Source organism: Pithys albifrons, chromosome 3, assembly GCF_047495875.1.
Source record: "Pithys albifrons albifrons isolate INPA30051 chromosome 3, PitAlb_v1, whole genome shotgun sequence".
Lineage (NCBI taxonomy): Eukaryota > Metazoa > Chordata > Aves > Passeriformes > Thamnophilidae > Pithys > Pithys albifrons.
Window position 1 is genome coordinate 5,324,677 of NC_092460.1, and position 144,179 is coordinate 5,468,855.

The 144,179-nt window shown below is 42.2% G+C and overlaps 1 protein-coding gene across 8 annotated transcripts; it reads right to left on the reverse strand.

Annotated features, from left to right (window-relative positions):
- Positions 1-815: 815 nt before the first annotated feature.
- Positions 816-103,422, reverse strand: MITF (melanocyte inducing transcription factor). 8 transcript variants are annotated; one of them, XM_071550258.1, is made up of 11 exons: positions 103,260-103,422; positions 103,037-103,157; positions 46,466-46,712; positions 19,862-20,089; positions 18,662-18,745; positions 17,256-17,351; positions 12,492-12,609; positions 9,252-9,326; positions 8,204-8,279; positions 6,958-7,105; positions 816-4,794 (listed from the first exon to the last, which is right to left on the reverse strand). In XM_071550258.1, exons 2-11 carry the CDS (start codon positions 103,138-103,140, stop codon positions 4,393-4,395), a joined length of 1,578 nt encoding a protein of 525 aa, XP_071406359.1. In that variant the 5' UTR covers positions 103,141-103,157; positions 103,260-103,422; the 3' UTR covers positions 816-4,392. The 8 variants fall into 8 exon arrangements, with proteins under 8 accessions (XP_071406359.1, XP_071406360.1, XP_071406361.1 ...); XM_071550259.1 differs by having other exon boundaries at positions 103,256-103,422; XM_071550260.1 differs by lacking the exon at positions 103,260-103,422 and having other exon boundaries at positions 9,252-9,308; positions 103,037-103,245.
- Between the last annotated feature and the right edge of the window lie 40,757 nt (positions 103,423-144,179).

A 144,179-nucleotide genomic window follows, 5' to 3' on the forward strand; every position in this document is an offset into this window, starting at 1 on the left:
TTGAACGCACAGGACAAATCCGAACTTCTGTTTGCATTCAGGGCTCCAAGACATGAGATAACACTCATGAACTCCAACTGCTGCAGCAGCAAGGACCACAGAGACACAGGGACTCAATGCTGCGAGCACAGGAAGTGACAGCCCATCAAAGACCAAGACCAGAAGGGATGAAAGCAACAGAGACAGGGAGAAAGAATGAAGATGGGAAGATACAAGACCCCAGCTGGTTCCCCATCAGCACGAGCTGCAGCTTCCAGCACAACCCAGGAGCTGCTATTTCCATGTTGGGTGAGTGGAGGTTTGGGAGGAGGAACCTGGGCACAAGCAGTGAGAGGATGGGGATCCCATGCTCAGGTCGGCTGAAGGTGCTGAGAGGCTCCTGCATAGGACTCTTTGGGGTGGGTGCCCTTGCAGGAGTGGAAGCAGGGCAAAGTGTCCTCACTGAACCCACACTTGACACATGGTGCTGGTGGGCAGCAAAGGGCAGGGCTGCCAGTTGTGGTGGGAGGGAAGCAAATGGCAAGTCTGTGGGAGGGGAGAGAGGGAATGAAATTTTACCACATCCACTTGTTTTACTCCTTATACTGGACCAGGTATCCACTTTGTTGTGCCCCAAAGTGGGGCCTGATCTGTAGCTCCATCCTCGTGTGCTACCACCTTAGAAACACAACTGGACAGCTCTGGCGCAACGAGGGATGCCAACTAACACCATCTCAGGGACATGGACACATTCATCGAACACAGGAGCGCTACAGGGACTTGAAATACACAGAACAACATCCACCCACATGGAAAACGAGTGACTTACACAGATATGTGAAAAACCAAATGCTTTAATCCATCTATCAAGAACAACAGTTCAAATTATTTCATTGGATACATTAATATTGATCCATAATTTACAGTGCTATGGACCATACACAAATTATTGCTGCAGTCAACAGCAGATGAATATCAACATTACAGTACCAAGCATCATAGCAAGAGGCAGTAATTAATGTCACTTTTTCAAGAAATATAGGTATTTATACTATTATCAACATCAGCTTCCCCCCCAGTGCATTTTATGTCAAACAACATAAATATAAGTGCATTATTTTGTGCTTTGTGCTTTCCTTATGTACCTTCTTTTTGCTTTTACAGGTTGTAAGAGCTAAATATTGCTTTATAGGCCAAAAGCAGTAAGGAAGAACTTCATGGTACTCTGCATGTCCCTGCTTGTTGCATGGCTTTGGCAAAGTGAGAATTGGTCATTCCCCATCCACCTGCTCAGGGAAGCCACCGCTGCCCAGCGTCACACAAGTCACCGTCACCAGACTGGGCAACAACTTCTGTCCATCTCACTTCACCTAGTCCATGCCAAAGCCTGCCTGTAAGCGCTGTCTCTGTCCTCTGCTACTGACACCCTGCAAAACCTCAGGCCCACACGCTCCACAATTCTCAAATGGGCAAAGACACCTTCCATTAGCACCCACCTGGGGGGGGGTCTATGTCTCCTACAGTTGTACCCACTGCAGTGCCATCATTCAGAGGGCGGGCAGACTCACAGCAGGGCTGTAGCCTAAGGAAACACGGAGTAAAGAGTGAGCAGGGCACAACAGAGTTGTATGTTACCCCAGAACAACACTAGGTACAGGGTGCACACAACAGAGCTGCTGTGGCCACAGCGACTTCTATTCAGGAATCCAACTCTCAATGGGATGGTTTGCCTTGAATCCCAACTCACCTCCACGCAGATGTAGCTAAGAATTAGAAGTCATGGCTGTCAATGAGTACCAGTGGTTTCACGTAAGTTTGAAAAATATTCATATACCACAGTCTAGACTTAAATTTCTGAATGCCCAGCACAGGCACCAAACCATAATCCTCAGTCAATATGCTAAGTGGTTGTCAGTTACCACACTCCAGCACACACCCTGATTTGTTGTACCAACACTGCAGAGCTGTCCCATTTTCATGTGGGAGGGTAACACAAGTCTGTGTTACAGATAAAAGCCTTTTTTACAGCCCTGATTTTCTTACCTATCACCCTAACCAAACAGCAGCACCAGAAGCCTCTACCCCCATATTCGACTTGGAGCTGACTTTGGCGCAGCTGCCTTGCAGGGACTGGGAGCATTTCCCTGCCCATAGACCACAGTGGTCGCAGTGCATCCTGCAGGCTCCCAGGCCCTGCCTGGGCCAGAACTTCTCTACCCTAGAAAAGATGCATTCCCAAAAGCTGTCTGGAGCAGGGCAGGGCAGAGGCATCACTATAATCTAACTCCAGCTCCTCCTTCAAAAGAAAGAAAGAAGCCACAACCCGGTGGTTGCATCAATGCTAACACATAGCCTGGGGCTCAAACAGGAAGGGAGAGGGCTGGACACAGCCACAGAAAGAGAGACACAGATGCAGATCCCAGATAACCATAATCACAGCTATGGTCCTGCTGGGAGGAGCTGTGCCAGGCAGGGACACCAGGAACACTTCTGTGGAGAAGCATTTAGGTTACACTCCCAGCGTCATCCCCATCTGCCCCTTTGCCAACCAATTCACATTTAGTTTCTGAACACTAACTGTCAAGCCCCAGGTTTCCTTGGAAAGTCTGCCAAACTGGCACTCAAGTCACTCACCGTTGCACTCATCCCTATGTCATTTCCAGTGTAGCACAAAGGAGAAAGGGAAGCTCTTGTTTTCTACACGTAGGCACCATGCTACACCTCAATGTCCTACAAACCACCACCCTAAAGCTCTCTCCTACACCACACTTCAGTCAGTGCTAGTCGAGGAAGACTATAACTAGAATTTAAGGCACTTCATTCTGAACGAGCTATGCCTGCAAGTCAGCTTAGGCTGCCATGGAGAAATCCATTCTCTCCGTCTATCTCGGAACACCCCACGTCACCTCCGTGAAACACCCAGGCTGGATATAATACAAGGAAAACTACCGTTATTGCATAGGACTACACTTGAGTAGATAATGCACTGAACTACTTTTACAACATGGTTGCATGTTAAAAATTAATAACATTGTTATCAAGTAACAGTTATTTGCAGATACAGTAATTTACTCTTTTTTTTTTGTTGCTTTTTTTCCTTATGTCAGCCCCAATGCTGAAATAGAACACAAATTGCTCTAACGGGTATATTAACTACATAGTTATGTTTCCAAGCATATTACTACTTTTTTTTTCTGTATCACTAAAAATAAATATGTAAGTTCAGTTTCTCTACAGAGTTGTTTTATTACCTAATCTAAATTTTTACTCTACCTTAAATGCGTTTAAAAACATTTTCAAAGTGAGACTGTAATATACAAAATATTCTTGAAATCTCTCTTAAAACACAGACCCCTGCATAAAAGCTTCCTTTCAAGTGTTTACAAAGAACGCAGAAAACTTCCAATGAGTTTTTTTAAAAATGTCAAAAAATCGTTGCAATATTAAGAGGCAAAAATCTTACAAATGAAATACAAATAAATTTAAAACAAAAAGTTGAGGATAACTAAGGAATCCATGCAGATCAAAGGAAACTGTACAATGCAATTTAAAAAAAAATAAAGCCAATTAGATATGTACAACATAATGTGCCCAGCTGATAAAATGCATAAATTTTTTTTTGTCCAAAGAGTGTATTCCAACTTACAGTGCTCCTGCTTGGTTTGCTGTTGGCAAAGCCACCAAGGTGTGTCATAAAACAAAATAAAAAATTAACAGGAAAAACTCAAACCATGATCACAAGGAAAACCCAAATCAGCTCAGAGTAAAATTAAGCACTCTGAGACACTCACATCTCCCTGCAGGTTCAGCAACAGCATTTTATATCACAATCAACACAATCAGGATGTCTTAACACTTGGTTTTAGTTTGTATTCTGAGTGGAGTAGGGTGGGTATTTTCCATAAACACTTGTCATGTAAGACCAACATTTGAGGGACACTGTATCTTTAAGGCAGCACTATTCAATTAGTACAATTACAAATTGGACTTTTTTTTCTGTTTTCTTTTTTGTGGTTTCTTTACATTCTTAAACTTTACATTTTGTTTCCAGGTAAATAGGTTGAATTTACAATCCTACAATTGCCCTCTCCCCCCCCAGTAGAAACAGACTCTTCATCTGTAATTCTATTGCTTTGAGTAGATTTGACCAGTTCAAAGTTCTTGTCGAATCCAGTTCACAGGTACTGTACATATGCTGTACAATATTTTGGAGGCATTGGTAGTTTTAAAATAGAATATACAAGTTTCTTCACAAAATTTCTAAAAAAAATCCTATATATATAATATATACACACACGCACACACATCGATGAAGCACGAGGGAAAAAAAATCAAAAAATTCTACAAAAGGTAAATTATTTCATCTACTGATCAAGAATCAAAGCAGTTTGTGAAGGGTGTGCCAAGTGTATGCTAACAAGCATGATCAGTGTCCTCCATGCTCACGCTGCTCCGCCTGCTACTCGTCTTGGACGCTCCAGGAGACACAGAGGAGAGTAGTGGGTCAGTTACTCCAACGGGGGAGAGGGTATCGTCCATCAGGATATCTTCCAGTTTGGAACCCATTTTTGCAGGAACACTGTAAGTGCCAGTTGGTTCAGTCACGTTTCCAAGGTTGTCGCTGAAGGTGATGGTGCCGTCAGTGAGGTCGAGGGTGGTGGTGCAAGACAGGTCTGTGTGATGTGGCATCATGTCTTGGGTGCAGTTGTCTAGCACAGGCTCCTGTTTGATGACCCTGTTGACCATATCAGGGGAGCAAAGGCCTGTAGATGGAACAAGGGACAGTCCATGTGCCCGAGCTTGCATCTCAAGTTCCTGTGAAGGAGGAGAAGGGACAAATTAAAAGAAAATCTGGAAGCAAAATGTGTCATCTCTCTCATGCTTTTCTCACAACGTAAGAGTTTCCTTTCCTCCCTCTTCCACAGGAACATGACCTTGCACCTTGCACCCTCCAGCCCTTCAGTTTTTCATCTGAACATCAGTCTCTGGAAGAGACTTTTGAAAAGGGGGGTGAACACCACCCCACACAGGTCCTTCATACTCCTCCTCAGAACGTCCACCAGAGCCAAAATCCAGTGCCTTGTAGCACAGACATGTCTCCCTTCAGACCTCTTTCTCAAATCACTTCCAGGATAGGCAAGTTTGGTATCACTTATGGTGAGGAAAACACTTAAAAAGAGGAGGGAAAAGTGACGCAGCAGAAGCATATGCTTAGTACTTTTTAAAGTCATATGTGAAGGTGTAGCAGGTCTACAGAATGCTTATCAATTTCTTCTCAAATACTGGAAGGGACATTTCTAATTCTACAAGTGTAGCAGAGTCAGAAGAGATCAACCAAAACTGGGCAACACTATTGCTGCACTGAAAAATCACAAGGAAGTCACAGGAAGGCTTTAGATTTCACAGACAGCCAAGATTCTTCAAATCTCCAGGAAAAGTTTAAATTCCACCTTCACATTTAATCATACAGATGCACTTGACCAAAAACAGATAATGGAAGCATTCACTTAAATACTCTTTCAGGAATACATCAGTCAAAGAGATGTTTTGCTTCTACTTCTGCATAATATTAGACAATTGCAATCACTGTTGTGATTGAGCTGTTTCTGGATATTCCTGTCACTGAAGTTGATTAATCACCTTTTTCCCCCCATTTTCAAGCTAAGACAACAAGCTTGCAATAGCACACTGCAAGATCAAGAGAGGTGGAACAAGAAAGCACTTCTTTCATCAGCTAATGTGCCAAAATCAGGAGTTCCTTATTCTGTGCTTAATCAGAATCAACACAAAAAAGGAAAATACACACTTGAGGTTATTTGCTGCCAGATGTATTGCTTGTTATTCAAGGGTCTTGGTTTTATATTATTTTGATTGAAGGAGCCAGAGCAAATGGATAAGACAAAGGAAGATGAAAGATGTTTAAAAAGTGATCTCACTTAGCTTTGAAACCACCACTGCTTGATGTTGCTCTGCAGAAAGATTGTGTGTTTTTATCATCTCGCTTAACAAGCAGATTGCTCAACCAAGTACAAAAACTGTGCTGAAGCTCAACTCAGCCTGTTCTATTTTAAAGCTGTTTACTTCCACACTTGACTTCCAGGTATTTGTAGCTTCATTATCTCCTTGGTGGATTAGCTGGGCTGTAGTTCAGGGGTCTCCTGGCACACTCCAGCTGCATGCAGAGCTCAGCTGATCGCGCTGCAGGTGAGCAGCAATAGGAGGATATCTGGGATATCTTTGTCTCTATGTCATGTGTTCTTACACCCAATTCTAGATACACTAATAACCCTTTTTTGGAGAGGGGTGGATATCCAGCTGTCTTTGCCCACTGGGAAAACAGAGGTGACAACAAAAGTTGTGTAGGCTGCAAAGTTAAGGCTTCCTATCCAGTTTGAGGTGAAGGCAAAGGAATTAATTAGAGAAATGGAGTTCTCGCCCTTAAATCTCCATGTAATAGAGGACACTGGGAACCTGAGTGAATTTTACAAGGCAACAACCCACAGAGCAAAAATATTCATGCCACCTACTGCTACTCAGTGCTAAGCAGAACTATTGTACAGTCCTACAGACAGAAAGGAACAGGAAAGACTCCCAAACAGTTGAACTGAACTTCATGAATATCAACAAATAAATGATATATGAAGTCCCAACTCCTTAGGCTTGGCACCCAGAAAAATGTATTACCATATAAATCTTTTTAATAGTATGATTTGCAAATAATGTTGGCCAGAGTAGAACAAAGATAGACCATTCATAAGTGCTTTTACTAGAGTCTTAGTATTCCATTGTTTTTTCTGTAAACTAATGTATCCTTGGCTTCTTCTGGAAAAATCTGTGCACTCATCTCAGCACTGGTCACCATTAATTTAAATGCTGGTTCCTTCTAACCCAAATCCCTACAAACAAGCTTCAGTCACCACTATTTGCAGTCACATGCAGCAACATGAAGAGCATTTTGCAGCTTATTTATCAGCAAACCTGTATTCTGAGCAGCAGGTGTCTGTTGGCATGTTCCAACTTCTTCTGCCTGTTCTCCAGCTCCTTCGTGCGCTGCTGTTCCCTCTGCAGCTTACGGATGTAATCCACTGAGGCTTTTAGAATCGTTCCCTTATTCCAGCGCATATCCCTTTGGAATCAACACATGAGGAAAAGTTAAGGGTCTCAGGGTAGGGTCTCATATGTGTACCTACAATTACACCTCATACAGACATAACACCCAGCTAATCTTTATTCCAAGTTTATGGATGCTGAAGGCATTGGAAATGCACTAGAGGGGGCCGGAGTGCTTCTCCTGGGAAGCACATTCAGCTTCAGCTCCTCTTCACATCATCTTACTTTCCTTAAATAAATTAATAGTCTACAAACTATCAGCAAAGATCCACCTGTCCTGTAGGTTGACACTGAGCAATGTTGCTTTGCTGGCCTTTGTGGAAGCTGCAGAGCCTCTCTGCAGAGTCGCTGTGAGTTTCTCCAGGAGCAACTGCCTTAAAGTACTGGAAACTCTCCCCAAAAGCATTACAGGGCATTGATTCAGATTTAAGTGAGACTTGCAAACTCCAGAGCAAGGAGGGTTTCTTGCTACGGAATCAGCATTGGCCATGGGTAAGGACAAGCCAATAGCAGTAAAATTATTGTAAAATTGTCTAAAAGCACATTTAGGAAATTACAACAAACACTGGCAAATTATCACTGAACGGACATACAACTATGCTCTTTATTTTCCTTTTTTCCCTTTTTTTTTTCTTGGAGGGAAGGGGAATGTGATGGCTTCCCAGATGAACTGCCCTCCACTTTCACCGAATGAGGGACTGTTTCTGTCTTGTCAAGCTATGACATCTAATTAATGACAAGAATCAGTTAGCAAAACAATCAACCAGCTAAGCAGCAAGACCAGACTAAGGTTTCCCATCCTCACAATTCTGCCTCTGGTAAGGCTGTCATTCACTCCCAGCACCAAGCCCAGCTTTGTGACAAAAATCATCAAATTAATATAAACATAAGCTGCTTCCAAAAGAGGAAAATAAACCCCAAATCAATCTTAAAAAAAAATGGAACCTCCAAGCATTTCTACAGTTATGGAGTGCCAAGGGCAACAAAAAGCCAGGATTCTTTTTCTCCACTAGGATTATTTTCTTTTAACCCCTCTCTCCCACATTTAACCCCTAACCATTTAATCCACTAGGATTATTTTCTTTTAACCCCTCCCTGGGCATGTTATACTTACGGGTCATTTGACTTGGGTATCAAGGTGCCCAGTTCTTTTATGCGATCATTAATGTTAAATCTTCTTCTTCGTTCAACTTTAGGAAAAACAGCACAAATGTTACAAGTAATATTCACACTTCATTACAACATACAAAGTGTTTCATCAAAGATTTCTTTAAGCACATTTGAAATGTTTGCCTGAAGCTTAAAATCCATCGATAATTTAATTTGCTCTCCTACACACAGACACACTGAGACAGAAGATCTGTCTATATTATAAATTTTGGTGCTGATGAAGTGGCAGAGTTAAACTGAGACTGTAAAATTCAGGCTGAGAAGCAAACATTTTTCAAATTCAGAGACAAAAATTCAGATGCTCAAGGAAATCCCAAAGCAGGAACAGTGACGAAAGGCACAGTCTCTTTTTCAAAGCAGTCTTACAGATGCAACACTTTGACAATCACAAAGTCAAATTTAAATATCAGTTTTCCAGCATTAACTTATCATGCTATGGAAAGGGCTTCTGAATAGCTCAAGGCATGAAACAGTTCCTTTTTTCTAGTAATATAAAGTATAAAAGGATGACTTAAGATCCTTTAAGTCATAAGATGCTCATAATTTTAAAATGCTTTTTTTCCAACTTGGAAATGTGAGTTCCCTTCAAAAATGAAATCTAAAAAATTGCCACAATAAGCATAACACACTGTTGTTTAAAGTCACAAACTGACTATGTATCTAATTTTAAAAAGAAAATTAAAAAAGCAAAATGGTACAAGGTGGATTTGTTAAAGCAATTGGGTCACATGTTGTTCCCAGCAATTCCATTGATAACAATCACGCATTCACTCGGCTTATTGAAAAAAATAAAAACAGAGTTAAACTCCATAGTTCATTTAAGCACACATTTCTCAAGAATTTGAGATCTTTAATGTATGGGCATAACACAACAAACTAGTATTATATACTAAGTGTAGTGTCTCATTAAGGTTTAAAACTTCAGTATTTGAACACTTTCTGCCCAAAATCATGCCTAGAATTGCTGAAAAATGTGAAGAACCAAAACTTACTCAAGTTGTGATTGTCTTTCTTTTGCCTCTCCTTAGCCAATGCTCTCGCTTCTGACTCTGTAGGAAAAATACATGCTGTGCATGTGAATGAAGTAATTAGAATTAAAATCATTCAAACACAACATTTCAGTCTGTGAAACACCTGCACAGGAAGCCCGATTGATACTTGTCACACCAATTATTACCCCCATTCCAACGAGTGAGAAGGGCCTATGAATGCCCAAACCCAACGCTGGTATTGAGCTTCACCTCTGCACCTGTGGAGTGCCTCTTCCCACACTTCCCAGGCTGACTTCCACGATGAGAATGTTTCCCACGGAGGCCCTGACTCAGCAAGGTATTTGAGGATAACAAGCTGCTGAAATCCAACATACCTTCTCCTATTTACATAAGTGTCCCACGGGAGCTGAACCAGAGGAAAAGCATATTTATGACATTGCTACCTGCACAGGATGTGAGGAGTCAGAGCCTCTACTCACCGGAATTAAGGGTAAGTCCTTCTGTGGCACGTGCACACACATCACCACAGCACCCAAGGAATAATGTAAGTGACCTACTATGACTGTATTTTCCAGCTTCACTACCTATGCCTATTATATGAAAAAAAAAGCTGAAAAATTCAGGAAAAGCAAAAAGAAAACTAACGACAGCTGTGCTGCACAGAATTTGCCTCCTCAACTCAGAACTGCTCTTAACCTTGCTCCACATATTTCTTATCTATTATTTATTACCAGATTATTATTGGTATTATATTCTATAATAATTATATCATTATTAACTTCAGCATGCAACAGTTTGGGCATGAACATAACTACATCTATTATTTACAGTCTCATTTGATCTTACGTTTCTCAAGCAATTTTAAGTATTTTCATGTTTGCTCTATCACTTTTTATTTTTTAAAAATCCTTGCTCTGTTGCACTAAATCCCTAAACCAGCAAGCACTGTGCAGTTTCACAGTAAATCAGTGAGGAGGAATGAGTGTATCATGTATTATCACATGTTCCATTATAAAAACAACCCCTCACTGCCTCCAACAAGTTTCTTTCTTATATTATTTTATTTTTAAGAAATATGGATTATGTCCCACCCAATTCAAACTGACAGGTGCTCAGGGTTTCCCTTCAAGTGCTGGAAATTTACTACTTCATTACTATGAACGCAGAGGTACTCCAATATTACACAAAGTATAACAGGACATACCCTTTTCTGTGCTAGGCTCCCCAAGGATTCCCAAAAAAGCTTGAAAGATCATTGGATGTCTTAATGAAATTTGGGGTTAATCTGACACTGCATTATTAAACAGATGTGAGGTTTGTGAAGCCAAAACTCATAGAAACCACACCCTGGGAAGAGCCAGATTCCCATCAAACGCTGCAGTAACTACAGCTGAGAACTCACAACCATCATCAGCATCAGATGCTGAGTTAGCAGGTTGGATTTTTTGGGGTCTCACTGTTTTGGTATTTATACAGCAGGATTAAGAAAACTTTCTGCCAAACACCGTATTTAAATATTGCAACTCTCTCCAGCCTCACTCTAACAGCAAAATCAGGAAAAGGAAAACCAACAGACTCCTGCCTGCAATAACATGCTGATTTTAAAATCACTTGCTGTCAGAAAGAACCCTCAATAGTGTTTTCGGCACAAAGGCTTGGCCATATCAGTGTCAAAGTGACTGCTGCTAAATTTAATTTCCAAACCTGTCTGAATCAGCTAGCATGTATTTTGACCAGAAAAAACACTCACCTAAATTGTATATATAGGTGAGTGTAGCATATAGATATGTAACTTATTTCAGTTGTTTTGATGTATCAAGGACTTCCATAAGACCAGTTGCTATTTCTCCTCTTTCTGCCTTCTTGGCCTGAAGTCTTACACAACCATCTGCAGTGAACCCACCAGCCTGCACATCAAAGTTGGGTCTTCAGTTTGTAGTCTAAAGCCCCTTGAGCTTTCTATACTTGGGGCAATGAAACTGTCTGTAATTTGGACTCAGAGCGGTTCTCATCCCCTCCCACTCTCCTCTAACACAGTTCCATCGCTGTGCAATCCCAGATTTTTCTTGCAGCCACAAATCATTGTGCACTTTGTGTGTCTTCTTTTAGGGTTGAGCTCAAATTCTGTGCAGTCATATAAACACCCTCTGGCTCAGAGATGTGGCATTTCCTCCTGAGAAGCTGACTCCTGGCCTATTAAAACTGCTCTACTTAAGCTAATTCCTGACCAGAACCTGCTTTGCAACTGAGTCAGCCTGTGAGTTTTCACAACTGAAACCCAGAAAGGTGACAGACAAGAAAGAAACCAGGTCTCTAATGTACTGCACACAGTCAGTGACTCCCTGTTGGACTTAAGAACAGCCATTTCTGGGTATTAAGATGATTTTGCCATCAGTTCTAGAATGGAACTCCTTTAGTTCAGTCTGCAGACAACCTTACCTTGTATATGTACCCTACATGTGGTTATATCCTTTCAAGAGAAACAAAATAAAACATGCTTGAGAATATGAAACTTATTACTTGCTTCAAACCATCTTGCTTCTGTACACATGTGCTTGAGAGAAAGAGGCCTTTAATCTCCCACTCTCTTCCCCCTGCCTCCCACAGCTTGTTCCAAGCACTGCTGGAAGAACTGCCATAACAAGAAATTTAAGGAATATTTTATTTTCATCTTAATTTAGAGATGCATAATCACAGAATCATAGAACAGCTTGGGAAGGAAGGGACCTTAAAGATCATTAAGTTCCAGCTCCCCCGAGTGCCTAATTTTACATTTTATAGGATCTATGTGTCCAGATTTCGTATTATAACAGGTTATTTGTTCATTACTGCTCTTCCCTACTAAAGTAAGTCCTCTAGTGTGCACCATTCCTTGACATGAATCCCATAGAGACCCCAGACATGAAGTTGTTAAAGGTTGGTGTTGACAGAGCAAACAACAAGCCCAAACTAGAAAATAGCTCTGGAAGACATGCATGGAAGTTTCCTGGGACACCCCATTTTCAGCAAGCAGGTGTGGCTGTAACAACTGGGCACTTTATCTTAACTTGTGACAGTGAACACACACATGCCCACTGATGAACACAACTGCATGGCAGGCTAATACATGTGCTGAAAATGGTCTGCAAAGCAAAAAGCAACTATTCAACCACATATTCTTTCTCAGAAATTATGTCCAATATCACCTGAATTCAAAACAATTACACTACTACTCCAAGGTTGTATTTGAGATGTATTTACCTGTGAGCTCCCTTTTTATATTAGGAAGATTAGCTGGACATGAGTTGCTGATGTTTAGTCCTGGAGGAGGCATGCTTTGGTTGCCATAGAGGTCAATCAAATTGCCAGACACAGGCAACTGGAAAAGATAAACAAGAAAAACAATTATTTGGTTTGCCATTATGAATGCCTTTATACAGAAGAATAGAGTCAGGATATGCTGAGAAATCTGTGCTCTTTTCCATGTGCAAACACAGCGTGCCAAGAAGGTCAGCAAAATTCACGGATGTGCACAGGCATGAGGAATAAAATCCCTACACTGGGAAAATTCTGTTCTCTCTCCTCAAAAATACGCACAGCAAATATGTAGATGAGGTAAAATGCTGATGATATTGTGGTCCTGTTGCCCCTTATTTTTCCCTTAAACTGTTGTATCTGTCCCCAACACTCCTCTCACATCTGAAAGAGCCTAAGAACTCTCTGGGAGAAAGCACCCCTTTTTCCAGGGATACATGAGTGAAAGTACTTTGCAAGTTGTCACATGCTTGAGGAAGAACACTGTATTAATTAATCACACTTTGCATGTGATTTGAAAGCTACCTACACAGAAAACATTTCAGTTTATTTTGTTTTTTGCCTTACATAACAAGAACATGCACCAGTAGGAGGAAGATTATTTTTACATTAAGTTCCCTGAATTACTTTTCCACTCTGCAATGCTTATTTAGGTGTGTTTAAGCAAGCAGATTTATAAAGTATTCCAACAAGACCTATTTAGGTGTGTTTAAGCAAGCAGATTTATAAAGTATTCCAACAAGACCTACCAAAGCTATCCCTTTAAATTGAAAGGTACTTAAAGAAGCTTACATTTATCCTGAGTGGATTATTTTATCCATCTCTTATTTGTTTTTGAAAAGACAGGTATAAAACAGTTCAGTATCTTATCTGAGTGGCAATACTTCTTATCATGTCTGCTGTAAAGAAAACCAATCCCTCCAAGACACTGATCCTGCAGAGATTAGGGTAAGTATTAACTTTACACCCAAGTAAATAATGCTGTTGAATACAATGCAGTGAGTCACAGCCTGGGCTATTAAACTCCTACTGATGGTTCTTGCCAGACTGAAAACTAAGAAAATGTCTTTGACATATGGAAGCAGATGAAATAGAAGTTGTATGTAAAGTTTCACCAGCTAGAGGCCACACTGAACTTGTTTTGAACAGTGGCCAACTGCAAAACCAAAGTCCCTGGAACTCAATCAGAGGAAAAAATGTAACTGAATTCTAAGATTCAGCCTTACAATTTGTCACCCTGCCCTTAGTAATTAAAAAATGCAATTAAAAATAAAAAAAAGGAAGAAAAATGGAACATCTGATAATGGTGCTCAGGTCACAGCTGTTCCAGTTGTGACCTATCCACATTAGTGTCAGGATGACCACTCCTACTGCTCTACAAGGCTGACCCTTGTCTCTTTGGGCTCACCAAATGCATCCATGACACCGGCACAATGATAGCGTCACACACCCTTCTGACTTGGATGTGCTCATTCTATTCATGTTCCTAAGCATGGGGAGAACACAAAGACCTTGTTTGTAGACCAAGGACTTGAAGTTCATAACCAGACATGTGAAATCGAATTAGGAATTTCAGGGAATTCAGAAAAAAAATATATCTTTTGCTAGAAAACTAGAAACAAGCATCTCAAGTCTGGCTAAAGCAGCCAGGTTGTAATGAAATGTGGAGAACAGTTAAAAAGCACCCAGTAGGCTGAAATGGGGCAAAGAAAAAACCCAAGAGAGGGTTTTTCACTGCAATCACATCTGGGCATTTATTTTAAATTCTTCCTTTTGGAAGAAACTGGAAAAAAGTTACACATGGTTTGCAAATATTTCAGCTGTAAGACAGTCGAGACTTGCATCACTATCCCCAAGTACAAGGAGATGGGAAAATGTCAAAAATTCCACAGCCTTTTCATAAGGAAGATGGAGTCTCAAACTTTGAGAAAGACATGGAATTTTCTGGAGCTAAGGAGGCTCCTTGCCCATCTCCTCCAATTTCTAGCATGTTTCCAACATAAATACGGTTTTCCTTAAGGCTTTCTTAGCTCATTCTGTCTAAAAAGAAGCTTAAATGCACATCAGTCAGATCATCTACCTTTACTCTTCCAAAAAGAAAATGAAGAAAGAGTGGCTCAAACCAGGCTTAGCACATTATCTTCATTGAAACAGCATGGTCTAAAATGGCTTCATTTGTGAGATTTCATATTTCAGGCCTTGGCTTCACAAGTTGCACAAACACACCAAGTGAAACAAATGTCAACCTTCCTATCGCTTTAAATCTTTTTTTTTTTAATAACAGCTTTTATATAACAGAATCTTCAAATATGGTAATTACGACTGCAGATTCACCAGAGTGTACATTCATGGGAGTCTCAGGCTTTCATTTCTCCTCCACTGTTCCAACAAAACAAGCACCCACATTCTGTCTAAAATCCCTGAGACATCAGCTGTTCCTGAGGTATCAGTACATACTGCAATGGATTCTGTTCCCCAGCTCGTGCAGCCTACAGTGTATTGTGTTGTTCCTTCACCTACAAGCAGACACTAAGCAGCAGTCCCTGAAATAAGACTCCTCTCTACTTTTGGAGTTTAAGTTCCATGGGAGACATATTTAAAAGTGGAGCTGCCCATACACAGCCATACAAAGCCAGAGGTGGCCAAATCCCCAAGTTTACAAACACTTCCACAAGCAGTAGATTGCAAGGAGCCATTTTCAGTTCAAGGCACTTGGAAACCTCCCTTAGCTTGCTCTGCACAGAAATCTCTGATTTTGTTTATCAATTAAGTACTGTTACCAACTGTAACAAACTGGTCCTTTTGTTCTTTGTTGGTTATGGAACAACAGCTGCCTTTGTCACAGTCTCAGCACAGCTATTTATAGGTTGTGCCTCTTTAGAGACCATTTCCTCTCTTGATTTCTCCCACTAATAATTTACTAATAATTTACTAATAATTCCTTATTAGTAAAATTATGTGTTTAGGAGCTAAAATCCTGTCCCAAAAGAAAAGTGTCTGTTAAATCAGGTTCATCTTTTCACCAAGCCAATTCTTGAGAAACACAGTTCCATTTCTATCTCTTTAAGGTCAGTATCAGGTTAATTCAGAGACTGAAATACACTTTTTTCCTGCAGCACTTTAAATGTATTAGTAAAGAAGTCTTAATTGTACTGTTTTATATTCTTATTTTCCAGACATCACCACATAAAGTGGGCAAATTCTGAAATTGCACAGTAAATGTGGATGAGGCAGTCTTTGCCAGGCTTCTTGTCATGCAGTAAGCAGGAGGGATGCAGACTACCCTGAACATTGACTGCAAGGACTCTGTGCACCAGAAGAGTGCAGAGTACCATTCCCTGCATGGAAGCAAAGAGCCATTGCTGGGGTCCCTGTGAAATGAGAAAAGAAGAAAAGCACAAAGATATCCAAGTCCTTTCTAATTTAATGGGCCACAATCCAAAGGCATTTCAGAGAAAGGATTCCAGAACAATCTCATCCCTCAGTTAAAAAAATAAAATATTTTTAAAAATAGCTTAACTATCCTGAAAGTTCTCTTTTTCGCAGTTCATTGAGTTTTTCTCTCAAATTCCAGGACAGCTGCACTTTGCATCTTAGATTAAAGGAAAATTTATTCTTCCTGGCAGGACTGTGCAGCTATTTCTCTGTGTACTCAAAGGGCACTATTTAGAGAGGGAAGCTGGTGGGCCGCTTCCTGCGTCATGCACCACGTCCCTGAGAGGGCTGTGGGAATCTGTGGGAGCACAGGACTGGGGTAACATGACATCAGATGGCTACTGTCAGCAAATGTAAACCTGTGCTACAAAATCAATGCTATGTGGTAAGCTGTAAATTTTGGCACCAGATAAAAAAGAAACAGACGCCAGCACTGGCAGACATCTACTCAGCCAGATCTAACACTGCTTAAGCCTAAGGCAAAAAATTCACTGGAGCTACCCTCCAGAGAAGATCAAAATCAGATTATGCCAGAAGTATGATTATATTAATTCTCAAAGCAACATGAACCAAACCAAAACAACCACTTGGAGGTAACCTATGTCTTCCCTTCCACACCCCTGTGTTCTTGACTTTTGTCACCGGCTTCCCACATCCCCAGCCTTGTTCAAGTTTTTATTTCCTTTATTCCTTCCCCTTCTGTTAGTTTTTAAGATTGTGCTTTAGAATTTTTCTCCCCTTAAATTCTATAACATCTTTGCTGTCATCTAGCTGGGGACTTCTCTCCCGCTGAAATCAGGTTGAGCTGAAGCTGTGATGTCAGAGATAACTGTAATACCAGAGCATCTCTGGACAGAGATGCCAACATGTGGCATACAATTTCTTACTTGAAGACGACAAGATACGGGAATCTGGAATGCCTCGTTTCTGGAGCCAGGTATAAAGTCCATGGCAACCTTTAAAATCAATGGGAATGAGCTACTCATGGCAGCACAGTATATTCCTCTGTTGCAATCCTAACCTGACTTTGAAATAAGAAAAGCAAAACTGTCCTTTGTATTCCTTCAATGTGACTCCAGCTTCTGTGTTTTTAAATTCATGTTTTTCATTGCAACTACGTACCTTTAGCTCTTCAAAGAAAAACTAATTATACTCTATGGAACAATCCAATAACTACTCAATTGCAAGGAAAAGAAGCCATGCTGCAGTTTTGCTTTCTCTTAAGGAAAAAGAATTAGAGTTAACAGGAAAACAAGAAGGAAAAGACCATTGTACCGTATTTGCCATTTGCAGGGCTGGGTCCACCAAGCCAAGGATTTCTTCATTGTAACTTGACTCCAGACTAATTATGTCATCGATCACATCATCCATCTGCAGCAGAAAAGGTGGACAAAGAAAAACAGATTGGTCATCAGAATCACCAGGATACAGAGGCCTGGCAAAGCCCTTCAGCCACACATGGGCTCTGCAGCACAGCCAAAGGTGCCTGTGCAGTTTTGCAATCCCTCAGCCATGACTCCTGCTATCCAGCCAGGACACTCAGGTCTGGGCAAGGCCAAGGCTTCATGGTCTAACCCACTCCTCCCACCAGCAGTTTCCCTGCACCACCTGCCCACGGACACACTGTTCCTCTCAGGAACAGCAGAGGAGGAAGCTGCCCATAGAAGGAGTGATGCTGATGACATGACTCCCTCTCCCTCTACAGCACTGCCTGTCCACCCTTCCCTCTGTGGGGCCAAAATCTGCCCACAGACAGGAAAGCTGAGCCCCTGATACCTGCAGGGAAGGAGAGGGAGCAAAGGCCTGCTGCTTGTGGGGTGACAGGCTGCCCACCCTTGACAGCAAAATCCATTGGATTCACATCCCTCATAAACCCTTCCAGGAATCATCACCCAAGGGCTGCTCAGAGATGATTTTAGGTGGTATAAGACATCTCTTTCTTTTGGGCTGGGCTGGAAGGTGCCTCCATAAGCTCCTGCATGGTCAGGAGAAACTGTCCTCCAAAGCACCCAGGCAAGTGCTCCCAGTAGTTCTGCAGGACCATTTGCTTTTTGGTCATTGTAAAAAAGGAAGCTTAAATGATAGAGATCTACAAAATCAATGCATAATAGTATTGGTAGAAATTGTAGTATATGGGATTTTTGCATCAGCTTCAGAAAGTGTGATCAGAACAAATTACATTGACTGGAAGTGAGGGCAAGAAATGAACTAACATGTAGAGCCCATACCTAAAGTCTTGTTAATGTTTTTGGTAAGAAATAAAAAATCCTTAGTTTTAAAAAAATATATATAAAAGGATGACTACTGAAGATGAATTACCACAGATGGATTAAAGCCTTCTCACCTAACTTTTTAAAATGCAAGTGTGATCTGCATAGAAACGTGGAATCAGAAGCTATCAGGGCAAGAACACAGTCCTGGAAAATCTAATTAGAAGAGGTTTCCTGAAGTGAGACCTTAAAGCTATAGCTTACAGTGGTAGGACAGCATGAGCCCTTTTTGGATGTCTCCATGCTTTTGACATCCATGCTAATAAACAGTGCTGTTGTTTTGTATCTTAATACATTTAATGTTCAACTCCTTAAAGACACTATAGGGCAAGTTTATTTTTCAACATAACATCAGAGAAACATGCTCATTAGAAAGGGGACCTGTGCTCCACCTCCTGTGTCATCCAGTACCTGCATGCATGATGCTCGTGAGTGTGTATTCAGAGCCGGGCACTCACTCTCAACCCTGCTTTGCTCTTCAAATTTATAAAACCCCTGCAGAAATAAAAAGGAAAAAAAAAGAAAAGAAGAGAAGGGAAAAAAAAAAAAAAGAAGAAAAAGCAAAGCATGGATCTGAGTTCATGGCACAGTCTCAGTCCCAAAAAGAGCACGATTGAAATAGTGTCATGCACACATGTTCCTGATGACACAGCAAAGTGAAGCTGTAAATATCTTGAAGAAAAAAATATTTGGGTGCAACTGGGACAATAGGATGGAAATATTTGATTTTCACTTCTTTTGAAACTACGGAGCACAAATATTTCTCTTGTATGTGCAAAATATGTTCTGTAATAACTTTCTCAAAGCTGTGTAACATTTTTCTCACTGAGTGCATCTGTAGTAAAAATCTGGCACAAAGGCTTGAGGGAGGATGAGAGGATGCAAAGAGCTCTACAATTGTCTCAAATTTTTCATTTTACAAAAATACTGACGTGACTCTTATACTTGTTAACAATTATCTTCCTTTGGTGCCTGAGCACACATGTAACATCTAATGAAGTTTTGGCCAGCAAAGATTAAGAGAAGGTTGCAAAGGACTTCTCGGCATAGGTTAGTGAAGTCTTATATTTGAGCACAGAGACGGCAACCAGTAACATTTCAGGGTCTATTAGCTGGGATAATCTGCTTCCAGCTACACAGAAGACTTGCTCAAATTTTACCGTAAAAATACCTAAAATATCTCAAAAAAGTTTTGTGTTTTTTCAGTTATTTTTGCTATGCTCTTTGCTCTTTCTAGCCGAATGAGCCATAAATAACATTATTCCAGAAAGCTACAGCATACAAAGCTGCTTTGTGTCCTCCAAAGGTCAATTATTCACTGTGTGCATCAAGCAACGGGGTGGAGAAAAAGAAAACTAGTTTTAATAAGTATAAACTAGCTAATACAGTTTACAAAAGAGGAAGTTGGTGGGACACAGTTTTTTTTTGCCAAAATGTTCTTTGCAAATACCTACTAATCAGGCAGACACAGAGATATCAGTTACATTTTCATGAGGTTCAGAAAAGATAAATATAACATCTTAACAATGAGCAAATATAGTTTAAAACAAATTAAAACAGATTGCCATTCCATTTTACTGAAGAATAAGAGCAAGGAGAGCATATTATTACCTCTTTCTCACAGTTGGAGTTGAGGGTGAGCATTGCCATCGGGCTGTTGGGTGCGCTGCTTCCAGTTCCAGGCGGCATGACATGATCCCCGGGCTGGTTTGGACATGGCAAGCTCAGGGCTTGGTTGGCATGTTTATTTGCTAGAGTGGTAGAGAGGTACTGCTTTACCTGCTGCCGCTGGGCCTGCTGAATGTGGTACTTGGTTGGATTCTCAAGGTGAGTCTGCACCTGTGCAACATAATTTAAAAAGGGCTTTATTGTTTTACAGCGTCATCACAGGTGTTATCGATCTGAGCTGTGCATTTGTGACATGGGTACCAACTAAGCATTAACAAAGCACAAACCTCCATGAAAGCAGCTTCATGAAAGATCACAGCGCTTCACTAACTCACATTTGGGGGCAAAAAATCAGTTTATGACCCAGTGTTTCAATAACTGAATTATTAACAGTAAATCAAGAAGTTCCAGTTATTTCTCTACAACATGAGATTTCTCACTTAAGCCCAACACTCGGGTTTGCAGTTGATACAGATACTGCAGAACAGACGGTTCTGCTTTCAGACCTTCAGTTATGTGACATTTAGTTTCCACTAAAATATGGAGAAACAACTTGTACTGCAGGACTCATTTTACTTGTTAGTAGCTACCAATGAAAATGAAGAACTGTGGATTGCTACTCGTGATCCGATGTCAAATAACAAAGAGGTCAAAAGGTTTGTTGTTTGTTTTTTTAGATTTTGGTTGTTAGGTTTTGTTTTTTTTAATTTAATACATCGATTAAACTAGAACAACACCATTTTTCTGCCTACAGATTATGTATATATGAGATATATGGCCTAAATCATATATAAATAAGACAGCCTGTTTATAAACACATCATGCAAATAAGATGCAAGAAAAGAAGTGTTTCAGTTCAGATCAATCACTGTCCTCAGCAACAGCTATTTTTGTATTTAAGATAAGCTCTTCAGTACTTAGAATTTTTTTAATATACAAAATATGAAAAACCTCACACCAAACCACTGTTGTGCACTCTAAATAAGCAAGAGAAGAAAGGCAATTTTTTTCCATAAAAAATTTCCACCATATCCTGAAAACTCTTTGTCACCTTTCTCTGGTCATTAGCACCTTCACCAAAAGATAGAAAACAAACCAAAATACAGTAATACTCTGAGAAGTTATAAAATAGTTTCATTAAAGTGACTTTTGCTGTTACAAGCAACTATGTATGTTCCCCACTTATTGATGTGAAAGAAATTAAATAAAGCATCCAAGACACAAGAGGAAAAGGGTTTCCTGTATACCGTACACCTTCTTAGCAACATGTTTTAAAATAAGTCTGCAACAACAACTCACCTGATAATGATTATATTCAAGCATTTCCAGCATGCTACTGAGAGGTTGCAAGAGAAGCGACTACAATATCCTTTGCTTTATGCTACTCCAGTTTGAGGGATTCACATATGGAAGCACCATAAACACGCTACCCCAAATCAGCAGAAGAAACTTGATGGCCACTGCTCAGACTTATAGTAACCTACACTAATTAGCCATGCAAGTGGAGAAACAAACAGTTCACACAAGGGCTCTTCACGGAAGTTATGCAAGTTTAAGTTAAGCTCTAAGTATTGGTATTTTTTTCCCCCTGGCTTTGATGTCATGCTTTTTCATAAACATAAAAGGACCTTTTAAGTGATGGGCTATCAAAGTCAGATTGACAGTTTGCTCAAGGCTAATTCACTATTCAGCTTTCGTTCCAGTCTTACTAACAGACAATGGTAGTTTTCTTTAGCAGTAAGGTTAAAAGTTTTTAAGGACAGAGTAAGAAATAACTGAACAAATGCCCTAGGAACTTAACGCACATCCCCTGGCTGTGGGGTGTGTTGGATAAATCCATGGGCTACACAGACCTCAGCTTCCAGGTCCAGCCGCTGGTCCACCCAGGACCAGCAGTGGAACATGAAGCACTTATAAAAGCTCTACCCTGTCCTCAGCCCCACTGGTGCTTCAAAACCATTAACTGTCTCAATCTAGGGATGAAAGAAGTTTTCCAGTTCAGGAATGGTTGACAGTGGGATAAAGTATGTTCCAAATGCACTTATCTGCAAGGGGCCACAGTCCAAAACTTACTTTTTTCTTCTATCCAACACCTTGATAGAAGTCTGTACTCAAGCATAGCCATAGAAACCACTCAATTGGCATTATTTTCCAAAGTCTCTGCTCACAGGGAAGCACATTAAGATGGTATTTCTAGAGAGTTTAATCTGCTCTGTTGCATTAAATCACAAAACAACACAATACCAAAGCCTGCTGTGATAAGTACAATACTTACTTTGTCAGTACTAAACTGCAATATCAATTTTTCTATTCCCAGTGCTAAGAGCTACACTATCCAGATAAATCTATTTTTCACTAAATTTTCAACTTAGAAGTAAATAAATTTATTAGTAAATGAGTTATTTTTGTAACACTTATCTTTGGCTATGTTATTTTAAAAACAAGCCCTACTCATCTGACAGAATCTGCACATTCCTTTTCCTCCACAGGCATCAGATACAACAGCTGTTCTCCATCGCAGGATGGAGAAAAGCATCTCCTCTCTGCACCCAACTCCTACCCACCCTCCACGCTCCCAGGAGAGAGACAAGCAAAATTCCAAGATCTACATCTCAGCTCTACATCATCAAATGCTACATTATTTATACCATATACTAACACACTGAACTCACTCCACTACCTGTCAAGTTTTGAAACACACACTGCCTAATTGACACAGGATTTTTGTTGGCAAAGCACAAATTTATTTCACAAGAACATACTCTCCCTGTGATTTTGTTGTACTATACTACATTAGAATATTTTGAGTTATTTTGCTACTCAATTATGTATTTATTTTCTTTGAAAGGGCTGTGCTGCCTCCAGCATGCCAAGGAAGGCAAGAGAAAAAAACGTGACTCCAGGTGTCATAATCTCACACAAGTCCAGTAGTGAACCAAAGGACACAGAGCGCTGTCTCCTTCTGTCATTAAATTGCTCCAAAGTGATGTAAAGAAGATATTCAGGGACTTAACACTTTCTTTTAATCCACAGCTGGTCAAACATACATTCACATTTAAATACAAGAACATACAATTATTTTTCAAATGGAGGAGAATGCAATATAAAAATTCCCACCCCTCAACAAGGGACAGGAGTTCCCACAGGACTGAAACTGCTTTGCACGTGTTCCTTCTTGGACAGAAGTACCAGTTTCAACTACCCTCACTCTGGCCAAGCAGAGGTTCAACAGGCTACACAAAGGCATCTGAGAAACTTGAGTTTGATTCTCTGTTGTGTCACTGGCTGCTCTCTTGAGCTGCCTTAGGAGCTCCATTGCGGAAATGTGGTGGGGACTGCCTTTATGAACTCTGCTGCTTGTTAAGACTAGCTCTGTCTTTGGCCTAGAGCATCCTTTTCTACAGTCCCTACATCAAAGACAGCCCAAATGTGCCTACTTGGGCAAATGCCCCAAGATGCACCAGTCACAGCCAGCCTGTAGATAAACCATAAAGTAGTCTTCCTTTTTCACAAAATATCTCACGAGCAAAGAGCTGCAAAATAACCCTACAATGAAATTCCACTACCCTGAACTGGAAACCATGAATAAAAGCTTTGACTTAAGATCTAATTTTGGTCCTCAGCCCCTTCCAGCCTTTTGGGTGAAGAATAGTTCTTGTTGTTCTTCCAAATTCATAAGACACAAAGCAAAAGATGGCAAATTATTGGTTTGGATACACTTCCTAAAAAATGTGACTGAATGAGGACATGAAAGAAAAAATAAAACAACTTGAAACCAAATCCTCTGGTTCTCTCACCCATCTATCTCCAGGAATCTCAACCAAAGCTCTGCTGTATCATTACTAAACTGAGTAGAACATTTGTGTTTGGGCATTTTGGTATTGACAAGCAAGAAGTAGTGTAATATCACATGCAGAACTTCAGAAATGAGCAAGACAAGATGGCAAAATAAGCTAAATTTATCACACAATAGTAACACAAGAATGTGGCTACAAGGAAGCACAGATCAAGGATATCCAAGTGGCAGCCCACAGCTTGGAGTCAGCACAGAAAGACCCACAAGGTGACTGTACTTTCAATTTCTACTCGGGTGCATTTTCAATTTGCTTGGATAATCAGTGTTCTGCCTATTTGAGTAACACAGAACACTGCCTTAGAAATAGAGCCCCAAAACTGTTTTCATCCCAGAACTGCCTGCAATGCCAGCTCAGCAGCATCTCTGCTTAGGCCCTACAAGGCTGAGCTGGGCTGGAAAAGTTTTGGATGGAGTCATGCTGATTACTCAGAACTCTCCTCTCACACTTTGGACTATCCTGAAGAACCACATTATCTCAAACTGGGGAAAGGCTTTCTCATATCTTCACTAATCTTGAAATCTGACTGCTAATTCCAGGCATACAGCCAGTTCAAGTATCTGAGTAGAAGAAAAAACATCTCTTGCAAAGGTACCTGTTTTCTTTCACATCACAGAAACAACAGAAATAACCTGTACACATAGAACAGATTTTCCAAGCCCTTAGGTCTAGAGTCCATCAAGCAAACATTTAGTCAATGACTTTGACTAGCTTTAAGCATACACACCGTATCAGTGGGGATTTTGGGTGTACTTCAGACTACGTTCTTCAAAATCCTTATTATATTACACATCAGTGACAGAACCTCTGAGTAGACCCACATATTTCCTTCAGTTTTCAAAATTAAAAGCCTTTCCCGCTACAGTGATCAGGGGCTCAGGAATTTAAACACAAAGCATAGCTGTGTGCTTAAGCACAAATCACACGGCTCAAGCAGTTCCTCTGCATGAAGCCAACACAAACAACTGAAACAATACTGCTGATACTAACTCCTCTGGTCAAGTCTTGCTGGGAATCACTCAGACTTAATTTCCTAACAACTCGCTTATGATGGCAAGAACTTGGAACAGTGCTACACAGGACCAGAGCAATGCATCAACACTCCCAGCAGGTATGCACAGACCAAATCTCTTCTGCAGAGGCACCCAGGAGTTCACTCTTGGGTAGGAACAAGCCAGAAAAGCCTAATGGTTTGGTAAATACATTTTGCACAGTGTAATCCAGAAACTAAATGGCTAATGATAAAAATAACAGGGAATTACACCAGAATAAAATCTTCAATTACCTGTGGCACTACTACCAATCATCCTCTAGGAAAACTTCAAGATCATAGAATCATAGAAATATTTAGGTGGGAAAAGACCTTGAAGATCATCAAGTTCAACCATCCTTGGAAGTTGATTAGTTGCAGTAGGATCAAGCTTTGAGCCACTGGTACATCTGGATGAAGGTGACCAAGCTAAGTTAGTTGGTCTTTGTTACTGATATACTCATGAATTTGTCCTTGCATAGGTTTGATTTCTTTGCAATGGGTAACCTCTGGAAGCAAGAACAAACACAGTGTATCTTGTGTTAAGAGTATTTCTTCAAGGTGAAACACTGAGTATTGGTTTTTCCATCTCAATCATGACTTAAAATTACAGTGTCTTAGTTATCATATCTCCAAGTACCACTGCTTTCAAAGCAAAGCTGAAAATGCCCCAAATCCTCTGTTGGTGCAACACAAATGACTAAAGGCCATCACAATGCCAGCAGCTCCAGGCTGTATCACTGCCCTGGCCCCCAAGAGCTGGGATGGAGCACATTCTCATTCCCAAAACCACACGGAAGGAGATTTTTCTCACCAAAATCATCACTGAAACTTCCTCTGACAGTAAACCACTCAATGCTTCATTTAAGCTGAGAGAGGCTCGGGCACAGGGACATGCCAGGGGATGGTGAACCAAGGGGGAAGAAGACTTCTCCCCATCCCATTCCCACTTTTTTTTTAATTAAAAAGACCATTTGTTCCAAGTAAATTGCCTTAGGACTTACAGTTACAATTACAAATAAAATACTTTTTCGTCAGCTTTCTTGGTTCAATAGAACTTTTTGTTGCTTAGACAGCTAAAAGTCATGGGATTTTCAAGAAAGGTTAAAATTCTGTGGCATTTAACAATTAATGGTACCCAAAGAAAAATTATATGAAACCACAGCCACTGAAGTGTTCTGCAAGCTTCAGCTGGGTCCACTGCAGCAGAAAGCCAGTTCAACTCACCAGTCCTGGGCTTCAAAGCTCCTTTTCAAAGTTGTTTTAATCTATTACTTTCAAGAATGAAAACAGCAGCAGCAACAAGTTGTTTTCTAAGACTTAGAATAAAAACAGGAAGCTGCATAAATAGGTATCTGTCCTTTGATGCGAGGGGAAAAAGAATTAAGGAATATGATATATGAGAAAGAAAATCAATTAGTGCTACTTATAGTAAGTGATTTATTCTCATAAAGTTTTCCAATCCAGATTCAAGATTCTGCAAATCATATTCACCACAGATTGGTCCACTAAGTCTGAAAAACCTACAGACCATAAAACCCCTTTAACTACTTCATTAAATATCGATCATGATTTTCACTGTGATGCCAGGAAATACCCTCCTACCACCCAACTCGGACCAATCCAAATAACCAGCCAGACAATGGTTTAACTCATCCTCAATGACATTTTCCCACATGCTGCATTCAAACATTAAACAACGGGATCACATTTCTACCCCTAAGGATGTCAGTGGTCTGAAGTAGCTTCACATGAGAAATTCAGTCCTCTTGCTTTCTGAAAACTTTCCACTGCTCTAAGATGGAAGAGCCACCTCATTTGTAATGTCATCAATTTTAAGTTTATTGGGCTGTGATAGATCATTGCCCATAGGGCCACTGTGAATTCAGTAACAGATAAACCCAGTCAGTAACTTCTCCAGCTGCCATTCTCCCCTTAACCCCAACATTTCTACAGCACATTTGCGTCTCTTTCTTTTAGCCCATTTCCCAGAAAAAATGGCCAGAACAACACTGACTAGAAAGCCCAAGAGCAATAAAAAGGCAAAGAGTAACTACTACTGACTGGGGAATGAAAAGCAGGATGACTTGATTCCATCATTTTACTTTGGGACATGGCAAAGACAAGGAAACTACATCAAGTAGCACAACAAAACTCCCTGATTACCTAATTCACCCAAAGATCCTCTGAACTTCAGAACAAAAGCAGATATGAGAACGTTATTTAAGAACTGGCATCACAACTGCAGTTTAAGTGTATCCAACAGTCATCTCCAAGCACATAGTTATAAAAAAGAAATGGCACATTGCACAGAATGAACATTGTTTACACAACCAGGGGTTGCTTAGTCCATCATCAAATTCCTCTGTGTAATGTGACTTTTCATCCCAGGGAAAGACATGAAGCAAACAAGAACAAAGTTTTGGTGGGTTAGTATTTAAAAACTGTTCTTTAGCTATAGAAGCACATGACAACTGTACCTAAGGAAATCAAAGAGAGGTTAGCCAAATTTGCTTAAGGAGATAGCAATTGATGTAATTTGCAGGTCAGTAGCATGCATAGCTGCCATTCCACAAGTCTGCCTTTCAGAAGGATCAGGTCTTTTGAAGTCCAGCTTTTTTGAGGTTTTTTTGTTTTTCTTTTTTTTTGTTAGGAAACCATCATTTGAGCTGTTTACTTCCCAACACACATGCCATAAATTTTTATTTTATACAGCTACTGATACCAAAATGCACTACAACATTTTAGGACAGACAAGGAATTGACTCCATAAAGTGTCAGACACAAATCTTTTGCAATGATTTCACCTACCCCAGGAGCTTCTGAGCGTAAATATTTTATGACTTAACAGGCAAAAACATCAGCCACACAGCTGCATCTGACAGGCAAGTTTGAATTACGGTACTGCCATGGTGAACAGCTTAATTCAAGCACCAAATATTTACGTCCACTTCTGCTATCCTCCTCCCTCAGAAGGAAGCTGGGCAGCACTTTCATCAGCACTAGAGGGTTTGAGATTGCTCATGGTAGCACACGAATGGCTCCGCCTTACAGGAATTGTCAAAGATAGACATAAAGTTCCTTCCAAAGCTCTTGCAAGACTTGGCTTAGAGATGTGAACTCAGGAAGGAGCAGAGTCACAGGACTACAGATACGTCAGCTGCCTGAAAGCCCAAAACCAGTTCGGGAACATGGTCTGGAGCCACCTGTGCTCCCACCTTCCCCTTGCAAAGCCTTTACAGCCTAAGCACAATCACCCAACCCCTCCTACAGCCCAAGCAACAGCAACAGAAGATTCACCAGACCACTCTAACACAATTTACCATCAACTTGAAAGAGTCACATTAGAGCAGTAAAAGTATTGGTCCAACTTTATCTTCCTCCTGAGGTTGCCAAGCACAGCAGGAGCCAGTGCCAGCTTTGACTGGCAGTCACGTACTAAGAGCCTGAGCAGGACTGTCAGTGACATTTAACAGGGTTTACTGACCCAGCCACCATTCCAGCCTGCAGTAACCCCTGCTAGACCTGAACAACAGAGTCTAACTTCCAGGTCTCCAGTGCACTCCAAAATGGCTGGAAAAAAACAGTGTCTTAAAGACTTCACTGCATTTTCCACAGAATACCCATCCTTGACAGGTCAGTCTACTGCTTAAATCACACCAGCCTTCACATGTGCACACGATCTGGAGATTCTGGGTGGATTTCTAGAGCCCAAGCCCAAGACAGCATGCACTTTGCTATACAAAAGGAGTAATGTAAGGTTTTTCCTTACTTTCCTGCAGTGCCCTGAGGATGCAGTTTCCACAGGTAAGAAGAGGCATCCTTCTCCACACCTGTTTTTCCTCAGGTTGTTCATCATCACTCATTCCTCAAATGTAAAGAACACAGGTGGGACTGGGTGAAAATAATGGCATCTTCCATAGAAAATGAATAAAGGAGAAACAGAAATCAGTTTTATACAAGATGTTGGGTAAAAATTAACCAGGGCTAAGCTTAAAACAGTGGGAAAGAGAGCACACACTGACTAAAATAAAATTCCTTATTATCACCTTCCTATAGATGCAGTTACCCACGTGTAAATGGGATAGGTTGTTTTCTTGTTCAGACTTTAATACATAAAATTCAAGTAACTTCCAAGTCTCCATGCCAAAATCAATTTTAATGTAGTAAATCTACTTTGCCCCTGCATGAACTTCTCTTAAAGTGTCATGCAACACTGGCTTTTCCCAGGTGAAAATTAAGTTAAAATAGGCTATTTTACCCAAACTGTAAATAAAGAGTAAGAGTGGGAAAAACACCCAAGCTATTATTTTCATAAATTTTAAAACTTCATACCCTGAACCCTGGTCTCATTTGTCACTGCAAGGTCTGTGAAGGGTTGCTCCGATTCATAGCATATGGACACAGATCTGAGCCAAGATAACTTCCAGTGTTGAGGAATGTAATTGTTGGCACTTTGGGGCTAAGCAAGAAGAGAGTTCGATTTACAAATTTTTCAAATCCACAGTGTTAACTTCTGAGAAAGAACTGGTGTTCAGAATATTGCCCGTGGGCTACCAAAGTATTTATTTACACAACTTCAACATTCAGTACCAAAAACAAGAGAGGGAAAGAGATGTAAAGATGGCACCAGATCAAAATATATCAAACACTCAGTTGTACACTTCTCTTTTTTTAAATGGAAGCTATTTTGTAAACTCAGATGCAACTCTTGGGTTATTACAGAAAAAATCACTTCACTTTGGGGGCACATTGTACATTAGAAGGACATCTTGGAATAGAGTTTGGGGTGAAGGGACCTTGAAAGATCATCTAGTCCAACCTCTACATCTTGTTCAATATCTGTCCAAAGACACCTACTCCTGTGGCTTACTTATCTAGAAAAGATCCAGGTGAAAGAGCGCTACATTCATGGTTCACATAATTACATGGGGCCTGTGGCAGCTCTCAGCACATATCAAGAACATGCCACTAATCATGACCCAAATACGAAAACAAAAGTACACTAAACCCAACCAGTGCATGCTGCAACAGCTTTCAGTACCTACTGGAAAATCATCCTACCAAGAATTCTGAAGATTCATCAAAAAATAAGAGAAAATAATTTTGAAAGGACCATTTATTATAACAAACCACTTTGTGAACACACTGGCCACAGAACAAAGGACACTTGTTCTGGAATGAGCCTGTTTGGAGGGGATTTGTTTTACAACAAACATACGACACCACCAGAAGAAGTTAACAAGAGAATGGAAATTGTGTTAATTCGAACCAGTTCTACACTGTTAACATGTCCTGAGCTTCTATATGCCACAGTTAATAAAGAATTAGAAAGTTTTAGCTGGGCTCTATACCACTTTGCCTACAGCTGATGATGTCTCATGTCAGCCTCAATATGGAAGGCTTGGATAAATAGAACAATAAAGCACTCCAGATACATCCATTTTATTCACATCACTAATATGATCATTAGACATGGCCTAAAATAATAATAAATCACTGACTTCACTTAAGTAAAGGAAATGCAAGCTGGCTTACCACTGAACTCCTTGATTCTTATCCTTCTGCTCAACGAGCTGTGCTGTTATTTATGACTGTATTAAAACCTACTGAGTTATAATAAAACAGTTTCAGTAGCTCAGTGTGCTTGATCATCATATTCGCTAGGGTAAAATAATCCAAGTCACCTTCATGCAAACTAAGCTGGCTCTGATCTGAACCATTCTGCTAAAGACCAAAATTGAAATTTTTTTGAGGACTTTGGCAAGCCACAAAGGTGGGTCACTCCTTGTGCAAGGTGGCAAGGCACTGCTTTGGATGAGAATTTACCCACAGGGCCAAAGTGATGCTACAGAGCATCAAAACTGAAAGCCAGCACTGTCAGGGTTACCTTGAATGATGGTGGCTCTTCCTAGGGAGTAGAGTGCTGACATCCAACACTCCCATTAAGCAACTTCACATCTTTCCTGACATCTTACTCACAAAGTAGGTGCCACAGCAAACATCACAGGAGCCACAGGAGATAAAAGACAACAACAGTAAAAAAAAAGTCTGTTTATTCCACTCTAATTTTAAACCCAGAAACCTCAAATAAATTTAGTGTTTTAGTTAATTCTTAGCTAAAGGCATGCCACCAGAACTCTGTAATAGAAAGACATATTTAAGGCAAATAGCCCGCACAACATCACCCCATGATCTTATTCCCATAACAGCCAGAGAGTAGCTACCACTTGGCTGACAGAAAAATGTAAGACTAGCAAAGGCTCATCTATTAAACAAGGATGGCAGCACTTCAGCCCTTTAAGATCTCAGGTCTTACATGTATAAAGACAGCATCACTATCTATTTTGTACTTACAAAAACAACATCCAGCCACTTGGCTGATTTTGTAACCTCCTCCACACCTGCCCCTCCATGTCTTCCTGAGATGAGCTGTTGAAAATCCTTCTCCTCATGTTATTTCACATAAGGCAGGCAAGTAATTGGTTGCACTGTGAAATGAGAAGCTCCTGTCCACATAAATGACCCTTGATCAGGCCAGAGGATGGGGCACTGGCAGGACCATCAACTGAAGCAATGAAATCTTGGACAAAACCCAAGTCAGCTGTCAGGAGCTCTGTTTACATTGCACTTGTAATAAAAAACTACACTCAGGTTATTACTTCAACAGATATTGCACAAGTATGTTCCTTATCACAAAAACTTAAAGATGGTGAAAAATAGACTATATAAACAGATAGTCTAAAATTCTGCCATGATGCTCTTCTGGCATATACACAAACCTGTCACAGCAGCATTTGCAGCACGTGAGCAAAAATATAAAACCTCGAGCCTGTAAGGGACTACGAGTTCTTGATTCTTTCCTGCATGAAGTCCCACCAAGGCTGGGGCTAGGGCTTGTTCTGCAGGACTGAAATCACATTTTATTTCATGACGTCAGGAAAATTCCACCTTTCCAAACATCTTACAGAAAACTCTTTGCAATAGTTTCATCTGAACTTCAAAAAAGCACAATCTGCCAATTTATCAGGGGAGGCACATTCACAAAACACAAAGAGGAGTGTATGTTATCATTCCAGTTCTCCAAAGGTTAGTTGCAAATACGAATCATCAAGAAATTGAGAAGTAATAGTTTTGTCAGAAGATCAAAATGTCTTTTGAGAAAGAAATTTAGGGCCCCCAGGCTTGGTCTCAGAAGAATCCTATTTTAAACCGCACTTGACCCGCACTAATGTAACCCTTCAAGTGCTATTGCGAGAACAGAACTATGTTCACAAGGGGAAACAGTCAAAGTATCTTTCACTAAAGTTGTATTTATTTATGTAAAAACTCATGCATTTCCTTTTAACACTGAAAAAATACAAACATCATGACGCATATTTTACAACATAACTTGCATCGCTGATTGATGACATACACAATGTTTTAGCTACCCAAGAAATAGTATGGAAACTTAACACAATTCAAGGCAACCAGATGCTAGAGTTAGGGATGTAATTAGAGATTAGATGTGGATTAACTAGATTCTAACTCAGACTTCCTGACCTTCCTCACCCTTTTTTTAAACCCCAAGTATAAAGCCATTTTAGCATGTTACTACTTACTAACAGGGTGCAATATTTTTTAGAGATCTTAAAAAATATAAGTAAGTCCACACTGAACACAGGTTACTTTAAATCAAGTTTGAACAGATGAAAAGTAAATGTTTAGGGTACTTTAACATCTGCTAGGAGCCAGAGGAGATGCCACTACATCCACCATAGCCAACAACATGGTGTGAGGTGTGGGACCCCACAGGAGAATGGTTCAGAACACTGTAATGCATTTCAAGCCATTGGTGTCAGACCAGCTCTAGTATGCTCTGACAGACTGAACTCCCAGTAGTGGCTGAATAACACGAGGTCTCCTCATTTAATTTTCTCTGACAAGAAGCTAATTAGTACTCATCAACAGCACTGGGCAAAAAAAAGCTAATATGTAATACATGGGGCAACTGGGAATTTACTGCAAAATAGCATTGCTGCTCCACACTAAAGGCAGAGCTGACCCAAGAAGGTGCCAGTGCTGGTGCCCAGCTGCTTGTTCTTGCCCTGCCACATCAGCTCACTGCTCTGATCCCTCAGTGGCACAGGTACAACTGTTTGCAGGACTGCACCAACCCAGGTGACCAAAACCACTATGCTGATTTTGAAAAAACAGTCATCTTTCCATGGCGAAGGGGTTGGACTTGATGATGTTTAAGGTCCCTTCCAACCCAAATCATTCTAGGATTCCATCACTGAGTAAGAGCCAAAGCTACTTCTGATTTACCCCACAGGTGGCCTACTGTTTATGTACAGCTGGCAGCAATAGATAACTAGGCACATTTTACTGGAGCTAGCAGAGAAGAAAATGCAAAGTTGAATTAACTGTGTTCCCTTCATAGCTATCTGCCATTATTCGCTGGGTCCAGCAGCAGTCAGCACATTCCTCACTTTGCATCCAAAGCGGAGCATCCACACACTTTGTGCTCAGATCATGCAGAGCCATCGAGACCCAACTCAAGTCCTTGCAGCCTTTAACCAAAGCAGATAAATGGAAATAATGTATTTTCTTGGGGAAGGTGAAAGATCAGAGAGAAGGGTTTTCTAAGCATAATCCTGCAAATGGGCAGAAGAAGCCACGACTGGAAGCTTTTCCCTCATTTCTTACAGGCAGTTCCAAACAGTGACCCACAAAGGAAGCGGCACTTCACACGGAGCAACTACTTACTGTATAAGCAGCTCTCCAGAGCAAAAGACACCACTTTTCTTTCCTCAAAAAGCCAGTGTACAAAAAGGATAAACTCTTTTGAAAAGCCACAGTTGCATGATTAAATACTATTTTTCCTTTTACACAGCAAAGCACACAGGGCTGAACCCTTAAGGAATATATGAACTTTCATGTGAATGGAGCCCATTAACTGCCCTGCAATGAATGATGTCTGTGGTCCAGAATCCATTTCCTTTTAGAAAGCACAGAGGAAAGCTCACGATTGCTACACACAAGTGCTGACTCATTCAAGGTCATTTTACTCCCTCCCTAAACAAACTGTTTCTTTGAGACACAGGTATTTCAGTGGAGTGTGGTTTTGATGGGAGTCAGGAAGCAGAAATGTCAAATAGTCAAATTAATACTCCACTAAAATACTTTTAGACAGCTCAGAGGACAACTTTTCAATTAGTAAGTCATGATAATATAGATGACTGCCATAGTATTTTAAACAGACGTCTCTCTTTTCAGAGTTTTCTGCTAAACAAGACACAGATTACTTTTAAAGCACTTTTATAATAAAGCGAGAATTAACTTTAAACCCTGAAATGCTAACATTGCTTCAGTAGAACACCCCTGCTTTGTATGAGGCTGTAGCAGCTCTAAAAGTACTCTACTCCCCAGTAAAAACAAGCTATCTTGCCAAAAGCAGGTTTATCACTCAACTGCTATCAGGGCAGCGATGCTGGTTAAGGGCAACAGCTCTCAGGATCACTGATATGGGTAAACTGGAATAAGTGTTTCCTGAGAACATCACATCTAGAACACCTAGACAGGGCTCCCAAAACCCAGAGGAAACAAAAACAACCCCACACACCTACAGAAAAAATGCAAGCAGAGAAGTCACAGCCTGAGGGAGCTACAAGCATTTGTCTTAAAGACAAACTAATGTGTTGCCTGCGGGTCCTTGACAGGACCTTTATAAAGACCTGGAAGAGTCAGACAGACTGTTCTCTACACCTAAGCCTTCAAATGTCTTCCTTTCAAGGACTATTCCTTAACAAGAAGCTGCTGGTTTATATTTTCCTCTGAAAGAACAGAAAGTTTTAATTCACAGTCAGCCATTACTCCCACAAACTGAATTTTGATGGTTTCAACCAGCAATTTCTTGGCGGCAAAATTTTAGGAAGACAGCCTGAAACGCAAGCTTCAATTCACCTTTCTTGACATACAAACTTCCTCTCAAATTAAAGAATTATTTTTGATTCTAGGTCAGAATAATTTCTGTTTTGATACTATTACCAGCATAACTTAATACAGCAGTTTACTGGCAAGGCCTCTCATTGTAACCAGGAAAAAGAAGTCAGTGATAGGTAGTGAGGGAAAAACACTCTAAAGCTCACTCTTAGGATTTGCTGGAGCTTGCAGCAATGAGCCCTTAGGCCCAGATTTATTAAACATGCTGAGGTGCCCAAGATGCTGAGATGCTGCTGTGGGTCTCCAAGCAGAGCTCCAGAGGAAGCTCCCGGCATTGCCGGATGCTCAGCATCCGTAACACTTGTGTGGCCTGTGATGCTTCCTGGTGAGTGGATCTGCCATTCTCCATGTTCAAAAGGAGAGGATGGAGAGGCAGATACAAGAAGCACATTGTTCCAAGGAAGAAAACCAGCTCTTTGAAACTTTGGTTTCTTTAAACACGCAAGACACGCTCCTGTTGATGTCAATGTGCTCGCTTGGAGATACGATACAGATTCCAGCCAAGTCAGCAGCCAAAATGTCATTGTCAGAAGCCAGGGATTCAAGTGGGAGGGTTGCCTGAAAGCAGCTAATGGCTTCTGCACTCTGTAAGCCACATTTATTTAGAAACACAGTAATATTTACTACTGTTTTCTTCCAGAATGGCATCAATACTACTCCAAATGATTTCTCTTCCACTAGCTGACATTTTCCACAAAACTCAGGATTTGTAGCACAAAGCAGAAAGGGAGAAGAATTTAATGTAGAACAGTTGTGTCTTACTTGTTCTATAAAAAACACATTCCAGTTTTCTCACTGAAGTTTTTTTAGTCTTCCAGTCTTACTTGCTGAACAAGTTCATTACTTTTACACCACGAGCAGGTTTGTTTAAAAGAGGCAGCCTGCCTCTCACAGACCTTCCAGCATTGCTTGGTTTTTGCACGCAATGACTATCACATACAGCATTTTACTTGGTTAATGATTTAAAGGCACCTCTGGGACATTAACTGGTGAAATTACGATACAATAACACAAGCAAGCAACACGTTTAGAACAATGTGTCGAAACAGGGCTTAACAGCCGAGTATAAAAAGAAAGATGAATTCCCGGGCAGCTGAGAGCTTTCACAGGGAATCTACAGACTCTTGGAAACTGTAATGCCATCTGCTGAGAAATCATGGAAGTGCAATGCCACGAATGACAATCTGGATGAGTTATCCGTGCTTCCCAGCACTCTGTGTACCGGTTAATTACTCTAATGCTGACACTGAAATGCTGTCTGTCATGCTGCTGGTGATCAACAGGAAAACAATCTGCTTGGATTGTATACACTACACAAGAATTTTCAAAGAACTAGCTGGAACTTCAACTACTGATACTCAACAGGTCTAGACACTAAGTCACAGAGGTCCATAATAAATATTGTTCCAGTATATTAAGCTAAGAATACGATGTGGGAAACCCAAACTTGGCATGGGCGTTCTAACTTAAAAAAATGTTATTAAATAGAATTATGTTTGTCAGGGCTTGTTTTGGTGTTTCTTTAAAAGATACTCAATTTTCTGCTCCACATCATCACAAACTGGAAAAAACATACCTGGTTTTAAGTCAATTTAAACTATAGAAGTTTACTAACAAGTTTCAAATTAATAAGCAAGCAGGTAACTGACATCCAGTGGCAGAGCTCCTGGTGACAACCTGCAGGGTTGAGCTGTTACCCCACCACCCCAGTGGTCTCTCTGCAAGTGTTTGCAGCCAGCAAGTTATTTTCATATCTGGTAACAAAAGAATTACTGGCAGAGTAATATTTCCACAAAGGACATCTTTTTTTTTATTATTTTACTAATCTGCCAACATACAAAAGCAGACACGTGGTTTTGCTGGATCACAGCAGCAACTAATGCACAGAAGTTCCCCCAGAATAAGAACTATCCCAGGGGATGCAAAGAGGATATATGGAAGATGAGAAGAAGGATGTTGTTTTTTAATGAAACACCATATCCAATTCTGCCTCAAATGATAGATACTGAGGAGTTTCAAGTTCAGAAAAAGTCTTATGCAGGATCAGCAAGCCTACCCCAAGTGGAAGGCTAGCACAGCCTGCTTTTCCTCTAGCCCACAACAGTTTCTGAAGTGTTGAAATCCAAGTCTGACATTAATTATTAAAGGCAGATTTACAGTAACAGTAACTTAATTCTTTAATTCAGATAGACTAACTGTTATGGGTTTAGCCCAACCAGATCCACTGGCCAGCACATGTTGATGCAACAAACTCAAACTGGATGCTGCCACACCGAGATACTCTCCCAGAAAAGTGAAAGGGCAGCAATGTATTCATCCAGAGCTGGCCCAAACCTCTCATTTTATTTCCAAGTAATGCTATTTCCACCTATAAGGAAGAAGGAAGAATGCTGCATGTCTGTTTTCCCAAGGAAATAGAAACCAAATGAGTTCTGTCCTCAACTCAGGAACAAATTTCCACTAAAGAGATGAGTTAGTAAAATGGATTACTTTGCTCATAGAACAAGACATGTAGATGACACTCACTTCTCAGAGATAAAGGGTTAAAACTGTTACCCATTTCCTCAACTGGACGGCTACTACTATTGTAAAGTTCTTATTCAGCTGAATTCCATCAGGCCATGCTTTCTTAACACAATCTGACATGTACCTCTTCAAGATCTTGGATTTTAATTTTTTTTTCTTCTCTGTTTCTCCACAGTAGATACTAGAAATAAATACACCCAAAAAGCCAAATGGTAATCCAAACAAAGCAATATTATCAAACTGGGGAGACTGATGACCAGACAGAGTAATTTCTTTTTAGAAAAAACAAAACACGCTTGCCAGGTCCTTTGCAGACAACACAATACTGGGTTTTGTTTCAAGTTCATAACTTGGCTCTTAAAGTAGTTGATAATGAACCAGCAGGCATTATTTTAAATCAACCAGTTTTATTAAATGAGCCAGAAAGGAAAGAGGCAGGGCTAATTACCAACATTCCTTGATGAATTACCTAGCGGTGTGTGGTAAATCTCCAGGCGTCTTTGTCTTTATCCCCAAATTTATCCCTTACTTATTTCTCAAGAGGTTAAAGGACATGGGGCTAATTAAGGAACCAATCCAATGACAGACAGAATCATTCAAGGTAAGGCTGGTTTTCACTCTTTCAAGCTTTTGCATCTCTGCCTGGTACTTCTTAATCTATTTTTTTTTTAAATTACTGCTGGGGAGGGGGAGGAAAAGTGCTAATCTTGTCACGGTCAGGCAGGTTGAAATTGCCATGCAGTGCTGGGTAAAATGCTACATATTTGTAATTTAGCCAATAAGAAATTCCTTAAGCCTCTCTTGAATGGCAGGAATGTCTCCAGCTTGTCACTTTGAATTCATTCACTACACAGGTTCAGCATCTCGGAGAATAATGCTGCCAAACTAGCTGAAGAACTGAAATATTTGTGAGGATACATAATACCCAAAGATTACTTTAAGCAGATCTAAGTTTTCACATTTAAAATTTAACGCCTGTCAAAGGTGTCAGCAGAGGCTCCCCCAGGCCTCCCCCAACTCCTCCACCTTCCAGCGCCGTGTTGGCTCCGGGCACTATTTCTGCCAAATTAAGCCATGGACTCAACAAACACAACTGCAACCAGCACTTACCTTCATGTATCCTTGGCTCACCCAGGAAAGAGGAATAAGGTGGCTTTTAAATTCATGTTGACTGAAAAAGGACTTAGTACAAGCTGTTAAAAACTGTTAGCTGGTGGGCTCTGGAACCTCATCAATGCTTTTAATACCCTCAACTATGGGCATCTACAAATCTTTAGGAAGATTAACTCATCTTCTGCAGGTCCAAAACAGCCACTGACATGTGGTGAACCACCATTTTCCCAAGGTCTGGTAACTCAGCCAGCAGATAATATGTCTAGACCGTAAAAAAAAATAGTGCTTTGAAGCTGTAACAGACCAAACTCAGAGAGCTCTCCTTAATTTTGTGGATGTTTCCATGCCAGTGGGAAGGCAGTAAATCCTTAAGACCACCAACTAGCATATAAACACCAAGAATTTCTAAAAAGGGGTAAGAGCTTGGACCTCCAGATGCCTATATCATTTTGTGTGAATACATCCTGATTTCTCTGTGCCAAAATTGTTATTTCAAACTACCAGGTAACTAATGTGAACTTCCAGGGCAAGAGCTCTAAGATTAAGAGCAGTTTCTCAGCTATCTTCTCACTCTGCTTACAGCATTCTTTGCCCAAGAAATGCCCTATCCACCCCATGAGGACAATTCAGCAGCAGCACAGTTTGTCTCACAACTTTGGGAGCTGCATTTTGTGTCACAGGGACCACAGCTAAAGAATTAAGATGGAAAGATCAAATACCTTCATCCGCAAGACATTTCTCTCAAGAGCAAAGCAACACATTTGCATCCGTAAGAAAAGGACATTTGGGACGAAGGGTGAAAACAGTGTTTTGCACTAGCAGTCAAGCACTCAGATACTTGTACACCAAAGTATGTTGCCCCTTTGAATTCCATGCATTTTTAATGTCTAATATCCTACATGTTAAGCAACAGTTTACATTTTACCTCTATTACTGACCACAGACCTCAAGCACCAGTGCTTGTTTTGGAATAGCTTTCAACCCACTGAGCAAGCAAAAGTTTTAAGGCCTTTTACTTACATGAAGGCTTAAGAGATAAGGCAGAGTTTAGTGGCTTTGTAGTTAAATGCAAGTTTTTCTTTACCAAGAATTTGCTGAAGGCTTAAGGTACATATACCAGAGTCACTAAGTGTAAGTAACCTTAGTTTAAATGTTGTGTCTGTAGCTTAACAAGACTCAGCCTGACAAATCACTTAGGTCTAAGTTCTTGATGGCAAATACACACCATGCTTACCTAACATACCTGCATACAGCTATCTGCCATTGTCAGGTAAGATTAAATTAACTTTTAATCAGATAAGTGTGTCCACAAACACGTATTTGCTGGAGCAGGTGCTACTACACATTCATCTTGGCATCCCATTGTTCCTGTTCCTCAGAACTGTGAGATAAGTGCCCTATAGAATGAAGTTTTATGGTAATTATTACACCAAGAACACTATTGCCAACTGCTGAGCCTTGCCTTCGAGGCAGGGCTGCATCACCTCCACAGGTCACTCTCTGGAATAAGCACACTGCAAAAGGACTAGGAGGAGGTATTTTTTTTGATATATGTCTGTAGTCATTAATATCAATCCGAAGACATGCCTGGCATTTCAAAAATGAAGAAATACAAGGTATCTGAGCAAAGAGCTTATCGTGGTGGCGCATTTAAAATCTGAATGAATAACAACACAAGGGTGGAGAAGGGAGGCCAGGCTGGTTGCCTGCACTCTTCCAAGCAGTACAGCATTGCTGTTCCCTCAGGAAGAGCTGTTTTAAGGGGAAAGATCAGCACAAGCTGCAGCAACGGGATGGCAATGAGCAAGAGGAAAATGGATCTGCTCCGGTTATCAGCAGTGATCAGGCCACAATACTGCCGTGAGATGGGAAAAAGTTCTTGGCATAACAATGCAAGAGAGGAACTAGTAAACAGTATCTGGCTCTAGGCTTTGAAAAGAAGAGGTTGCACCTTGTTAAGGACAAAAAAGAAAGGCCACAATAACAAGAAGTAGCAGTAAAGAGCATCAATTCTAGCACCAAAAGAGCAGATAACACCTACCATGAAGACACCAACCCAGGCAGTGTAGCAGGGGAATCCAAATTGGGTCCTTAGTGGCAGGTAACTTTTTAAGTATCCAACATATTATAAACATTGTTATATGCAAAATAAAACTATTAACAATCCCTTAATTACTAATATTAAAAATATTTTTGTAGCCTGTATTTCCACACCTGTTTTTATACATATAAATATGTATGTATAATATATACATGTGTATTTGGGTGTGAACTGCCTTGTCAGCAAGAGCAGGAGTAAGCCCAGGTACAGATTCTACATCCAAGGAGGAGAGATCTCACATTGCAGATCACCAAAGCAGGACTCGCCTTGTCCAGATCCCCTGCAGCAGGGGAACTGTTTTCCTACGCCCCAGAAAAAAGGTAAAAGGGGATGTTACCACCCTGAAATGGATGTGTTACATCATTTGCTGCTCAGGAGACCTACGTTTACCTTATCACCTCCACGTATTTATGCAGTGTTCAAGACATCTGCACCACTGCAGGTTCTCACTCCAGCTCTTGAGGCTGTCTTTGTAGCAGCAGCAGTCTCAGGCAAGCATCTCCCACCTGTGCTGTGAAGCTACATTCTTAAAACCCCCATGGCAGACAAAGAAGGAGGAAAAGATAGGCAAATTCCATACTGTGGCATTCATTTGGTGTAACAGTGCTCAGGAGGAAGGGGAGTACAGCAACTGCACGCTTGGAAATGTTCACATCCAGCAGCAGGGACAGGAACACACAACACATCCACAGTTCAGGTTCCATCAACCAGTGACCTGGTGCATCACATTAAAAACTCAACAGTAAGTGTCACATCCACACACCAACTGAGAGACGTCACCAAGTAACATGGAAGGGCAGAGGGAAGAAATGTTCACCCTCAATTCTCCACTTTTCATCTGCTTAGTGAGACATGCAGAGGGTTGGATGTCAGCTGCCCACCAGGAATGTTTTCAATCCTACAAGAACTGGTCATATTTTCACTGGAACTGATTTGCAATTCTGTGGGCTGATGCTGGCCCTGAACCTCCTTTGCTGCCTCCTGAGGATGCTCCTGTGCTGCTTCTCCCATGGAGGACACAAGCGTGCTCACTCCAATTACAGCTCCTGCAATGCCACATCATGTTTTAGGTAGGCAGGTCCAAAGTACTTAGGGGATTGTGTCATGCTTGATCTGAACAGTAATCTTGACCCAGAAATTGTACAAAGCAATACAAACCACACAGTATATTCAATTTCCACAATGTCTCTCCATGAGTAGCCAGATGAGTCCCTATTCCTCTGAATTTCTGCAGTAAGTTCGCTTTCTGGATCACTGCAAATTCTGTAAATATAGCAACTTTGAGACAAGTAGTTTTATTTTAAAAAAGTAAAACACAGCAACCTTCAAAGGCAAACCTTAATCAACATCTTGGGTCTGACTACTTCTATCAGCAGAACTTCTCAAAGACTCCCAAAAAACAAGTAGAGGATTTTTCATCCTTGCCTGTGGGAATAAAGCCTGATGGCTGGTAATTTAAGCCTTTAAAATCAATCCTTGTGGTTTTTCCCCTGGATCTTTTAGATATTTTAGATGAAGGAAAATCCTTTTTCTTTTGTGGTTCTTAAAAGCATGTAAAGGATGATGAGCCCTAAACCCAAACTGCTACAGTGTCGCTTTGGTGAAGATGCCAGAGGATCAGTACATAAAACTCCGAACATACAAGTCAGCTTTTTTGCCTGCTGAACAGTAAAATCCTAAAATCAGCTGCCTGGACTGACACAGAAGACTGAAAATTATCCTTTACATGAGGCCAGGTTATCATTGCCTATCAGAAATGCAGAGTTGTCTTGCTGCTGCCAGGAACTCAGGAGATGGAAGACCACTCACTTTACAAGAATCCTGAAAGTTGCTTGGTAGGAAAGGAGGCATAAAAGATATGAAAAGCAGAAACCAGCAACTCTATCACATCAGTTGGAGATGTTCCCTAAATAATTGTCAACAAGCAGCTGACACAACTACAGAAGAAACACTAATTCAGTGATATCAAGTGGAAACACATGAACAGATCCAAGCAGCTCTGGGGAAGCTGATTGACAGACCAGCCTCACTACAGATCATGAGCATATTCTCTAAAGGCTGGGGATTTTACCACCTTAAACAAATTTATCTCCACAAAGTATGGGATTAATAGAAATAGTGTTTTGCAAATAGACTACTGGGAAGCTACAGGACTAAGGTACCATCAGGCCTCAGTGCCTGCAGGCAGGGATCTGATGCACAACCTCCTCAAATCCTGGGCTAACCCTGCCTTCAAAAATGCAGCAACCAGCTCCCAAAGACCAGCTCTGGAACACTGAAGTTCAGATCTGCTCCAACAGGTAAGAACTTCAACTAAACAAGAGCATAACTTCAACCACCACCAAGAAAAAGAGCAGCTTCTTAACACCCATTAAGTATACAAAACTAAAATACACTGGGATGGAAGAAGAAGTATGAAGACAACTTAAGAGGAACTTTTTCTGAAGAAGTTAATCTTTTTAAATAAAAACATAAGCTTACTTTGTACCTCAGGAACAGATCCAACCTTGATAGGACTTGGAACTCTTCAAATGATCAACTTTTAAGTTACATATTCTTATCTCCACGGCAGAGCAAGAAGCTGAATTGCAGCAGAAGGGAAAGAAGGAAAGAATCCCTGGTGACATCTATCTGTCAATTTGGCCCTTAACTACCAACAGGAGATGGATGAGAAGGTGCTACTCCCAGTTCATCTCTTAATTAGACTGTACAAAGCAATGCAAAATTTGAATTCCAACAGGTCATTTTCTGCCTTGCCAAGGTACATTACTTGGTAGAGAAGTGATGCAATAAGAAGTCATTACTCAAGAAAATGAAATCCTATTTATTCACATGGCCTTGAGCATACTAAGTTATGCAATTTGGAGATTCCTATGCAATGTGACATAGATTTGTACGTATTTCTCTTTCTGTATTGTTTCTAAATTAACATCTTGAAAACAAATATAAAATCCAAGCTCATTAACACATTTGGCTTCTTTTTAAACTAGTCATTCTGAATTACCAGCCTCAGATATGCAAGTATTATTTTCCTTCTCACACTCTGAGATATGGGTGAAAGGGCAAGTCATACAATACAAATAAAACCACAAAACTATGACAAATTCAACAGGCTTAGAGTGGGGTTTCTTGATGCAAAGTTCCAAAATAAACAACAACAAAACCAGATAATACATTTGGTCTTTTTTGTTAAGTAATACTGAAAAAGACTGCTTTTAAACAAAGTTGCTTTGCAGATTGAAAGTGTAAAAATCCCCTTATTGTCTATCTCATTCTTTAAGGTCACTAAATCCAGACCATATGGATAATAAAGTTACCAACTTAGTTCCCTATTTATCTAATTAAAACTTCTGTACAGCTCATATGGAAAATTTGTCTACAGCTAAAAAACAACTGAAGTGTAAAAAGCAGCTGCAGGGAAATGATGTCACTGCAGGCAGAGCTGCCTGTCAGCACACTGGCACCAGGAAGATCCCGAGTTATTGTTAATCTCAGCTTTTGAGCCAAGTATCCTATTTGGAAAAACAAAAAAAACCCCAAAACAATCCTCAATCCCCTCAACAAAAAAACAAAACAAAAAAAACCCAAACAAAACAACAATAACAACAAAACATCAAACAGAATTATATGGACTTTTTAGCCAAATCTGTTCTCTGGAGCATCAGTGATAAATTTTCAGGAAGATACCACTTCAAGACTGGTAACTTTGTACCAATTTTTTTTTTTATATAACTGGTCTACTTTTACCAGTGAGGATAAAAGGACAAATCTTAAGATGAACGTTAAGATGTTTTCCCCCACTAAAAACACAAGCAGCAAAACTGTGCAAAGCAGACTCTCTCCTCCCACACACAGGGCCCAAGAGGATTTGTTTTTGATAATTCTGATTGTTACATATATAAAGGTAGGCAATGAGAAGGCAGACATTGTTTCGGTTCAGTAGGTAGCTCATATCTCCACAACCATCACCTTCAATACACAATTCTGCTGCCAATGGGTAGCTGTTGCCAGTAATAACTTTTATTTTACAAGACAGTTAAGGATACTTTCTCTTAATTTTTTGCTTCGCAGGGTCATGCACTCTGTTATTTGGGCCAAAGACAAATGCAGGAGAGGTGTTCTCCCTCTTTCCAGGAGATCCTTCTCCATCAGAATAGATACTACTTTTGGAATCCTGAAGGCCAAGGATTTAAGCCCTTCCTGTGAAGTTCCCTAGCAATGCTCTAGCAGGTTACAGCTCTGCATACAGACCTCTGACAAGCCAGTTCCCAGTAACGCCATTTGCAATAACTGAGCATCGCCCTCCACCTGCAGTGCCTTCTGTGCCTCAGAAATCAAAGGCTGCTTCCCTTCCTCTCTTACAAAAACAGGCATTTGCAAAATGTACAATAAAGACAACTGCTTCTTCAAGATACTACGCTCCTTCTTTACCAGCAAATATTGTCAGAAAACAAAGACTTCCCTATAAATTTTCACAGAAGTTTAAAAGATACCCTAAAATTCACATTGTAACATACTAGGATGAAAGGAGGTAAAAACCATAACATATGCTTATTTAACTAGGTGCATTACAAACAAAATACTATTTCACAGCACATACATATCTGCTGGATCTGAATGATAACTACGACATATCCTGGGAACAAGTTTAACTAATTGTTATACACAAATATTGTCACTAATGCACTAGTGTTAGACAAAACAGCTCTTCCCAAGCAATTTCAGCCTCCTTGCACATATTTCTATCCACATGCACACATGCTTTAAAGTATATCAGATTTAATTTTTAATGGAAATGTAGGTATATATATAAATCTAGAATTCAAAATTCAGCTGCTGCCTTTTTGCTACTAGATCACAGCCCAAACTGGAGTATGACCCCAGTGTCCCTGCTAAGTGTTAGCTTTGGTACTGACAACAGAATGCCATAATGCAGATTCAGTAAATACAATGACCCTATATTTTCCCCGTAAACCCATCCCACAGACTGCCTCAAAATCCTGAGCCTGCAATCTGTTTTAAAACTAAATCTTTGACTATGTATCATTGATATATAACAGGAACAGTCAAACTACAATGGTTTGCAACCAAACTCAATTAATTTACACGGTGAGAATACTCTCCCTGATTGGAAGTGGTTACTAAACATCAAACTGTAATAAAAAGATTCAGCACTAACACAGAGTAAACTCTTCAAAACTAGTGAAAATTGTATTTTCATGAAATATGTCAGCAAACTTCCCCAAAACATTTTTTGTTGCTTTACTTGCACTTTTCATGTCACTTCAGCCCACTTGAACTTAAGCAGTGCGTGAAATTATCTCTTTTCTTATAGCTGTTCACGTTTTTCCCGTAATTAGCAAGCTACATCCCTTTGACAGAGGGACACTAACAAGCTCCTACCGTTTCCAGTAGACAAGGGATCCAAAGCCACTAATAGCAAACAAGTCATTTAAACAAAAAAGGATTACAAAGACTCGTTGCAAGAGGCTGGAAACTCACCCATATTTCAGATTAAGGCTTTCTGAGGAGCTCTTTTGTAAAGAGTTTTGACTCCATCTTACAAAAATATTTCATTGTTTTCTTTTAAAAACCAAAGCATTGATTTGAATATCTACTAATAATTTCTCTTTTTTTGGAAAATAATTACATACTAGAAAGACTGAGAAGTGTTTTCCAAAGGGAAAACGATGGAAACATTTGTTTTGTAACAAAACCTCCCTCCGGATATCTTGAAGTTTAAAGAAAACAGAAAGTTATTAAAACTTTTTCAAGAAAGGTTTTCCATTCTTTGCTACCAGAACACCAAAATAACCTGCAAACCAAGCCGGAGCACAGCTTTATTTGCAAAATTTCATTGCCAAGAATCCCTGGAACCATGCAAATAAAGTACGTTCGGATGAGCGCGAGCTCCTGCGCGGAAAGGCAGAGCGTACCTTGAGGACCTCCATGGGCACCTGGGTGGCAGGGGGCAGGCTGGTGGGCACGCTCACGTTGATGGCAGGGGTCTGGCTCACGGGCACCCGCTGCTGCATGAACTGGGCTGCTTGCTGCTTCTGCTGCTGCTCCCGACGCTCCTGCTCCTGCATCTGCTCACGCATGAGCTGCTGTCGTAGCAGGATTCGTGAGGTCATGCTGGAGGAGCTTAAGGGAGGCTTGGAAGCGCCAGGATGCTCGGAATTGCTGTGGGAAGACCAGAGAAAGACAGTTTAGCTTCCACGAGCGGGATGGCGGCTCCAGCGGTCGGAGCCTGCGGAGTTAGAGCGGAGCGTGGGTGAGGATCCGCTGCACCGCGCAAGGGGGAATTTGAAGCCGACCTACTTCAGGTACTTAAGCGGCCACATTAGGCTGCCTTAACTTGACTGCAGCCAACCATTTCCAAACGCCAACATCCAGCTGTAAAGAGCTACTTGCTCTTTCGAATTTTGCACTAACCACCCACGAGAGAAACAAGTGCTTTTATAGATAGGGGCAGGCACTCATATTCCTTTTCTTAAAAAAAGTAATAAAGGGCTGTAGCCAGTCTAATGATACTGTAGATAATACTCCAGTTTAAAGATCTCGCATCAAAAATAAATGAAGTAAGTCTACCTCTCCCACAAAAATACAACATAACGAAGTTCACTTGTTTTCTGCAATATACCACCTTGGGGTTAGATATGCCAGAGATTACACTCTTCAGAGCTAGAAACCAGACCTCCACAAAAAAAACTCAACTCCCACTCCAGGCCCACCAGCATCGTCCAAGCACAGTGAGATACAAGAACAGGCAGAATAAACAACAGTAACAGCTTTACTCCAGTCATACTTTATAACGACCAACAGGCTGGCACACAGAACTGCTTTACCAACTAAGAACTACTTCTAAGCCATTGGCAAGCAGAGCATGGGACAGATCGCTGGACTTTGCCATGGACTGCAGGGACACCTTTTGAAGCAACTCATCCTTTCTTAGCCCTCAGAATTAAAATTCATTTCTGTAGCATCAGGCAGAATAATTAGAGTATGTAAATACCAAGCTGTACATTCTTCAAAGGAAGGATGTTGGATGTGGGTAAGAATACATGACTCAATATAAGAAAGAGCTACAGTGTGCATAATTCAGGATATTTGGTTTCACATTCTCAGTTGCCGTCAGCCCATGGAAGGACTGGGCTCATTAGGCTGTCACAATGCAGGGCCATGCCAGCAGTAACCCTCCCACTCTAGGAGGAGGCTACACTTGGAAACCCCACCTCTGGCTCCAGTGGTACCTGCAGGATGCTGGCAGCACACAGGGATCTGGGAGCCAGCATCCCTTCCAGGTCTTTTTCGGAAGCTGCGGGCACCGAGTGCTGCTTGTGCTTGGGCAACTGGAGCCAGTGCTGCTGGAAGTCTTCCAGTTTTGTTTAAGACTGATGCTGAACACAGATCAGGGTAGAAACAAAAAAAAAAAATGGAGAACCCACACTTACTGCCCCAAGAGATCAAACTCTGCTTTTCCAAAGCACGCATTTTGGGGTCAGGGAGGCAGGGGACCATCTTGCTATTTAAGACCTGTCAGGTTGAAACATTCACAGAGACACTGATCCTTTTGATAAAACAAGAGAAAACCTTTGTGGTGAAACTAATGCAGCTGCAGAATAATCGTACTAATTAGCTGCTCAAGACAAGTCATTGACTGTGATACTTGTAAAAAACACTCCCTTTTCAATTAAGGGCGAAGCATTCTCACATCTAACCCCAGCAGCTTGTTTTCTGGCTGCACATCTGAACCACTTTTGCATTTCCAAACTGAGAAGATATTTTATTTCCATGACTAGGATAGTTATAGACTAGTGGTCTCCCAATTTTTTGATTATGCATTCCTACCAGGAATGTTGGAACACGCACCCCCAATATATGTATGTTTATTTATGATTTATATACATGTATTACTGAAGCAATAATATTTTCTTTCTTCCCACCAATAACACTGCGCATCCCACTATGGATACCACTGTAATACAGGAAGAAAATAAGGCTGCTTTCAAGGAAGGATTCATTCTCCTCATGTTGAAAAAAGAGAATTACATATCATACTAAGCAGCATTCTCATTTGTGTGCTACTGGCATTTTTTACAGATACTTAATGCCGCAAAATTGGTAACCCAGCAGTTCCTCCCACCTTCTTTCATTTTGAACTGTTTCTCCGCCTACCAAAGCCAAGTGTGCTGGAAACCATCTCAGAAGAACATTACCATATACTAAAATTTTGGGGAATGCAAGGGAGAAGGAAGAAGGAATAATTTCCACAGCATCTCAAACAGTCCCTGCCAGGAACCTCATCTCACTCACACAATTTATTTTACCTGCTCACAACAACTGTCCTTCCAATTTCCTGCTGGTGATTCAGGATTCTACCGTTGATTGAAAATGGTCAAAAAAAGCTTCAAGTATGGTGTCTTTGAAAGAGACAACAGTCCCAGAAACTGCTCTTCTGCCAAATTTTTCCCCAAAGGGCAGAGACACTTTCAGGTTTTATTTCTTTTGCAATTCTGCTCAGGGTATAGAGGCACACAAGCCCTGAACACAGGCAGTGCTGGCAGGGCACCTGCTGCCAGATTGCTGCCCAACAATCATGGAATTGTTTAGGTTGGAAAAAATCTCCAAGATCCTCAAGTCCACCTGTTAACCCAGCACTGCCAAGTCTACCACTGAACTCTGTCCCCAAGAGCCACATCCACAGGTCTTTTAAACACCTTCTGGGAATGGTGACTCAACCACTTCCCTGGACAGCCTGTTCCAGTAGCTGGCAGTCCTTTCGGTGTAGAAATTCTTCCTAAAATTCAATCCAAATCTCCCTGGCACAACTTGAGGCCATCTCCTCTTATCCTATCCCTTGTTCCCTGGGAAAAAGAGATGGGCACACAACAATCACATCATCAATGCAGGTGAGTTCAAATAATGCTTCTTTCTGAGATAAAAGCTGCTTCACAACACCTGCCTGCCAACCTGACCAAAAGCTCCTGTCACAAGCACTGTGAAGGAATATGGACAAACAGATTTCCTATTATTTATTCCCCAGGGGGCTGTAAAGCTCCTCCTGTGGCCAGGGCAGTCTCACTACATCAGCACTTCTTCCACTCACCACAAGTAGCACTGCCCAAACATGGGAAATTGTTCAGAACTTCATGTATCATCCTCCAAGTCCATGCACAACACAGGTCGTCCTCCTGCCTGGCTTCCCTCCTCCACCATGTCTGTTCCTCTTGTCCAGCACAGAACGCTCCAAAGCGGAATGGAAAATGCTTTGGGTTTCATCACTGTGTACTCTCTACAGAGCAAACAGTAGGTTTGCCAGAAACTCACTTTTCCAATCAAAGAAGAGATTGAAAACTTGTTATTTCAAAGGCTTCATCCAGAGAATTTTGAAAATGCACCTTTTTAAAGCTTCTTGACCTCTTCGTGCTGCTGCACAGGCAGATCTCCTCCTGTGATCAAGCTCAGTGCCGTGTACCACAGTGCAACCCAGAACTGGACATGTGGATTCAAAACTCCCATCCATGAACTGATTCACCCCCAGATCATGTAGAGGTGGTAACAAAGCCCACACACAGAGCTGATACACGATGTGATTTAGATACTTCCTGCAAACAGTTTATGGAAACCATCTAATTGCAATAAATGAAACCGACTCATCCCTTTAATTGACATATGATTAAACCAGTTATCCATTAGCAGTCTAATAAGCACAGTGTAATACAGACTGGGAGTTATTAGTTATGTGTCATGTGCCGATCCAATTAATCATGAAGTGATAACATTTTATTAAATAAGTTTAAATGACATACCCTTTGAACAGATGCCTGGGAAATGTTAGTTACTGCACATATGAGTTATAATGCAGGTGGTTGTTGCATAACAAAAGGCAACTGATCACATTAAAATCAAGCCTGATTTTGTTGCCATCTGACTCCAGAGATTATAGAGACCATACCTCTTAGATCCTAATCTACCTTCCCAGATCTGTACTGATTATTTTATCTGTCTCCTTGGGCAACAAGACAAAATCATCTTTTGTTGGCCAGTTTTGTTTTCAGATTCTAATAAATTGATCAAACAAGTTCTTTGGCTCATATGAATTACTTAAATGAGTTATCTGGTTTCAGAGTATTATTTTGCAACATGTACGTACTTCTTAAGAAACTTCTCTGGTGATTCTGAAGTGGAAAAATGTTTAATTCAACGTTACTTTTTAATTACTGTTTTAAAAAAATTAAAAATTTAAGAAAAAAAGAAAAGCCTAAGGTTTCTTAGACAAATTACAATAATTGAAAGCACAGGGCAACTCCTCAAAACCCAAGCTTCCTCAGAAATGAACAAGAGTCAAATAAAAAAGTAAAAAAAAAAGCCTTCAAAGTCACTTGCATTGGGCAGGATGGACTACTCTGCTTTAAACAGAAATGGCACTCAAGAGGGAGGCTGCTGCTCTCCTCCATTCATGCCAACTGTTTATTAATGGGTTAGTCCACAGAGAAATCAGCCAAGAAAAGCAGATTTAGCACCTCAAGAAATCCACTGAGCTGCACCAGATCTCAGAGGTAAGAAATAACATGGGATTTAAGCCTTTGTGTTTATTTTTTACTCTTATTTCATTCATAATTATTTATAGAGAAAAGAAAGACATCCACATTTAAGTATCCAACACTAGCATAAAACAATCTTGATTTTTACAAGCAAATGTGAGGTTTCCAATGCTACAACTCAAATACTTCGCTGGACCTAGTTCCACAACCACTAGAGTTTCCTCAAAAATAAAGTTGATTTGTACAAATTCTATTTTCAGTCTTTCTACCAAATAGTAAAAACTCAATAAACTTTTTGTTCCCTGTACTATATATGTGGCTGAAGCAAAAACACTTGTAGCAGCATCTAACCTGCCATCCAGCACCACTGTGTGCCTCAAAGAGGGATGACAGAAAAGGGAAGAATACTACAATAAAAAAATAAATGCAAGGAGGACCCAGGTTGCACACAATACCACCAGCACCCCACTAAAAAGTCTAATACAAAATGCAAAAAGTCCACAACAAAAATACATAATCCCTTCTCCCCCATCTTCAGCCAAGGCAAGGGATTCCAACTACTACAGCATTTTCCCTGGAGCACTTTGTACTTCATTCCTAACATTTAATAATTGATTGTGGGTTACAGCGACGCTGCAGTCATCGTGCCAACTGCCTGGCGCTGCTTGAAGTACCAAGCCCAAGACCTGGCACTTTTGTGTGTCCTGACTTGCCAAGGACAGAGCAGTTACAAAAACGGTGTAGAGACCTTTGTCAGCCTTTATAATAAAACCAGAACTACATTTTGGGCTTCTGCATGAAAGGTTTCTGCACTTGAAGGTTACATGTTTAAAGAGACAGGCTGTTTGTTGCTGTATCTGCCCCTTCATCAGAGTAAATGTTTTCTGTCCTTGCAGTGCTTTTATATTCTGACCTGCACCAGCTCAGAGCTGCTCTCCTGCAGCTCCACTGCTTATCCTGCACCATAGACTGCACCCACAGAACAGCTCACAGCCCAAAAGGCATCTACCTATACATCCATCCATCTCCCTAAATGCACTGGGTACACCTGGTTGGGTGGGAAGGAATGAAAAACCCTGCAACATCCACCATGCAGACCTACTACCAACAAGGTAAGGGCTGAATTTCAATTCAGTTAATGCAGTGGACACACTTGCTTTGGAAAAGCACCCAAAACCACACACACAAAACCCCTTCAACAAAACCCAACCCCACAAACAAAAATATTTAATCCTCAGCTAAGATTTTTTTAAGTTGTTGTACACCATTTAGTAGTTTTCCATTTTTTTCCCTGTTTTTAAAACACACCTTCACAAGCTGCTGAACATAATGCTTTCTGAACTTAATGAAAACCTCTCTCATGACCCAGGAGCACTCAGTAAATAATTATTAAGCTCTGGAGGTGGCTTTTGCATGAGTGTTGACTTAATAAAATGCCGTAAGTTGATCTGCTTGAATGCCCATTTACTTGGGGACACAGCTTGCAGTATAGCCTGGAAAGCCTGATTACAACCAGATTAAGGAACAAGGTAAAATTAGGAGGTTCAATCCAGAATCTGCAAAGGTCACATTTTACAATCCTTTACTACCATTTCTGTTAAAAGGGAAGTAAATAATTGCAAACCTACAATATCCTGATAGACTTCCATTTAATAATTGTTATAATGCACCAAATCATTTTACACCTAAACCAAACACCCATTAGCACAAATGTCTGTGTATGCCATGAAGTTTCAAAAGGAGAGATATTTATATGCATATTTAATTATTTCTCTTTTAAACACCGAATATTTTACAAGTCTTCCCCTGTTAAAAGTCCCCATGCTCTCTCAGCTGGTCAGCCCCAGAGCTGTGGCTCTGCAGGAGACAGTGGCCAGTTCCCAAGCATGGTTATGTTTAACTCCCAGAACAACCTCCACCACAGCAAATCAATCACACAATAATCTGCTCACGGTGCCGTCACCCGGGAGAGCGTCACTCACAGACAGAAGCTGTCAAAGGAGCAGGGCATGAGCATCTGAACTCCAACAGCTTCCATCTTTCCCCCCAATTTTGTTTCCAAGGGCTTTTGCTGAGCACCCTCGGGTGAAAGTCAAGCGGCGTCCAGGCTGGCTGTGTCTCTAGGGGAGGCTCCAGATAAGGACCTGGCAACTCCAATCCCCACGGAGCAGCAACACGGGCAGCGGCTCCCAGCACTGCAGACCTGTGCAATCCAGCACCTACCGAGGAGAAAAGAAGGGGGGGTTGAGGCAGCCACGCACAAGGTCTTTGTATGGCATGCAAGGACTCCAAAACACCCCATAAGTTTGGAGTCAATACCTGGTTACACCCTGTCTCACCTGCATGAGAGGACTGCACAGCGTGGTGATGGGGACGGCCCGGAGCAAGGCGTGGGTCCACAGCAAGCAGAGATAAAAAGCACTACCGTGGGGCTGAGTGTGAATCCCCAGAGCTGTGCCCAGGCAGCTGTACCACCCTCACCGTCCGACAGGACTGGCAGAAGTGGAAGACAAGGGCTGGCATTGAAAGCACTTCTCCCATTCATTAATTAAAAGGGGTGTGATCAGGCCATTAACACCATCAGAGGAGTGGATAAGGTGCTGTTTTCTCACGATCTTTATCACCAACAAGACGAAGGAAAAGGGTGGGTGCAAGACAAATTTGTTTTCTGGGATACAATTCCTTTACATTCAAGGCTCAACTCGGTGAGCCTCTACTTGGGAACCACTGGACACGCATCTCAACAGAGCAGGATGTGCATCTATAATGGTATGCAAAGTATTGTGCCAGTGTACACATTGTTTCCCCAGTTTTACCTCTGCTCAAACAGGCTGAAACCTTCAAGCAGAAAAGGACCAGGCAGGTGAACACATACACACACACAAATACCTCAAACACCCAAAAATGTTCCATGAAGGGTTAAAGGAATTTAAAATCTCACTGACTGTGTTAACCAATATTGGTTATATGCTCTTCCAACTTCCAAAAGCATCACAAATTTAGAGATGATGTTACAGAAAAGAAAAAAAAAGAAAAAGAGAAAAAAGGCATGAGGCAGGTTTGTCTTTCACTTTAAAGTCTGACCTTGTCAAAGACCTTTTGAACCGTTTTTCAGACACCACATCTATGCGTACTTCCCTCTCTAAAAGGCTCTACACAAATATGCAAAACAAAAAACCAGATAGCTAAAACAACCAAGAGGTGATAAAAGAAAAACCGAGGAGATAACTCTCCACTAACAATGTCTGCAGGTTTTGATTTTGTAAAACAGAATTTACTTTCTTATACCTGGGTAAACAGAGACGATAACACAGTCGCTGAGAGGGAAGATGACGTATGATTACTGCACTTTTTGATACTTTACTACGGCGTGCCCAGGTGTGACTCCACAACGGCTTTCCATCATATCTTGATTTAGAAACTATCTATCACCTCCATAGTCAGACAGCAAGTTTATTGCTAGAGACAGTCCTGCAGAAAACAAGACTCAGCCATGTCGTGTTCACAGACTGAACCCATAATTCACATGCTCAGATACTCTTCCAGCTGAAAAGCTACCATGCTCCTCAAGTCTTGCTAAGACCCAGCAAATCCCAGCCTAAACCCTTCCACTCAACCAAAGTTTTCTGCTTATTGACTCCACTGTTACAGCACTATTCAAAAGAGGATGAGGCAGCTCGAAGCCTCATCTCGCGCAGTGACATCCTCGCTCTGGTATGCTGAGCAAACGGGATCTTAAGGAGCAAAAGGGAAAGTGTTTATGGAAGATTTGCTTTAAATGATTAAGAACCCTGAACAGTCATGATGAAAACCACACAGTGAATTCAGTGCTTGGTGTGTGATCGGTCAGTGTCATCAGCATGTAGGACTTGCTTCTTCCAGCAAAAACTACATGCATGGAAACAAACAACCCCTAAGTCATTACTTCAATAACTCTAACATAAAATAATCTTGGATAAGTATCTCATTTCCATCTCCAGCCACAGCACTAGCTGTTCATTACAGGACCTGATCAGATCAGCAAGTATCTTTAGTAACTTTTCTTTCTAACAAAGCAACTCTCCTGACTGCAGAAACCAACTCCTCAGTGTCCACGTGCTTGAAACAAACTTCAGTTTTAGAGTCCTTAAGCGACGCTTATAGTTCTTTTACACTTTTGTCTATTTGTGAAAATGTTATTGGGACAAAGAGGATCATGTGACTGAATGACTGGAGGGGAGGGAAAAGCCTTTGTTCAGCAACAAGTTACTTTACCAACCATTTAGATAGTTACACTGCAATTACGATTTGCAATAGCAGGACAGATGTGCCAGACTTGCTGCCTTGGGTTTTCACAGCATAGACAGGAAGGTGGAATAAGCTCCAGCTGTTCATGTAAGAAAGCATTCATGATATTTACAAATATGCTAATTCCAGCCAACCAAAAGGGAGGAATTGCCCGACAGCAAACAACTATAGACCAGACAGCCTTCAGTTCCCTTGCTTAGGCCATTCAATGCCACTCACAACATCCCTGGCATGGGGTAATCCCAAACCAAGGCTCCTAGAGAAAGCAAACCCCTGCAGGTATCACTGCTATACACGGGATCCAGCAGCATCCTCAATACAGGCACATCCAGCAATAAGGTCCTTCTGTCTGCAAGTACCTCTCCCAAATCCCAAATTCAGGGATTTTGCAGGTTGTGTATGATTTCTGTGTGCTTACAACCTTTGGGTGTACACGGTGGGTCAGGATGGATGGGGTAGTGAGTGCAAGTGTTGGTTAAAGTGATCTCTTCACCCACTATTCAACAGCTGTAAATTCTATTTTAAATTCATCACATCTACATGAACTGCACTCTTTCACAGAAATATTTAGCATTGATTTAAAGGCTTCAGCAATGGAGAACTGCATCTCCAGAGTCTGTTCTGATAACTCCTTCTCCACCCCCATCAAAAAATTCTGCATCTTGTTTCTAACCAGAAACTGGTCACAAACACCAGTGAGAGGGAATGAGAATAATAATTACTTAAACTTGGGGAAACATGTAAATAAAAGAAATACCAAATTAAAAACATGACACAGAATGAAGTCTCATTCAAAGTAAAACCATGCAAGTAACATTTATACTTCTTGATTTCACAGTGTCAAAATATATAAAAAAAGATCCTCCTTAATCTATTTATAGGTCTTTTAACACCTCAAATAGAGCCCTGCTAATACACAGACTTAATTTAATTTTGCCATCACCCTTTTGCTCTGCATCTCTTATGTTGCATCTAAAAAAGCACAGGCTCCTGTGAAGAGGAGACATCAGGGAAAAAACTCAGAAACACCTTTATGCAACCAAATAAAATCTCAAAAATTAATGCTGCAGCATTTCTAGAAAAGGGAATTTTTTTCAAGTAAAACTGTTCAGCATGGTGCATGTTTTGCACAGTCCAGTGACAACTAAGTGAGCCATGCTGTCCATGTTGCTTGCTGCAGGAACACCACTTCTTATTTTTCCAAATACCCTTGGTTTATTTTTCAAAAAAAGCAGCCAACTCAAAACTATTTACAAGTCTTTTTGTTAGACCCTCTTAATCTGTTCTGCTCTGCCAGAAGCACAGCACTTGAATGGCTATTTCTGTTCAAAGCTATATTTGTTGTGGAACTACTGCAAACTCCTGAATCATGTAAACAGAGGCAAGAGCCAAAAAATGTTTCACTGGACTTGAAGTTCACATCTGCCTTAGTTACTAGGGAAAAAAAATAAAGGCAGGCTCTTAGCTTATAACCAATAAATCCTGCAAAGACTACAGTTAATCATGAATTCCTGCAACAGGGTTTTGTTTAATCTGGTTTATTTAGCATTTGTGACCTTGGCAAAGTACCTGCGGGAGCACCCACCATTGCTGTGGAAGAGCAAGTCACACCTTGTGTTATTTTAGGCCACAGCAGACGACTGTACAGTGCTACATTAGTCAACCAGGTTTATAAACATGCAGCAAAGTCACCTGGAAATGATGTACAGTTCCAGACTTGCTGGAGCCCAGCAGCCAATTGCACTGCTGTCCCTAAAAAGCCGTATTGTCACGGCTCAGTCTGGACTCCGCAGCTGCTGCACGTTTCTGCAAAACAAAAGCTTGGCAAACATGCTGCTGGGAGCAAAGTGACCCTGCCATTTCTTCAGGTTCAGAGACATTAGTGCTAGAAACCATGCCCTCACCTCAACATACCCATTTGGATGAAAAGCTCACCTTCTCCTCACTCACCTTCCTCTATTCCTCATGATCCTCCTCCAGCAAGAACAATCCCCAATATTCTCAACACGCTGGAAACAGGAAGAAGACCCAGTATTCCCAACATGGTGGAAACTATGAAAAGCCCTAAAACAATCAAAGCCCACACAGCTGTTTGATCCCACCTTCCCACAGATTTCAATCAGCTTCAAGCCAGGACAAATTCTGCACAGTGGTCTTTGGCACTGAACTGTAGAAGAGGGACTACAGGTACAATGACAAGCAGTTTATTTTTGGATAAGAATGGGACAATATAGTGAATAAGACACTGAAATATTTACACATAACACACTGGAAATATTTTTCTCATTCATCTAGAGAGGCTGCTGCAAACCCACATCAGGAACTGCAATTAGTTTTCCAAGTATTCAGGCGTGGGGAAATAATCTGTTTTTTGCAACCTCAATATAATTTATTATTGTCTTGTTTTTAAAAGCAGATAATAAAATGTCTTATCCATTTATATTTGCATTATCTATTTTACTGTAGTTTAAGACTGTACATATCAGTCGGGGTCAAAAGATATTCTACCTTAAAAGTGTTAACCTTATACATCATTATACTTCTGTGTCTTCTTTTCACAGAGCTGCAATCTAGCTATTGAATTCCTAATCTTAATAGAAGGACATATATTTAATTTTGCCTTAAACTGACATTACACACTACTTAAAGTTGCATTAAAGCCAGTATTACCCTGTACACACTCCAGAGCACCAAAAATGAACATCAGCTGTCAGATGCCAGAATTATTCAATTAACACACAGTCAAAGCATTTGCAATCCTATTCACAAGTTACCAAAAAAACCCCAAGACAAAAACACCAAAAATCAACCCCCATGCCTAGGCTAGGGAAAACCAGCTTCTGTAGGATTTCTCATTTGGCAAACATCCAGATGTCTCCCTTTCCACACTAGATGGAGCTTTGTCCCCTGCTTCCCCAGCCATCTGGCACTGCCCTCAGCTGGGATAAAAAGGGTAAAGAGGCAAAGGGTGAAACACCACACCGTCACCCCAAATAAAGAGCCTGCATACAGCAGCTTTGGGAACAGCATGGTACCAGCGAGGACTGGGCTCTCACAGTGCTCTTCCTGCTTCCCTCCCACCCCAGTCACCTCAACTTTGAGCACTGTTTTGTCATTTTCAAACAATCAAAGATTTCAACAGCTCCAAACCCCAAACCATGCTGAGCTCCTACCAGTTATGGCCACAAGGCACTGCCTTGAGCTCACACCACATCCAAATTACACTTCTTTTCCTCCCCTTAAACAGGGACAGCATTTAAGCTTATTACCAGATAACACACCTGAATTGCTCACTGGCTTTCCTGGTTCCCTCTTCATATTCCCAGTTATTTTCTTTCAAAACAAGCTCTTCAGTGTCCTCTCTAGTAACCTGAAACATCTATACTGAATGCCTCTACTCAGGCTCCAGCCTTGGATCCACTGACACTTCGGGGAAACAACTCATGGATAAAATTTCCCTTAACTTGTGTCTGCTGGATTTGGTCTGTATTGTTTCAGATCACAGGTCAGGAGAAACAGCTCATCCTTCTGGTGAGCTGCCACAACTCCATTAGGATCTTTCAAAGCACAACAGGATATGGTCCATCACTGGTATTTCTATGATGAATTTAAACTCAATGGGACAGAAGAGCCCAGGGGATGAGTCACTCCCAATGTCACAAGTGGCCAGTACTGTAGAGCACAAAAAGCAGCAGCCTCAGGCTGTATCAAACAAGGCAATGTCACAGAGGATGGAGAAGCACCAGTGTCCATAGTGCAAAATGTCTGTGTACCTTGTGGGCAAGGGCTCCTGCTTGGGCAACTCACTCAAGAACAAGGAGCTAAAATTGAGAGTATAAGGGAAATGAGCCCACTTTATAGTGGGAAGCTAAAGAAAAGTTTGGAGGTTGACAAGGATGAGTGTTGCTATCTATAAATACAGCTGAGAAACAAACACCCAGGAGAGAACAACCCTGGCACATCACCAAGTGATATAAACCAGCCATGAACAAGATTAAATTGGTATCAAAGTCTCATTCTGAGAAGTCCAGACCTGAAACCGTTTCCAGCTGGAGGACTGGTGAAGGAACAATGTGCTCCCTTTCAAATAAAGGCTGGTTGCCTAATCAAAGTAGGTCACTGTGGAATGAAGCAGCCAGTGAAGAATTACAGGACACAAAATCACAGAATCAATTAAGTTGGAAAAGACTGAGTCCAACCGGTGACCGATGAACACCTTCAACTAGATCAGAGCACTGACTGCCACGTTCAGTGGTTCCTTGAACACAGAAGGTTCCCTGCAGCCAAAGGCTCCAATGGGACAGATGCAGGACAAGGCAAACTCTTTGGCAGAGCATATGGGTCTGAAGTAGTGCTGTATATTGCACACAACAGGAGCTGTTGCCTTCCCAAACACCAGCAGGGCCAAATGAAATCCTACTAGAAGGTGAACAGGCTGGCTTGAACAGCCTTCTCAGCAGGTCACCCCACAACAAAGATGCTCTTCTAGAGCTACCAGCCCACCAGGACCCTGATGAAACATTGTTCTTACCAACCTGGTACCCTGGATCAGCTGGAAAGAGATACTTTTATCAGCAGTCATCATGCTGCAATTTCTTCGAAGTCCTCTCTTCCCCCTCTCCCCCACCTTCAGGAATGCTGTTGCCTGCATCCTCTCCCACATCAGCCCAGCTGAGTGAGTCAGAGTTCAGAAGGGTTGAACTGAAAAAGTAAATAATACCTCAAAAATGAAACTTCTACTTTCTAACTAATTTAGAAATAACTTGAGTGAGTGTCTGTGTCACTGCTTTGCAAATAAGGGACTACAGTTTAGCTAACCCTACCTTTTGTGTCTGGCTGCCACACTCTTCCCCAGATTTTTGCACTGAAACATTCAGAGAGCAGAGGGGTACAGCACCTCCTTAACTTGGGGCAGTTACATGTTCAAATGGAATAAGTCAATGGGCAAGATTAACTTCAATACTAAGACTGAAAATAAGCTCTAAAAGAAGGTCATTTTTATCATGCAAAAGTTCCTCCAAGTCAGTATTTCTTAAATAGACAAAAACTCCCATCAAGTGGTACAAATAACTGACATAACAGCACAGAAATAAAGCTAGAGTTAGAAAACTGTGGGAGCAGGTGATGAAAAGGAAAAGCTGTTCCTCATTCACATCAGACTGATCAGCCTCAGTCCCCATTTTCCTCTATTGACCACACCATGTTTTTCAGTTTAACTGGTCCACAGAGTCAGTGTCAAGAAGGTTTGGCTAAATCAAATATTCCAGTGGGTCACCGGCATTGAAAAAAAATTGTTTCTTTATTCAGTCAAGGAACAAAATCAAAAGAGGAAAATAAAGGGCACAACTACCATATGTTCTTGTCCTGAAAGGTATGCCCTGGTTCCCAGGCAATGGCTCCTTGATCAGCCTGGAGATACCTTTACCAGTCCAGACTGGACAGTCAAAATTGGTCAGTCAATTTAAGTATTTTATTCAGGTCAAGATGGTTATAACATGCTTACAACCTACAGCAAACTTTGATAGAAAAAGAAAATCCGCATTCCCTTCCAGGGACTTTGCTTTGCACGGAAAACTAAGCCAATTTACCTTCAAGAGTCTTAACACGACACCTTCATCTGCCCACCACTTTCTGCCATCCTGGAAAGCTGTAGCTCTCATGTTTTGAACTACAAGGTTACATGGGCTGATCTGCAGAAACTCACCTGCCCTTCCTCTCCCAGTGGAAAACTGAAAACCCAAGGATTTGGGGTTCCCCCCAACACACACATAAACCCAAGAAATATCTACTACAAAAAGAGACAATTGAAAGTAGACAGTAGACAGAAGATGTGCAGAGCAAGAGGTTTCATTGAGAGCAGATTTAAGACGGATACCTTCCGAACTCAAGACAGTAGCTGGAAGGTCCATCAGCCACACATCACCAGACCAAAATGCCATCACACATAATGACTTTCAACACGAGGCTTTTGAGCAGAGCATCTTGGGGACACACAGCCTGGATGGCACAGACAGCAGCTGAAACCACACCTCTAAATCCCAGCATCCTCCATCCTCTGGAGCCAACAGACCCATGGCTTTCAATCTCCTACCCAGCACTGACAAGCAACACAAGACAAAACTGAAGGTGAACCTGCCAGGCTCTTGGAACACCTGCTCACATGTTTAGCACAGAACCACCTTTCAGTCCATTAAACAGCATGAAAACTCAAACCCTGGACACTCTGCAACTGTTCAACACCCTGGACATGCCATCCAAAATTTCCACTGAAGTTCAAAAGTGGAACAAACTGAAGACAGCTTCACTGATTATGTTATTTACAGCCTGGGAACAAAGAACTCCAGCCTCCAGTGCTCTTTTAATACAGTCTAATTTATCCTGAAAGAAGTAATAATTAAGTACACAAAACCAAAGTATGGAACCTGAAAAACACCCTCCTGTCTGGCAGAGTAAGTGCTTTCTAAGGACACTTACATTAGTTCATGCTGCTAAAATGGTTTAATAAAAATAATTGGGGAAAAGTAAATATGATCTTCAAAATACACAACAACGTTAAGCTGAAAATGTTACACTGAAAAAAAGCCAAAGCAGATCAAATGCATTAGTATATTCTTGTGATTAAGTCCATACTCAAGTTGTTTGAAACTGAAGTCCTTAATATCTGAATAATTATGTATGACTTTTTAAAAATCTAACAAGTGTTTAGTACTATTAAAACCGCAGCACATTAAATCTTTCCAGACTGGGATTCAAAAATTCACTAACACAAGAGGAAAAAAGCCTTAGGCAAAAGAAAATTATCAGACTTCACCACCCATCCCACCACATGCCTCTGCAGCACCAACATCAGGTAAACTGGGGATTGCAAAGTCAGCCAGAATAATGTAGTTCCCAGGCCAAACAGTTTTGGGCTTTGGCTTTTTAAATAGATCCAAGAGCTCAGTATTACAGTGGTCCAGAACAGAAAATGCAGAGCAAATATTAACAAGTGCCAAGAGGGAAGCACTTGAGACTGACACAACAAACAGCCTGACAGTTACTGCTTCAGGTAAGGTGTATCCCTCCTTAGCTAAGGACAACCTCAATATTCTGCCATTAGAAATGGAAAGCAATAAAAGGCTACTGTGATTCCAGTGAGTGCAGAAGATGGTAGTTTGCAAGGGTGAGAATCCCTCCCTATGCCCACATGCAAATGACGCTGGAATTCATAGGAATGGGCTGATTCACCTCTAGGACAAGACCACGGCACTTCCAACAAAGCTTAAGCTGAAAGAAGTTTCCTCAGAACGAAACCAAGGCACAAAAAATCCCCAAACCACCCAATGAACTGCAGCAACGCCTACAGTGTTCCCATGAGGACACGGTACTGCAGGGATAACTCATGGATAACACCCATTTCCCAATATCATTTTCCTGTGCTGACACTGTCCCGCCCTGAACAAAGAGGTGCACCTTGCAATTGGAGAGCATGCTCCACAAAACCTGGTGCAATTTCATCAGAAATTGGCCAGAATATTCTAGATTGAGCTGCAGCAGCGCTAAAACCTTGTTTAAAACTGGTTTATCATTTTCTCATTGCATTATTCAACAGCAGCATCGTTTTATCAACCTCCCAAATACCACCCTCGAAGAAGCAATACACAGGGGCTTTTCTGTAAAGTTTTCCAAAATTACTAGAGTATCACATAAAATTTTGCTATTGGCTAAAAACTGCTACGTTTTCTACAGCAAAGTCCATCTTCATAATTTTTCATTGGTGATTAAATGCAATAAAATTCCTTGGAACTAAAAAAAACCAATATGCAAATACAAGGTGGATCCCACTCTGCATGCATTTTTGTATCAGTTAACATTTCACATGCAAAAAAATTTAAACTGTGATCTTCAAGCCAGGCTGGCCAAATCATATGTTTTCCTCATTCCAATTAAAATCATGAATATTTATTTTAAAATAAATGCTCTAATGGAAGCTTTCCCTCCCCATGGAAGGGGAGTTGGAACTGGAAGGTCTTTTAAGGTCCCTTCCAACCCAAACCAATCCACAATTCTATGATTCCCAGTGGTGTTGGGTACAGATGCATGGGAAGAAGAGAAGGAAAAGAAAAAAAAAAACAAAGTACCTACAGAAAAGAGATTTAAACCTGCATTTCCGCATGGCAACAAAGCAACATCCTTCCATTCCTACTTAACATAATGGTGGTGTGAATTACTGCCAAAGTACACTTGAAAAATTTGTTTGCCATCGAGGGAAACCAAGCAAACCGGAGTTCTGTGTGCAGAATCCTGTTTGAAGAGAGTGAAGGTTTCTTTGTTCCCCTTAGTGCCAGGTCATTTCAAACTTTCACATCTACATATTTTATTGTGCTTGCAAAACAACTATGGAAAAAAAAACGTGGAAGATTAAAAATTTTAATAGCCTACTCCTAAAACTCAAAAAAGCCTTGCTACGTGTGTAAAAATATCACCAAGTGCAACATCTTTCCTACTCTATTACTCTACTCCCAAAAGTTTGGCATCTGAAAGCAAAATATTATTGCATGTAGTGAAGAGAGAAGGTATGTTTTTTGAAAAAATGTTTGTATAAAATCCAGGAAATAATATTTACAATATTAATATGACTTACATAATCTGTTCTCTTAGATGGCAGTTTCTGACCATTAACAACCGTAAATACAGATAAGACCTTTTATTCAATTATCATGCTAAATTTCCTATTTCTGTAAGCAGCCAGATAAAGCAGCTCAGTCATTCCTCCCTTGCTTATCTATTATCTAAAAACCACAGACAGAATCATTTCTGACACTAGAAAAATACTTGCAACTTTCTAGGCTGTGGCTCAGCTGCCCCAGCACATCTCCATGCACTAACAAAAGTTTTCCTTCTGCATCTCTCCTTTCCACTTAGATCTTCTGCAGTTCCATCATTTTAAGTCCATATTTTCAGTGCACAGACGTAATTTCTGAAAGTTTGTTACTATTCAAGATATTTCTTGTGGCGTTTGTCCTAGTAAATGATTTAAACTCAAATTGCAAATCAGACTCTTAGTTGTTGCAAGACTGGGGAGAAAAAGAGGCTGACTGGGATTATCAGACAACAACTTTCACTGAGCATTTAATTCCAGCATTAAATTCAGGCATGTATTCAGAGCCTCATAACGAAACTTAGCTGGGACAGAGTTCCAAACCCAAGGAAGTCCATAGGAGTATTTCATTTGTAGACTCTTTGGACACACTCTACAGCATTTTGAGCTGAAAACTCACCTGCCCTTCTGCACCTGAGGAAACTGCCCTCACAGGCAGAGTGAATCCGACCATGTACAGAGTCAGCTCTGCAGCCCATGGGATCTGCCATGGAGCAAAGCCTGAACCAGCTGGCTGCACATGAAAGCACATGCAAAGGTCTTGTGCATGCTTGTTTGGCTGGTTTGCAAAAGAGAAAGAAATGAGCAAGGAAATACTGTTCGTTTTGTTGTTCTAAGTCAGATTTCTCCATTTGATTCCTACCTGGGCCAGGAGGGGAGGGGGAAAACTAAAACAAAATAATAATATACTATTGCTTGCTCTCCATCTCCTACAAGCCAGCTGCAGGAGTTGATGTGCAGACACAACCCCATGCTGGCACCAGGAGAGACAACTGTTCTATACAACTCTGCTGCACCTCAGAGAAGAAAAAGGACTGAGAACTTACCCAGGGGATCCATTCTTTCACGTTCCAATCCAGCAAAAGCTCACTGAGACCTGAACTCCTGATGGCCACAAAACCAAGACTAGTCAGAAAGGTCTTAGTAAGCACTGGCTTCCAGAAACTGCACTTCCACTCCTACCATCCACCTCCTAACCCTGCCACTGCATTTGTGGCTGCCTTTGTTAGGATACTTCTGCAAATGAAAACAGATGAGTAACTATTGCTGCTTTAGCAAACTCCCAAGCCCATGGTCACTAATAATAGCTTTGTTCCTTTTATTACTAAACAAAACCAAAAAAAAAAGTTTAAATGCTTGTATAAAATGCACATTGCTGAATGTTTTCTTTCATTGATCCAGAGCAGTTTCCCATAAGAGCTTAGGCCCAGGTCTTTCAAACAATTTCTGTGGATCAACCTGATGCAGAGCAATCTCAGGCTGTTTGAAGGGACACCCCTCCCCTAAAAAATAAAAATAAGCAGGTTCTCTGCTCTTTCACATTAGACATTAAGAGTTCAATTAAAAAATAAACTTGAACAGAGATATTCCTACTTTTTGCACAAACTGAGACCAAAAGGCAGGTCTGAGCTCTCTGGTATGTGACACCCCGGAGCCGATGAATTCAGAAAGGCAAAGGTGCCCTGGCAGGACGAGCTCTGGGTCCCTCCCGGCACTGGCATGTGGCCGGCTCCGACTGTGCCAGGAGCAAACAGGTGGGATGGGAGGGAAAGGGCAGCATGTAGGGAAGGGAAAGTGGAGAAGGGCAACATGAGAGGAAGAAAATGGAGAGGGTATGAAGCCATTGCTGTGAAATGACAGTGGGAAAATGACCCCAGGAAAGCCTTCCCTTGCACCAATGTGACCTGGTTCACCACTGACAAGAAAAAAAGAAGCAAGGAAAAAAACCCACAAAAACTACTTTCAGTACACAATTCTGCTTTTCCTTCCTACAATCAAATCAATTACAGGAACTCTTGAAAGCCATAAAAATAACTGGATCCCAAATCACCCCAAGCCTACAATGCTTTACTGGTGGACGCTCCCATCACACACCCCCTTTGGCCTGGGATCGGCTGTAGCCTCCTGCTCCTCCTATGCTTGTGCCCATGGCCGAGCAGAGGCTTGTCTCTCCCCTTCTTTCATCTGGGGTGCAGGTTTCACCCCAGCCTTGCATTGAAATGTAGCACTGCCAAGCCCAGGGCCTCCGTTATCCTGCACAAGGGTGCTGGGAAATGACTCGGAGCCGCTGGGCTTTGGCCACCCACGCTGGAAGGTGAGTAGACATCAAGAACAACAACAAAAAAAAGATACTGAATATTCAAAAGTCAGGCCACAGCATTTTCACATTGTTCACATCCTAAAGCTTGCAGGGGTTTTTAGCTTATTAATTTCTATTATTGGGCTGACTGGTGCTGAATAATCCCGAGCATCGCATAGCAAGTGGGTTTTTTTCACAGGAAATAACTAAGCCAGAAGCAGCGAAAGCATCCTCTTGTTCTTGTGTGAGCCCTTTTTATTATTTTTTTTCCATAGTTTATTCGAACAATGGCATCATGAAACAGCTTACAATAATGACTGTTACAAAATAGGAAGCTGAATTATTAGGCAAGCTCTGTCTGCGTAACTCAATCAGCCTAGGGAGGATATGACAGGCACAACTAAGACAAAGAACTGGACTCTGTGACCCCAGGCATCTTTCGGGACACTGTTTCTGCAGCTGAGTTATTAAGAGTCGAAGTTTGCTTTTGCTCCTTGATTAGAGGCACCATTCCTATAAATGCAGCAGCAAAGCACATGCACCTCCCAAAAAAGTAGATCAAGTGTGCAGAAAGCAAACACTTTGGAGAGGCTGGGATGAGAACTTTACCTGAAAATACAGTTCAAAATGGAAATTCAAAGTTTAATATTTATTCTTTTTAGTGTACAGGAGACACACACAGAAGGACACGTAAACCATGAGTTAGTCTTTAAGAAAATAGTTTTCACAAACCAACAAAAAGTAATAAGTACAAGTGGTCTTTAAGAAGCTGCAAGGCTCAACAGCACCGAATTTCTACAATCCTGCCAAGACCATCAGCAGGACCAGCTCTGGAAGGATATACTCTGGACCAGAGGATCAGTAATCGAAGGCAGACACCAGACACCTGGTCATTCCAACAACCTACTGAAACTATGAAAATCAGGTTTAAGTGCTCGGCTGAGCAATGCTGCTGGAGACAACAGCAACACAGGAACCTGCAAGTGAATCATTAACGAGCAATGATTTCTCCATTACTCACTGTGAATACAGAGTTACTGCGGGCAAGAATTGTTTCTAAAAAAAGGGAACAGCCGACAACATGAGCACTAACACATTCATCAAAGCCCAACACAACTTAGAAAGGAAAGAGGAAGGCACAGCTATCCGTCAGTCTTCGTCCAAAAGAGTTGCTCATTGAGGAAGACTCCGTGGAGCAGAGCAGACGTGCTGGGAACAGCCTCTCGCACCATCCCCTTCATGGGGGTCACATTCAGGGGCTCAGACCAATGGGGTGTTGATTTTGCATTACACCAAGAAATTATTAACTCATTCTACAATAGCTATACAACTGTCAGACTAGTGATAGAGATCAATAACCAGCTAATAAAATGTCAACAGTCTGACCTCTGGGCAAGTGTTTCCGTACCCCTTCACCTGTGTTCTACAGTACATGCTCCCAGTACATTTTCTCCAGGCATTTGCAGGCTATTCTACTGAGAATAAGCAACAGGAAAAGGGAGCTGACATTCTCAGCCAATCTTTAGGCAAGATTAGTGAGTAATTAAAGCTGTTGTATGAGGAATTTTAAGTGCTCTACAACTTCATGCCAAACAAGAGCTAGTCAAGCACTGGAATTTATTTTTTGCAATTCTGTTCTACACAGAAACAGAGACAAATTTAAAGAAAAGATTTTTGAAGCAAGGATTCAACCAATTACCAAAACAACTATTATAGTTTAAGTACTAATATATGCTGAAAGAAATTCGCCATCCAAAAGGGATGTGCAAAACATTATGATTGCTTCCTACAAATATGTCAAAGCTAATGCATTCCTACAGAACATTTCAATTTCAACCAAACTGGGGGGTTTCAATCAGTTTTTATTGTTTTGTTGGTAAAACATAATTAACAGTTATGCTAATTGCACCCCAGATGCTTTGAATGCAGCACATCCTGGGAACACTTTTGAAGCCCAGAATTGAATCTCAGCCCCAAAAGCAAACAAGTGCTTTGCCACCCCTTGCCTACAACCAGGTCCACCAGGACAGGTAGCAAAGAACAGGGATTTTGTCCCAAGAGCTGATTGTTTAGTCCCAGCTACAGCTCTTTATTAAGTCACCGGGAAAGCAAAACAGAGTAACAGAGAAAGCCACACATTTCATCAGGGTAAGAGTTACAAGATGTTCAAGAGGAAAAGTTTGGGTTTAAGTACAACAGAAAATAAGGAACTTTTTGGGAACCATCACTCCCAGCAACAATTTCACAGCTTGCATGGATCTGAAAATAAGGGATGAAAATAATTATTTCATAAACACACCAACTGAAGCAGAAAAAAATGTTACAATGAACAAAACAAGTAAATGAAGTTAAATAAGGTAAATGAAGCCTGAGGGACAGTTTCAGAATGATCTGCTGTTCATATAAAGAATGCTGTAGTTGAAGATTAGGGGTAAGAAATAAGAAGTCATTAGCTCTTCTTCAAAGTTCATGATTCAAATCTGACAAAACACACACTTCAGTGTTTCCAAGCTTAAAGAAAATTCCAGCAGGGTCACAGAAGATGCTATTTATAGCTGACTTAATCTCTGTGCACTCAAACACAGCTTTTGTACATGCACATATTTTGTTAGCACTCAAATAAATTATTAAAAAAATCGCTGCTGCTGAAAACTTAATCATCCACAAGTTCTGAAAATGCAAATGAGCTTTTCTCTTAATATTAGCTGCTTTTGAGCAAACAACACTAAAAACCAACCTATAGTTTTTCCAGCCAAAATCATCACCGGAAAAAAAATAGGACCTGGAAAATATTCAGTGTCAAAACTGAGAAAGAAGAATGTGGGAAGTTAGCAGCAATTAATTTCTTCAACAGGAAACAAATTCTTCCCACCCTCAATGTACCGATCAGTACAGCTGAGAATGTTCTGAAACCTGGAACATCCAGGCAGTGAAGCACATTGAGAAGTGCCCGGCAGTGGCATCCGGAAGGAAAGCCCCACAGCCCTGGCATTGCTAAGCCCTCTGACAAAAGGAAAATACATTAGAAATCAATGGTCCACTGCTCTGCCTTGACTCCTGACTGGCTGCTCCCTGCCAGGATAGTCTAGATCCAGCAGAAGGGCAAAGCAAACAGGTCAAACACCTGTGTAATCTACAGTAGGGCTGGGGAGAGGTGATGGGATGGCTCTTCTACCAGGCAAATGGTGCCTCAGCAAACTGTCTGCCTTCCACGGTGACATGGCTGGCCTGAGGACACAGGGGAGGGCAGCAATCGCCATGGACGTGACCACAGGATGTGAGGAGACTGCCCAGCAGGTCAACTCACACTGGATGGGGTGGTTAATAGTGGCTGTCCTTGCCGGGGTCAACGCTGAGATCAACATGGCTCAACACTTTCATTAGTGATCCCTGGGAGATAAGCAAAACTTGACTAGACAAGGCTGCTTAGAGCCTTGGCTAACTTCAAGCTTGGACCCTGAACCAAGGGGTTGGACCAGATGACCTTCAGGAGTCCCTTCCAACCCAGGTTATTTCTGGTCCAAAACCACTGAGATTTAGTATCTTTGTCTCTTAAGTTACTTGTCATATACTTTAAAATATTCTATTTATTCATGCACATTAGAAAGGTGATGTGGCCCAGGCACAGCATCACTCATTGGAAAGTTCATAAGAACATTTATAGTTGCAACAAGACTCTTAACTACTCTTCAGTTACTCTGTTCATGTACTGCTACAAAGGCCCTACACAAGTCATTTAGGCACAGGGCCCTTGTTGTTAAATTCTTTATTAATCCTTCTAAGTTTGTCTGTTGACCTACTGTAATTTTAAGAGATTCAGAGGTTGAATGTTGACACCAGCCAAACTCTTTTAATAGAACTAACTAGAGATAACATGTAAGCTTTTAATAATGTTGACAACTACTAAAATTCAGTTAGCTGAGCCAACAAGAAACAACTGAACCCTTACATTTGCCTCCCCCCATCAAGCATAGAAATCCATGTGGAGACAGCAAATTTCTTAACTGCTTTCTTAAAACACTAACAGATCAAATCTGCCTATAAAGAAACAGTGAGCAGATGAACTCCTTTCTTTCCCCCAAAACAGCAGCGAGTTGAGCAATATTTTTCCTGCTCAAACCCAACAAATGCATACACACACAGGGTGGTTGGCATACTGCTATTCTACAACAGTTCAAGAGTCCAAGATCACTTTTAATTACCTTTAAACAGATTTAGGAAAATATTATAGCATGGAGGAGCACCTTCTTTACTGAACATTAATTTCAGTGACAAATCCACAACACTGAGTTAACAGCTATTCAGCACTGAAAAGAGAAGTACTTGACCAATATATATGCATTGGAAAAAATTAAGCAGAATCAGTCAGAATCTCTCCCTAATAGTTTTCTGTAAGTGACAGAAATCTTCTAGCAGTCATATTTCATAACCAGCCATCATTTCTCTTAAGGTATGCCTCAAGGAAACTTGATGTACATCCAAACTTCTGCAAGCTTGCTCCTTTCTGCTGGATGCATCTTTCATTTTCCCTAAGAGTGCAAATCATGTTCTGGAAAGGCTACAGCATGCCAGGGATTCCTAAAATAGAAAGGCTGTAGCTGGTGATACTGCAAATATAAATACAGCTATTGGTATAGTGGTAGGAATAATAGCAGTGACATGGACCCAGAGTAGCCCAGTGGCCAGAATCCATTGGCAGGCTGCCGATGGCTTCCCAAAACACAAGCAGAAGAAATGGAATGGCCTTTTAAAAGTCTGAATGAGCATAATGCACATGAAATGAGCAGTCGCAAATTCACAGCACAATCTAACCCTTGGGCTTCAATGATACTAAATTCAGGAGTTTCGGTGCAGGAAAAGAGGTAAGAGAGTTCCAAAAATGCTTTAGTAAGGTGACAGTGAGCTGATTACAAGTCTGTGTAATTTTGACCTTGCTGGACAAAAAAAAAAAGAGCATTTGCAGTTGGCAGTCAGGGCATTGTATCCAACTGCCACTTTGGTTACGAGCAGGGAGAAGTACAACCCTGGCTTTCTGTAATACCAGGCTTTAGAGAAGGATACAAACACCAAAACAAGAGCATCAAAGAAAAAAATGGACAGAGAAAGACTTAGCCACCAATTTAGCAAACCCTGTGAACCTTGAGGTCTGCTTAAAAATATTAGATATCAAAGTTATCAAAGCGCACCACCAGTCAGAACTGTGGCCAAGTCTAACATAATAATGTCATGTTTATTTTTGCCCCCGACTCCAGACTGGGTGCTCCAGCTATATTTGTGCTTCTTGTAGCATTTTAAAGAAAACACACACTGACTGTGCAGAGCAGTAGAGGGTATATTAGATAATCTATTTCAGAGAGCAGCCTTGCTGCATCATCAAGTTAATAAACAATTTCAGTCAGCAGAAAAACCAAAGCATATACTGAGAAACACTTCTCCAAGCATTTTTAAATAACTGTTTCTATTGGACTAAGAAAAAACAATATTCAATAGATTCTAGAATTATTTAGTGAGCCTTGTTTGGTAAACTAAACTAAAACAAAAATGTTTCAAAAACTTCATCTAATAGGTGACTAAGCCTGTAGACATGCCATGACCAGGCAGAGCCACTTGAGCACACAGTCCATCTGGCTGTGTCATTCAAGCCATTGGGCACATAAATCTTGACACAGCAAGTCTTCCCAAAACATCTGAAGAAAACACTCATGATCTTTCCACTTACTGCTTAGCACAGAGCATTGGTGGGGAGAGAGGAGACCCCAGAATCCCAGCACTTGCCTCTGATTTCACTTGCATTGTCACTGACTAGAGCACAAGTATTAATTTCTATGTAAGAACCAGACAAGACAGCAAGGCTCAGGACAGGGATAAGAAACAGTACCTAAATGTTGGAAAGTAAAGAATGAATGACTGCAGTTTAGCTGCTTGATCTCTGCTTCAGGTGCACTGTCACACAAAATATGTAGTTTCCAGCATCCTTCTTACAACCAACACACACTCTAAAAGAGAAGAACATTCACCATGTTACTTCCATAGGTTCAAATCTTAGGCAGAAGCAAAAGCTGAACTTCTGGCAGAAGACACAAAAGGTTACTACCAAAGGATGGCTATCGCCATGACAAAAAACTCCTTGTAGCAGCAATCTAGCTTTAGGGACAGTTGTAGTATGGTTCTTAGGCTCACACATTTTTGACCTGTCTCTGAAAATCCAGCAGAAGTCCTCACTTCTCTCATCACCTCCCTAAGTCAGGCTATGAGTTTCAAGACAGAAAGTTGCCTGCGCTTCTCTTATCCTTTCTTGTTCTTCTTTCAGCTTGGTCTTTCTTACCCCTCAGCCCACACTTAGGACAACAGATTGCAGACAACTTGAGCTGGACTCGGGCATCCACACAGAAAAGTCGCTGTTTAAAGATCTTGGGCCAGAACTCAGAGACTCAAAGTAGATGGTCCAGACCACCCTTGGCCAATCTTGACACTATTTAGTACAACTCCTTTGCCTTCCCTAAATATAAAAGAAACCAGGACAGATGACTGCAGGATGCATCCACAAAGTACTTGTTAAGAGGAGAGAGGAGCTGATGAACAAACCCATTTGTCTGAAACATCAAAAGTTATAAGAATATAATAATAAAAACTGATGTTCTTGCAGCCATGATGATCACAGGGCATGAACAATTCAAAAGTTTACAAGGAGACTACTGTATTAGATAAACAGAAACACTTGAAGGGAAAAGCACAGGCTTATAGTTGACAAATTCTTCATTAGGCTTCCAGGTGTTCACACTGCTCAGAACAACGCCAAGGTCCAAAAATACACCTTTTCTGTTTTGCTATTTCTCGCACAACCCTTCAAAAGCAAATCTCACAGAAGCAAACAGTTCTGAGCAAACAGGCAAAAATAAATCACAGTGAGATGCCAGTTACAAAGCACACATTATGGCTTGTTTGGGTCATGGACATAAGGATTAGTGGATAGCAAACAGAGGATAAAAGAAAACAGTGGCAGATAGGTCGGAACCACTCCTCAGCCCATCCTGAACACAAAGCAAACTCATGTCTTGCCACAAGTGCACTCTCTGCCATCCTAGCCTGGTCTAAGAAACAGTCAGTTAGCAAAGTTCTTACAGTTTTCACTTGTTAATAAGAAATTTTTGATACAGAAAGCAGCCTCTTCTTGTCCTGAAAGATGAATTTGTAACTTCTCACTTTGTTTCTTTATTACTTACTTTTCTACCCTTTGCACTCCAAATTAAGTAATGTCACAAAATAAGAGTTTTGGGGATCATTCTTTGGTTTGTGCTGTACAAAACACTATGAAAAAGAGAGGTATAGTTGGGATATCTTTATACTGTGAAAACACAAAGAATCAAGATCTGCTATTAGGCACAAAGCTACAGAAATTTCATTTCTTCAATAGTACAAGGAGAGAATAAAGTGAAAAGCTTCATATCAAAAGGAAGGATGTAGTACAAGAGGCTTTCTCCTTCAGGAGAAAAGGGCACAGGACAATGCAAGAAAAAAAGACGAAGAGAAGCTGTCAGGAGCAAGGAATGCCCTAAGGGATGCGGCACAGGTGGAGCCTTAAGCACCCACAGCATGAAAAAGGCAGGAGGCAGGCAGGTATCAGGGCAGGTGAAGTAAGTGACAAGGAAAGACAAGGCCAGAAAAGTGTGGAGAGTGCAACTGAAGATCATTGTAGTAAAGATGGAAGAATACTTGTCAGAGTGTATGTAGACTGATAGAACAGAAGATTCATGTTTATAGGTCCAGAAAGAACAGCATTAGTTCCTAAAAAAAGGGAAGAAATGTAGAACAAAGAGTATCAAAAAATTAAGAGAATAAGAACTAGAAACTCCAACAGCTTTTTGTTCTGTTTAAGGAAAGGTCAAGTGTTATGTTAAAAAAATGAAATGACAGCTTCAAGAAGTTGGCTGGTCAGAGTTCACTCTCTGTGCATAGGACCATGCAGGAGACCCCTTCCCAGACCCAGACATGAGCAGACAGCAGAGAAACTTCCTATCCAGTAATCTGCAGGATGAGAAGTAGCCTGCTGTACATGTTGTTGTTGTGTGCCACATCTCTACAACTCTATAGCTCCAGCACTGACTACTGAGTTATTCCTACCTGTCAAAGAATGTCACAGCCAGTAGCTTAAGGCCATGATTATCAGTAATTGCAACTAAGCCAGCTCTGGCTGTACTAAGGTAAAGGTTCTTCTTGTTCTGAAACATTTTGTAATAAACTTTATTTTTAGAAGCACACAGGAGAGTTTTACTTGTTGGCACTAACATCAAGAGAAATAACTATAAGACTTGGTGAGGATGAGGATGCTGTTTCTGAGTGCTGCTCATCTACATCACCTGAGAGTAAAGCTGCTCCCTTCCCTGTTTTATATTTTCCCATTTGCAAAACAGGAATGATGATAAAGGCCTCTTCTATGAGGCATTTTTGAATTAGAAAACACAGCCACTGTTGTGCAGGCACAAACAATGGTCCCTGTTCTAAAGGAAATGGAGAGGGGCCAAACACTTGGATGTAAAACCCAAGCAGAGCTGCACCAAGGGGTGCAGTCTGTCAGAAGGTACATGGCAGGCTCAGAGATGTCCAGCAGCACTGGCATTAAGGGGGGAAGGACACACCCCTCCCTGAATTCTCTCCCCCTTCCTCCCAACACCACCCAGCACAACATTCCACATATGTAACATTCTACTGCACAAGCAGCTAAGCACTGGTTGAGCTTAAGCTCCAAACAACAAAGAAAAATAATTATGAAAAACACTGGGATGATGAAAAATTTGCTTCCATATTCACATCATGTTATATTTTCCTTTGCAGTTCTCTTGTTATGCCTCTGCCCAGATGTAAACCGAAACTAGTTAAGTAACAGTACAGTTCACCCTTGATGATGCAGAGTTTCTAATGAGGGACTTCCCAAGAAAATAATACTCAGACTTTGAGTAATAATTATTCATACAAGTTATAAATAAACACAGCTCCTAATACTTTTAATTAGACAGTTTCCACCAACAAGTTATGTTCCCTTTAAATATTTACATTGCAAAAAGAAACCATACAGCATTTCTCCAGTGAGAGAGAAGGTGAAGAGTGGCCTAAGTCAAAATGGATTTACTGAAGACCTCTCTTATTATAGCTTTTTCTTTTAGACTAGGTAAAAAGCTGATGAGGACCAAAAGCCTGAGTTTATTATACACATTTGAAGAAAAACTTAATTGTTTAAGTGTGTAAAGGTTTTGCCCATATGCATTAAAAATTACAATAACATTTGAAAGCATTAAAGCAGCTGCTGAATTACTTGTTTCTGCACTTCTGATTGACAGCACACCATACCCAGAGGCTTCTATTTTACTACAATCCTTTGAGCATATTGGGTGTTTTATCCTCTGTGAATGGGATTTTTCTGACCCACCACCTGCAACCAGCTTATTTATCCAAGTCACAAAACTTAAAGCTTTGCATACATTCTCCACACACACACAATATATCAGCATATCAGGGGTTTTATGCACCTTCCATCATATATAGACTTAGTCTCTATCTGCCACATAGAAGCTACTTAATTATTTGTTAGCACTGCCAGAGCACACAGGAGCAGTCAACATCAATCAGCATCTTGTCCAAACAGCACTACACAAATAGCAAACATGACCACTCATGTCCTTAAAAACTGTAATTATAGAAGACAGGCAATGTAAGAAATATGGGGGGGAGACAGAAGTGAGCCAGGAGACAGCAGCAGTCCTTACAATAGATGCCAACCAAAGGGGTTTGTTTGTATTGTTTAATAATAATTTAAAAACCCCAACCACTTCCCACTATGGATCTCTTCTTCCCTTTGAAAGAAGAAATACTCAAGAAGGAGGAATACTTTTTCCATACAAAGTAGTCAACTCACTTTGATGCAACAAGGCCAACAGACAGTTTGAAACAGTGTTGTAGCTGTGAGTCCTTCCTCCCCAGGTGCTGCTCTGCTGATCCTTCTCCTTCATTTTCTTTGAATGAAGTTGATTTTATGCAATGTTGCCACAGAAGTGTTGCAGCAGAAAGCATCAAGATAATTTTTACCTGCCAGTTTGGCCCCTGCACTGGCAAGCTGGAGATCTCAAGGGAAAGAATGGAAGACACATGGGGAAAAAATGAGCTAGAAAGTCTGTTTCTATTAAGAGCACCTTGTCAAACAACAACCCAAAGAAACGGAAGAGATGGGGCAGAAAAGAACTATGAGAAAAGAAAGGTACGTAAGCAGATTTGGCAAGGCACCTGCTGTAAAAGCTTTGTGAGATGACTCACCCAGAGCTCTGCTCCCCTCTCCAGCTTAGCCCAACACTGGATCAGAGGGATGTGCTACACATCAGGAAAAAAAGGGTGGAGTTGACAGAACATTTCCTGGGCAATCACAGGAGCAATAAGCAGCCTGTTTGTCCACCCGCTGCAATTACAGGAACATCAACACTGCTCAAACACACTCAGCACACAAGAGCGCTCTGAAAGCTGCTCCATCAGCCTCACACTGCTGGGGTGCAGAGGCTACACCTCTGGAGTAGATGACATCCACTGGGAACAGTGTAGAGGCTCCTGCATGCCACCAAGAGCCCCAAAATATGACACCAGCTCCCTGCCATCTCTCTACTTAAAGCACAGTTCCTTAATAAAACCATTTTTAAAGGCTCACACAGCTACCAATCATGAACAGTGTTCTGTTGGACACGGTGCATGAGCACACAACAAAAGCTCTGGGAAGGTGAAGCAGATGTGCTGTAACACAAGACAAATCTGGAATAGTGACTTCAAAGTGAGAGGGTGAAGAACATGTATGAAATTTTGGCATCCAGTTCACTTTATCAACAGACAAAAACCCCTCCATGATGAAAGAGCAAGTGTGGGAAGAAAGGGATGGAGAACCTCGTGGCACTGCTGGTTCTGGGGGACAGAAGGTAGACATGGAAGGATAAGGAAAAGTTCTCATAGCTAACGATATATTTGACATACTTAATTTCAAGCCAGAAAGAACGGGCAAGAGACAGAGTCTAAAGGCTTTGAGTTCTTCTTTGTGCTGCATAAAAGACCAAAGGATCCTGCAAAGATCCACTTATTCCATCTGAAGGGCCAAAGGCACGCACACAACAAAGAGAGAGACAGAAGGCAGAGCATGGAGATGAAGCAGAAACTCACCTTGACATCGGCTCCCAGCCAGCTGCTGACGCCTGCCCTAGAAACCCTCCAGAAAAGGCTCCCTCCAGGTCGGACTGTCTCACACTTCCCTGCTGTCTTGTTCCCCTCGGAACAAGGCTCCCAATACCCCATCACCTTCCCTCACGCACCCAGCCAATACCTTCATATCCTGTGCTATTCATCTTTCTCATCTTCTTTTCATCCTCATAGCAGAGCTATTACCTACAACACTCCTAATCACAGTTAATTGGTGTCTGCTATATGGATGAGATCCATAATCTTCAAAGCATCTCCCAAACAAACTAGAGCAGAAGAGATTTCCCGCTCTGCTCAAGGCATTTGGCAAGAGCACAGCAGCAGACATTACACCAAGTGGCCTTTTTGTTTCCACTCCCTGAGTCACAACCCTGTGCATCAAAGATTGATTTCACACCTATCTGGGATGAATGAGCTTTCCTAAACGCTTATGACATGCTTAAGAAAAAAAAAAAGAAACAAGGGGAAGGTATGACTCACCAAGTATTTGCTAATCTATAGCTGATCTTCAGAAGTTATTACATTTGTATCATGTTTCAGAAATAAACATGCAGATTTCAACATTTATCTCAGACCTACAGCACAGCACTCTATGGTTATGGGTTATTACAGCTGCTGGATGGACAAACCACACACAGTAGCCTTCTTCATGAGACATTAAAGTACCAAGTTACACAGATCACTCAGAAATAAAAGGCTTTCTTAAAATAACATAAGCATCGATTCATGAACTCTGAAATAATCCCTGTCTCTTCTACCAGGTATAAACGGCAGCAGAGACTCAGTAGAGTAAAGCTCATTTTGTCTTTTTAACCACCAAAATTCTTCTCAGGTTTCCAGAAGGACCATGTTGTCTCTTCCCATCCTCAAAGGTATTTGGCACAAGAAGAGGCAACGCCTGTGCCATAGCTGAACAGATAAACTGTCTCCCTTGGCTGGCTGAATCACTGCTTTAAATTAAGCACAAGAATATGGAAAATCCCAAGCTTTCCTCTGCCTCCCCATATTCCCCTGTCTCAACGAGGAAGTCCTACAGAACTTCAGGGATCAGTTTTGCTCCCAGGTACAGACAAGCAAGGTACAGCAGCCTCCAGCTTCCAAGGCCCAGCTGTTTTCTCATCCCAAGAGCAGATCCTAAAGTTACTTTAGGAGTTTACGAGGCGAATCCAGGCAGAATCCATCAGTATGCTGGTGATCCTTATGCAGGGAAAGGGGCTGTAACACTTAGAGCCAGACCTGAACAGTAGCTCCATGTTTAGGGAATCCTGTAAATACCCCAGCACAGATACTTGGCATCACAAATGTTGAAGGCTGTAAAAGCTGAGCAAAAAGAAATGCCACCTATGAAAAAAAGTTTTAAACTTCTGAAAAATCCAGATATCAGTGAAACCACTGGGCTGGGGAAGGGACAACACCCAGGGAGGTGGGACCTACCACAGCTGGTGATGCCAACAAACTGAACACCGAGAGGAGAACTGACACTCAAATACCTTAAAAACCTAAATACCTTCAGTATGTTGTTTCTATTGTATTTCTTTTATGTTCACCTTCAATGGCTACTAACGTACCAAGCCCAGGTCTTTGTTTTTTTTAAATGAAGCAGATCTCCTGACATCACTGGCAACAGAAGCACTGCCTGAACAGAGGAACCAACAATTACTCTTAACAGTGTATGGTAATGAATGAGACAATCCCCATTAACTCAGGTTAACAACCACGGTTTCACAGCCTATAAAAGTTCTGCTGCTTGGCAAAAGAGGAACAGGCAATCTTCAATTAACTCTTTCTTTCTTGTTTAAATATAGTTTCCTGTGCTTACTGGAGATCAAATCCTGTTTGCTTTACTCATGAGAGCACTTCATTTTAGTGGGAAAACTCTGAGAATTCAGCTTTCATTCAAACAAAATCTGAATTTGACTTCCGCTGTTCTTATGGCCTTAATGTCATAGGAGGGAGTCTGCAGCTTGTGTCGAGGCATTATATAATCTTCCCTACCAGGAAAATCCTCACTGTGTAACTACTGGAAAAGAGCTGGGTGACTGACAAACATGAATCCAACTGAAAATAAGATTGATCTGTTATTCCCACTCTTGCCAGCAAGTGTTGCTGTTGACCAAGGGAAAGCAAGGATGGAAAAAAAAAGAAAAAACAAACCACAAGAACAAAAAAAGGTATTGCTAAATTTCCTTATTGTGTTTGTACCCAAATCTTTCCATGCAGAATTCTGATTCATCAGTTGAAACTCAGTGTGGCTTCAGAGGAACTTGCTTTCAATAGCTTCTGAAAGCAGAAAGCTTGCAGACTATTTTCTGAAAAAAAGAACATGCATATGATCTTCTGCAGTGTTGATAAGCACATAGCAAATGCCCAGGGAGAAAATTTGTGTGGGGAGATAACTGCAGAAACTATTCTTAGTAACAGAGTTCTGCATCTGTTAAACTAACTCTGTTGGCACCGAGCTGAAAATTTATATTCACGAACACGTGTTCCAAATGTTGTGAAAAAGATACTATTTTAAATTCTGGTTTATGTAACCTGAAACATCTCTGAGAGCCCAAGGAGGTATTTTCGTTGTGTACTGAGAAGGAGCAGAGCCTGGTGGACCCCAGCACTGTGGGGACTCACAAACAAGGGAGGAGGTGAGTGTGGTGTGAGGGCAGCAGAAGCCCACAAGTCAAAACCACAGAAAATGGCAGAGCAAAGCCCCACCACGCACAGAAACAGGTTACACAGTCACAGGCTTAAGTGTGACTGAAAACTCTGGCTTTAAAACTGGGGGCTTGCTGGTTAAATCACTGTCACTCAGCAAGGGGAACTGATCTGTAGCAAAACATTTAATCAAATGTTCAGTATACCATGACATCCCAGCAACACAGGACTCACAGGCAACAAACAAAGCCCTTAAGAGGCCTGCAGATGAAAATAACATGGTGCAAGCCTCGTGTGTGACAGGGAATGAGATGGGAAACTTCATCTGAACACAATGAAGCATTAGAGCTCCAGTTTAACAGACAATTTAACTGATCAAAGTTCAATACTTCTTTTAGCTGTCTTACTTCAATTTGAAACTAATGGGTTTTTTTTCCTTCTAGCCATTTTTTTTAAGTCTTCCCATAGCATTTTATTTTTGGACACTATGAGAAGCTGGGCAGAAGCTTTCTCCCCTCCCAGTACATCAAGAGTGCCTCCTAAGTTAGACCAAGAAGAATCCATGGCAAAGTACTCTTTTTCTGTAACTCTTTTGTGGTTACGCCTCTGTGTACCAAACAGAACTGGACCCTTGGATGCACCTATAAATAATTGCTGTCAAATGGAATAAGATCATTCACCTCTAATACTGTGGCTGATATCTCATCAAAAGGCTGAGAGCAGTCTCTGGGTTTGACATTACCTGAGACCATTGCAACACCTTCCTGCAGTTATGTGACCCCATGAAAAATTCATTATCCCACACAGGAATAACTGGGACCTTTATTTGTAGAGCAGCTGCAGAAAGGTCACAGTCTGAAAGGATTTTGGAGAAAGAAATTAAAAAAGAAAAAAAACCAAGTCTGAAAGTTGCAGAGACTCCAGTAAAACTGTTTTTTTACTCAGTTCAAGAGCCAAAAGCAGTATTAGACTGTAGCACTCACACCAGACTTATTCACAACCCCTTCCTCCTGGCTTCCAGCAACCATATTCTGGTACCCAGTTTGAAAGACAGCCTCCCTCTTTATCCACCTTCTACTGAAATGCTTTTTCTAAGAGCTGATGGTACAGACTGGGCCCTACAGTAGTCACAGCAAATGTATGTTTTTCCTGCTAAGCTATCCTCATGGCAACAGCCAGAAATACCCTTCAGTAACCCATACATGTCAACAAGCTCCGTTCCAGCCCCGGCTGTTTGGTATAGCAGTTATTTCACAAGTCTCTGGTGGGACTGTAAATTCTGGCAGTGTCAAATACATTTCCTTTTATTACAAAACCCATTTTGAAGCCATCAGAAAGATTTCTCATTTGTAAACTAGCACTTCTATATTTAGAATATTACTTGGATTACAGATTTATTTTTTCTTCCTGACACTGCAGAAATAGAGAAAAATAAAAGGCAGGAACACTAGCAGAGGCGAGCAGGCAAATTTTCAAATACTGGAAAAAGGTTTAAGTTCTTGGAGAAGGGGACTATTCCTCTGGATTTGAAGGAATGGCCCAATTCACAACTTCCAGATGAAACACTGTCCCTGACTTCACCTCTCTGTAAAATGGAAACTCTTCCTCTGGCCAGGCTAACCTGCAAGGTGACTCGTGGTCTGCTTCAGAAAGCAGAGGGTCAAGGTGTTACAGCTTAACAAGAGTGAAAAACCATCAAGTACTCAGTCAGGAGAGAACCACTCTTCCATAACTCTGTATTTCTTCTCTGCTGAAAGTACAAATACAACCTCCTGACTCCTAGGCCAAACCAAGGGAAGCAGATTCCCCTCACAGGACATCTGCTCCCCAAAGACAGGAACCTTTTAGAAGTACTGGACCAAGTTGTTTTAAGCTTTAACATGTATAGTGAAGTACATCATGACATTGCCTTTGCAAGTCAAATAAAATATGACAAATAGTTGATAGAAGTACAGATTTCAGTTTTGCAATTGAACAAATACATTAGGAGAATAAGGAAGTCTCCTGTACGTGCAAAGATGAACACAGCTTGGCATGACAGACCTCTAAATACTAAATCAAACTAAAAACCATGACTGACAGGATAATGACTAATACCCCATGTAAAGCAAAGCTCTTTTTTATGGACTCAGGAGATTTTGATGTCGTAGACTGAATTCTCCCAACTTATATGGGCTTTTTTTTTTCCGTCAGTTCTGGATTAACTGGCTCAATTATCCTCTCAGAGTAAACCATATCCAAGCTTTTTCATTCCTTGACTAAAACATGCTCTGCAGCTAAAACTAATACCAAGGCCTACCCAAACAGCTTAGTGCAAACAAACTGAGAGAGAGCTGCATACATTAGTTCCCAGATCTCTGGATATACTTTTTTTGGGGGGAGGGCACTGTTCCAATAGTTTCTTAAAATTACAGCAGCAGAACAGAGTGTGAAGCTGGGTGGCAGGGAGCTGCCAACACATCAAGCATTTGCAATGATTCATTAGTCCAGACATGGACGAGTTGTTCCTGGATTTGAAATGACAAGAGGAAGAAGGAACTAGACATCCAACCTGCCAGAGCTTGGCTGACTGGTACCCAAAATCCAGGTGCTGGGAGAATTCATGGAATAAGTGCACCCAGCTCAGCACCATGTCTCAAGTCCAGCTACTCACTAAGCTCTGTTGCCCTTGTAACCCTCCAGTATCCAGTTATTTACTAAGGGACAGAGCAACCCCAGTCCAGTTCCCTGCAGTGTCTGATTTGTTCATGAAACTGTCCAATCTTTTTAAGTCTAGTAGCACCACCTACTTCCACAGCCTCCTGAGCAACGACATTTTTGTGTTAATATCTGCTTATGCTTATTTTCTTCCTCTACAAACCCATATAATTCTATTTCATGTGTTTATTTTAATCCAGGTAGGTATCTTGTTAAATTATGGAAAACTGGTTTGCACCTTGAAGTCATATACATTACTGGTAAAAGAGAGAATAAACCAAGAGAACAGCTATTGGCAAGGGATCACTTTGATGGTTCAGCATTTGTATTCAATCATCATCTAACTTCCCTGCTTATGTATTTTTTTTGAATGAAAACATCACCTATTTATTGAACCCTAATCTTTGTCTGTTTTTCCTATTCAACCTTCTTCCAGGCTTCCACTTTCCCTTTCCCCAGAGAAAGGGTCTTTGAGAAGGTTTTATCAAATATAATGTATAATTTAGCCAGCTGTAGCTACTTCCAGATGGCCTCCAGCACAATGAATTTATGCACTCCCCATGAATTTTCCAATGGAGAAGAAATAAATGGAAGCAAGACAGGATTTCTAAAGCAAGAACCTTGCAAGTACCTCAGGAATATTTAATTTCTTCTAATAAAATCACACTGAATTGGATCCAATTCACAGAGATACACTCCCAATGACTTCACCCTTGTCTCTAACCCAAACAGCTTTTTCATGGAAAGAGGGCCACAGCATATGCAGGTAATTCAGACTGTTGGCACACCTTACTGGAATCTCTTGCCTGAAAATCCAGCCATTAACATATGGAGGAACTGGAGCAAGTGCTTTTATTTTTATAATACACCATCTTTTCTGAGTTATCATTTTCCCTGCATTAAAGGTATTTGGCAAAACATAGAGAAAATCATGAATTAGGATCAAGAATCAGAGCACAGAGCTCAGCCTTCCCATCACTGTTATGGCACTGTTCTCTCTATAGAATTCTGGTTCAACTTGTGTGCTGCACAGTACAAATATTGCTGCAAAGGGAGCTCCTGGACAGCACTATCAGGCAGCTCTTATAGGAGACAGATCTCCAGGTTCCTGTCTAACACCAGAAGCACCAGTAAAGCCAATTCATTACAACAGGTCTTGTCACTTCACCACAAACGTTGCTTCCTTTGCAAGTCACATCTTAAGTGAGACCCTGCACCTGTCCAAGGCCTTTCTACCATGAATCTCTGGGCCATACTGAACCACCATGACCACCCAAGGGGACAGAGCTGGGATCCAGAACCACTGTTTCCTGATGCTCAAGAAGAAAACCTGCAAGCTGGTCACCAACAATGCCACATATCTCCAACGATGCTCAGCATTTCATCCCACTTATGAAGAAAGATCTTCAGAGGTTCCTCCAAGTGTACCTGCCCTGCCATCCTCCAACAAGTGTGCCAAGAGCTCTTTCCTGGGCAGGACACCAACCAGGGTTTTGCCAACAATAAGGCAGTGGGTGCACTAGGACTCCATCCCATCACACTGACAGCTCTGCCTCATTGTTTCCCCCTTTAGCCATCTGCTTCTCATGCCTTATTTTCAGATTGCAGATCTGCTGTGAAGCAGCCCACCACCTTCCTTCATGCTCACACAGCACCTACCAGCAGCACACGATGCTCGGTCCCAGCAGGGATACTAAGTGTTACAGTAGAATAAATCACAACACAGAACAAAAGCTGTTTACAGAAGACATTGTTGTTGGAGCTTCCCGGATATACTGCTGACAAAATAATGTCACATTTCATCATAATTTCCCTGATGTGTGCCAACTACAGAGGAGCCCTCTTCAACCAGGACAGCTCCAAAGCACCCTGTATCAGTCGTCAGTCTATATTCAAAGCTGCTGAGAAATAAGGTTTATATTCTGATTAATTGTTCAGGATGAAAATATGGGCTCTGACATAATGTAATAGCTATTTTGGCACAACTTTTGAGGAGCATGAGTAAGCAGCCTCTCCTAATTGATGTGCAGATTCTGGAGTGGGTAGTAACTGCATAATAGCTTCATGTTGTCTTCTGAAAGTTAACACAGATGTGAACCCTGTCAAACTAGTCCATAGTTACCAGCAGCAGCTACTCACTAGAAGAATTTAACCCTGTTTCATCCATTATCTATATTTTCTGTCTTCCACAGGAAAGGGACTAACACAGGAAGATTTGGACGTTACAGCTGCAGTCAATGCAAATGATTCCAGGCCTCAGTGGTGGCACCTGGACTCCAGCAGCTGATCAGAATCCCTTGGCTAAACTAGCTGCCATTCAGCAGCTGAGCAGCCAGAGCAGCCACGTGTGCTGTGAGACGACAGCCAAGGTGTACTAAGACAGCTTAGCTTAGTCTGTGGTCAGAGAAGTTTGCGTTAACCTGCATTACGTGGTTATTTGCTACAAACCAGGACTTTGCACACAGATAACTACTGCAGTAGAGCTGACAGCAGTAAATTATTAGTCAGAATTAACTAAACTGTGCTTGAGCTGTAAGATGATTAGCTCAGTGAGCCAGTGTATTTGGGTCATGGTTCCCATGGAGTAAACATAAAGCTCAAGAGAGTCCTGGCAGGTTAACAGATCACTGGCATATGCTTCTCATTCATTTAAGAAATTCAGTATGTCAAGAATCGGTCACAAAGTCATCAAACTGGACTCACTGGTAAAGGTATCACTGGCTGTAAGCATGGTACCTGTCATACTTTCTACTGGAATGCTGGTTTTAAGACAGCAAAATTCAACCGCATACAACCAACCAACCACAGGCCAGCAACCATACAATTCACACATCACTTTTACCGTGTTTTGTAAGGTCAGCAACAAGATTTCGAGTTCCATCTAACCCAACATAACTGCAAGCTGCTACAGCAGGAGGAGTCTTGCCCACAGTCTGGTTCTCAACCCTCCCCTGGGCTGGATATTGTAACTGTGTGGCCGTAGCACAACTCAGTTCTGTAACCAGAGAGAAAATTATTTATTTTGAGCATGTGTGGTCCTTTCCCATTGAATCAGCATGATAAGCCAACTCTCCTTACAGCCATTTAGCAGCCAGCTCCTTCACAGGACTGTGGCTCAAGGCACAGATGGGCATGGCCAGACCTTCCAGCAGCAGCCAGAGGAGATCGGGTGCAGCACAAAACCACACCCCGCGTAGTGCAGAGTCCTTCTGCCAGCATTTGCAAGCTGAACTTTTACCCCACACTACTGCCTTGGAAATAAAGTAGCCAAGTAAGTGATAAGAGGCGATTTTTTCCCTTAAATGTCGTCTTAATGATAAAGAAAACAAAGCGTCTGATTTCATATACGTAAGATACAGAGGAGGTGGTTGGAAAAAACACAGAGCCTTCTGCAACTTTGCCTCCAGACACCTTCTGAAGGAGACAATAACGGAATTGGGAGAAGTGCCCCTCTCCATGATAATGCACATTACAGGGCAAAACCATGATAGACATCATTGGTATGCAGATGTCTTTGTGTTCATGTTCTGAACTGGAGTTCTTACACAGTTTCTGATTCCCAGACCAAAAAAAAAAGGTGCATGATCAACATTTTGTGCATGCAATGTTTAATAGAAAAGGGGAAAGCTGCTCGTTATGCCTGTGGTCACCCAAAACTCCTGAGCAGCAGAAACTTGTGCAGTTTTCCAGGCTGAAGGCCTGTATCTTATATCCAAAGGCAAGTCAGCCTGTATGAACTGGTACGATGCCAGCAGTCCAGTCCTGAAAAGCACGGGACTTACCAGCTGGCATATACTCTGCACATACATGCAATAAACCTGACACTTTATGGGGAAAATTAAACATGTCTGCCCTTGCACAGCTCTGGTGCAACACACAGTTGTGCTCAGTGTTGAGAGCAGTTAAACAGTCCTCTTGCCAGAGGAGCTGGGGAATTTCTTTGTAACAGTAATGACTGTGGTAGGATGTAAAATACAAGCACAGCAGCATGAAGAACACTACCAAATACATCACAAAGACCAGGTCAGTTTTTCTGAAGCAACTCTGCTGCTTGAAGGTGTAATTCTCCCTCCATGTACCACCCACCACCCTTCTGTGCCTCCGTCCAGCAATAAACTCTGCAGAATACCCTGGAGTTTGGGTTCAGTCTTCAGTTACAGCAGAGAAGGGGATCTCAGCTACTAGTCCCTCTCACCCAGCTGAACTGGCCTCTCCCCATCTTTATACACTCTTCTCACAAACTCTGTGAATGCCTCACACCTTTTCATAGTTTTACTGTCACAGCCATCCCACGTCCAGATTTCAGGAAAAGCCGTACAATAAACCTAAGAGCAACAAAAAATCAGTGTGCAGCATCAGAAATCCCGACTCCATTACTAATTCCCAATTTAATTCAGACCATCCCTTAACGATGCAAATGCAGAGGCAAGGCGGTGCCTGCAAAACGCTTTTCATTAAGAACTCAGCATCTAGCCCAGCTCCCTGTAAACTGCATATAATCAAATTTCTGCACTACCCTGTTTCAGCTTCTCATTAACGCATATCTTTCATGTTTTAATTCACATGACATTAGATTTGCTGCACTAAATGAGCACCTTCTGAACTCCAGAATAAAATGGAGGTTAATTACTAAACCAGATTTTTAAGTGAGAGTAAAACTCTATTAATGCCTAAAGCAATGCTAAACTTGACAACTTAATTGAAGTGAAGCATTGCAGAATTAAACTGCCCCAACAGCTTTATTCAAGCAGCAGCTCACACAGTGAGACCTCCCAGGATCCCACGATTTACCCAGATGACAGGATTCCTCCTGTTCCAGAATCTTGCACTTGAAGTGAGATACTCAAGAGGCATTTTGTGATGGCCTTGTAAGCAAATGCCCAGAACTCCTCCCCCTACCTGCTTCTCATCTGCCTAGAACACATCAATAAGCCTTAGGATAAAGGAGGGAAGACAAACAAAAGCAATGGAGTAAAAAAAGCTCTCACTTCACATAGTACCTGTAGAGACAAAAACTACTATAAAGATGTGCCAACACTGAGCATTCACATGGTGTTAAGTTTGTCACCAAAGCACCTAACACCTAATTATGCCATAAACACCGAGTGCAGATATTGTTGCCCACAGTTTACCATCAAAAGTCACTGCCACAAGAAAAGGCTGAAAGGACTGCATAAATGCAGACATCATCCCTATCTACAAACTTGAAGTGAGAAGGACCATTGACTCTCCTGGGTCTCGAGTTTGTTTGGAGCGTCTAGATGGTATTAAGTAACCAAGTCTCTTCCCCAAAAAGTGCTACTTTAGGAAACCACTCCTAACTTTCTGCTTATTTCTCAACAGTTACTGGAAATGCAAAAGGAAGAAAGTCTGGAGCAGTAAACATGGTTTATTTTTCTACACTTGATGTTTTGCTATTGCCAGTCAACTTCAAATATTCAAACATGTCAGAGCTTGAAAATACAGAGAAGTGAATGTAGCCTCACAAAATACAGACTGGAGACTGTAGCAGCTGGTCATCTTAATGTCTGATAGCAGGTAAATCAAGTAAGACTGCTATGGCATGGCACAGCACTGGACTCTTACTTGCTATTGACAGTGTCATTGCAGATTTTTATTTAATTGCTACATTTTCTTTTACCCTGGAAGACACCTCTGAAGCAAACTTTTCCAGTAATTCCAGTAAACTTTTCATTATGCTAAAAACATATTCTGTAATATCTCCAGTTGCTGGCCTTTGAAGCTGCCAAAAGCAATCTGCACAAAACTGAAAAGCAGTGCTAGACAGTCTAGACAAGATCTGTCCCAACAGAAGATTAGATACTCAATTCCATGTGATATTTATTTAATATACCTTGGCTGAAGTGCATTGTATGCTGTCCTGATGAACAGAAACAGCTACATGTCAGAAAAAGGTACTCTAAGCACACTGAGGAACCGATTCTAGAAGTATCCCAGAGCATGGAATGGCCAAAGTTCATGTTTACTATTTCAGAAGTAATTTCAACTTCAGTGTATGAATTCATAGCAGACAAGTTAGTGCTGGTGCATCAAAGAATGGGAATATTTTAGTCAACAGCCTCGTGGAATTATTATGTATGTTAAAGAGCCCAGATAACATCACACGCAATGAGCATCTGACAAATGCTTTGCACAAACAACACTAAGGCACAGTTTTGCAGCACTGGACACAACCTCTGCACTGAAGTGCTTATTAAATGCAACGTTATGTTGTAGGGTGCTTTGAATCCATCCACAGCAGGGAATGACAGAGCTAAAAACTAGTCCCTGTCAAACAAGACTGAATCAAGATGAGTAAGAAAACCTAGTGGCCCTTGAGTCACAACTGAAAAGGACACAAATTTTGCCCGTGAGGTCTTTAACTACACCTGTAAAATCCAGTGCTTTTAGGGCAAATCCCAACAGTTTAGATAAGAAATGTAACCCCTTGTCTTACTTCAAAAAGCAAAGCTGAATGAGCGTTAATTTGTGCAGCCACCTGCATACTCCACGTTGTGATACGAAAGTCAGAAAACAGATTATTTATAACTCAAAAAAGCCTGGCCAAAACACAAACAAAACCCCCCACACTTTTCTTCTTACTCTGAGAGTCATCAATACTGGAACAGGTCACCCAGAGAAGTTATGAAGTCTCTGTCTTTGAAGATACTTAAAACCCAACATGACATGACTCTGAGCAGCACTCAATGATGAGCAATGGAGCTGGACAACACAGTCTCTAGAGGTGTCACCTCAATGACTCTGTGAGTCTGTAAAGCCACTGGGAAAATTTCAGACTGCTGGAAATAACCCTATTCTAAACCTTCAGATCCTGTCCATGTGACACTCAGTATCAGACTTCACAGCCTAGTGGTTGGCTTTGAGAAAACCCAGTTTGGGTCCAGAAAGCTGTGGTCATATCCATCTCCTTTTCCAGAGGAGCCACAAAAGCACTTGCTATCACAGCAGGCAAACACACACATGAGGGCTAAAGCATCTGTTCTTTGTGATATAAGAACATGCAAATCTAAATACTCATCTCAAACACTATCATCAGGACATCAGAAATAAATGAGTAGTTAAGTCTTTTGGGAGGAAAAACTCTCCAGCTGATAGTGCTCATTCTCTGCTAAACAAACTATACTGAAATTCAGTTAATTCTGCATCTTATGTTGAAAAGATTACACATTTATCTTTTTCTAGAGGGATTTTTTACTTTTCTAAGTAGTATTTCAATGAAAGTGGAACATATTAAAACCACAGTGTTGGGCTCAAAAGTACATCAGATTTAACAGGCTGCCATATGCTGAACACTCTTCTCTCAATCCAACAACATGGATTTCAGCTCTAACCATGAGCTGAAACTGAAGCACAAATAATCTCCAGCAGCACAGCTCACATGCTTAAGGCCTGCTGGATCAGGGTAGAGCACTTCTGTGCTTGTTACAGCCTAAGGGCTGCAACAAGTTTAAACCTACAAGTATAAAACCAATTGAATTATTTAGTATTCTGAAATAAAGGCTACATGCAAATGTTGTGTTGGACAGAGGACTGATCAAGGTAGATCTTTAAACATAAACTTAACTTCAGTTGGCGTTTAAGGCTGATCTCTTTCAAAATAACCTCAGCCTGAACATTGGATGCTTTCTTAGCTTGCAGCTCCCACTACATCAAGGATTTAAAGTACATTTGGGGGGGAGGACAGACTATGTAGGCATTTGCTCAGGAAGAATGCTTTGGGGAGATACTACATATCATTTTAAAATTTCAATTACTTTCACAACCTCAAAGAAGCCCAAATTGTTCCTAAAATTCTAGCACTTCCCTGAATTTTAATTCAAATTCTCATCTTCATCTAAGTAGATGCAAGGAAACAGAAAAGAGCATGTTACCAAAAACTTCCATAAAATTCCGTAAAATTATCTAGATGGTTTTCATTCCACAGAAAATACTAAATCAGCAGTTTGTATAGCATAGCACTTTGTAAACACACAAAATAAAGAGAAAACAATACACAAGTGGAAAGTGCAAATGCTGAGCCCGTTATATTTTTGTTCCAGCAGAAATACAGCACAACCAATACCATCTTGCAGTTCTAGAGCACCTGTCTTTCTGCTGCCAGGGGTGCTCTGAAGCTGTAAATGCCACCAAATAAATTGTCGCAGCTCACAGTTCAACCAATAATTTTTCCTGTGCTACATGTGGAAAGGAGGAACTGCATTCCCACCACTTAACCCCCAAACCTCAGCATTCCTTATAGCACCAGAAGCCAGAGAACACCTACTGAACAACCTATGTACTTTGGATGACTCTGCAAGCAGCCAAATTTAGCAAATTTTCTATTTTCTCCACAGCATAGCCTGATTCTGTGGCTCTTAAATACAGGGGAAACTGTCTTAAATTAAACAGTGATTAGAGATTTAGAATTTCAAGAGCTTGCCACAAAAAATGAACCCACTGAAAAAAGATGAGGACAGATACTGCAATTTTCTATGCTGTGCTATTTAACAAATCTCAATGCAAAGGCACTAAATTACAGATGGGAAACAAGCATCACATAATTACATGACAACACCTGAAATCATTCAAATCCACCACAAGAAGAATCAGGAAATTGATCGGAAAGATCAGCAAAAGATGAGCCATGAAAAAATCTCTCTGCAGATACAGATGGATATTCATCTCCTTTACATGGCATCTCTCTAAAAGGTTTCATAGCAACGGGGCAGGAGTTATCCCATGGCAGGGGAGGAGGCTGGTAACCACAAAACCAGTACTGTCCCAGAGGTTAGAGTATATCTCAAAAACAATAAGAGAAAACAGGTGAGTGAGCAAACCCAGGACTAAAAATTAGTTTCTTGAACTCTAAGAAATCTCTAAAGTATTTCTTCCTTAGATCATTAATGTTTTTCTGTGCAGCGTTGCTGGTTTTCCTCATCATCCAGCCAGGAGGGCAGGCACAAAAGCATCACTGAAACATGTTGAAGGTTGCACCACAGCAATAACACATGGATGCTCTTGCAGTTCTTTGGGACAGCAGGACCTGTCAATGTCCATGTGTCCCTGTCTCTATGCCTACTCAAAACAACTGGCCAGGAGAAGCTCTGGGTATGAAACTGGTGGGATCACCAACTGATGAAGCCACCATTGAGGTGCTCCAGCTGCAGCTTCAGCTGCAAGAGTCACCTTTTCTCACCACCCCTCCCTTCATGGCACTGGTGCCCAGAGTGACACTCAGCACAGCAGAACACAAGACCACTGGACCTGTTCCTCCGCAGGTCTATTTATAATGTCAAGTGGTGCTGCAAGGCAAAAGCCCAACTGGTCAATAGTTTCAAAGGGTAAGTCCCTGAAGATCTCACCTGAGAGCAAAGGACATGCTACCCAAGGACAGTGCAAGAGATCACTGCACACACAGAAGGGAAGTTTTGTCCTGTGGAGATAGAGGTACCCCAGAACTACTCTTACAACTACCTTCATTAGAAAGGCTAAGTGAGGGATAATTAAGTCTTCTCCAAAAACAAGGACTCCTTTGGAAAGACAGCAATTACTGCCTGCTCAGAGGGATCTCTCCCAGATGTTGTGAAGGTAGGGTGTCCAATTTCTTTCAGAAGTATCAAAAAGTTTGCAAGTAAGACCCTCCTCAGCTCTGCAAATGTGCAGCAGGATCAGGCCCTTTCCAGCCAGCCCTGTTTTTGTTGCAGAGGCAGCTTCAGGACCTTTGAGACCCTCACAACAGGCAGATCTGTTTCATGATTTTCCACCTTACTCAACACACCTAAAAACCACAAAGTTCTTGGTGGCCCACAGCATCTTCAGGGCATCTTCACAGCTTCTACAGCACAGCTTTGTACTGTATCAAAAGCTGCATTACCTGGGAACCAAATTATCACTTGCAGAATAGTTTTGCAATTAGATTGAAACTAAAAATTGTGCAACAAGCTAAATCAAAAAACAAGTTTATGTTACAGACATTATTTCATCTCCTGCCTTACTTACATTGCTCCTTTGTAACTCACTTCTACACAGATTCAAGCTTCTCTTGCTGTACCACAAACGATTTCACATTCCTAAAAAAGTAAGCATTCCTAAGAAATAACATATACTTGTCATCACTCTTAGCATCCATCTTTGCCTGAAGCTTCCTCACCAACACATACCTCTGAGAGGCCTTTTGGCCATCAGTCCATACCACCCTTCAAATTCCTTGCCTTCCTGCAACCGTTCAGGATTCTCTGGTTACAATAACCCTAAAGACTTCTTTCCTTCATCCAGGTATCTCTGCCCCAAATATCACCACTCATATTTCAAGCAGGTCCCCATATTTGATGCTGTGACCTCAACTACAGAAATTGACAACTACTTTTTAGAAACAGATGGAGCTGAAAATTATTGAATTTTTGAGCAGATCTCTACTTGCCTCCTGGTAGAGCTGTTCTACTTTGTACAAGTAGCTATTTTCTGGAGGAGGGTGAGAACCATCCCAAGCAAATACTCACTCCCTTGTGTTACACCAAGTCACTCCTGCTCCTAACAGGCTCAATCCATACTATACAGGGCAAAACAGAGTGACTTGAGCAAAAAACACACCTCAGAAAAGTTTATTGTTTTGGGCACTTGAAGGATAGTAGGCAGTTTCAGTCTTGTCTTGAGTCACAGTCAGGATGGCAACTCAAAACTTCTATGTGCTGAGTGGATTAAACTAGAGTAGGGGGATGTCACACTACCTGCTCTTCCTCATTTCTGTAAGAACACACCTGTCTTGGGCACATCACTCTGAGGATGGTTTAGCAACAGCTCACCTAGAACCAACAACCAAATCTTCAAGGAACAGCATTTAGCACCAACACTAGCCTCCTGCATCCTTCCTTGGCCGACTTGGCCAATCCCCCGCTCCAGAGGCCAGTGCTCACAAGCCTTCTTTGAAGCCACATTTCCCCATGTGTTCTTTAAGGAACCCAGACTACCACCTCATGGTTGTTTTTTTTTTAATTCCACTAGGCAGCAGAACACATAAAAATGACATGATGCAACGCTAAACCCAAGTTCCCCTAATGAATATAGCCCTAAGTGTCCAACAGGATGTGACAGGTGGACAGGCAGGCGAGCTGAGCGAGGATGAGGTCATGAAATGAGCAGTTTGCACAGCACACTACTAATCTTAAATTCCAAACTCATTATGCACAAGCCTAACAAACAAAGGAGCAGCTTAACAGATTTACAATGTACCTTCTCCAAGGGTGGAATAATTATTTATCAGATAGCAACCTTCGTGTTACAACAGCAATAAATAAATAAATGGTCCCAGCAACTCTTCTGAACCATGCCTGTGGCTTCACTAGACAGACTAACATCTGGGATGTGCCCTTAGCTGGCTGAGCTTGGGTAGAATTGTAAATATTTGATACAAATAAAAGAAAGCTTGCTAGATGGAGCACAAACCCAAACACAGCAATTAATGGCATCCCAGGGGACACACTGCAAGAGACCCACACCCCTGAACTCCTTCCAGCTTCCAATGAACAGCCCATAAGAGTTTTTTCCCCTTTGTTTTTCTGTAATATTATTCCCTCCTGCATGTGTACACATGTCAATACCATTCTGATTTCATTCTCTCAGGTTGCAACTGTTATTCATCCAGGCTGAAGTTCACAATTATAGAAAGGTTTTGTATTCCTAATTTGGCTTTACAGCTGCATATTACCATGCAGAGACATACCCAGAGAAAGCATTTCCAAAGTCGTACTTTATACAAATTCTCTCCTTTATTTAGGTAAAACCTGAAGAATCCTGAAAGGAAATAGTAAATGGGCACAAAAATAGGCTCAGCCAGGCTCTCCCACTCAGATATCTCAATGATCCTTTTCCATCTCTGCAACATTATTCTGATCTCCCAGTTTAAAGCACCAGGACCACACGTTCCCCTTGCCCAGATTCCCAATCTCTCACCATCTGACATCTTCCAATGTCTGCTCACATCTTCTCACTCTGAAACAGGTCCCAGCTGATTTACCTCCAATCCCAAGCCTTCTAGCTAGTTACTTCTCCTCCAGAAAGGATCACAGTTAATTCCTATTTTATTTGTATGTTTACATGTTGCAACAGGATGTCTGGCAGTAAGATTAGTAACAATCATTGAATGTCCTGTCTCCATTTTACCAAGCATTCTTCATTTGGGACAATCCAGTTGTTCCCACTCCTTATCACTTTCCTCCATCTTCAGACACTGAAGTCCCTGCTCTACCAGGTTTCCCCCATTCCTTCAAAAGTTTGTGTTGTCACATACTTGCAAAGAGAAGAAACAGTGTTGCAGCATTTGGGTTACAGGCTATATACTATATTATTCTTTAAACACATTAAACTTAGCAAGCTTCCAGCAACAAAATATCTCAAAGATGATCAACATCTTTCCAGGAACTCAAAATACTAATATTCACCTAAATTTTCTCAGAATTCACCACAAACAAATTCTTTAATGTAACAGTAGGCCAAACCAGGCGGATGAACCCTGCACACAAAGATTGCCTTTGTAGGTTTGGACAAACATCCTTCCAACCCTCCAAAACTTCAGTAGCCTCTGCGTAAGCAGCCTCACTCACAAGATGGTCTGAGAAGACCAGACCCCCAGTCTGCTCCACCCAGACACATCAGCCTAAACAGCAGGTTCAGGTGGGTCTATGCCCATTTGGAGTCAGAAGAGCAGCACAAATGAAGGTGCAACGTACCTGTGACTCCAGATCACTGTTTTTTGGGGAGCGGTCAGGAAGGATGAATCCAGTTCTTCCCAGAGGTGGGAACTGCTGCATCGTCTCCAATGCAGCTGTTTCCCTCAGCTGTAATGTCCCTATGAAATACCAACTGCAGGACTGGTCTCCAGCCACCTCACCCCGAACCTGGGGTGTTCTAGAGTAAGCGAAAAAGGGTTTGAAAAAAAGGCATTTGTTTGTTCTCGATGCTCGTTTCTGCAAGTAACACGGAATTCATAAACTCCACATCTGCAGATGTATGTCTTCCTGCATGGTAAAGGAATAATCTTCATGGGAACTGATTTAAAAAAAAAAAAACTTGTTTACTATTAGAGGCTGTTAATTACAACATTAAAATACTAGCTTGAACCCTACATTACACTTGCATTCTCTTTTACATAGCAGTATACGTAACAATCACAGCAAGCAGCTCTGTTGGCTCATGCTGGAAGAAGTAATTATATATCACAGGAACACATTTTTGCCCTTCAACCTGCCCGTCCAGTCCATGCAGCAGCTGCAAGCAGCAGGTCAGGGCGGGGGGAGTCTACAGAGTGTTTCTAAATAATCACTTACCACTGAAGAAAAAAAGCTAAAAACCACCAGCCCCTGGCTTGCATGCTTGGCAGAAAGCTGCTAACACAAACATTAAAGCAGCCCTTGCAGCAGAGATGTTACCAGAAAAAATGAGCTTGATCCAAAGGCACTATTAGTGGTTGAAGTATTAGCTAGAAGTTGTACTGCAAGCCTTCCTTAGTAATTTTCACCAGTTTTGTGCTTGTACCAGTGACATTCACAGCATCCTCTTGCACTTGGACACTACTATGACCTCTCTGAAACACCTACTCTCTGGTGAAGCCCATAGACATCAATGACTGGGGCTTTTATAAGTCAAGGGCTGAAATTCTGGACAAGGATACTACGAGAGACTTTCAAAAGGCATCCCAAAATTGCAAGAGCCCACCCACAGCAAGCAGAGCTTTGGGGTGCCTAACACTGAAAACTGCACAGAACTTCTACCTTGGAGATGGACTGGAGAACAAGCTGTTCTCTTTCAAGACTTCGGTTCCAGTGAACCCAAGTATTTCAATCTTTACACTCAAAGCAGCATCAGTTTTTTACAGCTGCTGCAGATAAAGCAGTAGCATTGTTATATTATGAATATGCAACAATATTCCCTTTCCTGTGCTGGATTTTTCCCCAGTATGAAATGAAGCGTAAAACTACAAACAAGCCACTAGTTGTGCTGTTACTGTTTAACTAGAGATAATTTAAAAAAATCTCAGTTCCAGTATAATATGATAGTGATGCAACAGTTAACTGTCCAGCAAAATCTGCCATACCATGCTGCTTAATCATGTTGTCTTTGTTCCAGAAAAAAATTATACTAAAGATAGTGTAGTTTTCCAAACAAAAACATTACAGCCAGTGCATTTCAAAAACTTCTTGAATCCAAAGCAGAACGAGACAGACAATAATGGCCAAGAGCCTGACCAGCTTAATGGAAGTTGGACTCTCATTTTGTTCTCAACACTTAAACAGCAGATCGTTCTCAGAAGACAATTAAAAGCCAATACACAATTTCAATTTTTTTAGCAGAAAAGTAAACAGAAAATTACTCCTTCTGTTTCATGTTCAAAGTCTTAAAGCATGTTGCTTTGGAAAACAAACCTAGAAACAGGAGGACAACATAGTTAAGCATCAGAACAGGTTTCTCCTGTACTCTCATTTTTAAGCAGCTGTACAGATTTCTTCCCACTAAACTTTTAATCATAGAAAGAGGCTGAATTTGTTTGTAAAATAGCACATCTGCAAGCCTCTTCTGCTCTTGTTTCCCAGTTTTCTGCTAGATCCTGACACAACTGTACAGCAGGAATTAGTCATGCTGCCTATGGATAGGTTCACAGCAGCTCCAAAATTCTAAGCCAGAAGCTTGTGAAATTACCTCCACTACATGTGGGGAACTGAGCAATACCAGGGGCAGCCCACCTATCCATCAGCAGGGCTGCACAGGCTTATTTTCAGCCATTTAAGAGACAGAATATATTGATTCAAATTATCACCTGGACTCTGTAGATCAGTGACAGACTATATAGGAAAGCTTCCTGCTCACCAGAAAGGTATGGATTTATTTCAAGTAGAGTACATATGTACTTACACACAACTAACGCAGCCAGCAGTCTGATAAATAAAAAGAAAACACATGTGCTTTCTAAAAGATGCACAGTCAGTGCAGCCAGCTCAGCCTCAAAATATCTGTGCCCTCTCTGATCAGCTTGGCAGCCAAACAAAACCCTCCCGAGGAAAGCAGGCCAGGGAAGCAAAAAGGTGACGCTCAATAGTTCGTATCAAAGCAAATGCTGAACTGAATTTCATGGGCTATTTCTGTTTCCCTACTAAATAGCAAAGGCCTACTGCAAATAACAGAGTGAGAGTTTTGCAGGAGACAAAAGGTCACCCAGGATCTCTCATCATGGAAAATGCTCTGCTTACAGACATGGTCAGTACCAGTTCCCTGTGTAAAGAAATATACGGAAATACCACTTATTGTCTCCACATGTTTATACAACAGACACTCCAACTGCAGCCTTTCCTTTTAAGACTGTTTTCAGAAATAAAAAAGTACAAAAAGATGTGGCGAGGGTTTCCTTCCCAGTGAAGCGAATTTGAGGTGCAGAATAAACATGGAATTATTGACTCACTCACAAAAATGTTACCGGAGAGATTTCGGAGACATACTTTTGGCTTAGCTCTACTCCCACTGACGCTGGATAAGACTTCTACCACTGATTTCAGGCAGTGCTAGCCTACGTAGCACTTAAAGCTCAGCTATTATTACCTTTTAGTTTAAAATACGTAATGTTCCTCTGTAACAGACGGAAAAATATTTCAGGAACTTTTTAAATCTGTTCCTCCAAGATACATTTTTATTTTTTTTTTAATCACACTGAGACGCGGTTCCTGGATGCAAGAACATGTGACCTGTTCTAAATAAAGGATATTTTCCACTTCTTGCACAACTGGAACAGATATAAGCAGTAGCTTGAACAAACTGCATTGCAGAACCCAACCAGAATATAAAACACTTGAATAAGATCCATAAATAGCAGTAATATGAAAAGACTACCTCCAATAAGGCACAAACTCAATGTTAAGCCTAATGTAATCAAGTTCAAATTCAATCAAGCTGCAAAGTTCATTTACAAAATCAAATTTGATCATCTGCAGGCTAAGGCACTATGGCACTTTAGAAGAGTCCTCTTTGGCTCCAGAGTAAGCCCACAGTCTAAAATGTGAGCCTCTTTGGTGAAATTATTATTTCCCCAACAATCACTGTCTATTACAAGGGAAGTTTCAACTAAATCAAGACTTCAGTGTTTAGCACAGCACCAGAAAAGAGGAAAAAAACCAAAAAGGAGTGCTTTACAGATGAGGCATTGGTAGATATAAGTAAAATATTAAAGGTTTGTATTGAAAAAAAAGGCCTTTGGACAGCAGGAATGATGAGAATTTTGTAAAGACATCAATGCTTTAATAATGACAAATTCTACATGTCGATGCTATTGCTCATAAAACAAAAATAAGCTGCCTAAGAAACTATCACGCAAATTAAATGCATTTCCTAATATTTTTTCCACTAAAAATACTTCAGTGACTACATCATTTGGATGCATTTTAACCCATCTGAAAATATAGGCACCAGAAAAGGGCACAAATAGCAGCAATTTACCTGCAGGCTTTATTAAGGGCAAGGCAGTAAATTACAACAACTGACAATAATTTGCTGGCACTTGCGAGGTCACACAGACCATCCAAATGGGCACACATTGCAGAGAACAAAAACATACAGAGAAAAATCAATTGAATACAGCAACTTTTTGCTGCATTTGGCACACCTGGGTTAGTTCAAATTGCCCTGTGCAGAGGCAGGCTGTACAGTCATTACCTCCAGATAGCAGTTTGATATCCAAAACATCACTATAGTAAGCCAAATGATTTAAAGAATCTACATTAGCAATATGACAGATGTAATTTAAGCCTCCAGCACCCTGCTGACTGTGTGCAGACATGTCAGGATCTGTGTTTACTTTTGGTAATAAAACTCCATCGATTTCATTGTACACTGCTGGTACCAGGAAAGAAATATTACTTGCTTGTTCATTACACAAACACACACATATTTAAGTGTATGTACTTACAGATTAAAAATATTAGCCCTTGGAAATGTATGAATATGAGGGGGGGGGAAAGAGATCTCATTGTCTTACTGGCTAGTCTTAAAGTCCAGTTTTGTCCCACAGTGAAAAGTGACTCTGGAGAAACCAAAGCAAATGAAACATCATCTCAGTTTTCAAAGAGATTCAACCACGGCAAATTCCAGAGAACCCTTGAATGTAGGTAGGGCTTTGCTCAAGAAGCCAACTTCTGATGAGTTGGAGGGGTTTGGGAAATATGGGTGGAACTGATCTATCTCAGCCCCATGTATTCCCTTCATCCCCTGTGATTAAAGCTTTTGCTGGGCTTACATTTTAACTTGGCCTCTAGCGTTCAATTGTGGCTTGGCCTAAGTTACTACAGTATTTACTGCAAAAAGCTTTTATTATTGGACCCCTTGCGGCTTTGGATTGCAGACCCGAATTATGAAATAGGGATGGAGTAACTGTGAGGGCACACTGGAGAGCAGAAATATTCAACTGGATGTCATATATTGGAAAACAAGCAACCTGGGAGGAAGTGAATAGCAGAGTTTCACTCAGTGAAGGACAACAATATCAGCAGGGCTGAGTTAAACTCGGACACAAGAATGGTTTTTCTTGGTTCAGAGCACTAACATTCTTACCTGTTTCTGAGTGGGATGGATTTTCTCTGTATTCACAATTTCAGCTGCTATGATAAGCCAAGGGTGGTTCTCAGCTCTTACAGTTACAAGAGCAGAGAAAGCCCTGAATGTTGCTAGGAAATCAGCAGTTCTCACCAGGGAAAAGAGCAGATTGCTGTTAAGACTGAGCTCCTAACATCAGCTCTTGCCTCTGGTTTGCCTGCTCCCCAGCCACCTTTCCAGAGCCAGGCTGTGGAGAGGGTAAGAAAGAAATTCCCATGGCCACAGTCCCACAACTACACCACGCTGACCTGGTGTTATTCCACTCACTGCTGTGCAATTACTCCTGATTTACATGCACAAGAGAAAGCGGCAGGGTAATGCTGGATACCCTCGATAATCATCAGTCTGACTGGTTTCAGGCCTCAGCAAAGCCAAAGGACTACAGAAGTCCTCTGAGATACAATCATGAAGCAAACAGGTTTGTGAGCAACTTCTGCCTCCTGTTATCATCAAACTTTATCAGCCTGGCTCCAGGGACAGGTTTATATGGACCCAGCAGGGCCCCTGACTCCTTTGCATCTTCATCTCAAATAAGACCAGGAAGAAAACTGAGACCCTACCTCGAGGGAGATGTACATGAGCTGGGCAGACTCCACACTGAGGTTAACATGTCAGCTCACTATCTGCCAGAAAAACCATGGATTATTATTCCACCCTCAGGGCTCCCTCTTCTCATGTACGTGGGTACGTGTGCAGGGACACGAGGCAGACTGGGGCAAGCTGGTCACTTTTCCTACTCAACAAGCCCTCCTGCAAACATCAGGCCAGATGCTGGCCTGAGGCACCAGCAGAATATCAGGACAACAGGCATGGGTGTCCTTTTAAACCCAAAGTGTGGGCAGTGCTGGCTCTGCAGGAGTATCAGGTAAGGATGTACTGGGGAAATTGAATACACGGAAACATGAAGTGACAACATTTAGAAGACAGTCAAATACTCCAGTGTTTCATTATAGAGTTTATTCACATTCCCCTGAGAGAAGAGAACAACGCAGTGATATATTCAGGTCCCAAAGCACCAAGTCACAGGAATTAAAGGCAGTTACACTATCTGTGCAAGGTCAAATGCAGACCTGCCATCTAAGCTCCAACACAGACCTGCTATCTATGCTATATTGCTCACACCGGGAAAGCACAGACAAACTGCTGACTACAAAGTGGACAACCATAAAGGGAGAACTCCTGCATACCAGTTAGAACCTGCAGCTGGTGCAAACAGGACTACTGGATAACAGCACAGTTGTTGTGACTGCTGCACTCCACTGGAAGCACAGGCACAGAACTGAAAGCCCTGTGGGTCTCCCAGTGGCCTCAATCACAGCTGGGGCCCATCACTGCTAGTGAACCCTTCTCTGCACTGTCCTCTCTCCATACATTAGCCTGGCCCCCAGCTAATTACCTGGATAATGGCAACTTCCCTGCATAACCTTGAGGAGCAAAGGAGTTCTGGCAACTTTGGTTTGGTTGGATAGGCCATTAGGCTGCACATCACTACCACCACCTGAACCCTTTCTCAGCAGTACCAAGGGTTCAGTGGGAGGCAGGTTGCTGTGAAGACAGGGCACAGGAGGTGGCATCAGGCCTGCCAGGCCTTGCAACAGTGAGAGAATTTTTAACATCTTTTACTAAAAGACTTTCAATGTTTCTGAAATAGTCAGAGGATGATCAAAAATTCATTTATTTACTTTGGAGCGTGTCTGACAGGTGGTACAACCTACAGTCATTGTAGCACTATTTTTTTCAATATTTACTTCTTATTCATTTTTCAACTGCATGTAGATGTACAAAGAGCAGTGTTCAAAATGAAAATACGAATACTCGATTACAAACATGATACACTCATAGCAATGACCTTATATTCAGCAGAGTGCTGCTTAGGAGAGCGTTGAGGTGAAATGGAGGGTTCGTTGAACGAAAACGGGAGGGAGAAACGTGCCATCGCTGTCAAGGTTGATGCTCAAGGAGCGGGAAAGCACCGACTTTCTTTTTCCAGCACTAGGACGGACAGCGGGTCCCTAACAGCCCTTAAGGGAGGGAAACACACACACAGCGCCTCATTCCCCTTTATAGAACATATCTACGCGACGCAGCCGCTTCAGATAAGCAAACAGGATCTATCTCGGCGGAAAAAAAACACTCTACGAAGAAACAGACCTACCAAGCAAAAGTTTCCAGTCCCCAAGCAATTGGCAAGTAACAAACCTACTCTCAAAGTCGATAAATAAATAAACAAATAGAATAATCCCCACCGGGAGACCTCGCAACCCTCCTGGAGGCTCCGCCCGGAGGGGTCTCGGCCGCGGCGCTCACCGGGGGCAGGTGCGCCCGCAGCCTCGCCCCGCAGCCGGCGGGGGCTGCCCCGGTGACAGCCGGGCCCGCACGGCCAACAATGCCCTTTACATAACGCCGGCCCGGCCCGCCCTCCGCCAACAACGCCGCTATTATGGCAGGAGCGCCCCGCGGCCGCCCCGCCGCGCAGCAGCGCCCGCGGGGATGCTCGGCCGGGACCCGCCGCCCCGCTCCGGCCCCGCGGCCCCACCTGCTCTTCAGGGGCTGACTCTTCAGCTCGTAGTACGTCTTGGGCTCCTCGTGGAACTCCTCGCCGACCTCGAAGTCCGGCACGATCCCCGACTCCGCCTGCATCGTCGCCGCCGCCGCCGCTGCGAGAGGGAGAGACGGGAGGTTACGGCCGCGGCGCCGAGCGAGCCCCGCCGCGCCGCCCGCCCCACTCCGCTCCGCCCGGCTCGGCTCGGCTCACACACACAGCGCCGCCGCCCGCCCCGCCTGGGACTTGTAGTCCGCCCCGGGGCCGGCCCGGCCGCCTCCGCCCGCCGCGCACTACAACTCCCGCCGCGCCGCCCGGGAGGGAAACAGGGCCGGGCCCGCCGCTGTCAGCCGGGAGCGCGGGGACCGCCCCGTCCATCCCGCCCCGTCCATCCGCCGCGCCACCTGCCGCCCCCTCCCTGCCCGCCGCACCACCCCCCGCCGTGACGTCACGCGGTTCTGACGCCAGAGATACGGAGCGTGACGTCACGCTGCCGCAGCTCCCAAGCAACAGCCAGCGTTTTCTCCCTCCGCAAACCTCTGCGGAAGTCCCCTGCAAATTGTAGAATCACAGAACGGTTTGGGTTGGAAGGGGTTTAAAAATCATCTTGTTCCACCCACCTGCCATGGGCAGGGGCACCTTCCACTAGACCAGGTTGCTCAAAGCCCCATCCAGGCTGGGCTCTGAGCACATCTAAGGATGGGGCATCCACCACTTTTCTGAGCAACCCATTCCAGTGTCTCACCACCCTCATGGCAAAGAACTTCCTCCTAATACCTAACCTAAACCTAATCTCCTTTAGTTTGATGCTCAAGATGCAGGAGAGCATTGACTTTCTGGCACTAGGGCAGACAGAGGGTCTCTAATAGCCCATAAGGGAGGGAAATACACACAGACTACCTTATTTCCCTTTTCAGAGGGGTCCCTGGTCCTATTACTTCATACCCTTGTAAAAAGTCCCTCTCCCATCTTTCTTGTAGGCTCCCTTCAAGTATTGGAAGGGACCAGCACAAAGGGCTCTTCATCTCCCCTTGGGAACATCTGGCACAGGGCCTCACAGGCAGCAGTGTCCAGCTACAAACATTCCCATATGGCTGCAGACTCAGGAATCAGCCTTGCCAGGGGTTCAGTTAGAGGAGAGTGTAGTATGTCAGGCAGGGGAGGGTGTGATAGGTTTGAATGCCAAAAGCAGAGAGCAACTGATGATAGAGCGTGGGACATTTATGGTAACTTACTTTGCCAGGTACAAAAGAGATGGGCGTTTGCATCCCAGGACTTTGCACTTTTCCAATTAAGTTCCCCGCACAAGAACCAACAGCTCTAAAAGGCTTCCTTTGAACTTTATCTGCCTTTATAAATAGTCCAAAGCTCATAAACATTGTGAAGAAAGTCACAGTAAAATGGAAAATGTGAAGCCAACTGGGCTTCAGTTATTTGCAGCAGAAATGTTTTAATGCCATCTCATCTTCCAGATCTGCTCCTGGCATGGTTAGGATACCAAGAACAGATAATCTCAGAACACAGAGGTGGGAAGAGCCTCTGCCACATGCCATACAGATGCAGATCCCAGGGAGAGCTGAGGAGGGAGAACTGCATGGGAGGGTGGCAAGGAGGTCTCAGCACAGCGAAGTTTGGATGGAGTCAGGGATCAGAGATGTCCTGTGACTGTTCAGCCCCTGTGAGTGATGGGGATGGTCCCTCCTTGGATTCAAAGACCCTGGAGGGTCCCCACTTAGGACTTGTTAAATGATCCTGTTTAGTCTTTATTGTTTTCTTCAGTCTGGGGGTTTGGTGCCACAGGAAGATGGATTTCAGGAATGGGGCTCTGTTCTGTGTTGAGGGGCTGCATATCAGCACTGACTATCAGGATGTTCCCCTCTCACAATCCAGAGGGCAAGAAATCTTCCTCTTGCTTCTGTTTTTCCGTGTGTGGATGACAGGGACCTCCAGTTCAGAAATGCCATAGGAAATTTTATTCATGGCATTTCCCCAGAGCTTTGACGTCAATAAATCAAGTCACAGCACAACTCAGAGGTCCAGGACATTTGAGGTTGCTGCTGGTAAACTGATGCCTAATAATTCTGGTGCCATTTTATCACTCTCAGCTAAAATCACACCACTCCTATTGTGCCAGCAGAGCACTGCTAACTCCAGCAGACCAGAGAAGCCAGAAAAGAGGCTTTTCCACACATCTTTTTCTCTGTCACAACTGCTGAAGCTGCTCAGGGACTGCTGTGCCAGGGACTGCTCACATTGGGCAGCAATGACCCCTGCTCATTTCAGGCAATGTGAGATTTGATTAAATAAACTGAAGATTTTTAGCTTGGTTTAGAAATTTAAGTCCCAGGTTATTATGCAGCTGCCAAACTCAAAGCAATGACTTAATATCAAGAGTAATTACTTTAATGAATCAGATACAACAAATTGGATAAGGCCCTGAAGAATGTTCTTTTGAGCCCACATTGCAGATGGCTAGGATGGCTCGACAGAGAGTAGGCTTGCTAACAGTGCTTTGGGAAAAAAAAAAGCAACCAACAAACAAACAATTAAAAACAACTTAGAATAAACCCACTGCTAAGCTACATTTATAGCCTCAACCCCTGTGGGTTAGAGGGTGTTGCTGAGGAACTGTGTTTTCACAAGTAAGGAATCACTCCATGATTTGTTGAAGGGAGTAAACAGCAGGACTCATCTCTCTGCAATGACTGCTTCTATTTTTCCAGGTGTAAAAATGAGACATTTTCTTCTGCTGTTAGAAATGTACAGCTTATGAGCTTTCAGCTCTGCTTTAATTATAGCACTAGTTCTAAAGAGCAAAGATCTCTTATGCAAATACCTGTCCTAAGCAGTGCTGTTTCACTTGAGATACCACAGCTTCAGCGGGGCCGGTGTGTGCAGCTCCCAGGGAGAGAGGAAGCTGGTTTACTTTTCATCAGACTGTGAATCTTTTACTTTCATTCTTCCTCTGTGCAATGCAAAGTTTTATCTGGTGTTTGGATAGGGGCGATTTCTCATTGCACCTGGGCTGGGACCTTTGCTGAGAAATGCAAAATGCTCTTCTATTCATAATAGATGTCATTCATGTTTATACCTTTTTAGAGTTTATCTTTCAGGGTAAAAGAACAATACCTCCACTGTGCCTAAGCAGGATACTAATACGTTGGTGAAATTAAAGATTAAGTGATGATTGTGCTGCTGCAGGGTTTAGATTTCTGTAAAGTTACTCTATATAGTTGGAATTCTGTATAGCTTTGTTGATTGTTTTCCAGTTATGGATGTCAAACTGCTTTAGGGAGGTGAGCAAGAATGATTATCCAGTTTAGCAAAGTGAAAAACAAAACACAGAAGGGTCATTTATCAAACATCAAAATAGTGGCAGAACATGAATTTCACTCTAGTGTTTGCATCATAAGCATGACCCTACTAACACTCTTATTTCTGTAATATTGTCCCTCCACTAAGAGCAGTGGCTTACAAGGAAGTCCCAAACACTCTAGGAGGTAAAATCAGGTTTCATCAGGGGTAGTCCTGTATTCACATAAAGGGATCACTGGGAACGCACAACTTGGTTTCCTATTCCTTGAAACCAGCTTTACTTTCAAGAACATTTTAATGCAAATCATAGCCAGAATAAAACAAACTGTGTCCATATTGACAACTACTGCACTGGGTTTGTGTGGCCAAGTTTTGGTAGCAGGGGGCTACAGGACAGGGGTGGCATGTGTGAGAAGCTGCGAGAAGCTTCCCCTATGTCCAGTGGAGCCAGTGCCAGAGGACCTGCTGCTGGTTAAGGCCGAGCCCAACAGCTATGGTGGCAGCACCTCTAGGTCAATGTATTTAAGAAGCAGGGGAAAAACTGAACACCAGCAATTACAGCCATAGTGAGGAGTGAGAAGACTCAACCCACAACCTTTCACTATATTTTCTCTTCCCTGGTCAGCTGAGGAGGGAAGTGATAGAGCAGCTGGAACTCAACCACTCATCCCACCACAACTGCACGTTAGTTTGCTCCCTTGAAGGCAATATTTTATTGGCCCACTTTTTTTTAATTATTATGATTGTTTTTCTATTTTTCAAGTTGCATTAAATTTTTATGCCTTGCTAAGTCCTTCCCAGAGCTGCAAATTAACATCTGTAGCAATAAAGGCAGTCTCAGTGTTTATATGACACTTTTATCTTGTTCTTCACCCAAACTAACATAACACCCTCAAAAGCTATGAGTGGTTGTTTCTGGGCTCCCCAGTGTCATACAGACATCTTCACTCTGGTTAGCATTGTTCAGTTATTTTTCAAGTGATGGGTCTGATTTTGCTAAACCCATTAAAATGTGTTCAACTTGTTAGGCAAATTCTCCTTTTCAGATTGGATTCTCATCAAGACTGAGAAAGCAGCACAAATTTTCAGAGAACTGAAGGACTTTGGTTGTGCAGCTTTCGAGAAAGGTTTATCAGGAGACACAGAACTTCCTCATTCTGAACGAATGTTTCCTGTGATTTCAGCAATGATTTTCAAGATACCATGTGGTGCATAATTTAATATGCAGCAAGAACATTGGGCAGAACTGCTACTTTTTTCCCCCTGGATTCCTCTTTGCAATTCCCCTATTTGTAGAATCCTCACTTTTAATTCTCATAATTCGTATTTTTCTTCTTCTGCCCTACAAACACCATTTAAAATGATTCTCCCATCAGTAATGTTACTCTAACCACAGTCTGGGGATCTCTCGCTGACAGCAGGGAGCAACAACATAGATTGATATCTCTATAAGCGGTCAAAAAAATTCAACACACAACTCAGTAAAGTTCCCAGTTTGGAAGAATTCCTCTGCACCAACTATTTGTGCATTCATGTGAAAAGGAAAGGAAGCAGTCAATGCTGCTATTCAAAAAAATAAACAGACATGTGATTTAATTTTGAAGAAAGTTCCCAGACTTTTGCATTCATTCTCTGTATGGTACACTGTGAAATTTGTGAAGAGAATTTAATTTACCCCTGCAGACTAAAAGACAAGAAGTTATTGCTTTTTATCTCCCTACAAGGCAGAAGAACTATGTGAAAGCTTTCAGCATTGAATACAAAAGAAAGAGGGCATTTAAGTGAGAGCTTTCAGAGCCCGTGGGAGATAACAGTCTCATAGGAACATCCCTGTCCTGTTTCTTTGCTCCACCGGCTGCATATATTGCCAATTAAAGTCTCCCATCCCTAATATCTCATTTCTTGTCCCAATTTCTTTTTCTCCAGCCACTGTTTCTTGTCAGATCCCCAGTCAGTCACCCATCTCCTTCCCTCTCCAGCTGCCATCCCATCTCTTTGCCCATCCAAGACATGTTCCCCCTCTTTCAGACCTCAGCTCCTCCTCCCAATGATGCCCTCACACATTTATTGCAGATTTAATCAGTTTCTGCCTACCCTGAATGCTGTTTGAGCTGTATCTTCAACAGGGTGCAATTTTCATCCTTTCTGCTTTCAGATCAAGGGTTTTCCTTCTCCCCACTCAGGAAGATAAAGTGAACAAGCTCCTCAGCTCTCTACAGTCAGCACCTCGGAAGTGTAACAGCAAGGAAATCCTGCTCCCATTTAGGGTGGAAAATGCCCGAGAGGGATGAAACCCATGGAAATTTAACTGCTGCATTGCTGTGCCTATACCAGGTACAGTTTTACAAAGAATTACCATTTAGCCTGATTGTCACAAGAGCAGCACATGGCATATCTCAAACATACATGAAAACCAGCAGCCACGTATACCAAGATACTTTTTCTAAGCTTTGTCAGTTCATATGCAGGGCTTTGTTAGATAGGCAGAAGCAACCAGATGTTTCGAGAAGAAATCCAAAACCCATTTTATGAGGGAGAACAACAGGCCAGCTACCCCATGTCTCAGCAGGACAGCCTGGCTTTCCACAGCCTGCCTCACGCAAGATGCTATTGCCAGATCTAACAATTTCACTGCAAAGTTTTCATATGTTTCTCTTAGAAAAAGTTTGGAGTTTTCAGATTGAAAATGAGCCCCCTTGTTACATGAATACCCCAGGAGAAATAAGGATAATTCATATTTTAAAATATAGTTTCTAAGAATGTGTCATCAGTTTGGAACAAAGTCTGAAACCCTGTCAGTCCCAGGGTGGTTTTATCAGCAGAATTGAGGGAGATTAATTCTGCAGCTGGGGCTCCTGAATGAATTATGTTACTCTAATGAGTCATTCACTAATTCCTAGTCTTTCCTTTCTTCATCTCTGCCATATTTGGATAGGTAATGGAAGAATTCAAGGGGGAACTGGACAATCTCTCTTGTTCAATATCCTTGTTTTGATTTTCACATGTTCCTCTTTCCAGATGCTAACTCATGACACTGGTTAGCAACAGCAGCGGTGGCGCAAACAGAAGCTGGAAGAGCAATGTCATTCTGACTTGGCTTCAGGGGAAAAAAAAAAAAGCCTAGACTGGGGATTAAGTCATTCCCTCTGGTCCTTCATCAAAAGAATACCCTTCATGATTTCCATGCTGGAGACTGAGTTTAGTGCTAAAGGCAGATGTTCCTGGGTCCAAACAAAGGTTGTGAGGGAGTCACAGCTGCCTCTGCAGGGAAAAGTGGTCAGTCTTCCCTGATCTGGCAAGGTATTCAAAGAGGGATTTGCAGGATGGAGAGGAGAGCCTGAAGACTCCTGCCCTCAGCCCATGGCCTGGTGAGCAGGATCTGACAGGCTCTAAACTGGGCTTCCAGCCAGTAACACCCAGTTGCCCTCGGAAGTGGTGACTGTGCATTTCCAAGTGGAAAGGTTGGGAGTTGGCCTTTTCTTTAAGTGAAAGATGAGGTTCTCCTGAGCTCTGAGAACTGCTGCCTTTGGAATGACAAATCCAAGGCCAAGAACATGGGCAGAAGAGCTGGCCGCTGTGTCATCAGCTCCTCCTGAGGACCACAGGGTTATTCTTCCAGTGGCAAAGCTTTTGGATCTTGCTTCTCAAAGAAGGCATGCAGAGTCATCCTGCTGAGTTCTTGCAGGCTCTTTGGGGTAGGAAAGGCTGTGGCAGAAACAGCTAGAGCTGCACACCAGCAGGTATCACTGACTAGCACTCAGACATGGCCATGGACAGGCTGGGAACAACTGCTTGAAACTCAGTAAAAGTCATGGAAAGAGGTTTGTGAGGGCAAATCTCATTTGGCCAGCACGGCATTGCAAATCCAGTTAATTAAACTGGTGCAAAGGCCAGAGCAGACATCAATAAACCAGGTTAAACTCTCACTTACACTGATGTAATGTTAATTGTGCACAGCATCAGCGCTAGTTAAACTGATTAGAAAGTTAACTGGTTTAAATACATTTACCCTAAATACTGGCACTGGTTTAACTGGACTGCTTGAAAATGAAAACTGTACACCTCTGCCAAATTTTCCCTGTTGTATTTAAACCAATACAACCTGTAGAGACATGTAAGAAGCTGCTTTTAACCAGGAGCAAAGTGCACAAGAAGAGAGGATTTGGCCCAGCAGCCCAGGTCTTTGTGCCTTATTCTCAGCTTTCCTGAGAAACTGTCACCTTCACATCAACAACACTTAGGTCTAAATTTGTTTCCCAAAAATCCTATTAGTAAAAGGTGAGACCAAAATCACAGCCCCTTTTTCATAATACACATAATCTCTTTAATTTAAGAGGAAGGTGTTTATTTCCTTTCTCACTGTCCAGTAAGAGTTTTGAATGGAAAAAGCACAGATTTTTCAGTGAAAACTTTCTAAAGCTTTCTGTTTTGATAGAGTCCCATGAGTACTTCCTGCACTTCATCTGTATTTTGAGAGACATTTCATTGCAAGCACTGTCTGAAGAGAACAAGGCTGTTGGTTAAGATCAGAAATACAGACATTGGTCATCACAGTCATTCAGATACAAAGACCTTCATATTTCTGCATTTCATCAGGCCTTTACACACACATCATGAAACACAAATCCTCACCAAAAGTCTTAAATTACTCACCTGAAATCAGAATATCAAATTTTATTCTAACAAATACTAAATTATTCTCCACCTGAAGTCAGAATCCCTTTTCCCCTCATCTACAGTATTTCTACTGCAATTCACATCTATGTCAATACCGGAAGAGTTTATTTGCAAACAAAAATTAAGCAGTGAGAGAATCAGAAATCCAAAGCCAAAAACACCCCCCAAAATCCAACACCACCACCCAAAAGAAGTCATTAGAACATAAAACCTGCTGAGACTTGTGGGATTTTAAAACAGAGAATTTAAAAGATAAGAATTTTTGTGTTAACTTTCACACTTTTGGATGTGCAAGAAGGATGCCTTCAGCTAGCAGGACAGTGTGGCAAGCATTTTAAATCCACATTATACAGAGGTAATTGGTAGCATGAAGGGCCAAAACTAGGTATACTTGAGATCAAAATTGCCCATACCAAAAAAAAAAGTAATCCCAAAGGGCTTCTTGAGTGATCATTACATATTTTACTCATAGTATGTACCTACTTCAAATCCCCATAAGGATTTAATTTTTTTCCCCTTCTTGTCTCCCTGCAGGATGCCATTTAATGTAGACATGCAATGTAAGGCTGTGTCATTGTTTCCATCTACCTGGAAGGGATAATTTGCCAGAGAATTTTTTTTTCTTTGAAGAGGCTTCATTTAAAAAGGGGAAGTTACAGACCTGGTAGCCCAGTCCAACATGAATCCATCGAACTCATCCGCTGCTTGTGAGGGAAGGCCATTCATCAGCTATGAAGAAAGGATGCCCCTTCCCTTAGTGTAAACCCAGGGAGGAATTTAAACGTTTCCCTCAAATGCGTGCACACAAGAAGCAGAAAAGGAGGCAGCTTGCCCAGTAAAATGCTTCTGTGGATTTGCCCCTCTGTTTGCATCCCTTGATCAGCTCTCACCCCACATTTCCTTTAGTTCTGTGTTTATCCAGCACTCATTCCCATCAGTGTCAATCTGAGAAGAGCCAGGAAATGTGCTCACATCAGATCTCACTTAGATCTTTTCTGCTCACCCAGCTAACACACAAGTGTGTGAGCAGTGTTGAACTACTTGATCACCAGAGATGCTCTTAGGCAAGAGACTGTCAGACCTCAAAGCATTAGCTTGGAAACCTGGGGGGGGCATCAGTGTACCCAAAACATGTAGCCATGGCCCCAGGAGTGTAGCTTGAACCACTACTGCTTGTCTTGGAGGGTTCCTTTTGTCAATCCACTGGGAAGGACCAACACTACTTTCTGTATTGGGAGGCTTGATAAAGAATAGCACAGCCTGGGCCAAACTGTACACAGCTAAGTGACTGGAATACATGAGCAGACACACGGCTTAGCCTTCCACACCCTGCCCAATGATGTAGTGCATGAGAACAGGGTATTCAAACTGCTTCAGACAGCCTTAATTATTTGGCACAGCAGCTCCCATGGATATGGCCAAAGTGAGCTGCCTCCTCTCCAAGGAGCTTGTCAGTAGGAATGCTAGACCTGGAGCTCATGTTGCCTGCTTTCCCAGCAGTTAATGCCATTACTCTGGCATAATAAAATAAAAAGGACACTGTGTACAGATGTGGGAGAACTGAGGAAATACTCTAGTGATTTCCATGAAAAGTCATTGCCCAGCAGGCCTTAATGCAAAGCTATTAGCAACACAAAGGCCTTGCTCAGCAGCAAGTCAAGTCTGCTCGGAAGGGTTTAGTCTAGAGTAGCTAAAGTTACCTGTTTTCATAACCTTCCAGCTCTCATTTGGGCTGTCCTGGTTACAGATATCTGTTTGCCTATGGATCTCCAAGCAGTGCAGAACAGCCACTGCTGCTTTGGTCCAAAACTCTAAATCAGTATCAAGGAACACAGTACTTGCCTCACACCCATGTCTTCATCCAATTAATTAGCCCTGACCATCACCAGAACCTCCAGAAGTTTTTTAAATTTTAATACAGGCAAAGAGGAAGCTGCATGTTGTAGCTCACAAACATTCCCATATACACCAGCAGGAGTTCCTGTATCAGATACACCTGATCCTTATCAGGGAGAGCTATTTCTGAAGTAGATTATTCTGTCTGGAGCTGATAAAGTCTACCTCACTTAATTTTCCCTGGCAGTGGCTGGATTTACTGGAACCAAGGAGGTATTGGGGGCTACAAATATGGTAGAATCAGAGCTCAAGATGTGTGGAAATCCTGAAGAATGTGCTATCTAAGCCAAGGAACCCAAGTTCTGCTTCTTATAAAGAGCTAAATCCTACTCCATTCATGTAAGGTGATCACAAGACCTCTCAACACCTGTCTATTTTTCATTGAAAATGATCTTCCTCCCTATGAAGAAATGTTTTTAACCACCTGCCCCATTTCTCATCCTCTAAGTGCAAAAGGTGCTGCCTAAAGCCACTATGATGTCCCTGCTGAACCTTGCTGACATATAATCAAATATGTGACTGACATTGATTCTCATAACTACCTCCAGAACAATGCACACAAGGTCAGTTAGTACTTCTGGGACACGTGTGTCCTTGGGAAAGGACATTTCTATCTGAAGCATGAAAGTCCCTCAGGTCTCTGCTACCAGGGCTGTTCTGGTGCACATCTGCAGTTTTCACCATTGCCTGCACATCAACCAAAGCTCCTGCACGTGTTTCCCACCCCCTCCTACCACAAAGTACTCCTGACAAACTGCTAAGCAAGAGGCACACAGTCACTGTCCCTGCTCTGGTGTGGGCATCTGAGAGGTCAGGGCTGCTGGATGCTGCTCTGAAAGGCCAAGGAAAGGCCACCCAATGGTGACACTAACTTGTCTCAGACAGAAAATAAAAATATATCATTTATCATTTCTACATATTATTAGTAGAAGCAGCTCAAGGTGCAGGCGCTGGCACTTCCCTGTATCCTAAGTGTTCATGAAGCTTTCCTTGATGTTAGCAAGTCTATTAATAAAGTGTTGCAAGCAATCAGAATTGCTCCACCAGTCTGGGAGGGGTAGTGTTGGTGACATCGTGTTCCAGCTGAAAGTCACATAAAAATCCTCAATACCTTTTTCTGAAAGGCATCATCATCATCAAATAGGAAAGTGCAGTCACAGCACCTCCTAATTAATGGGAAGTCACAGGCCCCATTAGCACTGCAGATCCTCTTCCACTGGTGGTGAGTGAACAGAATTCTTACCCAGCTTGGGCATTATCAGTAGAATTCAGCAGCATGTCCAAATGCAAAGAAAAAAAATGTAGCCATATGCTGACCTTCCCAGGTCTGCTGTAGCCCTTTGCTTTGTCATGTGACTGAGCATGGGGTGAAGCCTCCGTGGCCATTGTCTCCCTAGGTGATGGAGAGGGCTTTGCCCTGGATCTCAGCAGCAGGGTGATGCCTTTGCTGAGTGCAGACACATCGGAAACCCCTTGTCAGCACTCTGGGGAGATGCTGTCTGAGCTCACTGCAGAGTGTTAATACTGGAAAGATCATGTAGGCCTCATTAAGAAATAGTTTTGTTCTTGAGTCTTTGTCTTATTTTTTAAAACACCCAGGAGACAACAGAACAACCACATTTCCTCTTACACTCAATTTTCTGATGGGGGACCTGGAGTGCTCACTGCCAGATGTTGCCCTGTTTTCATACAATCCTTGTGACATAAGCATCAATCCCAGCAGCTACATTTGCTTGTGATATCAATGCACAACAGCAGCCAGGAGAAGGTTCTAGGGGTGGCTAACGGGGCCATATGTGCAAGATCATATATTTTAGATGCAGTGTTTGGGTTCTAAACATGTCTTGCTTAAACCACAAAACATCAAGCTGCCTCTGCTCAGCAACTCACCACCCCCATGCTTATTCTTTGTCACCATTCTTGCACATGCATCATGCTATTCATGATATTTAGGTATATTATTTTAAGTGAAAAATCAAGTGTGGGAAAAACAAACAGCTACTTCTTTTATCCAAATTCTTGCCTGGATTTCTATAATACTTTCTAGAAAACTGCATTATTATTGTGAAGAAAGACGTATGTTAAAACTGTGTTGGTGCATATATTTACAATCTCTCCTACACTCAGCATGAAGAAATAATTCACCACAAATAACGACATTCTGTTCCCATTCCAGTGTTGCCCAGTTCCTCAGATCTCCACACAACTGCAGCACAAGAATTCAGAAGGAGGCATCCAGACCAGAGGAGGGCAGGGAATGCTTGCTGCAAGGTCTGTGAGGGAACCCACAGCTTACCTTTCTCCTGACCTGTTTGATTTTCCCTTCCTTTGCTATCTAAATAAAGCCAAAGGAAAAGGCCACTTGAACAACACTCAGTCCAGCAGCACTACAAACTGCTATCAAGTTTTAGAGCCATCTAAGGCTCGAGGTAAACCCTCCAGCACCAAACCAGAAGAGACCAGCTGAGGAAATATGAGGAGCCTTCAAAGACACTCATCTGGGAGACAAAAGGACCTTCTGGTGGGATCTCTGTGGATTGAAAATGCTAAGTAAGGACCTGGTCCTAGGACCTCACTGAGTATATTCTCTTGATCAGAGAAAACCCTGGACCTGTTCTCTGCTATAAAGGGGACATTAAAAATGAGAAGGAAGCAGAGGGGAATTCCAGAGAACTGAGTCGGGGAGCAGAGAAAAAAAAACTTTGTTGCATGTCTGGCATGCACCTGACTGACATTTCACTCTTAAAAATGCTCCCAGTAGATAAATTCAGATAAAGGGATAGAAGTCTTATGATTCAAACACGTGTTGAATAAGAAACCACATAAATGAAAATATCAAGGATACACTGACTGATGAAGCAATGAGCTCTATTCTGTAAACATATTTTCAGAGGAAAATCATGTGCCTTGTATAAAAAAAAATTACTTTCTTTTGGCAAAGCTCTATGAAAGTTCAGTAAGTCACAGCCAGTTACTCACAGTGGGATATCAAGCTTGCTTTAGGCTGCTTTATATCGTAAGGATCTATTTCTTTTAGCAACACTGTCATGTTCGGTCCTTTAAGTGTGACATAGCAGGACACCAGCAGCAACAGGGCTCCCTGGCAGAATCATGGGGCTCTTGGACCATGTGCCATCCGGGAAGCTCCAAACCTGAGCTCCTGTTGGCTGCCAGCTACAGGCAAAGTCAAGCAGGAAAGTCCTTCCAAATAGTTGCTCACTCACCAAAATTAGGTCACTAAGGGGGAAGAAATGTCCCTGCAGACTGTAACAGTGAGAAACTTCCTACGTAAATTACGTGGGACTGGCAGCCTCTACCAATGCCACTCAAAGCACCCTCCCACCTCCAGGCTCCTATGGAGAGGGCAAAAGCAATGGGAATTTTCCATTCTCTTAAAAAGGTTTTTTTCTTTCACCCATTCTCAGCTTCTGTGGAACACTTCAGAGTGGGATTTATGAAATACCTGTGGACTAAGTGCTAGAGGAGTCCAAAATCTGTGGTGTAGGCTTGTGTCTGCAGTTGAGAGTTTCCATACTTGGCTGCCCAACATCTCTGCCCTGGAGTCCACTGGAGTGCATGGACTATTCTGCTCAGTGGGCCCAGGATGACAGTAGATCTTCTGCAATGGCTTTCACTACACAGAACACACAGGAAGCCACAAATATACTCACTAGAATCATCCCCAAAGATGCAAAACTAGGCATAGCCTTGTGCTTGACAATTTTTCCAATCCTCACATAAATCTCTTTTGCTCAGTATTGCTTTGGTTTTCATTTCTCCCATCTAACACACCAACATCAGAATTGTGACATCAGACCGTGCTATCAAGGTGTTGCTTGCCACACTCTGAGCTGCAAGGATGGGCACTTCCTAGCAGGAACTCAGGTACCATGAAGTCTATAACACTACTTTTTGTACACATTGCTTTTACTCCTAGCTTTCTAAGCTCAGTCAACAGAACTCAGACAATGACAGGGAGGAAATTGGTTTAGAACAGAGAAGAAATATTTCCAACTAAAATCACTGAGACGTCTTTGTTTTCAGCTCTGCAGAAATGTCAATGCAACCGTGAGGACATTTATCTGGAATTTTGCACTAGTGTGTATTTATCCCTAGCATTGCCCATAGACTTGCAAACCAGAGGACTCTGAACAATCACCATAAGGAGCTGTTACTCATGTTGAGTATTAGTGCATGCAGTGAGTAGTCCCACTGTACCCAGTGTGACTGTTTCCTCAGAGAGGTACTACTCAACATGAGTAAAAACATTACAGCTTGAGACAGGGTGAAGGTGTGCAATGACACCAAACATCAGCATCTCTCCAAAATGCCTCTCCAATGCTCTTGAAATCTGTTTGACATCACTGTATCAGCAGCTTATTCTCTGGGTGTGGAGCCTCATAGGTTGCCCCAGTGATTCTCAGGACACGATTTGATTCTTTGTTTCAAGAATTCTATTGTCCTGTTCCCAGAGGCCACCCTCCTTGAGGGGTCTTGGACAGGGCCTTAAAGCCAGTGGAAGGGTTCCTGCAGCCAGGTACCATTACTCCCCAGTCTGCATCCACGGCCATTTTAAGCCAATTTTCCCTACAGGCGCACTCCCAAACACTCAGTTCAAAACACAGAGGCACCAGAGCACATCAGCTGACTAAAATCAAAAGTACTGTATCTCAACCATCTGTTAAAAAATGTGGGACCATTGACTCATTTAGTTTCATCTAACTCTACCAGCACAATAAAAAGCCACATGCCTTCTGGAGAACAATATCAACATGTGTGGGAGGATATCATCTCTGCAAGATGGGGTGGGATGTTGTAGTTAAGAACAACTCCTCGGGGTTTGCATTGAACTCTGTCAGGTCAGAGCTACAGCAGATTGGCACTTGCCAGAGATTTTTTGGGGTCTGGGCCATTCCCTTCCCTGGCAATGTAAACTTTTTTTGGGGGACCCCTCCTTTGACTGGGGATTTGGTGATACAAAACCAGATGGGAGTTTGTCTGCTTTTACCACTCTATTTCAGATGACTTTTAAGCAATTCTTTTTTGAGCTGAAATTATGCAAAATTACCAAAAAGAAGATGCAAGCAGCAACCTCTCCCACCTCCCACTGGGCTGTCCCAGTCTCATCTGGCAAGTCCTGATTATCTGGGATTGCAGTAATTCTGGGAGATTACTCACAGGCTGACCACAACCTCTTGCAACAACTTTTCCAGACCAGGAGGAGTGAAAGCTGGTGAAGATCAGTTTAACAGAGCATGCCTCAGTTCACGGGAGCTGCTGAAGAAAACAAATAATGAAGGAAATCAGCCCTTGTCCAAGTTCAGCATTTGAAAGTTGAAGTCTTCTGCTCATGAGCTCACCATGCTCTGCTGAGCAAGTGGAAGAGAAACATTTTCTCTCTATAGCGTGACTTCAGGAAAGGAAGTTGTGTGGGCAGAAGCACCAGGGTGACTTAAATACAGTGATGTCTCCTTCCCTGGTACTGAGACTTGGGAGCACCTGCTTTCTTCCAGTTGGGGCAACTTCAATGGCAAGATGTATGGAGGAAAATATTCAGTACCTCCTGCTTTAGAGATATTTATTTCTACAGCCAGTTATGACTCCAGCAAAAAAGTTTTTATTGCTACCTCTCATGCAGATTATTTATTGTAACTTCCTTTTTTGAGTGGGCTGTTTATTTTTAAGCAAGTGCTGTTACATTTTTCACTAGATTACTAATAGCCACGTGCTCTGGCTGCTGAAGCTGAATAAGCTGATGTAACTGTAGGTCAGGATCTCAGCTCCCTCCTTACCCTGTCCCCAAAGTAAACATACAAAGGATGAATTTGAGGTATTCTCTAAGACTCCTGTCTACTTTCCACTTGGAGGATAAGGCAGAGTCCCACTTCCAGCACAGCCACCAGGCCTCTGGGACCTAACAGGTGGATGAGACTCAAGTGAAACCTATACCCACCATCAACAGGGCTTTGCAAAATACAGGGTTAAGTAAGAACTTTGCATTTAAAATTACTTTTGCAAGAGCCTTTTATTTATGATGGAGCTCTTTCAGCTAGCAGCAGTTCAGGAATTTCTCATCCTTACTTGGGAGGCTACTTTCCAAAGCCCCAGTGGCTCAGATAACAGCAGGATGCTGTAATGTGCACCCAAATGCTCTCCTGGTTTTGGGATGCTTTGGGGGTTCCTTGGTCCAGCAAGCCCTTTTCTGTGTGGCATGGGCCACCTCAAAGCTCCTCCTCCCCCGTGTTCTCCGCCACCAGATATTTTACCCTGCTGGGAGTTGGGCAGTTTTTGTTTTGGTTTTTATTGTGTGCATCTCTAGAAATGAGGAAATAAAAATAACTCTAGGTTTCCTGAATATGCCTTGCTCTCATGAGAAGAGCTTACTGGAAGCACACATTCCTGGATAGGCCAAACAGCCCTGGGCTGCCCTTGCTGGGTTCAGAGTAAGCCTTGTTGGAAAACTGTTGCAACAATCAGGCTGCTTGGGTTGTCTCCTTACACTCATCTGTGGTTTGCTCTTGGGCATTGAGCAAGATGGAGCAGGGCCAAGGGCCACTGAGCATCATCAGCTTTGGAGTCAGACCATCCCTCTGCTCAGGGGAACTGACTGAAAATGCTTCATCTGCTCATCAGTCTGCCAAGGACCTGGTAGTAAAAACCTCCACTCTTCCCAGACAAAAGATTTTAAGGAGACAAAATACACCCACCAGCAATTCCTAGGTTATTCATATTTACACATGTCAGAGAAAAATGCCCCTTTCCTGCCCAGGACACCATTTTCACAGTACTTTCAGTTGCTGAGATGAGTCCAAGATTTGGAACTCAAGTATTCAAGTGGTTGGTACATCTGCCTGAAACTTGCCATATGGCTACTGAAAAAACAATATCAATTTTTCTACCGTTCAGAGTGAACATTGCTGGAATGAGCATGCTCAGCATTCCTCTGAAGCAGAAATTTTGGATCAAGCCTTCAGCATATTGCTCAATTTTCCATTCTTTTGCAGGAAAACAGTTTACCAGTTACAGAGTGGAAGAGGGCAGCAGAGAGGTTTCCAAACAGCTCAGCACAGCAGCATCAGTCCTCTCACTTAATGACCTCACCATATGCCACTACAGATACCATCCAAAAACTGCTGTGCCCCATAGTTCTTGGATGCAGAAGTCACAGCTCCTTTTACAAGATCAGATCAGAGGTTTTGACTAACTTCTGTAATTAGGAAATACCTATTTCACTTTACCCCTTTCCACTTGAAATGCCACAAAAAGCTCTGTGGAAACTTGACATTTTCTTATTTTAACAAGATAGATTTAAATTCAAGTTTATGTTTCTCTCAGAGCACAGTCTGAGCCCATTGCTGTTTAGCAAGGCACACACGAGTGTTCCACTAAACAACTCAGTGTTTGTGCGATTTATAGCTCAGGCTGCAGTCAGTGTCTAAGCCCTGAAATCCGTATTTAGTTCCCAGTCCTGCCGTTCTGGGCTGTCTGCAGCAGATGGTGCTGCTGACTCGCCGGGAGCCGACACACTTCCACCCTGTGTGGAGATGCACGCACTGGGAGCGAGTTAGGATGGGGAAAGGGCCCAGAGCACGATGTCTCCCAGCAGTCTTTGTGTTTGTCACCCCTCCAAGGGCTGTCCAGCACTAGCTACATCCATGCTAGTCTTCAGCTAGCAAGTAGGCTGGGCACAGGTAGATTTTAGGATGTATCAAAGAAAATACATGAATCCATTTATTTTCTAAAGTGTAGGATCCATTTTGGGAGTGAAAAAATTATTTTCTTATATAAATGTAAACATATTTAGGATCCCACTCTTAAACCCTACTTTCATTCTGATGTTTTCAATTTCTAATCAGAGTCACTGCCCTGTGCTCATTTCTAAGTTAATTAGAGCACCCCCTTTTTCCTCCATTGAAAACAGGTGTTTAGGTCTTTCCAAAATGCTTCAAGAGAAGCTCTTTTTCTGTGTGACAACACCTGGGGAGGTGATGGGTATCCACTATGTCCTAGTTTTGGCTGGGATAAAGTTAATTTTCTTCCAAGTAACTGGTACAGTGCTGAGTTTTGGATTTAACATTGGTAACACACCGGTGGTTTAGTTGTTTCTGAACAGGGCTGACACAATGTCAGGTATTTTTCAGCTTCCCATGCTCTGCCAGGGAGCAGGTACACAAGGAGCCAAGACACAAGGAGCAGGGAAAGCTGCCCCAAATGGCCAAAGGGATAATTCAGAACAGAGAATGTACATAAACTGGAAGGCAGTGAGCAACTGTATTGTGCATCACTTATTTCTCTTGAATTTTACTTCTCTCTCTCTTTCATTACTATTATTGTTATTACTAGAAGTATTATTATTGGTCTACTCCATCACCCTCAGGTCAGACTATGTCCTGGGACAACTGCAGCCTCCATATAGTGAACAGTGGCTTGTTTTTGCAAGCTCCAGTGGAAACCATCAAAATGACCCTATGATTTTTCACCAAATCAATATCTGAGAGCATAAATTCCTCACCACATAAAGTAACATATCAGTTCTAAATAATAAATGAGGTAGAAGTACACAGCTGGGTTAGAAAGACCAAAGAGACAAAGCATTACATCATCTACCTCCAATTGCCACCTGTTGCTGAATTGATACACAATCTTACCTTACAATCAATCAGCAAATCCTGCTTTTCTGTAGCATAACTCCAAACCCAGGATGGTTGTCTCATGTCCTCACATATGGCATCAGCTGCTTTATACCCGATATAACACAATTTAGCAGAGGTATTGCTGCCACCCGACTTCATCTTCCAGTCCTGGGAGGAAAGAACTGGCTTACAGGTGACTTTAGACAATATCCCCCACTGCCAGAGCAGCAGCTTGGGTCCATTGAATTATTTTGCACCAACTTTTTCCAGCAGGCTGCTGGGAAGTCCTGCAGATCTGGCCAAGCCTCTATCAGCTGGACCAACCACAGGCTTCCTGCTATCCTACCCTGCTCATTTGGGGCAGCAGGACTCAGACAGAGAGACAAGATTTAAGAAATTAGGTACCTAAGTCATCTAGATTTCCAAGGAACAAATATAGCATATAATGTGCACTTTGAAGCTCCCAGGGAGTGTGAGCACACTGCAGAGCAGCAATTGAATATGCCTGCTGCAGGTTACCATTTTCTAAGCAGATGATTTCTGCATCACTTTCTGGATGGCTTTAAATCCATCAGGTGCAGTGTCAATGATGTTTAGTCTTATAAGCCCCTTTCACTAGCATGAACTCCAAAATAGACCAGTCTACATTTGCAGAACAATGACAGAACCCACAGACCATGAAAATTCCCATTTGGGGTGAAGATTTGCTGAATTTCTTTCCAACCCAGCAAACCCATCTGTGTTCTGATCCATATACTGAATAAGAGTCTCACTGAAGCGCAGTGAGGCTTTTTGCCTGTGGAAAGCAACTTTCAGCATAGGAAATTCACTCAGCATTGACTGATGAACAGGTAGTTGCTCTGCCATAACAGGATTTAGGAAGAATATTTTCCATGCCTGGTATTATTTTGATCATTGTTAGTAAATCACATTCACCTCTCACCCCTGCTGATCAGATTACAAACCCCAGCACAACAGCAGGGAGCTCAAAGCAGAAGACCTGGCACTGCTGCTTATGCCTGTAACATTCCTTTTGCAGATAAGCATCTCTTCTGGATTAACAGCCATGCCTTCTCCTCCCATAAACAAGTAACAGAGAGGATTTGCCACCTCATCAAATACACCCATAGAATAGTTTCAGGTTAGAGGGGACCTTACAGATCACCTAGTTCCAACCCCCTGCCATGGAAAGGGACATCTTCCACTAGACCTGGGTGTTCCAAGCCTTATCCAACTTGGCTTCAAACACTTCCAGGGATGGGGCAGCTACAGCTTCTCTGGGCAACCTGTGCCAGAGCCTTCCCACCCTCACAGGGAGGAATTTCTTCCTAATATCTAATCTAAACCTGCACTCTACCAGTTTAAAGCCATTCCCCATTGTCCTATCACTCCCTCTCCAGCTCTCTTGGAGACCTGAGCTCTCCTGCATAATTCCTTTTGGTTTATCATATAAAGAGTAAGAGATTACCCCCATCTCCCACTGCGCATTCCATATTAGCACAGTTCTTATTTGGAAGCAGGAAGGTGATAACACAGCTGGATGTCTGAGCTTCAGTCTTTAACCAGGTTGTTGGATTTAGGGTCTGGGGAGACAAAACCAGCTCCAGTGACAGGTGCCTCAGCTCTGCCAGGGACAGCTGAGCACAGCAGGGAAGCTGCTTTGGCTCTCCAGAAGAGATTCTGGCTGTGTGTGTTTGCATATACCCATTCTGAAACACAGAGGAGCCTCATACAGGGAAAATAAATGTGATCTCTATGCAAGTGTTATTTGAGAGCTGTGACTTCAATATTTAAAGTGTTCCTGGCTGCAGGTGCAGCACACTGGAGTTATCAACATTTCCTATGTTAGAAACAAAGCTGATGCTGACCCTAAGACTTAAATTAGTAACAAGATTACTCAGAGAAAAATAATGTACTGAAAACCTTTATGGGACAAGGAAGTATGCCAAAAGTAAACTTGGCTAGCACTCTTAATAGATAGAAACCCATTTGTTTCTTTTTGAGTACTTAATTAAATTTCTCATGAATGCATTTGTAATAACAGTAATAAGCACCATATATGGAAATCTTCAATGACCCCTTAGCAAGGTAATTTCCTGAATTTGGCTTATATCTTAATAACATCCAAAGCCAACTAGACTAAAACACAGCTGGTATGCATTAATCCATTCTGAGTATGAGGGTGTGCATGGACTGGGTGTGTAAAATAAATTACTTTGGTGCTTTGACACTGAGTTTTATTGCCTGTAGAGTGATGCTTGATTGTATTCAGAAAAGCAGTAAGAAGAGAGTAAACATGATTTCTTATTAACAAAGGAGCTTTGGGAAGGGCAGTGCACATACCTTATGCACTCTAACATGCTCTTTCAGTTCTCCTTGGACCATAGTCACTAGATGGGAGGGGAAGGCTTTGAACCAAGCCACCTGGATTTAAACAGGGCAAGCTATAAGCTCTTCTGTGCTCTAGAGCCTTTCTGGAGAAACAAGAGGGAAGGGAGTTAGAAGGGAAAGATCTATTTCCTCTCAAGGATTGCTCACACACAATTTGCAACCCTACCTGCTTCTCAGGCCTTTTTCTGTGTTTCATATGCACAACCATGGCAAAAAAATCATGAGCTAAATGGCAAAGAAGAAATGGTCATTGCTGACTACATCTGATGACTGAAAACAAGTCTCCTTCCTCTATACAGAGATGATGAGCTCCATCGGTGGATGGAAGGAACTTTCTTTCATAGCTTCATGTGTGTGCACTCAGAATCCATGTTCTAACACAGCAGCTGCAATTAAAACATGGCCAAAACTTCAAAAACCTCAATCTCCCTGCAACTGATCTTGAATAGTACCAAATAAGTATTCCAAACCCAAGAGGGGTAGGGCAAGTCACAGCACAGACATCAGGAATTATCTTGGATGTAGAGCTGAAATCAAGTAGGTGACAAGAACCATGGCACACCAAGCATGCAGCCACTCTTTGGAAATGCCACAGGAATGCTGGGGAAGAGCTGGAGCAGAGCTCAGAGAAGAAACACCCAGAACAGGCCTCTGCTGGGGAGGGTTCTGGTGTTTCCTCTCACATCTCAAACAGGACAGCATACTGTAAATAACAGAGAAGCAGAGCTCTTGCCCAGAGTGTGCAGCAGTCCAGGGATAAATTAAAGCTCACTTAAAATAACTGGATTCATCCTTACAGATACCAGTGAGATCCAAACCCAAGTGGAAACAGCATTAAGAAATCCCCCAAGGGATTAACTCTGTGCACAACAGCACCAACTCCTAAGGAGTTCCCATATTTGAGAAAGAAGTGAAGTTATATTTTTCATCATGAATATATGATAACAAACCTTCCTAAGCTCCCACAGTGACTCAGCTCAAAAGCTAAAGACCTGGCAGTACTACCACTTCATCCATAATCTCCTTTTTACAGCTAAGCCAGTGCTCCTCATGTGGTAATGCAGCTGCCTCAGGGGTTGGCTTACAGGTCAATGCTTCCTTAGAAGTGAGGATCTCAGCTGGACCTTCTCTCTTCTTCTTGAGGAGCAACACACGATGCTGAGGCTTCCAGTAGAGACTATGTTACAGGAAACTGCTGCTCTGCATGACACCTCTCTAAGGCAGCCTATGAAGGGCTCTGCCCTCCTCCTGCCTGCCTAAATACCCTGCCTGCAGCACTAGCTGGGGACAAGGCACAGCTTCTTCTCATTAACTGTATAATCACTCCATTACATTTGATATGTCCCAGCTTTCCAGAGATGCCTGGCTTTGATTATCCCACCTGTCCCAACAGTATTATTCTGCTCTGATAAGCACAGGGAGAGTCCCTCTAATGATGAGTGTGGATCTGCTACAATGAAACATCCTCCTCACTCCATTAGGAGTTTTGCTCTTAGTATGAAGTTTGTTACCAGTTTAGAAGTTTTATTGCTGTACTACTTTTTGTGGACATCTACTAAGGAGTCTTCGAAGTTTCTTTTACCTAAAGGTAATGTGCCCATAGTGGTAAACTCTGCTTTTGCCATGACTCTGCTTCAAAGCAGAATGGGACACTTGGGATGCAACAGCGATGGTTACCACATGTTAATGACTGGCTTACTTAGTATAAAGAATTCCCTAATGAAACAAAACACTTGAGCCTGCATTTGTGCTCAGAAAAAGTCCCACTGACACTTGTTCCATCCTCCTCATCCTCCACAGGTCCTTGCCTGTCCCTGTCTCATTGCACTGGTGATGTCTGGTGTGTCCTCTGAGTCATCTCTTCAGTCTCACTGGTTGGGAGGAACTGAGCTGGTGGTACAAGGTCACTTCCAGTCCTCAACTGCCTCTTCTTCAGCTGAGCTCCCTACCCATAAGACTCCCTAGACCACTTTGGCAAGCCCTTTTCAAAACACAAACCACATCTCAAAGGTCTTCTTGCTGAAGCATTACCATGTATTTCTTTCTTCTTAGATCATCTAGGTGAAACTGGGGGAGATTTTCTATCCTGGAAGCTCTGCTCTGGACTGATTTCTTTCATCCATCCGTCCAGCTTGCCTTTCCTGCCCATTCCCAAGGAGTGGTGGCTGCAAAGAGCTGGCCTGGGAGACCTGCCCTCACTCCAGGAACAATATCCTGTTACACTGAGAACATTCAGGCTCTTTAGAGAAATAATTCATGGATTATTGCTTGACTTTTATAGGCAAGAAACAACGAGTAAATATATGATATTTAATGATCAAGAAAATAATCTAAACAAAATTGCTGTAGGATATTGCGAACGCCTGACCTTCTCCTGTCCATTTGTTCTTGGAAAGCAGCACATGGAACTGAACAAACACAAAATGAATAGGAGCTTAGCAAAGACTTTGTGCAAAAGGGACCCTTTGCATTTGACATGCTCTGTCACATTGAATTTTAATTACAGCTCCCCCCTGAAGCTGGCACAGGAGGGGAATACTAATGACAGGTGGAGAGGGAAGGGAGTAGCGATGGCAATCACCAGCACAGCACTTGCACAAAGGACAAGGTACTCAGCCTGATGGCAAGAAGAGGTAACCTAGATGTAGTCAAATACAAATCCTGATGGTTTAGTTCCCCCTTTAGCTATTTCACCCCAAGTGTGGGCTACTGGTCAGAGTAAAACATATTTAAGTGAGTTTAGTGTACTAAACCATTTTAAGTTAGAGCCCATTTGTGACAAGAAGCCCATGGAAGGTAATCAGGAGTTTGTTGAACAAATATGACCCCAGATCACTTCTCTAGTGATCAGTAAGCCAAGATTTTGAATTATTATGATGTAGGGATGCTACTTGCTCAGGGTTATGTCTATCAGGAGCATGTTTGCTGAGTTTTATAAAAACACCTTTGGGAACTACCTCTTGAAAAATGTATCACCATGGTGGGAGCATAGCACCCAAAATTCTAGCAGTGGCCATGTGCAGGGTCCTTGCATGGAATAAGCATTATACACACACTCAATGCTCTAAAACAATCACAGGCAGCATCAGCAATATCCCTGTTGTTCACTGCCCAGAGGGAGAGAAAACATCCTAATCAGATGGTGATCATCGAATATGTGACAAGTATTAGTGCAGCAAATATATGGGATGCTGATAGACATCTCAGCAAAAGGTAATCAGGACATTAGGGGACCGTGTAAAGATTCAAATAAGGACAGAGTGGAATACAAAACCCACTTTCAAAACCTGTATGGATATTTAGAGGCTAGTCAGGATATTACATCTCCTTGAGGTCTGGCTGCAGTCAGTCAGACACACACGATTCATCTGGGCATCCAGTGCACTGTGAAGATATTTCAGACCTCTTCTTGCTCCCCCTTCAAGAAACAAAATTTCTGTTTCTCACAAATGATCCAAAACACCTCATTTTTTTCCTGTTTTTATTCTAATATTCAAAGAGCAGCCAGCTACCACAGAAATGCAAAGTCTGCTTATCAGGGCAAATGGCTGATCTACACAGATTGTGTGACAGTCATAAAATCCTTAGGGATCAGAACAAAGGCTTTCACAAGGCTTTTGTTGTAAGAGCGCGATCTATTCCTGTGGGGAAATTCTGTGTTATATTGCTGTCTGCTTGCACAATAGAAAGATGTTTTCCCTGCATTATTTGGGTTAGTAATGCAATGTTTGCTATTTCATCACTGGATACTCCTGCCAAAAGAATTTGTATTACCTCACGTGCTATTGATAAAATGGAGTTGCTTGGGAAAACTGTTTCACCCAGTGAAATAAATCAGACAGGAGTTTCATAAAATTAAAATACTATTTAAAGCTATAAATTACCTATAAACTGCAACACATGTTGCTGTGCTCCATTCTTGGTTTCTATAGCTTATATTCTATAGTTTTTGTAGTTTATCCTCACCTTCTTTTTTCTGTCTTTCCATTCTCCTATTGTGTAAGTAATAATTCATTCATTTAAAATTTCCCAGTGAATAAATGTGGCTGGTTTATGTCACTTAACAGTAGTATAAGGTAAAATAAGATCAGTACTTTCCATATTGCAGCAACACTTCTTTTAACCACAGCCAGAGTTTTCTTCACTGGGCCATTGAAGATACAAACTCATTTTCCTTAGTAACATTTCTTTCTGCCTTTTGCCAGAATGCTTTCAAGAAAGCAGCAACTCAAGAGAAAATGACCAGCCTTATTCCTGAAGCATCTAGAAATTCAGAGTGGACAACTAAATTACTTATTCACCCTAAAATGTTATAATTTCTTTCATAGGGTATAAAATATGCCCAGTAATTTTATGCATTGCAAGGCTAGTGTTTTATACTTTTCTGAGGAAGTCTAAAAGAATCTGAAGGGTTGATAAAGTTCTTAGGTAGGCCAGGCAGGTTTCACAGAGCAAGAAGCTAAACTTTAAAAAAATGAAGTCATAAATCATTTATTTCTCCCTCATGTAATTTTTGAGGATGGTTTTCAATACTCTGATATGAAAGCAAAAGAGCTCCTGGCATAGTTCAAAGTGTGACTGCATTGACATAGGGGCCAGCTGGGAATGTCTCTGCATTACAGAAGTAATTTTAAAAGACATTTTAAGTAAAGAATACTCATCCTTCTACATATTCCTATATATTTTTATATATGTATGTACTATATTAATGTCTGTTTACTTTCCCCAGCCTGCATACTTGGCAGGGTGGCCCCGGGCCAGCCTGTGGCTCCAGGCAGGCTGAGATCCTCTGGCTCACACGTGTGGTTTTCATGTGAACTCTGCTACTCCCAGGTTGCACAGGGAGTGGGGAAGTTGAGCCATAATGGTTGGTGCCACTGCCCCTCAACACAGCAGAGTGAGAAACATCTAATTCTGCAGTTGGATTGGATCCACTGAATCTGATCAGGATGTCCTCTGAGCATCCACCAGCCATCAGTGGAAGCGGGAAAATCAGTCTTTAAGTTAGCACAATTCCCATCAGGCAAACTCCTAATTCTTCCCTAATTAAGCCTGGCAGCTGAAGCTGAATGAAAACGATGTTGTGTTCCATCCAGCGTTCCAAGGGGTCTTTGCTAAATCAGAAAGATGTACTTTAATCTGTGTAAGGAGAGATTTTAAGCACAGAGCTGTGTCTGGAAAGTCAAATCCTTTATGCATCCCTCAGGCACATTAAATGATCCCCCCTGACAGAGAGGGGAGTGCTGAAATCTCCTATAGCAACTGGCCACTAGCAACGGGAACAAACAGTCTCTTGTCCCATTATTTCAACTTTCTGAATTATTCTGTGAGAGGCAGAGAGGGCAAGAGAATGACTCTACACAAGGTTCAGGTTTTTCACCCAGAGGGATTCATGCCAGAAACAGAGATCATGGACTTGGTACCTTTGTGCCTCAGTTTCCCTTCCCCTGAAGAGGAATAGTTTTGTTTCCTTTCTTACTCCAATAGGGGATGCAAAAGTCCAGGAAAGTGGAGAAACCAGAGGTCACACGCAAGTAAAAAGTATTGCTTGTACATATTTGTGCTGCATTTAAAAAAGTCCTCCTGGCTTAAGTAAGAATATAAAGTTGGACAGATATTTCCTGCATCTTGAGTGAATGGATTTAATATTCCAGTTGGTTTATATATTTTGAAATTATAAAAAAGATTTTATTTCCACTATAAAGGGCTCACAAAGCCATAAAGCATCCCAAGATGAGTTTTTTTGGCCACTATGTCAGCGATAATGGAGCTTTTGCTGTGCAATCACTGGAGCAGCTGCTGATGCTGAAGACCTGTATGAACACGAAGAGGATCCAACTGTTTGTGCAGCTTGAAATGGCCAGTTCCTTTCAGTCCACACATTTCTGAGAGTTATCAGTGTGGGGAATTATCAATCAAAAAAATTTTGAAGTAGAAACCTCATACCACCTCAAACTTATTATTATGCTTCCCCAATTACTGCATTTCCCCTCCTGTTTGGATTTCCTGCTTGGGCTTTCCCCCCAGGTGCTGACCAGAGCAGAGAGGAGCCATATCCCTGTGCTCCTGGGGGTGCTCCCTCCCTCCCTCCCACCTAAGGGGAGGCTTGAAAATCCCTACAAAGTGCTCAAGAAGCTGCTTTTGTGCAATAAAAAGATTACAGTAGAAGCAGATAACCTTTTTTCCTTGGTACCTGGGATACACATTACATACTGCCTCTGGCAACATCATGAGCTGCTGCTTGCAATGTAGGCTTAGCCTACAAAAAATAATAGAATTCTGCCACTCGGATACCCAGAGGGGAATGGACCATCCGCCTTACTAGAAATTGGATCTATACAGCTCTTGAAACACCTGGCTTGGTTTACATTGAAATGCCACCAAAATATTCACATTTAATCGGGAAACTGTCAACACAACTGTCAAAATGCTTTACCACAAGAAACAAGGGCAATTTACTTTAAAATTAACTACTCAATTGGTTTTCATTTAAAAAGCAATGCGCTGACTCCATCATGACAAGATTGCTCATTTTTTTATCAGTGTTGTCTTCTTATGCAGAACCCCATCACATGTTACCATTTTTGCTCCCCACAGCAAAGCCCAGGGGAAAAAACCATCCTTTTATCCCAGCATTTTACATGTTGGACTTGTCCAAAAGCCAGAAAGCCAGAATAATGTAGTTGTGATAAATAATGCATAGCCAAAGTGGTCATACATAATCTGTGGGGTTATGAGCTTTACAGCTCTTCCTTCTAATACTTTCAATTTTGCTGGTTTCCTCTGACAATGTTAAAAATAATCTTGTAACCCCAAAATAGATATTTTGTTCCTATTAGTTTCTCCTCTGCTCTCCAGTCTGCTCTCAGGTGAAATGCAGAACACTGACAACCCCAATCCTGCTGAAAGTCAGGACATGCACAGCCAGGTCATTGGCCTTCCTCCTGCCACCTTCTTCCTCAAGGCCATGTGATGAGTTTGATCTTGCATCCAACACACAGTTCATTCAGCTCATGATTTGACCTCAGGATGGACTTTACACAGCAAAGAATAAAATATACTGCTAAATATACTGCTAAAAGCATCCTTTTGAGGTTGAAAGGTGAGGGAAGCAATGTTTGGATATCTGGATAAACGGTATCCCACTGTGAAGAAAGAGCAAGCATGGAGAAGGAGCTCACAGGCTTTCCCTGGAGAAAGCAGAGTTGGTGGGAAAGAATATTTAGAAATGACAATTGAAAATGGTTTTAACTGAAAAGATGAAGCTGACGTGAAAATCCAGCTGCAGAAAGCCTGGTGAGCAATCCCAGTTCACAGGAGGGTGACGCCATGGGGTGTTCAGACAACACTGGAGCATCACAGTGTTTTAGAAACAAATACTTTGATTTTTGGCATAAATATTGTGGAGGAATATCTGTAGGTTTTTTTCTGTACCACCTGATGCATCCTGAAAGGATCTCTTGCAGTGAAGGAACCGAAGCCACCAGGCTAACATATGCTTTTTTCCTACTGTGTTGTCCAAAGCAGAGTACCAAATACACCAACCCCCTTCTATCAGGAGCCTTATTGTTCTCATAAAACAGTTTAAGCACATTATAGCCACATCAGTGCCATCTGAGATGGGCCACATCTTTCTCTATGTAATATATCAGAGCAGAAAACAATTATAAAATCACACATGCTGTCACAGCTGGAGGTCAACCTGTCTCTCCCATGTGAGGCTTATTGCTAAGCTTTCTCAGGATGCATAACCTGATATGCAAAAAAACTGTAACATACTGGGGGGAAAAACAAAAGAGAAGTCAGTGCATTCTGCTGGCCTTTTCCTTGAGGATGAAAACGAAAATTCACAAAGTGCAGAAGAAAATTTCTTGAAGCAAGTGACCTGATCTCAAAAGAATTCATGTGCTTGTGTTCTCCATCACCTTTAAAAACATGGGAGGAAATCTGACCAAAAGAAGAAAGGGATTATTGTAATTTGATGGTAGTTCGGGGTTTGCCCCAGCCCATCTCCCTTTGAAGTCAATGGAGAGATGGCAATTTCATTAAGTCAGTGACAGTTTCATGAAGTTCTAGTGAAAGACTAATACACATTGCTTGCTTGCCTCTGCTCTAAGCTGTAGGATTGATCACAGATCTGTGACTGATTCACAGCATGTGGAAGGATGTGCTCCTGAGACAGGTGCAGAGGCACAGCATAACTCAGAGTGACACAGCACTTCCTCCATGAGCTGCTACTGTGACTGTTTTTCACTATTAAATCACTTTACAGGCATAAATAATCTAAACAAGCCATTATCACAGTGAGAGGTGCTGTGGGAAGCAGAGGGACCCTCCTGCTGGTTGCCTCACAGAGTGCTCATGAATGCTTTTCAGTCCACCAAGAGAATTGGACCAGGCTTATTTTACCACACATCCAATTCATTCAGGGATAAATGTTTCCACTGACTGCAATTACATGTGTATGTCATCATATTTTTATCTGGAGGGAAGATGTGGGGTAACAGGCTTTGGGAGATGCTGAACCAAGGCACCTGCCATCTGAAAACCACTCAGAGCAGGCTGTGACTGGGTCTTTTTCATTACTCTGTGAAGTCTTCTCTTGGTGGCTTCTAAACACAGCTATAAGATCTTAACAGGACAACATATTATGATATTTGAAAAGAGAATAAATTAAAACAAAACATAACAAAACAAAACAACCAGCTCTTCATCCCAAATAACTATTTCCCATGACTGATTCCATTTGTTTTGACCCTTATATAATAGGGCTTCTAATCTGCAGTGTGATTAAAACAAGCAGGAGACTAAAATAAAGAGACAAGCAAGAAAAAAAAATGTGAAGACAGAAGTAATTTTTAGAGTTTTGTATCCAATGTGACAAAATAAGGATTTGAGAAAAGATTTCTGAAGAGTGCTGGGAGAAAAGGCAGCATTATATTGCTTTGATACAGAAGTAAAATTGCTTCTGGAGTCCAGAAACATTTACAACTTAGTGTTGGAACTCAGATGTGTTTTTAACATCATCTTTTTCAAAGGAGCCCATTGATTTATGATTTTCAATAAGTCAAGAGCTAAGAGCTGAATTTCAGCTAAGATTTTACAATCTTAAAGCTGCAAAACCAATAAAACAGTGACCAGCATGGGCAATAGCATCCGCTGTCCCTGTGCTAGTTACCAGCTGTGAGATATAGCTGTAGCACTCACTTGGACCACAGTGATGCCTTCAGAATTAATGTGTGGAAGGGATTTGGAGGATTATTTGAAGTTCAGTGTCATGTACAAACTGAGGCCAGGAAATGTAGACAAATCATAAAGAAAATAATGAGGTTCCTTAAGGAGTGTTTCTATCACTAGTTCTTTGATTTAATTATTTGTCTGGTTCCAGAACACAACCCAGAAACCACTTCTGATGCAGGCTGTTCCCTAAAGTAGCAGGGATTATGCATGATTTTGATGTATTGATTAAACTGCCACTGCATGATTTGAGATGAAGATTGAATACTCCGAAAGTAATAAGATATGATTGAAGCTGAGCCCTTCCATGGATTAGAACGGACAGCTTTTTCTGCCACACTGCTCTCGTTTATCAGAACACTAATAATGTTTATTACTTTAAGAGTTACAGCTCAGTGGTTAGATTTAGACAAAATGAAAGCTGCATGGGCTGAGCAAACCCATTTACTCTGAAGCATTTATAGCTGGGCAAGGAAAAGCAGGAGAAATGCAGGAGAGAAAAATCAGAGCTACTGAGACGACTCAGAAATTGCAGCCACCAGTGCAGAGGCAGCAGGTCCATTCTGGGCCAGCTAATCCCAAACTGGGGAATATGTCCTACAGACCAACCTATACCCTAAACTTTGCCCATGGATAGGGAGCATTGTTGCAGCCCGATTCAGGTGGGCCTGAGTGACCACCTTACAAGTTTCGTTTTCACCTTAAAAGGACATGTTTCCAGCCTCAACCAATTGGAGTCAGACCACCGCACCTGGGGCGGGGTCACTTGAGGTCATATATACCTGTGTTTTTGAATAAACTTGGGATTTGCTTTACATCACATTGGTGGTGCAGTCTCCCCTAGGCATTGGCGGCGACAAATGGTGGACCCCAACGTGTCTCAGAACATGAAACCCACCTGCAGGCCTGCCTAGAGCCTTAAGAAGTGGCCCCTGAGAGCTACTATGCCCCAGTTTTTTTGGGTGCTTTGTGGAGAAGCCCCTGAGAGCTTCTGTCTCCTGTAAACTTGGGAGTTTTGTGTAGTGGCCCTGAGAGCTGCTGAAAGAACGTGGACTGAAGGAACCACGACCTTCGAACCGGTGAGTTAAAGAAACATGGGAAATTCCAACTCGTCTAAAACCAACTTATTGCTTGATAAATTTGAGAAACTAGCTCGTGTAACAAAAACGGACATTGAAAGACAGGCATTACAAAATATTTTGGAATGGTGCTTCAGGCAAGGGCACTTAACAGATGCCAATTCCATGCTTTCCATAGAATTATGGGAAAAAATTGGGGCAGATTTGTGGAATTTAGTGCAAACTGCACCCGAAGAATTTCTGCCGCACATTTCGTCATATGCAGCTATAAGGAAAATGCTGATAGCGGTAGAACGAGCCCGTAAAAACCTCGATCTACCGGAGAGGACGGAAAACAGTCAGTTTTTGCAAGGCGATTTTTCCCCTGAACATCCTTCTGCACCGCCGTGGGCACCGCCGCTCGCAGAAATGCTGCCGCGGTACCCCTCTCCACCCGTGCCGCCCGTGCCGTCCGTCGGACGCCCGCCGCGGTACCCAGACGCGGCACCGCCCGCTCCCGCTCCGGAAAACCCGGCAAGACCACAGCAACCATGGGATCAAAGCTTTTCCACGCCGTTCGTCACGGCAAAAAGCCAAGAAGTCATCTTTGCACCGCCTTACAACTCACAGCGAATGAGACCACCGGCTGCTGCTGTAGAAGCGGCCGGACCTCAGCAGCAACCTTGGAACCCCACGAGACACGCCGCAGAAAACCAAACCGTGAGTGAGTTTTATTTAAATCCTAACTCAAAGAAGGCGCGATGGGGAATGCCCTCAGCCGAGAGAGACATGTGGAGGGGGAGACAAACCCCTTGGAGTTTCTCTTCCCCTGTCCATCCACCTTCGGCGCCGGCTCCACCGCCGCTGCTGCCAATGCCCTGCGGGTACCTCGGGGCTGGGGTCGCCCCGCCGCCGCGCTCCCCGCCGCCCCGCGGGTACGCCGGAGTCGCTCCGTTGCGGCAGGAGACTGTTGAAGCAGACATTCCAACAGGGCTACAGCCGCCCGGCATAACCGCGTGGCCAGGAAAACGGAGAGACCACGTGATGGCAAAGCCCGCGAAATCAAACAAAGGAACGGCGCGCCCTGACCACGAGGCGCCAGGACCGCCCAACCCCCCTCCCTACTGCCTGCCAATCACAGCGCATGCGCCAGGCGCGGGTCCGCCGCAGCCTGCAGGGGCCGGGGTTGGCTCCGAATTCGCCCGCTCCGGGGGCGGATCAGTTCCCGCGCCACCACCACCACCTCCTGCGTGGATCGACTGCGTCATGGAGAGGGGAGAGACTCCTCCCCAGTGGAGCGGAGCCACCGGAGCTCCCCCTGAGCGTTCCCTTCACTGCGTGACATCCACAGCGCGAGCGCCCCGAGAGCGAGTTCCCACAGCGCTGGTCGCGCAGGACACAAGCGCTGCAGCACCAGCGGGGACTCCCTCCCCAATAGCCGTGCGCTGCCCGCAGCTGCCAGCACCGACACTGGAACCCCCCGCGCCGGTAGAGCCTGCCCCTGCGCCGGCAACCTGGTACCTGCAACCTCCATCACCGACAGCCACACCCACCAGCTGTATCCCAGAATGGAGAGCAAAAGAAAAAGAAGCCTCTGTTTGGGACATGCTGGGGGCAGATGGAAATTGCAATGCTGTTAACTTAATTTCAAAGCTTTCTGATACCCAGGTACCAGATTCTGCAGATGGAGTCACAAAGCCACCTCGCGACCTCACATTTAATACCCAGCAAAGGTACAAAGAGTTAGTATCCATAGCTGCAGAAGTAGGTACACCCTCACCTTCCCTGCAACCCCTGGTTTCTGCGCCTGTGATTAACACTACACAAGGCTTAAAATGGGAGCCACTTGATTGGAAAATTGCACAAAAAATACACAGTGTAGTCTTTCAATATGGCTATAACAATGCTTTGGTAAAAAACCAAATCACAGCCTTCATAAAATACAATAACCTAATCCCAGCAGACACTAAGGCTTTAATGGAGTTTATTCTACCTTCTACTGCTTATATGATATTTCTACAGAAATGGAAAGAGCAGTTAATGGAGGAACAAGCAAAAAATATACACTTAGAAACTGGACATCCCTTAAGATTAGCATCTTTAGACCAGCTAATGGGATCAGGAGCTTATGAAGACCCACAAACACAAGCTGCATTACATTTTCATATTTTGCAACAGTCAAAGAATGCTGCCTTGACCGCATTCTCTAATCTGCCTAAGAAGGGAAAACCTTCTCTACCTTACATGCAAATAATGCAGAAACCTGGACAGACATTCATGGAATTTGTAGATAAAGTAACAGAAGCTTTGGATGCTGCTCCAAATATTACCCCTGACATTAAACCAGTATTATTGAAAGATCTGGTAATTAATAATGCCAATCTTCAATGCAAACAGCTCATAGCCTCTCTACCAGCCACAGCTACTTTGGTACAGTTAATTGAAGCCTGTGCCAGATTGCCCTGGGTAGAAGAGGAGGAAAAAGCAAAGCTACATGCTTCTGCTCTAGCCACAGTTCTTAGCAAACAATCCACCCAAAAAAGGGGGAAAAGACCCTGGAATTTAACAACAAAATCTTGTCCAGCACAACCAAAATATAGCAGAACTCAAAGGTTCACTGGAGAATGTAACCGTTGTCACAAACTTGGTCACAAAGCCCAAGATTGTCATTCTAAATATAAAAAGGATGGTACTCCTCTAACAAACATGGGGTGGGGAGCTGGACCTCCAAAAAACCAGAGGGGCTGCAAGCCATGGGGCGCAGCCAGTCAAATAGCTCATGGAAACTGGAGCCACACTGCCTTCCCCATATGGCAACCACAACCACAAGCAGCAGTAGCCTAAGACTAGTCGTTAACTGTCCGATCAAACAAGAACAGTCTAGTACAAGAGCATGTTGTTTAGCTTGTATTTTGAAATTCTGTTAACTTTCAGTTAAAGTGCAGTTTTGAGCTTATTGCAGTGCCAAGTTGCCCAGCAGGCTGCAGGGGTAAGGATACCTGCCCCCCTAAGCTGCTGAACATTTTCTAGAGAGCTTAAGATCATCAGTACTTACTCTCTTTCAGTGTTAGTTATGTTTAGCCTTTGTGAATTTCCTCTGTGAATTCACACTTGTTTACTGATTTACCAGGAGTCTATAAGGTGACTAAAAATCAAAGCTTCATTCTCAAGCCTCTGTGATGGCCACACAGAAGTTCTGAGAATGGACCTTGAACATAAGGAGATTTAGTTCAGCTGGACTGAACTTGCTTCTTTGCTAAGTTAAGTCACTCTGCACTCTTGAACACTTTGCACAAAATTTAATAAAATTCGTAGTTTGTTTACAGTGGTCTGTGTGGTGACGACTGCACAGGAAGGACCACAATTTCACGCGTGAAAGAAAAGTTTCTTGTTTTGCACTAGTTGTAAGTTTGCCAAACATACATGTTTTGTGTCATGTATTAGTTTGTGTGAGTTTACAAAGGTTACTGTACCTCCTTCCAAAAGTTCTATTTTGAAAAGAGAGGGGGAGGTAGGGATGTGTAACCTGCAACTACCCTGTTAAGTCTTGAATTAGCAAAATCTAAGATCTTCAAAATGTTATTTCTCAATTTTCAAAATTTTCAGCCTTTCTGTTCAAGTTGCAATATGCATGATGTGTATTCTGTTGTTTGCATTTTTGCTTTGTTCTTTGAAACAAAAGGGGGAGATGTTGCAGCCCGATTCAGGTGGGCCTGAGTGACCACCTTACAAGTTTCGTTTTCACCTTAAAAGGACATGTTTCCAGCCTCAACCAATTGGAGTCAGACCACCGCACCTGGGGCGGGGTCACTTGAGGTCATATATACCTGTGTTTTTGAATAAACTTGGGATTTGCTTTACATCACATTGGTGGGTGCAGTCTCCGCTAGGCCATGGCGGCAACAGAGCATCTTCCCAGCACCCAGCTGAAAGCCAGAAACACACAACTCCCCTCTAGACTGCCGGAAACCCATGAACAAACCTGTCAGAATGGAGGAATACACTGACCATTACAATTTAAAATACAGGTCCACTCTGCCTTTTGCTGGTCATGCTCCCAGCTGCTCCTCAGTGGACAGGGAAGTTCCAGTTCCCTCAAATCTTCTATTTCCTTCTATACAGGGCCAGACAGAGATGGAGATTTGTGTCCCTAAAGCATTTGACAGCTAAAATCCACAGAAAGAGTCATGAGCTGCAATCATTCATTCAAGGCTCATTTTTTGTCTGAAAATTTGGAGGTGGGTTATCTGAAAATATGCTGGGTTTAAATTTTCTGTGCTCTTTCCCTTCCACCCATGGAGTCTTCCTGACAACCTTCCCTCTCTGATTTCAGAGGATCCCAACAATCCCAATTCTGAGCACTCTTTCAACTAATTACACAGCTCCTCTCTCAATAATGTAATCTCCGTTAATAATTTATGAAATATGCTTGAGTCATCAGACCAAAGAGGTCATACAAAGACAGTGACTGTGAAATGGAAAATGTGTTGGTCGGTTGCTTAATGAATTGCAGATGTGTGCTCATAACTTGGAAAAACTGAAGCACATCACATTTTGGGGGACCATAAAGCCTTGAATTGCAATATGGATTTATGACCACAAGCAAAGTAGTCATATATCCATATTTTCCATAAGCTATGACATAAAAATATTGTCATTACCTAAATATGCAAGTATTCCAAATATTCAAGAGGATAGCTCCTATTTGTCAAGTCTTATAAACTATTTGCAAACTAATTGAACTTTTCTGCATTATATGATCATAGAGCATGCAAAGAGCAATTTGACTTCAATAGCGATACTCTGGTTTAAGGTTCTTATTTATCAGCCCCATTTCTTCAGCTGAAGCTCAGTGGCCCAGGTTGTATTTTTTGCAGTTCTCATGTCTAATCACACCCCAAGATATGCTGCCCCTGGCTGTGAGATAAATGAACATATGAAGTTTTCTGGATGAAGACTGTGCAATTTTAGTCTACCCTGAGGGAGTTCTAAAGGTACTATTCTCTTCCACTACTGAACTGTCTACAGTGAGAAAGAATCTCTGTTTCTTAGCAAGTGCAAATCTGCAAGGCAAAGCTGTGGGTTTGAAGACAGTCTCTGAGGGTGCTCCATGCTGAACACACACCTTGTGCCTCCCCTTGGTGTCCAGCACTGCTCTGACAGCCAAGGACAAGGATGTGCCACCAGGAGGTTCCCAGCTGGTTCAGCTCTGGGTAAATTACTCCAGAGATACACCCTTGTTAGTTGTGCTAGGGGTGATTAGGCAGCAAATTTGGCTTTATCACCATCCTGTTCTGGTTATTGGAGAGTGAAGGTTAAAACACAGTCCCCATGCTGGTATTTGAGGATGAGCAGTTTTATGAAGTGCTGAACCCACACCTCCGACCTCTTATGTCTGCTGGGTGCCCTCCCAGTGTCAGAATGTCTCTCCATTCTGATGAATAAAGATTTAAGGATGCAACTTCACATTATGTAGCATCAAAACTAAACATTCTCTGTGTTACAGGGCTGCAATTTGTTTGAATTTCTCACCGAAGCACGACACCGTAAAAGTCATAAATGCTGAGGGCCCCATCTGCTGGGGCACTTGGGTGTGCAGAAGAGAGATGGTCACCAATATGGCTCAGGTGGTCACTGATAGCCCATGCCTGGCTTTGGGGAGAAATCACAGGTTTTTCCCTGGGTTACTCTTTGCCATGAGCAAAGGCCGCTCACTGTTTGCAAAAGGGAAGAAATTTCTACCATTGAAACCTGTACAGTGACCTAACAGAAAAAAAAATGTGGAGGGCAGCACAGGTTTGTGCCATCTGTAACAGCCTTGGTGTCTACAACCCCATGCTACAAAAGTCACACTGGCATTTGCTGGTGACGCCCATCACGAGCATCCTGGTAGGAACAGCTCTGCTCTCTAAGACAGTTCGATCATTTGGGATGAGCATTTGTCACGCACCCACAGACCCCACTGCTCTGTGCTGGGTTTGCTTCTTAGAGGCCCCCAGGCAAGGCTGTCTGGCTTCACGGATGTTAATTATTTGCGTCTACTCTTAATTAGCTGTCTGCAGTCGGTCATTCTGGAGCGGTGACAGCCTGGGAGCCTCTCCTGCAGCACAGCCCATGGGCTTTGTTCCCCAACCCTCCCGTCTCCCCCTCCTCAACTCCCAGCCAGAACATTTCATTTTAGTCACGGTGCCAGAGGCCAGGCCCCAGAGGACCTTTGAAATTAAACACGTATGAAGTACAGTGGGGAGAAAAGGGGGGAGAAAGGGGCAATTTCAGCTCCTCAAGCATGCAAGTTGAGAGCTTTTGTGATGCCTCTCAATGTATTTTGTTCAGCCGGCCACAAATCATGTCCTTGGCTGTCCAAGGGAACCTCTCTCTATGATGGAAATTTCCACACTTGCCTCGGTTGCTTTCCTGCTCTTTGTTGTTGCTTTGCTGCCTTCAAGACATTGTAAATAATTGAATTTTTACAGAAAGAAGGGGTTTTTTTGTTGCTGCAGAGAAAGAAATTCAGCCCTGATCTGCTAGGCTTAGAAACACAACATCCAGAGTAAATTCTTCTTTTGATATTTGCAGTTACAGGGAAACAAAACTTCTTCATTCAAAGACTCCATAATTGAAGACACATCACATAATTTTCAGTAAAAGAGTCTCATCACAAGACACATTTCCTAGAGGCATTAAGTCTGAATCATATTTCTTTTGTTAGGATATTAAACAAAAATAAGTGGTTGGGAATTTCAGCTAAACAGCTGTGAAGTAGCCTGGAATAAAACGTCACAGGGAATAATTTATTCAACCCTTTCCACCTGCAAATTGCCTGAGAACAGGTTGTGTTCTCATCCAAATGTTAGAGTGATTGTTAAAACTTTATGGAATGATTTTTACAAATGTTTCTTCCTTGGTAATTTCCTGGTGCCCAGTCACTGTAAAGATTTGACAATTGAAATTCAAATTCCAAGCCCTTCTGACGGGATGCACAGATTGCAGGAGCAGACCCGTGCTGAACACACCTTAGATCTCTGCTGCAATGTGAACATTGTGATCCCTCTGAGCAACCTTGACAGAACAATCTCCTATTCCCCATGGTTCCTCAGCAGCTTCTCCTCTCTCCCCAGCACTCAAGCTCCTCAGGCTGAGGCTCCCCAGCTCATTCGGCACATGGGGGTGACTCCAGGATGCAATGGCAACACAAGCAATAAATAAGAGCAACAAATCCAAAGTTCCCATCAGAGGGTTCTCCATCTCCTGTGTCCATTAGAAACTCATTTGCTGGTGCACTCACCCAGAAGCCAACACAAAGGACATGCAAACACAACTCACGCAAGCTTAAATATTCACATGAATATTCATAGCAATGGGATTTTTTCCATTTGTGGGGGAGAGGTGTGTGTGTGGCCATTTAAGCATTCACTGCCTGGACCACCACCAGATGCTCTGATATTCTGTAGGGTAGGTTAGCTGGTCCTAGTGCTTGGACACCTCTGGCATTGCACTCAGCTGTCCTCACAGCTCCTATGCCTCTGCTACCTACTTCACCCTCCAGCTTGGCAGAGTGGGGCCATGGAAAAATGGAGGAAACATTGAAATGAGATATGCAAAAGAAGGTTTTTAAGGACTTAAAACGTGTTTTGCATGAAAGAGCCCAAGATGTGATGGCTAATAGTGCCCTTGCTGAAAACCCTTTGACATTGGGGTAGCTCTGCTTGAAGCTCTTCCATAGGAATCCAGTGTCATGTTGCAGTTATAAGTGCTCCTGCCCTTCTCCAAATTAGGCATTTCTGGTCCTAAATTGTTCTTTCTTTTATGAATAAGACTTCTGTTTCTGCAATGCCTAAAATAGCTCCTTTCACAACAGCTTTTCCTTTGCCCTCTCCCAGATTTCCCATCGCGGCTTCCTAAACCAAAGCAGCTCCACAGTATTTGTAGTGCAAGTTCTCTTGTAGCCTGGAGTTCCATGTGCTGTGTCATTTGATGTGTCTGCATCCTCATGTGTGTGGGCTGGAGTATTTAGTTGTGATTTACAGAGTAGACTGCATGAGGTTTAGAAACCTGGTGATCCAAATGCTTGAGATTTGGAGTGCTGGGAATTGCAGGGGCAATCCCTACTTCACAAGAAATGGCACAGATAGGATTTTCAGGGCTTCCTGGGATGATACACAACAGCATACCCCAGCATTCCCCTTTCCCTTGCAGTGTAGGGGGCAGAAGTTCTAGTCAGCTTCTAAATCACCACTTCTGAGGCAACCCAAATGCTGCTATCTTACCCCAAAGTGTTGCGTTATCAGCTACAGCCTCCCAGGAGCTGGTTGACAAGCAGCCTGCAGCAGGGTGACACTGGGGGGCCACGGGAGGAGACCTGGCAATGAATCAGAGATAGTCCCTGGTGACAAATGTGAGGATGTAAAGAACACCTTTACTATCTGCAGAGTGAAGTGAGAAGGAAGAGCAGGGACTTGTATCACTGCAGCTGTGTGCTAAATGAATTACAGGAGAGAGTGAGCGAATAGCATTGGAATTAAACAGCTTTAAGATAAGATGAAAAGTGGCAGCTGAGCCATGAAGGCAGGGTGGAAGTGGAAGGGTGTTCACATGATGCTAACAAAGCTTGAGGGATACTGAGAGGAGGGTTCCTCAATGCCATGAGAACATGCTATGTGGAGAGGAAAGACAGCAGCTCAGCTGTGGCCATACTGGGGATTCCTGCAGGAATGCTTTCCAAGGAGAAACAGGAGAAACAGGGAGATGCTCCTCTGACATAAGGGAGTGTGACTCTAATATTTTTAGAGGAGCTGTGCCATAAGACCGAGACTGATGACACTGAGCCTCTGTCAGCACTGGTGCAGGAGGTGGGAGATGCTGCAGCTCAGTGACAGCAAGTTCCCAGCACAGGCAGGGACATTAGTTTGGATCAAGTTGTGAGAAGTATGGAAATACTAACCTGCTTCAGTCTGAAAAATATCCTAGCACAGCTGGATGGCACAACTGTCCTGGCAGTTGCCTTGAAGGTATCGAGGGGGACTGGCCTGCCTGGCATCAGCATAAAAGGCAATAAAAAAGGTAATGTATTGGACCGCGTTGTGCTGATCTCTTTATATTGTCACTGTGGGCCATCAGCTGTCAACAAATGAAAATCTTACTGAACAACGTATTTGAGGTGTTTTGATTTATGGATAGAACAGCCAACAGCACTGAAAAAAACCCTTCTGTCTCAAAATTAGAATACTGTGTCCAAGGAAGCAAAATGCTTGAAGGCCATAATAACTATTCCAAACCTTCCAGTTTGAGCTTAGCACTTATTTATTTCAGAAGGGAATGGAGGGCTAAGAGAGCAAATCTACTAAGGACAGGGTACTGCATGGGTTAATTTTGCATAGAGGGGCAAGTGGAGGGTGGAGGAGATACACAGGCCTGGAAATAATTGGGAGTGGACATCCCTTGGGACCCCAGGGGTTAAGGCAGGAGCGGGTGCTGGGACCTGTGCTGACATCTGAACACTAAGTGAAAAATCACCTCTTGTAGAACCTGGGCAGAGGCTGGGGGAGCTCAGCTGTGCAAACCAATTTAAGCTCAATCAGTCTGTAAGAAACGGAGAGATAAATCAACACAATAAAATACGATGCAGCAAACATGGGAGCTGTTGTGGCACTTGATTGTTTGGCATATTGGGTTCTGCTGGCACTCCTGGAGCCAGTGAGGATGTGCAATACAAGGACCTGTAAAGAATGGCTCCCAGAAATGGAAAACACTGAATGACCAGATGAATATGTCCCACATTAAATCTTTCCATACTGTCTTAAATGAGGCAAGAAGTAACTTTTCCCTGCACAGAATTATTTACAGCACTGTTGTGCCATTTGACAGTGTAGTTTCCACTCTGCTGGCCCCTATCAGAATGTCCCAGGTGCATCAGAAATGGAAAAACAAGGA

What these genes read in the sequence shown, in the direction of transcription:
- MITF (XM_071550258.1), bottom strand. Translation starts at nt 103,140, where the DNA reads ATGCAGGCGGAGTCGGGGATCGTGCCGGACTTCGAGGTCGGCGAGGAG. An exon ending in TATAAAAAGGGAGCTCACAG is followed by an intron (nt 9,327 to 12,491) that starts GTAAATACATCT and finishes TCACATGCACAG; the next exon opens with CATGTATTTTTCCTACAGAG. An exon ending in GAAAGACAATCACAACTTGA is followed by an intron (nt 8,280 to 9,251) that starts GTAAGTTTTGGT and finishes TTTTTCCTAAAG; the next exon opens with TTGAACGAAGAAGAAGATTT.